General features: G+C 39.1%; 1 protein-coding gene and 1 long non-coding RNA gene across 7 annotated transcripts; both read left to right on the forward strand.

Annotated features, from left to right (window-relative positions):
• The first annotated feature begins 918 nt into the window (after positions 1-918).
• LOC134739154 (uncharacterized) lies at positions 919-6784 on the forward strand. The gene is made up of 2 exons (XR_010125676.1): positions 919-1027; positions 5201-6784. It is a non-coding gene; the product is annotated as an uncharacterized LOC134739154 (long non-coding RNA).
• Positions 6785-30291: 23507 nt separating this feature from the next.
• On the forward strand, positions 30292-63518 carry CD200 (CD200 molecule). 6 transcript variants are annotated; one of them, XM_054481563.2, is made up of 6 exons: positions 30292-33268; positions 41478-41559; positions 45466-45792; positions 48062-48334; positions 50227-50334; positions 62247-63518. In XM_054481563.2, exons 2-6 carry the CDS (start codon positions 41487-41489, stop codon positions 62252-62254), a joined length of 789 nt encoding a protein of 262 aa, XP_054337538.1. In that variant the 5' UTR covers positions 30292-33268; positions 41478-41486; the 3' UTR covers positions 62255-63518. The 6 variants fall into 6 exon arrangements, with proteins under 6 accessions (XP_054337538.1, XP_054337537.1, XP_054337535.1 ...); XM_054481562.2 differs by lacking the exon at positions 30292-33268 and adding an exon at positions 33684-33792; XM_054481567.1 differs by lacking the exon at positions 30292-33268 and adding an exon at positions 36513-36588.
• Positions 63519-136743: the final 73225 nt, after the last annotated feature.

A 136743-nucleotide genomic window follows, 5' to 3' on the forward strand; every position in this document is an offset into this window, starting at 1 on the left:
GGTGCATTACTAACAGTAATATATTCATTCTTTCAGTCCAGTGATGGTTCATATCATTCACATTTGCATACTCTGGAATAAAACAGAAAGAAATGTGTTATATTCAAAATATTCGGAAAAGCAAGCAAACGGTCAAGGAAACTGCTGGTTATTCTGAAATAACCTTGTGTTGAGGTGAGAAATTAAAGAAAAATAAAATTAAAAAGAGAAAAAAGTTTTCCTGTTTTAGGCTAACTTGTCCAAGAGGCAGCAACAGGCACAGCCCAGACCCAGGAAAAGTCTTGATAATATTATCTAATGTGCTCTGAAGACTCTCCTAGCACTCCCTGAACACAGGGAGAAGAAAAACAAATTTTCCTTTGTTTTTTGGAATGAGTTTATAGATTCTTGTTGTCTGTAACTAGTGACTTTAAGTATTCTGTTTTATCTAAGAAGTACAAATAAGGTCATGAGAAGCCTGAGTAGGCCTGAACTACAGCTGCCTGGGCCCCGTAGTGAAGGTTATAGGATAAGCCCGTGCACAGGCAAACCTAGATAACGAACATCTGGGTTGCTTGGCAACGGTCATATGCAATCCTGTCTTTGTCCTGCCTCTGGATCCCTCCTTTTATACCACTGTAAGCTTGCTTCAAGCTAGCCCACCCCGTTTTGTGAAGTGTGTGTGAAAGTCAGGTGCTCTCTTTGTTCCGGGCCCAATCTTTTGGACATGAGTCAGCTGGGCCTGAGTGCACTCAATAAAGATTCTCCTGTTTCAACCCAAGATCTCTCTCGTCCTCCTGAATCCCGCAGCATTTCTGGTGAGTCAGCCAGGAGGCCGTGGAGAGGACAGGTTGGCTGTCTTCTTTGCCTGTAGGTGGTCTGGGGCCCCAGCAGTGGGAGACCTGTAACTTCAGGCACCACTGGAAGAACTTAAGTCCAGAGAAGGAAGCGGCTCTTCCACTCCCCAGAGCCCCTCCCTGGACAGTGCTTCAGAACCTGGAGGGTTGCAGGACAATCTCGAGAGCAGCGCGCAGACATCTGAACCGTGGTAAGGTTTTGGGGCCCAAGGCAGGGAAGCCCGTCCCCTAAGGACGAAGGGGAGCTTGATCACTTCCCAGGGAATGACCACTAATCCAACCCAGAGCGGCTAGGGGCGGCAGGAGAGGTTTGCCCATTTGGATGAACCTCTTGTCCCCACTAACAAAGTGAAAGTGGTTCACTGGATCTGGAGACAGGAACTGGAAAAGGGGAGGAAATGGGCCAATAGAACGGCAAGTGAAGCAAGGGAGAGCTTGCTGGCAGGGTGGCAAGAGTGGCTTGCCACCCCAACTGGGAGTGTGTGGGTGCATATGAACCCACCTGGGACACGAGAGGGACTTGTTTCATCTGATGAGGAGTCCTGGAGCAGGGAGGTTTGTGAAAGCGTGTGAAAGAGACGGTTCCGGGAGAAACCAATGTGTGGAGTGAGATGCAGGGGGCTGCAGGTCTCAGTAGAGGCTGTATGCTCCGAGCAACCTATAGGACCAACTGGGTCCGATCAGCCTAAAATGAAAGGAAGAGGGAGTGTGCTGAGCCCTGAAGGGAGAAACGGAAGAGTGAATGTGATGCATTGTTACGGGGAGGAAATGGGAGGAAAATCCTCTTAACCCACCCTCTTGGAATGCATGCTAAAGAACTTTAAAAAAGGCTTTGCAGGAGATTAAGGAGTCAAGTTAACCCCTCAGATGCTGAAAACTCTCTGTGAATTAGAATAGCCCTCTTTTAGTGTGGCTGCCTGGCCGAAGGCACTATAGAAAAAGAAATTGGCCATGTGTTTTAAGGCGGTGACTAGGGTCGGAGGACAGCCAGGACATTCAGACAAAGACTTTATATTTACTTATGGCTAAATAGATGCAGCCCTGCCTAGCAGTTTATTCCAGAATGCTCGCAGCTCACGCCAAGAGAAATCAGCTGCGCTGGCAGCTACAGAGTTAAAAGGAAAGTCACAGGGGCTTGTAGCACAGCCGAGCCAAAAGTGAAGGTAAAAATCAGCTGCACTGGCAGCTATGGAGACAAAAGAAAAGTCTCAGGAAAGGCAAAAAAATTGGTTTTGCAAGAATAACGGGACAATCTACCCCGCCTTTACCAAGCCTAACTGCCCCTAAGAAGTTAAGTTCAAACGGATGCGTGCTCCCAGTCTCACCCGAGAAGGAGAAATCAGAGCTCCAGCAAGTTAAAGTGAAAGGTTTGAAAAGTCAGGCAGGCTGTCTCAGGTCTGTCCATGCCCAAGTTATGCTTATACCTCTTAAGAGGACAAGTAGACCCCCACTAGGACCCAGATAATGCAGTCCAGCTTCAGTGCCTGCAAAGATGCCGAGAAGCACTTCTGCAAAGGCTAAAAGATGGTAGAAGAAAAAGGCAATCAATATAGAAAAAATCTCAGAGGTGCTCCAGGGTACGGATAAGAGCACCAGCCAGTTTTATAAAAGACTTTGTGACGCATTTTGGTTGTACACTCCATTTAACCCCGAGGCTGCTGAAAATCAGCGCATGGTGAATATGGCGTTTGTAAGGCAAACCCAAGGAGATATAAGGCGAAAATCGCAGAAGTTAGAAGCTCCGCAGGCGTGAATGCCACTCAGCTTATTAAAGTGGCTACCAAGGTGTACATTAACCGAGATCAGGAGGCAAAAAAGGAGGCTGATCATTAAGAAAGGCTAATTTGCAAGCAGCAGCCCTTACGGGAAGAGAAGCTGACTTTGCAAGGAGGCTTGGACGCGGGCATGAACGCAGTCGTGGAAGAGGCTATTCTGGACAAGAATTTGAAGGCCTGCCGAGGCTAAAGAGAGATTAATGTGCACAGTGCAAAAGGAAAGGACACTGAAAAGATGAATGTCAAAAGAATAAGGAAAATGGTCAGGGCCATGGTATAAGAAAATCACCAGCCAAGGGCTACTGCACCCAGAAGGAGTCCAAGGCCTCCTGCACCTGCTGTAAAAGACAGGATATAAAGCGTCAGGAAAAAAGGCTCAAATTTGCTCTAAAAGTGACCAGTATTTAAGCTTTTATGTAAGCCAAGAGGAAAGATGGCTTAGTAGTGAACAGAAGCTGGCTGTTTGTGCACTTCCTACTCCAACCACCAGGCGTCAGATAAAAAAGTTCCTAAGGGCAGCAAGGTTCTGCCGCATTTAGATCTCAAATTTCTTGCTCATGGCTAAGCCATTATACGAAGCCACAAAGGGGGCGAATGAAGGAGCCCCTGCTCTGGAAGGCCAACCAGGAAAAGGCTTTTAAGGAAATCAAAAAAAGCCTTGACTCAGGCCCCAGCTTTAGGACTACCAGATCTAACTAACTAAGCTTTTCTTCTTGTATGCCCACAAGTGAAAGGGACGCCATAAAGGTTCTAACTCAAGCCATAAGGTCATGGCATCACCCGGTGACATACTTATCCAGCAATTAGATTCTGTGGCACTTTGATGACCTCTTTATTTTAAAGCACTAGCTGCCACTGCCTTACTGGCGCAGGAAGCTAGTAAACTGACTTTAGAGACTGTGAATACCCTAAATCCAGCTACCTTGCTCCTTCCTCATCAAGTCAGTGCCAGGAGACCCCCCTCATTGCTGTATGTAGATGAAGTATTCTCAAGCCAGAGAGATTTGACAGATCAGCCCCTCAGGGACCCGGACATTGAATATTTTACTAATGGAAGCAGTTTCATACTAAAGGGAGTCTGCCAAGCTAGATATGCAGTGGTAACTTTGAACTCAGTAGTAGAGGTGCAGTCTTTGCCTACAGGAACTTCTGCTTAGAAAGCAAAGCTAATAGCTCTGACAAGAGCTCTCTGGCTAGCAAAAGACCAGAAGGCAAATATTTACACAGATTCCAAATATGCTTCTGCCACTTTGCATGTTCATGAGGCTATTTACATAGAAAAAAGAAGAATTTTAACTGCTGGAAGTAAAGAAATAAAGCAGAAGGAAGAAATTCTACAGCTCTTAAATGCTGTATAGGCCCCCAAAAAGGTAGCAGTAATGCACTGCAAAGGGCACCAAAAAGCAAGAACACTGAAGGCTAAAGAAAACAGAAAGGCAGACAAAGAGGCAAAGCAAGCTGCAGTGATAACTCCACCTTGTAAAGAAGAAGCCTTAGCTATGCCTCTCCTCCTGGAGATTCCCTTCCTAGAGATCCTAAGCTACACTCCAAATGAAAGGGCTTGGTTTGCCCAGGAAAATAGAAACTACATTGAAGGAGAATGGTAAAAAATCTCCAATGTGAGGCTAGCCATACCCGAAATGGTGGCCCCCAGATTTGTAAAACAGTTCCACCAGGGAACTCACATGGAAAAAAAAAAAAAAAAAAACCAGCACTAAAGACATTATTAGGGCATCATTTTCTATGTGCCATGGCTCATTGCTATTACTCAAGCCATTTATAAACAAACAGTGTTTAACTTGTGTTCAGAACAATCCACGACAAGGGCCTACTCAGCCACTGGGAGTTCAGGAAACAGGAGCCATACCCTGTGAAAAACTGCTTATGGACTTCACTGAATTGCCCTGAGAGGGGGGCTGTCAATACATGTTGATGTTCATTTGCACCTTTTCAGGATAGGTCAAGGCCTTCCCCAGCCAGACAGAGAAGGCACTAGAGGTGACCAACATGTTGTTAAGAAACATTATTCCCAGATTTGGACTGCCTCTAACTCTAGAATCAGACAATGGACCAACATTTGTGGCTGAAATAGTTCAGAACTTAACTCGATTATTAAAAATAAAGTGGAAATTATATACAGCCTACAGGCTGCAGAGCTCAGGTAAAGTGGAGTGCATGAACCAGACACTCAAACAGCTGCTGAAGAAATTTTGCCAAGAAACTCATCTAAGGTAAGATCAGGTCTTGCCCATGGTCCTCCTCCGAGTCAGGTGCACCCCCACCAAACAAACTAGGTATTCACCCTATGAGATTTTGTTCAGCCAGCCACCCCCCATCATAAGTCAGATTAAAAGTGATTTCTGTAAACTAGGAAAACTAACTTTAAAAAGGCAAATGCAGTCTTTAGGTACGGCCATGCAAAAAGTACATGGCTAGGTATAGAAAAAATGCCTGTAAGTCTGACAGACCCCCAATACACCCTTTCAAACCTAGGAACTTTAGAAGTTAAAAAATAAAATCCAACCACTCTAGGACTCATATAGGGTAGGCCCCATTCTATAATCTTGTCTACTCCTACTTATGTTAAAGTTTCAGGAATCATGCCTTGGATTCACCACAGTCGGCTAAAACCAGCGGCCCAGGATCAGTGGATCAGTCAATAAGACCCAGACTATCCAACCCCGCTGATCCTGCGACAAGACCATGTAACCAGTAGAAATAACAGCAGCCCTGCTGTGGCCACTCTGGAGGCTGGCCAGTCTGTGCACAGCAGAAGCTTGAGAAAAACTGTAAGCCCTGCTCTAGTCACACAACCGGAAACTGACTCGTCTAGGCATGGCCGAAGCTTAAGGGGTCATCATCAAATGAGTAGATGTGAATACAAATTTTATGTTTAATTACTATCTTAGTATTACTAGTTATTTTATTACTATGCTATCATTATTGCCAATCTGTCTGTCCAAGGGAGAACTCTTTCTGTCCATGTTTAGTATCAGAATGTTACTTTTTGCCTTGGCTTTATTTGCACCTAAGTCTATACAAAAAGAAAAGCACATAGATAGTTGCCATCAGTGCATGCACACTACATAAATAAGAAACACAGTAGTTAAGACTTTATTGTACCATACATACTATGAATACACAGAAACCCCTCTGGAGACTTGTATGTATAACCAAACAACCTACTCAGTCTGTGACCCAAGGAATAGCCAGTCTTATGTATGCTGGAACCCTAAGCTTTTATCTAGGACCTGGTTTAAGATTTGTACCGGGTCAAGGAAAGGAAGTCTCTTAAACCAGACCAAAGTCTCTCTCCCACGAAGGAGACAGATCTTTATATTTTAGTGTTTGCTGGATAACATCCATAGGCTCACTCTTTCCCGTAATCCACAGTTCCATGGAGTACTATAGTATCTGTTTGCACAGTTGGCTAAAAACATAGCTAGACAAACTGTCACTCAGCTAATGGCTTTGTGTAAATATCAACCTTTGCTCAAAGAAGAAAACTTGTCTCTTCATGCAAAATTAAGTAATATTGAGGCCTTCTAGTAAACTCTTTTATAAAAGGCCTCAAAGGGGGGAATTAAGCTGGAAATTTAAAAAAAAATAACAAAATTAAAAGAAAGAGAAATAAGTTTTCCTGTTTTAGGCTAACTTGTCCCAGACGCAGCAACAGGCACAGCCCAGACCTAGGAAAAGTCTTGATAATATTATCTAATGTGCTCTGGAGACTCTTCCAGCACTCCCTCAACACAGGGAGAAGAAAAACAAATTTTCCTTTGTTTTATTGAATAAGTATATAGATTCTTGTTCTCTTAACTAGTGACTTCAAGTATTCTGTTTTATTTAAGAAGTACAACAAAGGTCATGAAAAACCTGAGTAGGCCTGAACTACAGGTGCCTGGGCACCACAGTGAAGGTTATAGGATAAGCCCGTGCACAGGCAAACCTAGGTAACAAACATCTGGGTTGCTTGGCAACGGTCATATGCAATCCTGTCCTTGTCCTGCCTCTGGATCCCTGCTTTCATGCCACTGTAAGCTTGCTTCAAGCTAGCCCACCCCGTTTTGTGAAGTGTGTATAAAGTCAGGTGCTGTCTTTGTTCCGGGCCCAGTCTTTTGAACGTGAGTCAGCTGGGCCTGAGTGTACTCAATAAAGATTCTCTTGTTTCAACCCCAGGTCTCTCTTGTCCTCCTGAATCCTGCAACAGTGTTAGCTTCATAAGTATTTATTTTACAAAATAGTAAGCTAACGTTTGAACACAATTTCCAAGATAAAGCACATTTCCTCATAAATAATGTAGTCTTTTTCTCAAGCATCTCAAAGTATAAAAAATAATTTAAGTTTGAACAGATCTCTTGGAATGTGTTTAACCTTGTATTACGACAGACTTAAGATTTGCAGGGTTTCATAAGGGCCAGATTTTATTTGAATTACTCAGAAGAGAAAGAAAATGTCTTCTGAAAGAGGTGAACTCAATCATTACGAATAGAAAAATATCCACCGTATTTATCCCTTATAGAAACAGAGAAGGATAACGTTTCCCTCCTTCAAATTATATATGTTATATAATATATATATAATTTAATATAATAGATTAAGTATATATTTATATATAATTACGATAATATACAATATATAATATTATTATATATTATATATATTTCAAACTTCATTGTTTGTGGTCAAATAATAAAATCTGGAAGCCAGCATGAAACCCTATAATTCACACGTTAAAATCTTGAAACTATGACCAAAATATGAAACTCCTAGAGCTATCAGAAAGAGACAAGACGAAAAGTTTTATTGTGTGTGTATAAACTAAAAGTGATCATCTCAAAAATCTTTCAAAATTATAATTATTACCTTCCAGTATAAAAACTAGTTGTAAATTTTAAAAAATCTATACACAAATTACTGATTTGCTCAGACCAACAAAAAGTCAGCAGTAACCAGAACCCAGAGGAGCTGATACTCACAGTTCTTACATGTATGACTCTTCAGAAATCATCTATAAAGTACTTTATTTTACAACCTGCTTCTCCTGTAAAACAAACGTCCATTTAATTATATAAAAGTTGTATACAGTGTTAAAACCAGAGCTGTATGTAAAATACTGCATCACAATATTTCTAAATAGTCAGTCTTGTTCCATTGATTCATCTGTGACTTCAGTGGCTTTGCCATAATTTTCCATGGATGGTTCTGAGAGAATCTATAAATCATTTCTAGATTACTTATAATACCTAATACAATGTAAATGCTATGTAATGTTGTGATACTGTATTGTTAGGGAATAATGACAAGAAAAAAAAGCCTGTGCCTGTTCAGTACAGACACAACTAACCATTTTGTTCCCAATTTTTTTTTATCTATTGCTAGTTGAATCCAGAGATGTAGAACTCATGGATATAGAGGGCTGACTGCATGTAGTGAATGTCTTGTAGACAGCATATAGATTTTTTTGAAAAAATGTAGTCTGGGCCGGGTGTGGTGGCTCACACCTATAATCCTGGCACTTTGGGAAGCCAAGGCGGGCAGATCACTTGAGGTCAGGAGTTCGAGACCAGCCTGGCCAACATGGTGAAACCCCGTCTCTACTAAAAATACAAAAATTAGCCAGGTGTGGTGGCATGTGCCTGTACTCCCAGCTACTCAAGAGGCTATGGCAGGAGAATCGCTTGAACCCAGGAGTCGGAGGCTGCAGTGAGCCGAGATTGCGCCACTGCACTCTAGCCTGGGCAACAGAGCGAGACTCTGTCTTAAAAAAAAAAACAAAGAAAAGAAAAAATGTAGTCTGGCAATTACTTTTAATTGGCATATTTAGACCATTCATTAGAAGGAGATCATTGATATAGTTGGATTAGTATCTGCTATGTTTATAACTGTTTTGCTATTTACCCTTGCAATTTGCTTCTTTTTCATACTTTCCCTAGCTTCTCTAGTTTTAATTAAGTATTTTATATGTTTCAATTTTCTCTCCTCTCTTAGCATACCCATTAGACTTCTTTTTAAAAACATTTTAGTGGCTTTCCTAGAGCTTGTAAGGTGCATTTACAACTAATTGTAATCTACTTTAAAATAACACTATACAATTTCATGAGCATTGTGGGTACTCTATAACAGAGTATTCCCAGTTTCTCCCTCCTATCTTTTATAATATTTTTGCCACTTATTTTACTTCTCCATGTGCTATAATTACACAGTGCTTTGTCACTGTTATTGCTTTGAACAATTAGATCAAGTATATAAAAAATGAAATATCTTGTTTTACCTTTATTTATTCTTTTCTGATGCTTTTACTTTTTTATGTAGATTCAAGTTTTCTATCTATATTATTTTTGCTCTATCAAAACAGCTTCTTTTATACACACACACACACACACACATTTTGGCATAGCAAATCTGTAGATCTGCTGGCAATGAATTATTTGACTTTGTCTGAGAAAGTCTTTATCTTTCACTTTTAAATGAGAATTTTAGGTTGGTGGATTTTTTTTTCTTTAAACACTTTAAATATTTCCTCCACTCTCCCCATGCTTGAATTGGTTTGATGAGAAATTCATTGTAACTCTAATTCTTTTTTCCTCTATAGATAAGATTTATTTCCTGTCTCTTATTTCAAGATTTTCTCTGTCTGTTTTTCTGAAGTTTGAACATAATATAGATTTTTTTTTGGTATTTATTCTGCTTGATGTTATCTCAGATTTCAGAGTCTGTGATTTCATGTTTGCCATTAATTTTGGAAAGTTCTCAGCCATTATTCAAGTATTTCTTCTCCTTAATTCTCTCTCCTCCTTCTGGTATTCCAATTGTGCATAAAAATTATTTGAAAATAATTTTCTCAGCATTTTTGGATATTTTATTTTTCCCCCTTTATATTTTACTTAGGGAAATTTCTATTGAAATATCTAGAAGATATCTAGAAATATCTAGAAGCCGCTAATTCTTCCCTTGGCCATGTGCAATTTATTGATGAGCCCATCAAAGACTTTCTTCAATTTGTTACTCTGTTGTGATTATCATTATTACTATCTCTTGCATTTTCTTTTTATTGCTTCTTAAAGTTTCCATCTCTCTGCTTATATTATCCTTGCCCATTGTCTATTTTTTCCACCCAAGTCCTTAATATATGAATCATAGTTATTTTAAATTTCCTACTGGATAATTCTAAAGTTTGTGTTTTATCTGAATATAGTTTAATGTTTGCTTTGTCTCTTTAGACTGCCTTTGTTCTTGTCTTTTTTTTTTTTTTTTTTTTTTTTTTGAGATGGAGTCTCACTCTGTTGCCCAGGCTGGAGTGCAATGGCACAATCTCGGCTCTCTGCAACCTCTGCCTCCCGGGTTCAAGTAATTCTCCTGCCGCAGCCTCCTGAGTAGCTGGGATTACAGGTGTGCACCACCACACCTGGCTAATTTTTTTGTATTTTTAGTAGAGATGGAGTTTCACCACGTTGGACAGACTGGTCCTGAACTCCTGACCTCGTGATCTGCCTGCCTCGGCCTCTCAAAGTGCTAGGATTACAGGTGTGAACCACTGCTCCTGAACCGTTCTTGTCTTTTAACATGCCTTGCAATTTTTTGTCAAAGGCCAGACATGATACATGAGGTAATAGAAACTGAGGTAAATAGGCTTTTAGTGTGGGTTTTAAGCAAATGTGGCTAAAAGTTGGGTAGCATTATTGTTTACTATAGCAGCAGGTGTCAAGGGCTTCACATATCTATAGTTTCCTTGTTTTTTTCTTCCCCATTTTCTTTGAATATCCCTAAGAACTGCTTATTAATTAGAATCTGAGACTTGCAACTATTTCAGCTATAATCCAATGCTATTATACTAAAGCCCTGTTGATGGTGGTAAGGAATTGTGGAGGGAAAGCATTCTAAAATCTTATGATTAATTCTCACTCTTTTAGTGGGCCTGTGTACCTTGGCTATAGGCTATTGAGGTGGGAAATTAAGGAAAAATAAAATTAAAAAGAAAGAGAAAAAGTTTTCCTGTATTAGGCTGATTTGTCCCAGAGGCAGCAACAGGCACAGCCCAGACCCAGGAAGAGTCTTGATAATATTATCTAATGTGCTCTGGAGACTCTCCCAGCACTCCCTCAACATAAGGAGAAGAAAAACAAATTTTCCTTTGTTTTATGGAATTAGTTCACAGATTCCTGTTCTCTGTAGCTAGTGACTTCAAGTACTCTGTTTTATCTAAGCAGTGGAGTGAAGGTCATGAGCCTCTGAGCAGACCTGAGTTACAGTCACCTGGGCGCCATAGTGAAAGTTATAGGATACACCTGTGCCTAGGCAAACCCAGATAACAGACATCTGGGTTGCATAGCAATGGTTATGTGTAATCCTGAGTTATGAACCTGTTACAATTTGATTAACCATCTTTGTCCTGCCTCTGTATCCCTGCTTTCATGCCACTGTAAGCTTACTTCAAGCTAGCCCACCTTCTTTTGTGAAGTGTGTATAAAAGTCAAGTGCTGTCCTCGTTCTGGGCCCAGTCTTTTGGACATTGAGTCAGCTAGGCCTGAGTGCACTCAATAAAAGATTCTCCTGTTTCAACCCTAGGTCTCTCTCTCATCCTCCTGAATCCCACAACACTTATGACCTTCATACATTTTCTTACTTATTTTTCTCTCGCTTACCACTTTAGATGAGACAGGAAAGCAAGAGGTGACTGGAGTTAGGTCATTTTCCTTCCATCTACATAAGATAAGGTTCTGGTTATATATATCTTTTTTTTTCTTTTTTTCCTAGAAAGTAGTTTTTTTTTTTTTTAATGAAAAATGCACTGGGCTTATTTAAAAATGGTTACATTTCCTCTTCTGTTTTTAAACATATGAAGTGATTTTTCTTGGCTCTTCACTATGAAAAGCTGATAAGGTTCCTGGAGGTAAAACCTATGGAATTGTGGGGTCTCCCTAAGACTGCAGCTCTGAAGAGTTTATCACTCTCAAGCTGATTCACACGAAGCCTCTGACAGTCCATCAAAATTATCATTGATACGTCCCTACCATTTTGTAACACCAGTGACTTTCCTTCCAAGTAAGCTGATCTCAGTGACTTTCTATTCATGTCTCTGCTGATTTCAGGGTTGTAGTTTTCCCTGTGCCTTTAATTCTCTGAAGAGTCTAATAAAGACCATTGATTCTCAGTTTGTTCAGCTTTTTTCTTGTGTTAGGATGAGATGATGAATTCCAAGCTCTTTATACGTTAAAACTGAAACTGGACATCTTATTTATTTTGGAATATTGACCTTGAATCCAGGGTCTTGCTGAATTGACTTATTAATTATAATAATTTCTCTGTAAATGTTTCTAATTCTTTAAGTACAAAAGCATGTCACCTGGAAATAAAGACTGATTTAATGCATTCCCATCTTTATTCATTTTATTTCTTTCTCATGGCTTATTGTCCAAGCTAGGATCTCCAGTCAACCGTTGGAGAGAAGGACTGAGAGTGGTGGGAATTTTTGTCTTGTTACTGAGCTCAAAGGAAAAGCATTAACAGTTTCACCATTAAGTGTAATGTTAGCTGAAGGTTCGTTGTAGTTATCTTTCATTATATAAAGGAAATTCTCTTATATTCCTAGCTAGCTATTATTTGTTCATAAATAGGTATAGAAACATATCAAATGCTTTTTTCTGAATCTATTAATCACATTATTTTTCTCACTTTTTCTGTTAATATGGCTGTATTGGTCCCTTCTCACACTGCTATAAAGAAATACCAGAGCCTAGGTAATTTATAAAGGAGAGAGGTTTAATTGACTCACAGTTCCACATGGCTAGGGAGGCTTCAGGAAACTTACCATCATGGTGAGAGGCGAAAGGAAAGGAGGACCTTCTTCAGATGGTGGCAGGAGAGAGAAGTGAGTGAGCAAGAGAGAAGCTATCAAACACTTATACAACCATCAGATCTTGTGAGAACTCGCTCACTATCATGAGAACAGCATGGGAGGAACTGCCCCAATGATCCAATCACTTCCCACCAGTTCTCTCCCTCAAGACCTGGAGATTACAATTCAAGATGAGATTTGGGTGGGGACAAAAAGCCTAACCATGTCAATGGTGATTTAAATTGATTGATTTATGAATATTAAATCATCCTTGCATTACTGGAGAGAAGGAAACCTTAGTGATAATTACTGTGCATCCTTTTATAATGTATTGGTTAATTTGATTATCCAATATTTATTTTAGGGTCAAAGCCAGGAAAGATACTGGTCTGTAATTCTTTTTTCTTGAAATATTTTTATTAATCTTTATCATTGAGCAGAGAGAGTTGAAGATGCTACATTGCTCGTTTTGAAGATGGATATTATTCTGAGCTCCAAGTTCGCCCTTTGATATATGCTTTGTGATAAACAATGGAATTTCTCCCTCTCCCTCTCCCTCTCCCTCTCCCTCTCCCTCTCCCTCTCCCTCTCCCTCTCCCTCTCCCTCTCCCTGTCCCTCTCCCTCCCCTTTCTTCGGTCTCCCTCTCCTTCTTTTTTCGGTCTCCCGCTGTTATCGAAGCTGGACTGTACTGCCATGATCTCGGCTTGCTGCAACCTCCCTGCCTCGGGCTCCTGTGACTCCCCTGCCTCGGCCTGCCGAGTGCCTGGGATTGCAGGCACGCGCCGCCACGCCTGAATGGTTTTTGTATTTTTGGTGGAGACGGGGTTTCACCGTGTTGACCGGGCTGGTCTCCAGCTCCTGGCCTCGAGTGATCTGCCTGCCTCGGCCTCCCGAGGTGCTGGGATTGCAGACGGAGTCTCGCTAACTCAATGCTCAATGGTGCTCAGGCTGGAGTGCAGTGGTGTGATCTCGGCTCGCTGCAACCTCCACCTACCAGCCTCCTGCCTTGGCCTCTTAAAGTGCTAAGATTACAGCCTCTGCCCCGCCGCCACCCCGTCTAGGAAGTGAGGAGCATCTCTGCCTGGCCGCCCATCGTCTGGGATGTGAGGAGCCCCTCTGCCCGGCCGCCCTATCTGGGAAGTGAGGAGTGCCTCTGCCCGGCCGCCCATCGTCTGGGATGTGAGGAGCGCCTCTGCCCGGCTGCCACCCCGTCTGGGAGGAAGTGAGGAGCGCCTCTGCCCAGCTGCCCCGTCTGGGAGATAAGGAGCACCTCTGCCCCGCCGCCCCGTCTGGGAGGTGAGGAGCGCCTCTGCCTGGCCGCCACCCCGTCTGGGAGGAAGTGAGGAGCGCCTCTGCCCGGTTGCCCCATCTGGGAAGTGAGGAGCGCCTCTGCCCAGCCGCCCCTTCTGGGAGGTGAGGAGCGCCTCTGCCCAGCCGCCCCGTCTGGGAGGTGAGGAGTGCCTCTGCCCGGCCGCCCCGTCTGGGAGGTGAGGAGCGCCTCTGCCTGGCCGCCACCCCGTCTGGGAGGAAGTGGGGAGCACCTCTGCCCATCTGCCCCATCTGGGAAGTGAGGAGTGCCTCTACCCGGCTGCCACCCCCTATGGGAAGTGAGGAGCGCCTCTGCCCGGCCGCCCACTCTGGGAAGTGAGGAGCGCCTCTGCCTGGCCGCCCACTCTGGGAGGTGAGGAGCGCCTCTGCCTGGCCACTCCATCTGGGAAGGGAGGAGCGCCTCTGCCCGGCCACCCCGTCTGGGAGGTGAGGAGCGCCTCTGCCCGGCCGCCACCCCGTCTGGGAGGAAGTGAGGAGCACCTCTGCCCGGCCACCCCGTCTGGGAAGTGAGGAGCGCCTCTGCCCGGCCGCCACCCCGTCTGGGAGGAAGTGAGGAGCGCCTCTGCCCGGCTGCCACCCCGTATGGGAAGTGAGGAGCGCCTCTGCCCAGCCGCCCCGTCTGGGAGGTGAGGAGTGCCTCTGCCTGGCCACCCCGTCTGGGAAGTGAGGAGCGCCTCTGCCCGGCCACCCCGTCTGGGAAGTGAGGAGCGCCTCTGCCTGGCCGCCACCCCGTCTGGGAGGAAGTGAGGAGCGCCTCTGCCCGGCCGCCACCCCGTATGGGAAGTGAGGAGCGCCTCTGCCCGGCCGCCCCGTCTGGGAGGTGAGGAGTGCCTCTGCCTGGCTGCCACCCCGTCTGGGAGGAAGTGAGGAGCACCTATGCCCGGCTGCCCCGTCTGGGAGATGAGGAGCACCTCTGCCCCGGCCGCCCCGTCTGGGAGGTGAGGAGTGCCTCTGCCTGGCCGCCACCCCGTCTGGGAGGAAGTGAGGAGCGCCTCTGCCCGGCTGCCCCATCTGGGAAGTGAGGAGCGCCTCTGCCCGGCCGCCACCCCATATGGGAAGTGAGGAGCGCCTCTGCCTGACCACTCCGTCTGGGAGGTGAGGAGCGCCTCTGCCCGGCCGTCACCCCGTCTGGGAGGAAGTGAGGAGCACCTCTGCCCGGCTGCCCCGTCTGGGAGATGAGGAGCACCTCTGCCCGGCCGTCCCGTCTGGGAGATGAGGAGCACCTCTGCCCGGCCGCCCCGTCTGGGAGGTGAGGAGCGCCTCTGCCTGGCCGCCACCCCGTCTGGGAGGAAATGAGGAGCGCCTCTGCCCGGCTGCCCCATCTGGGAAGTGAGGAGCGCCTCTGCCCGGCCGCCACCCCATATGGGAAGTGAGGAGCGCCTCTGCCTGGCCACTCCGTCTGGGAGGTGAGGAGTGCCTCTGTCCGGCTGTCACCCCGTCTGGGAGGAAGTGAGGAGCACCTCTGCCCGGCTGCCCCGTCTGGGAGATGAGGAGCACCTCTGCCCGGCAGCCCCGTCTGGGAGGTGAGGAGCGCCTCTGCCCGGCCGCCCCGTCTGGGAGGTGAGGAGCACCTCTGCCCGGCCGCCCCGTCTGGGATGTGAGGAGGACCTCTGCCCGACCGCCCCGTCTGGGATGTGAGGAGCGCCTCTGCTCGGCCGCCCCGTCTGGGAGGTGAGGAGCGTCTCTGCCCAGCCGCCCTGTCTGGGAGGTGAGGAGCGCCTCTGCCCGGCTGCCCTGTCTGGGAGGTGTACCCAACAGCTCTGAAGAGACAGCGACCATCGGGAGCGGGCCATGAGGACGATGGCGGTTTTGTTGAAAGGAAGGGGGGGGAAGTGTGGGGAAAGGAAGGAGAGATCAGATTGTTGCTGTGTCTGTGTAGAAAGGGGTGGGCATAGGAGACTCCATTTTGTTCTGACTAGGAGAAATTCTTCTGCCTTGGGATGCTGTTGATCTATGGCCTTTCCCCCAGCCCCATGCTCTCTGAAACATATGCTGTGTCAACTCAGAGTTAAATGGATTAAGGGCGGTGCAAGATGTGCTTTGTTAAACAGATGCTTAAAGGCAGCATGCTCTTTAAGAGTCATCACCACTCCCTAATCTCAAGTACCCAGGGGCACAAACACTGCAGAAGGCCGCAGGGTCCTCTGCCTAGGAAAACCAGAGACCTTTGTTCATGTGTTTATCTCCTGACCTTCTCTCCACTATTATCCTATGACCCTCCCATATCCCCCTCTCCGAGAGACACCCAAGAATCATCAATAAATACTTCATAAATTAAAAAAAAAAACAAAAACAAAAAACAAAACAAAACAAAAAAAAAATCTTTATTATTAAGCTTATACTGTGTAAGTAAAAAAAGTAATTAAGGCAGATCTTGATTGATTTTGAGATTTATTTTGCCACGGTTGAGGACGTGCCCAGGAAAAACAAACACAAGTCACAGGAGGATCTGTGCCCTCTGCTTTTTTTCAGAGAGGATTTTGGGAATGTCAATGTTTAAAGAGGAAGGAGGAAGCAGAAGGGGAAGAAAAAAACAGGAAGGAGGGTAGTAATTAGCACTCAGTGAGTCTATGTTTTACAGGTGAAGAGGAGGGAGTGGGACAAAGTCAATTATGCATTCATTTCATGCTCAGTAAATCTATATTCTACATAACATAAGCATGTGAAATTGCAGTAATCTATTTGGGAAAAAAAAGGAAGGTAGTCTCTTGTATCACTTAGTTCCCAAACTTAACTTTCCCTTTGGCATAGTGAGTTCAGGATCCTGAGATTTTATTTTCTTCCACATTTTCCCCAGTTCTTCAAAATCTTTTGGAGAAAGCATTGTAGAAGAATATTAGTCTGGTTATGGGTTCGTTGTGATCCCTTGTTGCTAGATAGTTTATTCCTACGAGGTTAGGTTCCACATTACTAGGAAGGCTCATTTCTAGGAGGTTGTCAAGTCTTGTGTCCCAAGGAGTGAAAAAGGGGAAGGAAGAAAGAATGAAAGGGAAAAAAGAGAAAAAGGGGGCTACAAAGACCAGATTACAGCAACAAAGGGAAAGCAATCTTGGAAAACAGATTCAGGCTATATTAGAAGAAGTCTGTACATCAGTAGTCAGGCATGAAATTGCTGTTATTTCTTCCAAAGTTCAAGTTGTCTAGCTTCAGTTTGCAGGGTTTTAAGAAAAGCATGGTTTTAATTTCTAGTGATTCCAAGTTAGAAAAATGGGAGAAAAATAAATTTAAAACATTAGTTTGGAGACTTGTAGTCGGGATAGAATTCAAGATCTAGTCCAGATAAATTATAGGTAAATAATAAAAACTGAAAAACAATAGACGAGGCTGGAATCTAATAACAGATGTACTATAGTTTCTTTTGAAATGTAATTTTTTATATTTTCCTATTTTTAACCAAGACAAATCATAGTAAAAACAATTTATTTGCAAAATAAGTTGTAATATAATAAGACTGTTATTATAGTGGTTGTATGGCCTGATTATTTGCATAAAGTACAGCAAGAATAATTATTGGTTGATAGGCTCATTTTGAATTGGCTTTACTGGAGCTTTCTTATAAAGAATGACAGATTTTACTTTTAAGAGGCCTCTAGAGCCTAGAAGAGGATTTATCTGTGCCTGCATATACCTCCATGAATTGGGTGAATTCTATTCTTCTCAAAGTCCCAAAATAACTTGAGGTTCCTGGGCCTGTCAGAACGTGACATTCTTTTCTTACCACAAGTCAAGAGATGTAAAAAAAATTGCATAGACAAGGTATGAGACTAGTCCTTTCAGGGTCTTTTATCACCTTATAAAGTCAATTTTAATCCCTCAAAGCCATCTGTTTATATCTGAAAATATGCCAATTCAGTCAAAGCTTTGCAAACATAACCAATGTCTCCAATTGTGTCCTGTTAAAAAAGAAAACATATTTTTATTGAAATTATGCAAATAACTATATTGCCATAAATTAAGAATACTCTCAAACGGTTTCCATATTTTGGAGAAATCAGGTAGAGTGAAAGAAATATGATTCAAATTTTGATCACAAGAGTATAATTTACTCAGTTGTTAAAAAGCTATAAATAGCTCAGCTACTCAGGAGGCTGAAGCAGAAGAATTGCTTGAACCTGGGAGGTGGAGGTTGCGGTGAGCTGAGATCACACCATTGCACTCTAGCCTGGGCAACAAGAGCAAAACTCCATCTCAAAAAAATAAAAAATAAAATAAAATAAAAGCTATAAATAGCTCAAAATAAAAAGATCTTGATTCTGACCAAAAAAACCCAGAATCTCCAATGTGTCAAACACAAAGAGTCATAAAAATCATTTTAGTCCCCTGTTCATTCAGTCCAATGCAATTACTCATTCTGTTTGATACTGGGGTTAGTAATCTTCCTGAACACATTAGTTCTTCAATGAGAGTCCTGAAATTATTTTTTCTCTAGTTTCATGTCACAATCAGAAGGATTATCAGAAACCTGCAGTTAAGAGCTTGTCAGAGTTCTTCCTGTGAACTCCTTAAAGAAGGAAGTTTTGGGCTATTGCTGGTTATAAACCACTTTTTGAGAGGAATCAAAGTAAAACATTAATTGTCTGTGGATGACAAAAGCCCAAACAGCCATGGTCAAAGATACAAATGACAAGAAAATTTGGTTATTTCCGTAACATGCAACAATTTAACGTAATAACCATATGTATTGTAGATAACATATACAAAGACATATTAGAATTCTAGAAACCTCATATAATTTTGAAATATGTATTACTAACACATTTATATAAATAGGACTCAAATAAAGTTAAGCACCATTTCATATTTGATAATGCTTCCTGTATGATTTTAACATACTGAATTAACTGAATATGTCTCTTTTGGACTTCAGAGGACCTAGCACCAAAAAAAGTTAATGAGATTAAAAAAACTGAGTTTGGGACTTGAAATTTTGATTTTGAAAAATTTTTCGCATATTAAAGGTTTAAAACACTTGATATCACAAAATAGTATCCCAGTTAATCCCAAATAACTCGTTAACTTAGATAAAATGAGAATTTAAAGATTTTGAAAAGCACAAAAACCTTTACTCTTTGATAGAGACTCAGTTTCCCAAACAAGACAGCATGAGCTCAATTGAATCTGTCTCTCCTCTTTCTTCTCTCTCTCTCTCTCTTTTTGCAGTTTACTCAAAAGGTAAAAAAAAAAACTTTTACTGTCTCTTAATATTAAATGAAAATCTTGTTCAAAGGAGAAAGCCATATTTTACCTTTGCAAAGTGTAAATATTATTATTGCAAAAGATAATTTTAAATAAAATCTTATAAACAAATCCATCCAAACTTACCTCATAAGGTAATATTTTTATAAGCCTTTTATAATTCTTTTGTATTTTCTTTTTTCCAACTTCTTTATCCATTGTTTCATCCATTTTCTTTTTGAGACTGAGTCTCGCTCTTTCGCTCAGGCCGGAGTGCAGTGGTGTGATCTCTGCTCACTGCAAGCTCCGCCTCCTGGTTCACGCCATTCTCCTGCCTCAGCCTCCCGAGTAGCTGGGACTACAGGCGCCCGCCACTGCACCTGGCTAATTTTTTGTATTTTTAGTAGAGACGGGGTTTCACTGTGTTAGCCAGGATGGTCTCGATCTCCTGACCTTGTGAATCCGCCTGCCTGGGCCTCCCAAAGTGCTGGGATTATAGGCGTGAGCCACTGTGCCAGGCCTTATCTATTATTTTTAAACACTCCATTTAATATAGTTTTTACAAACCTCTAAAATAGACAAAATTACTTTTTTCTTTTTTAAAAAACTACATTTCCATGTCTTTTTATAACCCTTTTAATAAAAACACATTCTCTTTTTCTTATATACTTTGTGTATAGAATTGTTTCTCTTATATCTAATAGTTTTAATTACAGCTATTAATTACAATGTTAACTCTTAGTAACACTTATTTTTATTTTTAATGAAAAACCTAGTAAGTAACCAATTTTAGTTATGTACTAGATGCAGAGTCCAAGACAATGAACAATGTCTGAGGCTGGGCCTTGAAATGGCCCTACAGGCTCAAATCTAAAGACACGTTTATAGGCAAGTTAAGCAAGTATCAAAAGCATTAGACAAGCAAAGTTTTATATCTAGCAGAGACAGTATCTGACCTTCCTTATTCAGACCAAATGTCTAAATTAAATTTTGACGACACCTGTTTTATTATACCAATAATTTAAAAACTATCTTTATTTACTAAAGATTATTAAAGTCACACAAACTAAAAGGCATATGAGTTAAAGTTTTTATTTTCCTGATAAAATATTTGATTTAAGCACTTACTTTCTCTAAGCCAGTTATAGAACTCTTTTATCTATTTTGGTAGTGAAACATCATGTACATATAGCATAAATACACAGACATACAGATACATAGATTTTAAAAAGTTGACTGAGTCACATAGCCAGCTGTGAAAGAAAAATAAAAATAAAAATTGCTGGTATGTGTTTTTCCCCCCTTTGAAGAGTTTTACAAGATTGATAATTTTTCTCCCTTCAAGTATTTGGAAGTATTCACCAGTGAAGATACAAGAGCCTTGGTATTTCATCTGGATGCTTTTTAATAATGGATTCAATATCATCAATAGATATCTCACTTCTCTGTTTTTTTTATTTTTTCTTCTGTCTATTTTGATAAGTTACATTTTTATGCCAATTTTCAAAGTTATTTTCATGTAATTGGTAAAAATATTGTTTTTCTTAATGTCTGTAGGATTTGTGGTAGGGTGTCCCTATTTATCACAATATTGGTAAATTGTATTTTTCTTTCTTTTTTCTTTTGGTTAACCTCACCTGGGGTGTATAAATTTTACCAGTAAATACCCACTCGAATGTTGTTATTTTATCTTTTATTTTATTGAGTTTTGCTCTTGTCTTTTTTATGTTCTTTCTTCTATTTTCTGTAGTTTTGATTTCCTGCTGATTTACTAGTATCTTGACATGGAAGCTCTGATCATCAATTTTCTGCCTTTTTCTTCTAATGTGTGGATCTAAGGCAACACATTTTCCTTTGTTCACTTCTTCAGCTATATATCGCAAGTTTTGATATGTCATATCTTCATTGTAATTCTGTTCAAAATATTTTCTAATTGGTTTATCACTCTTTTTAAAGCATGAATCTCTAGAGCTTTCAATTGTGAGACTAATGCATATTTGTCTCCTTAGCCGTAACAGACTACGAGAATTTTTTCTGAGCTGTTGAGAGATTGAAATTAGCTCTATGGTTTTTTTTCTCTGTATGAAATCAGAATTCAGTAAATGTTTTGAGGGGGAAGGTGACTCTATGTGTGAGTTTCTTCAAGTCTTCAGTTTTGTTACTCTAGCCCAAGAAATCACCAAATGCTCTTTTGATTTCTTTGTTGCTCAGCAGCAGAGTTCTACTTAAGGTCAAAGCTGGATTCTTACATATATCAACAAGTATCTTCAGAAAAAAGGTGTTGGCAGCTTTTCACTGCACGAATTCAACACTATTTTTTAGAGCTTTTAATCTCTAGTGCTCCTTCCTAGAGATTTTTATCTTCTAAGAACCTTAGGTCTGGAAGAGGTCCACTCTGACTTCCTGAGGTTTAGATTTACCTTTTAACTTCCCACCATGTGCAGATTTGCAGTTCAGCAAAATGTTAAGGGAGAAATTGGCATGTGTCTGAAGCTCTACAAAGTCTTCCATTTGTCACTCCACTCACTCTAGGGCTGCAAAATTCCAGAAAACTCCAAAGGTTTACCTGTTTCCCGATTCTCAACTTCCAACCCACAGAGTACTGACAAAAATAACCCCAGGTTGTTGCCGCTGACTCTCAGCTCACCTCTGTAAGACTCCCTCCTCTCTGTATTTTACTCCCTCTAATTCTTCTTGGCTGTTCAGTTGCCCAATGCCTTTAAGTAAATTCTTGTGTAATTAATTCAGTTTATACAGTTATTCTCAATAGAAACGTTAACCTCCTGCAAACTACTCCATCTTATCTAGAAATGAAAGCTTTGAAAATATAATTCTAATTTTTGTTTAATTATTTTTGCATATTTTGAGACCTCAAAAACACACACATGCAGGCATACACATACATATATACATGTCACTTAATAGATTTTCCAAAGCCCTTCTTTCCTATCGCAGGAAAATTAAAAATTTCACTTTAACTTCCTATTAGAGAATAACCTAATCAGATGCCCTTTTCTGCTACCATGTGGTGTCAGGGAAAATTATTGGTAATTTTTTCGCAACCAACAAAGAAATTGTGGCCTTCTGCCAATCTTAACACACTGTAGCAGAGGACTGAGGAAATCAATACTTTTGAAGATCTCAGGAGAATTATTTGCTCTTATCATTAAATTATTGTGCCCACAATCACCACACCCTTAGTTTAGATCAGTTAGTAGCATTCTTACCATGAGTGAAATTCATGAAGGACTTTCACACTGGAGAGTTGAGAAATGAGAGAAAAAGAAAAAGAGCCAGGAAGGAAAGAAAGGAGAAGGATGAGGACTCTAAGAGACTAGGGGCTTCCCAGTCTTCAAATTAACACAAAGTTACAGGAATAATTATAGTGTCATAGTGTCTCCTCATTATGTTGCCATACATTTAAAGTGTTGGGAGTTTATATAAGGTTGAATCAAAGTTACGACATCAACTAGAGGGCCTGTCAGTGGGTACAGGAAATGGTACTGTGAAGTTTTGTAAAATGTAGGGAGAAATATCTGAGAGGGATATGTTTCCTATACTTTGGCTCCATATAAAAATTTGGGGAAGACCAGTCTTAGGGATCATATAAATCTAGCATGATATAGTTTTTGTTTCTCCCTTTTTTTTTTTTTTTTGCCTCAGCTGTATCTGAATTAAGAACTGAACTCTAGCTGAATCTGGACTTTGAAGATTTTCTTAGCCTTAATTATTCAGCTATAAGAAAACCTACTCCTCAACTATCTGTTTTCCCCTCACAAGTATTAATTAACTCACCACAGGAATATCTTGCTCAGAATCCAAGTGGCACAATAACTGTCACTGAAATATGCACCATCTCTATGGAGACTGTGAGGTCCCTGGTACTCCAACGCCTGATTGTGTACATGAATCATCCACTAATGAATAATGAGAAGATTGTTCCTCTTTTAGTAATACAAGAATGTAAGTAGAAGTGATACATCAATAACAAAAAATATTTATTTTTCTTCAAAATCCATTACCAGAAGTGTTTGTATAAGTTACATATTTTTTAAAATGTAAATCAACGTATTATATATGCATGGTTAAATGAATCAAATAATGAAGACATCTCTACCCTACTCCTGCTTCCTGAGGCAACTGTTCTTATCTGGCAACTGTTAAATTGATCTATGGTCTCCACTGGATTTTTGCCACAATTACTGAAGATTGAGCTCTTTTTACACCTCCCTCAACTTTTTCTCCACCCTTTTCCTCCCAATGTAGTTTTTTTTTTTCCTGCTTACCTCTACAACTTTCAACAGCCTTGCCAAACCTGTTTTTTGTTTGTTTGTTTCATCCACCATACAATTTAGGGAGAAGAAAAGCAAAAGGTTAGGTAGACAGCTAAGGCTAGTCCTTCGAGAAGCAGCTGAAAAATCACAGCCACAGGCACAAGTAGAGCAGCCTGGGGAAAACTCAGGCTGCAGCTGCACAGGTAAGGAGGCAAGGTCCAACATGGAAGCCTTTTGTTCTTTTTGTGATTGGTGGAATCTCAGGAAAAAGTTACCTCCCTTTTTCAGACATGTACACGGTGGGCTCCATGGGTGTTTTCATAGGGAGGGGAGGGGGACTTACCTAAAACAAATCCACAGTTATACAAACAAGAGAAGCTGTGCTTTGTGCTTACCTAGAGACATATCTGTAGATGCATAGATAAGGGAAGTTACACAGACGGCTGTACTGATAAGAGAATTTGCTCAAGCAGCTACAGAGACAAGAGGAATTTCTTATAAAAGCTTCTGAATTCAACTGTAAAACAGGAGCTCACTGGGGCTCCCCTCTCTGCTGCAGAGATCTTTCTTCTTTCACTTATTAAATTTTTGCTTCAACCTCACCCTTTGTGTATCCATGCTCCTTAATTCTCTTGGTTGCAAGACAACAAGCTTGGATAACACCTCAAACAACAAGACCATTGACCATTGACCCAGTTTCAGAATGTCTCTCTTAGTTGCCCATTCCTCTTTGCTCTCCTTCCTTCCAAGCTCTGTCACCTGTATTTATCTTCTGTTTTGTAACAATAACTTAATTATAACAATAATTAAACAGGGTATAATTTCCTCACAGGATATTTCTAACAGTAGAAGCCAATAAGCAGTATTTAAATAATTGTTTTTATATTATAGCAAATAATCTTTTAAAATTAAAGTATTTATTCTCCATATAGTCACTGTAAATACTGATATTTTGGGGTTTTAATCTACCACATTACTATTCATTTTCTATTATGTCTTACCTGTTTAATGTTCTTTTCTCTCTTTCCTTGATTTTGAGTTATTTTTAAAAATTTTACTTCCCCATTTTTTAATTTATTAACTAATTTTTAAATAAGATTTCTTTACTCTTCCTTTAGTGGTTGACTTGGGCATTATGAGATATATGCTTGTTAAAATTATTTATTTATTTTAATTAACAAATATAATTGTACCTTTTTATGGGGTATACACAGTGAAGTTTTTTGATACATAAAAGGTATAGCGATCTGATCAGGATAATTAGCATATCCATCCTCCCAAACATTTATCATTTCTTTGTGATGGAAATATTCAATATCCCCTCTTTTAGCTATTTGAAACTATGTAATATATTGATGTTAAACATAGTCATCCTACAGTGCTATAGAACACTAGAACTTATTCCTCCTACCTAGCTAAAATGTCATAACCTTTAAGGAATCTCTCTCTATTCTCCCTTCCTACTCTCCCTTCCTACAACCCTTCCTGTCCTCTAGTATCCTCCTTTCTTTACTTCTGTGAGATAAACTTTCTAAGCTTTTGCATATGAGTGAGAACATGTGGTGTTTAACTTTCTGTTCCTGGCTATTTCCCTTAACATAATGTTCTCTAGGCTCATCCATGTTGCCATAAATGACAGGATTCATTCTTTATTATGTCTGGATAGTATTTCCATTGTGCATATATACCACATTTTCTTTATTCATTCATCTGTTGTTGGACACTGTGGTTGATTCCTTATCTTGGCTATTGTAAATAGTGCTGCAATTAATATGAAAGTCACCAGCAACAGTGGCTCATACCTGTAATCCTGGCACTTTGGGAGGCTGAAGTGGGCTGATCGCTTGAGACCAGGAGTTCAAGACCAGCCTGGGCAAGAGAGCAAGACCCTGCCTCAATAACAAATTAAAAAGTTAGCCAGACATGGTGGTGAGCGCCTACAGTCCCAGATACTCAGGAAGCTGAGGTGGGAGGATTGTTTGAGCCTGGGAGGTTGAGGCTGCAGTCAGCCATGATCATGCCACTGCACTCCAGCCTGGACAACAAAGCGAGACCCTATCTCAAAACAAAACAAAACAAAACAGCCAAATTGAGAGTGCAGAAGATATCCCTTCAATATACAGATTTCCTTTCCTTTGGATAAATATGAGCATAAATCACAATGATCCATTGACAAGACAAACAACCTTCACCATTCTCTAGGGTTAAAGAATAATGCATTCTCCCCTTCCTACTTCAACAGAAGATCTAAGACAAGCTTTGGAGCAAATACTCTTAATTCCTGTATCCTGTAGCCTAGAGTTTTGGTGACTATCTGGTCATGAACTATACAACTTGAATATATTAATGAATTACTGGGAGCCACAAAGAAGGTATCCCAAATATCTGTACGAAAAAAAAGTTTTTCTGGCTTGTCAGAGAGCTTTAAATCAATAGTAGTCTCATCTCTGCTCTTTCTACGTACCATATACTTTCAATTTGAGCCTTATAGTCCAAGACATTTTAGGTTCTATACCATGATCTTCTGCATTTTCAAATTAATGGGCTACATTTCAGGCTTCAGTAAGTTAAGGAAAACATGTACCTGTTCCACTGAAATGTTTTCTCTTTTGTCATGGCTGTATCCTTTTTAAAACAAATTCTTACAAATTTTGTAAGACAAAATGAGTTACACAGTATCCTACTCCTCTCCCTTTTCCTAATTACTCTGGTGATTTCCTCTGAAAAATGTAGGCATGATGAGTCTAGGATCTTTGTGTCTGTCCCACTTTAGATGCCAAGCTTCATAAACAAAGCTCAGTATAAACAAATTTCAGTATTAACTATGGACTAACAGACTGATGAATGTCAGTATATCACTTGGGCAAATCAAACAAGATTTATTTATCTGCAGGACATGTAAGGAAGTTCACAATCAGAATAAACAGGAAAATGATCAGAAATACTTTTTTTTTTTTTTTTTTGAGATGGAGTTTTGCTCTTGTTGCCCAGGCTGGAGTACAGTGGGGCAATCTCGGCTCAATGCAACCTCTGCCTCCCAGGTTCAAGTGATTCTCCTGCCTCAGCCTCCCAAGTAGCTGGGATTACAGGTGCGTGCCACCACACTCGGCTAATTTTTTGTATTTTTAGTAGAGACAGATTTTCACCATGTTGGCCAGGCTGGTCTTGAACTCCTGACCTCAGGTGATCCACTCGCCTAGGCCTTCCCCAGCTCATGAGATTGGAATATGCCAGTTGAATAGCCTGTGTATCTTCCATCAATCTACTAGCTAGATATCAGTTAATTTTACTTCTTATTGAAATACAAACGTCAGTAAAGAAGTTATCAACTAAGAAAATGATTCCTCCTTGCTTAGTTTTGTAACAAATATTAGCAATATAAATCCCTAATTCTGTTGAAATTCTCATATAAGACTTTCTTTCTATGCATTGTTGTTGTTGACTTTAAGGATGTGTTCATATTTTACTGCCAAACTCTACACATTCATCCCCCTCCACCTATTTAGAATGACTATGTAGTATCTTCTTGAGAAAGACTATTGGTAAAATCTAGAAACTGAGACAAAATGATGTCTGAGCAGTCAAAAATAAATGGCACACCGGATCACATGCACTCTCTAAATAACATTTCAGAGAAGAACTACTAAAAAAGATTTCTCTTTTCCTTCAATGGTAATGAAAATTCAAAGCAACAAATTTAAAAAGAGTGAGAGGGTACTGTAAGCAGGAAAATTACAGCAGCCTGGCAATTAGGAAGAGGACAGAGAAAAAGGCCTACTGTGAGAAGAACTAAATATGCAAAATGCAAAATATTTCATGTTAATGTTAGCAAAAACTTAAGGGCCAACATAAAGTGTATATGTTCATTTTCATATCATATCTAAGAAGAATCATTGACAATTATAGTGATGGCTTTTTGTTAATTTTAAATTGCAATAAAAAATGTACATTTTATTCAGAGGGCTACACGAAGACATGTCAGTAACACAATTTAGTTACACTTTGGTCAAAGTAGCTATTTTTTAAAGTGTTGATGAGTGAAAAATTGTTTTTCTTGAGTGTAGGCACTCGAGTGAAAATTAAACTTGTTTCTCACTTTTTCCACTTAATCATGGTATATCTTTGAGTGATTTTCTTAACATCACTGAGACTGCGTTTTCTCATCTGTACCTAATAACTGCACTTACCCAGATAATGTGAATAAATGGTCCCTATAAAATACTTATCGCATTACTTAGTATATTCATCTTTAATATTTATTATTATTATTATACATTTATTTTCTGAGGTTATTCCAGACTCTGGAAATTCCATTTTAGTAACATAGTCAGCAAGTGACTACATTATATTTTATTATTAAGCTTATTTATAAATATATATAATTATAAATTTATATATAATTCTTAATAAAATTATTTATTAATTTATTATTTATTACATTATATTTTGCTTAACCATTTTTCTGTGATAAATATTTAGGTGATTACCTATTTTTTCTTATTCTTGAGAATGTTAAGATTATATTAGATGTTGTATATCTTTGAAGAACATGTAGGAGTTTGAATATTTGTTAGTTTTTTTAATAAAGTAAAATATGGCAAATCTCATATAGTATTAATTTTAATGTCAAAGAGGCAATGGCAACTCAAAAGAGCATTACAGATTAAAGGTATCAAGAGGGCAATACAGTGTATAGAAAAGAAGTATAGTCACAAAGAACGTTTCTGATTTGTGTTTTTCAGGTTAATCTAGTTCTTCTATTTGTCTACCTATAGGTGCACTCATAACATTTTAATTTATTTCATGTGTTGTCATTGTTATCCTCTGTATTACTCTGAGAAAGAAGATGTTACCTGTTTGTGAAAAAGAGGGTGAGTGAAACAGGGCTACTTTCAATCATTAAAAAAAGAAATTCCAAGGGCTCTGGCAAAATCCGTCATGAAAAGAGTTGTTATGAAAAAACTCTTCCACATGCTTGGTAATTCCCGCAGTGAAGGGTATATTTCTGTTAAAGTGATAGTTTACTCTGGAATATTACAAAGGTAGGCTGTTAGTTATCATTAATACTTATGGTAAATTGAGTTTAAGAGTCTTTATTGAGGACAGATTTTTGCACGAGAGAATATGGACCACAGACAACTGGTGGGAGGAAGCTCATTGAGAGGTAAAAAAAGGTAGAGACTGGAAGGAGATTTTTCAAAGAGACTATTGCAGTAGTCAAGATGAGAGTTGATGGTGGCCTGGACTAGAGTAGCAGCAAAGGGGACTGAGGGATTAAGGACAAGTTTAGGATGGCAAGATTTGCTGAAGGAACAGCTGTGGTAAAAGAGCAAAATATAAGAATTGTCCTGATGATTGTTTGCTTTTTGGTGTTAGATGAAGAAAACTTTTACAAATATGGGAAAGATTAGAGGAAGAACAAACTTTGGAAAGAGAATCCAGAGTTCAATTTTGAACATGTTAATTTTGAAACGCCTATTCTACATACAAAGGAATAGGTTAATTATCTCTATATATGAATCTGAAATATATGGAACATACAAGGACCAGTGGTGTAAATTTTAGAGTATAATGAATAGACTCTCCAAGGGGACAAATCATAGGTTATGACTCTCACTATTATAGAGTGGAAATAATATGCAAGTTCTGTAATTGGAGTATTTTTATGCCCAACTAAGCATTTGAAAATATACTTTGGTCAATCTCAAGAGAATTTGAATCTGAATCTCCCAATTTTTTACTCATAGCATACTCTTACAATGTACTGCCATGAGGGAGAGTGTTTGGGCTGTATTCCTCTTATGGATACATTAATGTCGCTATATCTCTAGGTCACAGAATATGTGTGAACCAATACTTCATTTGAGACAGCCTCACATGGAGAATGTAATGAGCCATTCTCTTCTCACATACAGGTAAATTGGAAGGTTTGTGAATTTGTTACTGTTATTTTGTACACTTCAAATTTAAGATTTCACCTTTCAAATTAAATCACGCATTTGGTAGCAGCAATTATTTTAGGAATAAATGAAAACAATGATTTGGTTAAATATATAATCAAATTTCATGAATTACTGGTTTCCAATGAGGTTATATTAATATTAATGTCTTTGAATATTTCTATTCATTCCCTGACTCAGATCCCTTCCCATCATCACCAATTGAATGACTGCTTTGATTTGCATTTTTTCAGATTATTAATAAGTATGAGCATGTATTCATATATTTGTTAGCCATTCAAGTTTCCCCTTCTGTAAAGTTCTTGTCTACATCTTCAAGTAATGTCTGGTTGGCTGTTTATATGTGCAAATTTTTTTTTTTTTTTTTTTGAGACGGAGTCTTGCTCTGTCACCCAGAGCTGGAGTGCAATGGTGCAATCTCAGCTCACTGCAACCTCCGCTTCTGGGGCTCAAGTGATTCTCCTGCCTCAGCCTCCCAGGTAGCTGGGATTACAGGTGCCCACCACCACGCCCAGCTAATTTTTTGTATTTTCTTTTTTTTGAGACGGAGTTTTACTCTTGTTGCCCAGGCTGGAGTGCAATGGTGTGATCTCGGCTCACAGCAACCTCTGCCTCCTGGGTTCAAGTGATTCTCCTGCCTCAGCCTCCCAAGTCACTAGGATTACAGGCATCCGCCACCACGCCCAGCTAATTTTTCTTATTTTTTAGTAGAGAAGAGTTTTCGTCATGTTTTGAGGCTAGTCTTGAACTCCTGACCTCAGGTGATCCACCTGCCTCGGCCTCCCAAAGTGCTGGGATTACAGGCGTAAGCCACAGTGCCCCTTTTTGTATTTTTAGTAGAGACAGGGTTTCACCATGTTGGCTAAGCTGGTTTCGAACTCCTGACCTCAAATGATCCTCCTGCCTCGGCCTCCCAAAGTGCTGGAATTACAGGGGTGAGCCACCGCACCCGGCCAGAAATTTTTTATATCTTAGATCCTTTACATACTAGATATTGATTACTTCTCCCTGTTTGGCATCACTGTGTTACATTTTTCAGTTATACCATTAGGGGAACAGAAGTATTTAATGGAAAACCAAAAGTCCACTTTTTATCCATAAAAAGTGGGTGGATTTAACAATGTTAAGTCAAACTATAAGTTGTTAATAAGTTTGAGTTTGGGGCATTGATGTCTTTATAGTGGAATTTCCTTCAGCCATAAATATATTATCCATTTCTAAATGTCTTTTAGGAAGGTTTTACAATTTTCTCAATGTAGGTGTAATTTTTGCTAGGTTAATTCTTTGGTACTTTTAATTTATTCACTATAATTAATGATATATAAAAAAATTTCTAGCCGGTTATTATTAGTGGTTTAGGAACATTTTTGGATTTTTTAAGTTAACCAATATTTGGAAACTGTGCTAAACTCTGTATTTAAGTTTTTCTGTTGATTTTGATTGTTTTTCATGAAGTTGATTCTCTCTCTTACAACTAATGACAGTTTTGCTTCTTTCTTTCCAATCGACACCTCTTTTTATATTTGATATCTGCAATAACAGTTATCTTTTTCTTGTTTCTGATTTAAAAGACCATGTCTAAAATTTCCTTACAGTTAAATATGACATTTGCTGCAGTTTGATCACTAAGCATAAGGTTAGGAAATATTTTCTTATTCCTATCTCCTTTGTTTTTATGATAAATATGTTGTTGAACTTAAGAAATAATTTATTGGTACTTGTTGAGATAATCATGAATTTTTCATAGCAATTTACTAATATGATAAATTACATTGACAGTTTTCTAATGTTAAGCCATTTTGGAAATTGTTCTGCTTTATATTTATAAGTAAAATAGGACTATAATTTTATTTTCTTGGATTATCCTTTCCTGGCTTTAAAATTAAAATAACACTAGCCTCAAAGAAAGATCTTAGTAATTTTATAATTCTCCCTTTTGAACATGAATAAGATAGATCTATTCCTCAACAATCCTCTAGGTCTGTTATTTATTTATTTATTTTGCAAAGCAAGTCTTTGATTTTGATTTACTTGCTTACTAAGTTATTGGCCTATTTAATTTTTAAATTTTTATGGCCAATTTGCCACTTTCAGAAATGTATTCATTTTGTGTAAGTTTTCATATGACTGTTCACAATATTGTTTTGTTATTTTTGCTATTTGTTGCATCAGTATTAGTTCTCCCTTTTCATTCTATATTGTTACTCTGTATTACAGAAATAATTTTCTGAGTATTACATGCCACCAGTTTGATCAATTAATCTCTAAAAAAAATTATATTTATTCTATTTGTGTTCGTTTTTATTGATTTCTGCCTTTAGTTTTATTATATTTTTCCTTCTCATTTTGTTGAGTTCCTTGTTTGCTTCTTTTGCTCAATATTGACATCTGATATAGTTAAGGTGATATATTAATTCTGAATGCTCCTTTAAATCTGTCCAATAATTTTAAATGTCATTTTTTCCTTTTTCCCGCAGACCTTTTTTTAAAAAAATTATGTAAGCAAATTTCTCCTTTTTCAAAGGGTTTTTAATACAATGTTTATGCTTCATTATGGCTTGGAGTTTTTCCCCTTTTGTTCACTCTTCTGTGTCCCAAGTCTCTTTTAACCTAAAAATGTTGTTTTTAAGCTACTTTTTTTTTGTTTTGAAATAGGGTTTCACTGCATCACCCAGGCTAGAGTGCAGTGTCTCCATCATGGCTCACTTCAGCCTCAGCCTCCTGAGCTTAAGCAATCCTCCCATCTCAGCCTCCTGATTAGCTGGGACTACAGGCATGTGCCACCATGTTCAGGTAATTTATTTTTATTTTTTGGTGGAGATAGGGGTCTCACTATGTTGCCCAGTATGATCTTGAACTCCTGGCCTCAATCATTATGAAATTGGTTGCTTAACTGTATAATTTGAATCTGGATTTAAAAATAATAAATGTAAAATTTTGTTTTTAAAAAATTAGAAAATAAGATTATGAGAGGTGAGGAGAATTATGCTAAGGTATACATGTTGGGAAATTTAAGAAATTGACTTAAAAAAATAAATATATGTATTGTCCTTAGTAAGTTAGGAGAAAACAGCAGAATAATAAAATATAGCTCTTAATGTAGCAAGATAATATTTAGCCTAATGAAAGATAAGACAGAAGAAAATATACTAAAATGAAATATAAAAAAATTAAAAGTCCTATTATATCAGTAATTACAACATACAAATAGGTTAAGGCTGAGTGCAGTGGCTCACAACTGTAATCCCAGTAGTTTGGGAGGCCAAGGTGGGAGATTTTTTTTTCCAAGTGTGCAGTTAATATTCCTCTAATAGGGGAAGGTTAAAAATAAAGTGATAGGAAAATATATGGGAAAAATAAATGTAATAGAATGATGTACATATGCTTATGAAAAGACATGTATAGGAATGTTTATAGCACCACTATGAAAAATGCTTCCAATTTGAAAAACAAAGAAATGTTAATTAATAGAAGAATAGATAAATAAATTGTAATATACAGTATTTATAGAATAGGATACTATACATCAGTGAGAATGAAAAGCCACACTACAGGCAATAACATGAATGGATTTTTAAAATCTACTGTTGAGTAAAAAACCCAGAAACAAGTGAAGACATATGCTACGATGCCATTCATATAAAATTAAAAATCAGGTGAGCCTAGTCTATAGTGTTAGAAGTAGGAGAATAGGGGCCGGGCGCGGTGGCTCACGCCTGTAATCCCACCACTTTGGGAGGCTGAGACGGGCAGATTATGAAGTCAGGAGATCGAGACCATCCTGGCTAACACGGTGAAACCCCGTCTCTACTAAAAATACAAAAAAATTAGCCGGGCGTGGTGGCGGGCGCCTGTAGTCCCAGCTACTTGGAAGGCTGAGGCAGGAGAATGGCGTGAACCCGGGAGGCGGAGCTTGTAGTGAGCCGAGATCGCGCCACTGCAGTCCAGCCTGGGAGACAGCGAGACTCCGTCTCAAGAAGAAGAAGGAGAAGAAGGAGAAGGAGAAGGGAAAAAAGAATCCTCATCATTAATGCAAGTGGAGGGAAACTCTTCACCAAAGAATTGATCACATCACGAAAGGTGAAATCATTACGGAATTGATTGCTTAAATATATAATTTGAATCTGGATTTAAAAATAATAAATGTAAGTTTTTTCTTAAAAAAAAAAAAAAGTCCATTGGTTAAATTCAGCTTGAATCCTTTGCTACCACATCAAGAGCTAACAGTTCAACAACTGATCTCCACAACCTCCCACCTCATTTCCTTTCTCAGTCCAGGTAGCAGGAAAATGGAAAAAAAAATGATTTTTTTTTTCCAAACACTTTCTCAGTTTCCCCAGTGGTCACCTCTGAAAAGGGAAAAATGTCTGAAAATAGGCAAAGCTGAGTATAAACATCATTTAATTCCCCCTACACAGACAGCCTCCGCTCCTGTGAGGGCGTGGGGAAAAGGGAGTGGAAGAAGGGGGCTAGGGAGGAGGAAGAGGCGGGAGGTGCGGCGGGGGCACAGGTGACGCTCCTCCCGCCTCCCTAGCAGAGCTCCAGGCGCACATCCGCAGTCAGCCACCTCGCGCGCGCCTCCAGGAGCGAGGATGGAGAGGCTGGTGAGCTGGGCCGGGGCTTGGGAAGGAGGGCGCAGGGCGGGCGATGTCGAGCCGGTGGCCCTGGGGCGGGCGACGAGTGGAAGGCGCGGAGCTTCGGCTCTCGCCACAATCTGGTCCCGGGACTAGATCAGTGGTGTTGATGGCAGCGCTCTTCTCTAAGCGCTTTACCTTGCTGAGAAGCGGATTTTGCCTTCCAAAGGGTGGTTTACAGGCAGCTTCTGGCGTCCAGATTCTCCATTCCAATTGCCTGAAAAAAAGATGCACCAGGCCGGGGCTCCGGGGGCGCTTGATCCGCGCTGGCGAAGCTGGCGCATCCTCCGGGCAGGCTCGGCTCGGCTCACTGGCTCCAGCTCCCAAAGCTGGGGAGGCACAGCCTATTTTAAACTGCCCCCAAAAGGGAAGGAGAAATGCTGTATTGGTTCCATGTTGGCACCAAAAGCTGCGGCGGAGATACAGATTTCCAGGCTCGCTCCCTCCGGGAGAGCTCCTGCGTCTCCTCTTTGTTATGCAGCCCCTTTCTTCCTCCTAGCCCTTGCCTGGGGGAAGCCATGAAGGATCAGTTAAAGCTGAAGCTACACTTGAGAGAGCTGAAATGCTCTGTGATTATAATGCTTTGAAGGGTTAACCCCGGGTGTCTAGAGAAACAGACATTTTGTTTACTCGGAAGCAGCTTACAAGACAAAAAACGGAGAAGGTTTTCATATACCCCATTGGTATATGAAATCCAAATACAATGGTATTGGTATAAAAATCCAAATACAATGAATGCCTCAAGATAATTTTTTCATGTATGGTTTGTTGGCAAGACCACATAACCAATGATTTCACTGTCTTTCTTAACAAAGGAGAATGGTGGTCTGTGAGCTACGGTCTACTGCAAGCTAGACGCTGTTAATCTTCTTTATAACTATCCTTCTAAAAATGAATTATTACCTCGTTTTACACATAAACAGGCGGAAAGGCTGATATTTCCAAGTCCTTGTGACTATATGTGGGGTAATGTGGATTTGGACATAGAAACTTGCTGAGGAAGAGGCATGAATAGGGGCAATATTGCTACCAGGTGGGCAGCTGTCCGGTAAGACCCAGGTTTTTGTGAACCCTGGACTGCATGGCAAGGATTGTGAGTGGGCTTCTTTGTTTTCAGGACTGTAGTTCCCCCTATATGATTTGATCGATTAATTTTTTTAGCTACCTAACACGTATTGGCGTTTACTATAACCTAGGCTCTATGCTAAGTGCTTTAATTGCCTAATTCTCATAATAACTATGTGAGAGAACAGCAACATTTATTTAGTGCTTATTTGTACTGGCAATATTCTAGGAGCTTTATATACTACTTCATTTACTCTTTTTAACCATTAGATTGGTACTATTACTTTTCCGGAGTCTCAGAGAGGTAAAATGATTTCTTTTGCTCACAAATCTAGTATTTGTTTTAGCCCCGGTCACCTCCCTGTAAATATATAAATACTGTTGTTTTCAGATTGGTCGTATTTTCAGTTATTCTGCACGGACTCGAGGAAAAAAAAAACTGTAAAATAAAAATATGTATCTATTTAAGAGTAAGGCTTTCCTTCTGATTTCCTTTGCCTCAATCACTGTGTTTTGTTTCTTAACATTGCTGGCTCCCAGTCCACAATATATGGTTTGGTATGTATCTGCTTTCTCTCTTGTCCTAAAACACAGATTTTCTCTATGAGAGCTTGTCCATTCTGCATTCTTCATCATGGCTTCTGGTAGAGCCTGGATTTCCACGTCAGAGAGAAGCCTAATGGTTTAAAAAATATCACATAGAATTGGAATGCCAGTATCTGTCTCCACAATTGCCTTAGCTGAAAATAAAACAAAATGTGTTGGGTGGGCACTGGCAATGGAGCCTGAGGAAACATTTGGCCTGATTTTTTCTGACTTTCCTAGATAATTAGATAGGATGGAACAGTCTCAGTAATACTAAGAAAATTATCGAGTTATATTTCTTTTCACTTCAAAACCAATGCCTTTGTGAGTGTAATACCCAGCAGTGGATGGGCAGGGTGAGCAGATCTTTGTAGGCTGTGAGTATGTATTCAGGCAGCTGAACCATCTTGGATTTCTCAAAGAGCAGTGAGTATGTTATTAGTCTTAGACCTATGAAGACAGGAAGAGAAGTCACAAAGAAGGGATATCATGCTTATGGTATGCTTGGGTATCGAATAATAAAATATATCTGCAAAGCATAATTTGTCCTAATGGCACCTTCAGATGATATAACCTTGAATTCTCTGTAGCCTTAGAGATGTAAGGAAAAAGCAACTTACATCACAAAGATCAGTATTACTGTGTACTATGATGCCACTGCATGGGGTCTAGGATGAGAGTCTAAGTGATTGGTTCTCTCTAGCTGAAGACAAGAAGACACTCAGGTATGTGGCAGCACTTCGGATAGGCCACGGGGAGGTGAGACATCATTCCTTCCAGGACATCTATCCTGAAAGATCCATCAGGAACACTGTGATGGAGATAGTGATGGAGACTCCCTGTCTCTGGCAGTTAGAGTGAGTGCTGAAGAAGAGCCCTTTTCCAGCAGGCCAGTCTCTAACATGATGCTGGGTCTTCACCCAGACCATGACAGCTCTGGTGCTGAACACACACAACCACCTCCAGGGTACAAGTTGGCCCCAAGAGAGCTGAGACAATATTGGCTCCAATTTTTATCATCTCATTGATCTCAAACCACAGACTCTGACCAGTACCATTGGGGGCCCTCTCCTTACAGCTATACTCCTAGGAAAGACCACCATCAATGATTACCAGGTAATTTTCTACCTCTACCTATGAAGGGACTTGGTTAGTAACTTCTCTTGCTAGAGGAAAAATGAAGCTTATTATATAAGATTCATGTTTGTGAAACACCTGTTATTTGGAATTGGTTTGGTACTTCCTCTTGAAATTTCCCTCATTAAGTTTAGGTCATGGCTGTTTCATAAGGAAAGAAAAGGGCATGTATTGACCAGAATTAAAATTAACAAATCCATTGAGTAGGAGGATATTAGAATTGAGTGGCTCCGATTGGACAGGAAAAGGAAGAGAAATCCTTGTGGCAGGTAAAGGAGGAGAGATTTAGATCCTTGAGAACTCCGTTCCCCCACTCGCTGCTCCTAAGCCCACAGGAAGAAGGCTATCACAAGACAATAAAAATCCCAGAGAAATTGAAAGGCAAACAGAAAGACCCAGCTTGGAGTGATAAGGAAAATGAATTCCAGCAGGGAAGTCATTGTATCTAAAAGGAATTGCAAAAACAGGGCTTAGTTAAGGCAAACACTGAGAATGAGGGGATGGGATTCCCACAGGTAGAATACCACCCTTTAGCAATGATCCTGACCCTAAAGCAAGGTCATTTAAGTGATTATCGTCCCATATTCTAGAAATAAGCTTCAAATTATAGTAGCAACAGATGGGGCTAAACAGGAGCCGATAAGAACATATAACTTCATAAAGGGATGCCTGTGATGGGTTTATTAAGGAAAAAGTGGTCAGGACATCCCGCTAAAGCAACAGGATTCAGTGGATATTGAGGTTCTTGGGGGGCAATGAGACAGGCATAAAGAGACCACTACTTTATGGAAGACTATAATCATACTGCTAAATACCATAAGAGAATAGACAGAGCCAAGTAAGAGACTGTTTCTAATGAAACAAGCAGCCAATGTCCCAACCTCAGGAATTTAACTCAGTCTGAGAAAGAAGAGTAGTTTCAAAACTGTCAAGTCTGCTTTAGTGCTATATTTTTTTTCACTGACAAGAGAGAATGAAAGACTGATAGCTGGGGGAGTGGCGGGGAGTGAGGGGTGTTGACAGGTATTAAGCATGCTGAAAACAGTGTCTCAGGGTGTGGGGTGTATGGTGGGTATATTTGGGAAGTAGTCATCTTCTGTCAAACTGGAAAGCAGATGGGTGTGTTCAGACAAGATCTGGAAGCTGTGGCATGGCAGACAAAGGGAGATAGGACCCCTTTGGCACTGGAGGAAGAGGCTTGAATCTTCTTGGAGCACTAAAAGTTCCAAAAGACCTAAGCAGAAAATGCTTCCAAAGAGGAGGATCTGTATAGCAAGATGACTGTAATCAGGCTCATAAAAGTAAGACCTTACATAAATACAAGTGAGGGGGAAGACATTTCATGTAGGAGGAATGGCTCAAGCAAAAATACCAAGGCGGGAAATTGCGTGGTGCATTTAGAAGTAGAAAAGGCTAGCTGGCAGGGAGGGGATACATAGGAAAGCAATGGAAATGAATTTGCAAGAATGAAAACAGGCTAAGAACTTTGAACAATTTTCTCTAGATAGTTAGGGGCTATAGAAGGGGATGGCATCTTGTGCAAAGAGGAATTTAAGGAAAATTAATCTGTTAATAGTGTGTAAATACATAAGCTGGATAGTAAACTTAACTAAGTTAGGGACTATATCTGCCTTATGCACCATTGTCTCCAAAGTACCTACCATAGTGCCTGGCATGAAGTCAGACTCAATAGAGATGATTAATAATCGAATAAATGAAAGAAGTATAGTTGTCCCTTGGGATCCATGAGGGCTTTGTTCCAAGACCCTCACAGATACCAGTTGGTGGATGGTGCAAGTCCCTCATATGAAATGCTGTAATATTTGCATATAACCTATGCATATCCTCCCATATATATAAACTCATCTCTTGATTATTTATAATTCCTAATACAATATAAATTCTATATAAATAGTTCTTATGCTGTATTATTTAGGCAATAATGACAAAAATCTGTGTTTGTTCAGTGCAGATGCTTTTTTAAAAAATATATTTTCCATCTGTGGTTACCTGAATCCACGGATACAGAACCCACAGATACAGTGGGCCAACTATATTGGCAAAAGTTCAGTTCAATAGAAGACAAGACTACTGCACAAAACACTTAGCGTTATGAGCTGAGACTAGGGTAGTAAAGAACAGACACTTCACGTGGGTACCAAGGAACAGACACTTCACATGCGAGAATCTAATGTGTAAAGTGACTAATTCCATATCTAGGTAGGGGAAAAATGATTCATCCTGGATGACTTGAGTGCCTGGGAGATAAAAGTACAAAAAAGTAGCTGTTTTGTGTCAAATGACGATTAATTTGATGTTATTCATAAATTTAATTATTCATCATTGGTTCATTTTTTTTTTTATTCAACTGACAGCATCTTAGGCGGAAGGAAAGATAAAAGAACTAATGTAGGAAATAGCTTGGTAATTTCAAGTCATTGAAAGAATGGTGAAGTGGAGCTTGGTGTTCAAAGTGGAAAGAACAGTGACATGAGATTGGATAGCATGTTTGTAGGTGCTGAGCTGCAGGTAGTGACAGATGGGGTCATGCTTTATTACTAGCAGAGCTTCTAGACAATGACTCAATGGCCTTCAGAGATTCCTTGGCTCTGTGGAAACCGGTTTAAATGCTTTTTAAAAACAGCTTCAAAATTGAATTTAACATATTGTTGCAGGGCAATGAATCAGGGACTGCTATGTGAATAGCAGTTTGGTAATTCCTCACAACAATGATTTGGTCATAGGCAATAACAATGTACTTTTGTGACGATGTGTCAAAATTTTTAAACCAACAAAACTTTATACATAGGAGAGGCAAGATAGTGTGGTAATTATGGTTATGAGCTCTGAAACCAGACTGCCTGGGCTTAAATCCCTTCTCTGTCACTTCACAGCTGTGTGACCTTGGGCAAGTTACTTAACTTCTCTGTGCCTCATATTCTTTATTTTGAAAATGATGATTAATAATAGTGCTTCCTATATAGATTTATATGAAATATTGGATGAAGTGCTTTATCTCAAGTGCTAAGAACAGTGCCTAGTACATAATAAATGTTCAATAAATGTTAGTATTAGTGGTTTAGTAACCTTATGCAAAATATAAGTTGGAGTATTATTTTAATGTATCATCTGGTGTGATTTTTTATTCCAGTACTTTATTTTTGTCCTCTGGTCTTTCAAATCAGACAATTAAGCTTCCATTGCCTTAGAGAAGGAATACTAAGCAGAAAATAAATTTTAGTTTCAAAAGCCAAAATTTTGCAATACCAAGAGCCTTGGCATTCCAGTTTCAAATGACTAAATGCTAGAAGACCAAGGATATAATGTTCATGCTAGAAACGGTTGATTGGATGAATGCAGAGTGGTGGAGGAACCAGCTTTTCTGGCTCAGGGAGATAAATATTTTGCAGGCTGGGAGAGCAAAATGGGGCTGATTGATGTATATGCTCAGATACCATTTTGCATCCCCAAAATAAGGCCCTGTGCCCAGGCCCCAGACATGGGAAGTTCAGGAGAGTAGAAAATAGAACCTGCAAGTAGTTGTCGAGATCCAAGAAAAAAATAATACCTGTGTCTCACAGTCCCCTAAAGGGACTGTAGGAAGCACCATGCTTGTCCATCATGGCAAGTGAACAGTAAAACAGGGATGGATTGATACACAGGAATTTAGGCAGAAAGGCTTGTAGAATTTCCTTTCATCCAGCACAAGGGGAACCCAGGGACAGCCTGGAAGAACATGAGCAAGGACCAGTTCATCTTGTGAGCTATAATTGCACAAACTAATGACAGTGATGACTTGAGGGGAACACAGCCATTTTAGCAAATGCTAGCATTATAGATGGTTGTAATCAATGATTAGCAGTCCTGTCTTACAGCTGGGTATTTTGTGAACCCCCAGGAATGCAGAGGCAATGCTAGAGATTGGGACAATTATGGGGTATTGTGGTGGCGAGAGACTGAATTGACAGAGATTATGCAACATTGATTGGAAGTAAATTATTATCTCCAGTTGGAATAGTAACATGAAATAAAAATAAAGTTCAGTTAAAAACAGATAAAAGTTACATTTTTTACTCATCTCTATTATGAAAAATAGAAATATAGAAAAAATAAAGGAAAAAGTTACGTTTCTTGCCTTTGCCCCTTAGTATGAACATACTTACAGACCAAATGAATGGATCCATGGCACTATTGCAGAGAAAAGTTCAACTGCCTCTATCCTGACTTATCATTTTATAGAAGGATGATGCCCAGAATAACATTATCTTAAATACTCCCAAGATTTAGAAGAAGGCCAAGGATTTCTGCCCAGACACATGAAAATAAGGCAGTGAAGGAAAAAATTAAAGCCAGTACTGCTTTTTAAAACATGCAGTTTATATATAAGACTTGCAGAATTAAAATCAACCTCAACAAAATTCAAGGCACTCAAATAATGTTCTTGAAAAGTGGTTACCCTCTGAGTTACATTTTTAACATTAACAGATGTGGATTTTTTGGGAAGTGGATGCTGTCTAACATTTGTATTCTCAGCATTTCCTGTATTTATTTAAGCCAGTTTGTTTTCCCCAGTGATCCTATGTCTTTGAGACCTCGCTCTTGACAATGGTGGCTTTAGGAGCAAGGCCCCAAATTGCCAGGGATTGCTATTGTGTTGAAGCCACGCTGCTGCTTTTCCCTCCTCATATCCTGAGCATGCTTTGTTATTTCTTCCATTTATAACCTCTAGTTCTGCTCCCACAAAACCAAAATTCTCTGGGGAGTAAAAACTTAGCTACAACATTCCCTGAAATAGCTATTAGATTGAAGCTTCCTTGGATTTGTCCAAATCCAAACCCCCATTTCTGTACTTTGCTTTCTGTCTTCAGGTGATCAGGATGCCCTTCTGTCATCTGTCTACCTACAGCCTGGTTTGGGTCATGGCAGCAGTGGTGCTGTGCACAGCACAAGGTAAAGAAACTCAATTCCCTTGCTTGGAGCCCAGCAAACACAATTTCTGGGGTGAAGATATTTAGCCAGTGTTGTTTGTGCTGTGCTGGTTCCATTTGTCTGCATGAATTATTTAAGCATGTAATCTGCCTGGAGTAGTGGAAGTGGTTCTTTTCCGCTTTCGACATTTTTGTTTTTGATGTAGAAGCACACTTTGATATTTAGAAGCTGTTTCCATAATAAATGAACCAGACTTATGAAAAAATCCTCTATTTTAAAATGTCATTTTTCACTTACTGAATTGAATTACAAATAGTGATTTCCTCTGTTTTTAAAGATATGGGAATGCTTGAATTCAATCTTTTTGGAAAGTAATCTGGCAGTAAGCCTTAAAATTGGGTGTGTTACCTTTTTACAGAAAAATGTAGAAAACAATGAAATGTGGAAGTTATATAGGCTCATATTATCTATTGTATAACAAATTTGGTTGTGCCATCTACTTATCTACCGAAGTTCCTAGCTCTTCCTCCTCAGTTCCTTGGGAGGCCACACTCACTTTACCACTGGCCTTTTCATCACTTGCAGTGTGATGTTGCTCAGCATCAGCCTCCACAGATGTGGGTGATGCTGGTGAAGATCAGATGGGCTTCATGCCCATCTCCAACTCTGGTCCACAACATTCATCACAGGACTTATCAACTGACCAGAGGAATCTAAGTAAGATTCCATAGAGGTAGCAAAGAATTGTAAATTTCTCCTAAACGATTTCTTCCATAGTCAAAAAGAAAAACAAAAAACTCATCTAAAAGTTGAACTCTAGTTTTGAGTCCCCTTTCACTCTGCCTTCTAAAAGCAGTAATTTCTTCAAATCTCTGGTCTGCAAAATCTCAACAAACTTTCAAGAAGTCTCAATCCTAGCAACAGATAGTTTCCCAGAACTTTTAACATCTTCCAGGAGTACACGTCATTTAGTTTTGAATCATGCAATACTCAGGGGTTCCAGCCTGTATTTGTTATACCCATCTTTCATTCCCTGATATTGTGGGGGAGTTGCTTGTTTGCTCAGCCTTCTTTTTTTTTCTACTTATACTTGGCAACATTTTATCCAGATTATCAGTCTTTAAAAACAAGTCTGGATGCTTGTGATCAAGTTTACATTTTGTGTAACATTTTATTAGTGTCTTTATCTTTATTAATTCACTGCGATATTTGAAAGGGAGGGTAGGAAGTTTGGAAGTAAGTGTATTCATTTTTAAATATCTCTTCTTTTCTATTAAATGTTGCTAGAATTAGATGTTTCTCTGAGAACTGTCTTTCTCTCTCTCTTCTTTCTTTCTCTTTCTTTCTTTCTCTCTCTCTCTCTCTGTTTCTTTCTTTCTTTCTTTCTTTCTTTCTTCTTTCTTTCCTTTCTCTTTCTACAAAATTTCACTCTGTCACCCCGGCTGGAGTGCAGTGGCACAGTCTCAGCTTACTGCAACCTCTGCCTCTCGGGTTCAAGCAATTCTCCTGCCTCAGCCTCCTGAATAGCTGGGATTACAGGTGCCCGCCACCACGTCTGGCTAATTTTTGTATTTTTAGTAGAAACAGGGTTTCACTTTGTTGGCCAGGTTGGTCTCAAACTCCTGACCTCAAGTGATCCGCTCGCCTCGGCCTCCCAAAGTGCTGGGATTACAGGCATGAGCCACTGCACCAGGCATGTCTTACCCATTTCTATAGATTTTTAACATATTATGTTCTTATTGTCATTCAGTTATAGTAATTTATGATTTTTTCTATGCTTTCCGGTGTACCTAAGACTTAAAAGAAGTATGTAAATTTCTAATTTTATTGTATTATGAACAGTGTTCAAGACCATACATAGGGTAGCAACTTTTTTGTAGCCTATTTTGAGTTCAATTTGGAGGAATGTTTTGTGTGTGTTTTGAAAAGATTATACATCCTTTCTTTGAGTAAAGTGTGTGTGTGTGTGTGTGTGTCTTATGATATCTTTATTCGTTTAGTATGAGTTATTGGGTTTGTAAAGTTTATTATTTCTCTTTCATTGTATTGACTTTCTCAAAAGTTTGGCTATTTGTTATTATTTTGAGATTTTCCATCAAATAATCTATCATAGTATTAGTTGCTAATATTGGAGAAGAGAAGAAATTTATATTTATACACAGAGAGAGAGAGAGATCTACATACATATAAAGTATATAGTGTATATAATATAAACATATAAAACATTGATAATATTAAATACCTAAAGTACATATATAAATATATATTGTTTTTCAAATTTTCTTTTCTTTGTGACATGGACTTACCTTGTCACCCAGGCTGGAGTACAGTGGTGCGATCATTGCTCACTGCATCCTTGAACTTCTGGCCTTAAGCAATCTTCCTGTGCTATGCTCCTGAGTAGCTAGGATTACAAGTACATGATGCTACGGCTGGCTAATTTTTACATTTCTTGTAGAGATAAGGGTCTCATCTCTTGCCCACGCTGACCTTGAACTCCTGGCCTTAAGTGAGTCTTCTACTTTGACTTCCCAAAGCACTGGGATTACAGGCATCAGCCACTGTACCTGGCAGTTTTTCAAATTTCCTATATAACTTTTTTCCTTTAACAATTGTTTAAATATATTAAATTGAAGGTTCTCAGTATGATTGTGAATTTAACTTTTTTCTTTGTAATTCTATTTTGCTTTCTATATTTTGGAGTTACGTTATTAGGTGCATAAAAGTTTATGATTACTATAATAGATCTGATTTTAAATTGTTCCTTTTATCATTTTGAAGAATACTTTTTTCCCTTGTTACAGTGGTTTTGTCTTCCATTCTTTTTTTCCTCTCCTTTTAGAAGTCTTACTGAACTGATTTTGGAACATTTAAGTCTACTTATTGAATTTTTCCTTAATCCCTTCCATATCATTATCTCTTTGTGCTACATTCTAGAATAATTTCACGGCCTGTTCTTACTTTTTACTAATTTACTCTTCAGTAGCATCCATTTTGCTAAGTCAGCCAATCTGTTGCAATTTTATATTTCTTATTTTCTATATCTCTAATTTCTACTATTCATAATGCTTTTATTATGCTTTTATTACACTTATATCATCACATGTATTCATGTCAAAGTATTTATTGTCTTACGATATCTTTATTCATTTTGTATGAGTTATTGGGTTTGTAAAGTTTATTATTTCTCTTTCATTGTATTGGCTTTCTCAAAAGTTTGGCTATTTGTTTTTATGTTGAGATTTTCCATCAAATAATGTATGATAGTAGGAGTTGCTAATATTGAGGAAGGGAAGAAATTACCACCATAGCATTTAGTGAAAGTGGAGGGTGTGTAAATTATTATTTGTGTGCCAAAGCTTCAAGATCTTCCAGAACATTGTCCCATAAATCTCTTTACCTATGTTCCTATACACACTCTTGCTTCCTGGAGGCAGACACCTCTGTTCCACCTGCTTCCTTTGTAGATTGTGTATGTTTGTGTGTTTATGTGGAATGCATAGGGCTGCTCCATCTTCTTTACTTGAAGTGGTCACTCTGCCTGTTATCCTTTGGCCTTTTCCTGCTCTTTGCTTCTACTTCTCCAAGCATGGACAAGATTGGTGAAGCTGCTATCCTACCTGGCAGCTTACATCTTCAATCTCATTTTACCTACTTCACAGCTTACACAGATCATTCACAATTTCTTGTAACTGAGAGTTGCTTTCTTGTTTTTCTACTCTGCTACTATTCTTTAAAGATTGAACAAACATATTTGAACCTATATATTTCTCTGGCATCATGTAGGAATGTAAATAAATGTTTTCTTCTTTGCATTTTCTCTATCTTTCCTATATTTGACATTGAATATACATTTTATTTATAATCAGGAAAAAGTGTATGTGTGTTACAATCTTTAAATATAAATGTTCTTTTATGATTCCATAGTGCAAGTGGTGACCCAGGATGAAAGAGAGCAGCTGTACACACCTGCTTCCTTAAAATGCTCTCTGCAAAATGCACAGGAAGCCCTCATTGTAACATGGCAGAAAAAGAAAGCTGTAAGCCCAGAAAACATGGTCACCTTCAGCGAGAACCATGGGGTGGTGATCCAGCCTGCCTATAAAGACAAGATAAACATTACCCAGCTGGGACTCCAAAACTCAACCATCACCTTCTGGAATATCACCCTGGAGGATGAAGGGTGTTACATGTGTCTCTTCAATACCTTTGGTTTTGGGAAGATCTCAGGAACAGCCTGCCTCACCGTCTATGGTGAGAGTCTCTGAGAATCATTGTCTGTGTCTGGAAATACTATTTGCAAGAATGTTTGGAACATAGCTGTAGTGCCCAGTTTTTCAGGATTTTAACCACAGAAAGGGTCATGAGAAGATAGCCTTTCATGTCTACTATAGCTGTGTTTATGATTATTTGGAGAGTTCATGGGGCTACACTGAATTCTTTGGCTGGAGCTATCTTTTCTCTGAGGGATCCTGCTGTCAACAGGAGAAATTTGAGGACAATGGTGAGGGCAAGAAGTTCTCCATAAGCAGTGATATGATTCAGACCTGGCTTTGCCACTAGCAATCATGTGACCCTAGAAGGGTCCTATCCACTCTCCACTGGAGTTTCATTGTCTGGACAATAAGTGTGAAATAGATCATTTCTAGGGTCACTTACAACTTTGACTTTTTGGATCTAAGGACAGAGCCAGATTGGACTAGCCTTGAGCCAGTTATGATTGTCCTTCTCATTTTGCTTGGGGAGATAGCTCTTTCAGGATTGATAAGGGCACATAGAGCAGAGCCCTTTCATACCTGAAATGATGCCAACTAAAGATATAACTGGGCAAGAGCATCTTTTAAAATCCAAGAGGCTTAGTTTGATGAGATTCTTCTTAACTGACACACAGCTGAGATGAAAGATTAGGAAGTGGGAATAAGAGATTATTTTGGAGCATGGCACACATGGCAGTAGTTTTAGGGAGTAGAGGACAAACTTATGGTTATTAGGAATATTAAGGTGAGAGTTTAATCATGCCAATAATATTGCCCACAGGGAAGAAAAGGCTTAGTAGAAGAGAATGCAAGGGAGATAGGACAATGCCAAAAGAAATTTCTTTTACTTATTTTGCCTATAATGGGTCCTCTCTGTAGAATCTCATGTCGTTTCTTTCTTGATTTCCACTTCTTTCATTCTCTCTTTTTCTGTTTCTCCTACCTGTCTCCTTCCTTCCTTTCCTCTCTCTGCCTTCCTTTCTTCTTTCCTTCCTATCTAATTTTTCTTCTTTTTTTCTTATGTCATATTTTTCTCATTTCTGTTCCTTTTTATTCTCTTCCTCTTTTCCTCTCATCTTTCTTTCTGTTAGTCTCCTTCCTTCACCCATAGACTTTTGTATTTTTTTTTTCCTGAAAAGCAGATGTCTCTGAGCTTTAAAGCTAGTAATTCTGTTCTCTTCCACACTGACCTTTTCCAGCCACACCTTATAACTTTCATGTAAGCCATTCTTTGATACATCATAGGACCTCAACACTCAGTCTGGCCCATCAACCATATTCATATTTTTTCACTTTTATTTCCCTTCTTCCAGTGCTCACAGACATTAGTAATCTTAGCCAGAGCCACAGTTCCATAGCCCTACTTCCCCAACCCAGTGTCTTCTACCTGCCTCTTGAACCTATAAGCACAGCCCAGGCTTTCAGTTAGCACTGCCATTTAATTATCTTGTGGGCTCCAAAGCCAACCACAGAAAGACAAGTTTACATTTGCTTAGAAAAGAAAAATTCTATATTCCAACAAAAATGAACTCACTAGTCAGGGGATTATCAAAAGGGTAGAGGCTACAGCTGACCTGGAAACAATTTTCTCACGAACTAGTTATTTTTTCTTAACTTAGGTGATTTCCAGTGCTCTTCCAACAGTCATTTCTTAATTTTTATGGTTATTAGCTATGAATTCCAAATTTGCATTTTGTGTAGCTCTTCCAAAAAGGGATTTTCCAGCTCTCCTCCATGTGTCTAATTCACTGGTCCAGCTCCAAGAAGAAAATGGCTATCTCTAAGCAGTAGCCTTTCTATGGGCTCTCTGTTCCAAAACTGCCCTAGTGCCTCTGATAGGTACAGGACACATGTATGGCAGTGCTGGTTGGTGGTTATTGTCAAGCCATTTAAGAGGAATACCCAGAAGAAGGCAGAGATGCTGCATTGCCCCTGGAAGAGAACAGAATAATTAGGACTGTTTGGGAGAGAAAAGTATCATCTGACTTCTCAATACTCTATGTCCATCTGACAAATTCTGCTACAGACAAATTACAGAAAGGGTCTTTCTCATCACAGGTTTGTACTAGGACAGTCTCCATCCTGCAGATCAGAAAATTAGACACAAGAGGAACTGGAAAGTGCCCAGTTTGGGTAGGATATGCCACGCTATCCTTCTAGCCTCCATTATCTTTCTATAAGCATATTTCCTTCATCTCTCTGAGGAGACTGCAGTACTCAGACCAGGTGCTTAACTGATAACAGATCATATTTATTTTTTGTCCCAGTACAGCCCATAGTATCCCTTCATTACAAATTCTCTGAAGACCACCTAAATATCACTTGCTCTGCCACTGCCCGCCCAGCCCCCATGGTCTTCTGGAAGGTCCCTCGGTCAGGGATTGAAAATAGTACAGTGACTCTGTCTCACCCAAATGGGACCACGTCTGTTACCAGCATCCTCCATATCAAAGACCCTAAGAATCAGGTGGGGAAGGAGGTGATCTGCCAGGTGCTGCACCTGGGGACTGTGACCGACTTTAAGCAAACCGTCAACAAAGGTAAGAGAAAGTGAGCAAGGTGGCTGTGGCTGTGTCTGTGTGCATGCACCTGGAAAGCAGTGAGTGTCTTGCAGAGGTTTTCAGCCTCTTAGCGTCATCTATTTGGAGAAAGAATGGGGCAAATAAGGAAAAAACAAAACAAAATTGAAGAAACAAATAAAGCAAGTTTTACTTTCATAAATGTAGTTCATTGCCCACACACCAAATGCTGTTCCTGAGATCCATTCATTTATTTATTTCTTCCACTCTATTAACATGTAATTAGGTCTGTTCTGGGCCAGATTTTGGGTTGAACACGGAAAGTGCAGCAATGAGCAAGACTCAGTCCCTAAGCTTCTGGTCTACTAGGGAATAGAGATAAATGAATGGGCAATTGTAAAACTGTGCATTGTATTCTTCAGTGAGAAAGCTATGATGCACCATGGGAGGATTGGAGGTTGGGAAAGAGGGGCTCAATCTGGGGGAGATTTGCAAGATTTCCCGGAAGAAGTGACATCTGCAATGAAATCACTGTATAATCTAGACTGTGAGAAAGGGACCTATCTGAAGTGCTTTCATCACCCATTTTAAAGCAAACTGCCTCCTATCCAAGTCCCTTTTTGCTTTCTTGTGTTTTTGTCTAAACTACTGTCTCTGGGCCTCATAGATACAAGAGGTAAGAATGACAGAGGAGAGAATAAAGGGAGCAGAGATTATAAAGACAAGAAGTTTTAGCAATAATAGCCACGTCTTTTCTCTGTGTAGTTTTGAAGCACTGACTCCTGATGAAGCAGTCAGTAATAAGCCTCCTAAAAAGTATTACTCCTCTTTTTTGGAGAAATTATGAGCAATAAACTGGAAAAGCTTTCTACACCCACCTCTTTACTGCAGTGGCCTTTGGAGTCCCTGAAAACCCAGACTAATCAGAAATTGGATATTTAGGCAAATTTGGTCAAAAAGACTTGCAGTGTTGGATTTGGATATTTGTGAAGAGATCTTCAGATTCAGCCATGGCAAAGGGTATATTTCCCGGAAAAACAAGAACCTAAAAGAGAATGTCTTTTTTTTTTTTTTTTCAAGAATGCCAGATTTGACGTATATCACTTACACTGTTTATATACCACTTGTATAATGTTTGTTTATTCTGTGAACATTTACCAAAAGTCTTCCATGCTCAAAGCATTATGTCAAGCATTGGAACTATAGAAATCAAACAAATCCCTGTCTGAGATCTGAGGTGTTCAGTTAAATAATGATGTGACGAATCCCATTATGGAGGTATGGAGAAGATGCTAGAGACTCCCAAATCAAGGAGTTCCTCATTTGCCTTTGCATTGCAACATGACACTGAGAAACTGATATTTAGGCTGAGTTGCATTAAAGACATAGATAAGGAGAAATTTAATAAAAACTTTGGGATGAGTTATCTCTGGGGGTTGAAATCATGAGATTCATGTTTCTTTCTTTGTACTTCTCTGCATTTTCCACAATTTCCTCAATAAACATATATTCTTTTAATAGACAGTATGGCAAAGAATATGTGCTTTAGAGGCAAACAGACTTTCAACCGAGCCTTGGCTATCCCATTTGTTATTCTGATTTTGATCTCAGTTAAATTCTCAAAGCCTCAGTTTTCTTTAAATCTGTTAGAAAATAATAACTCTTGGGGTGTTTTGAGGATTAAATGAGATAAGTTTAAAGCTCTGATTACATAGTAGCCAGATAAAACATGTTAGCTATTACTAATATCTAAATATTATTAAAATAATATGAAGTCATACGTATAAACTTACATATGTATGTATTTAAGGATAATTTTAACTAAAAGCTCAACTCTATTGCTTTATCACTTTTTGCCTCAACAATTTCCTCTTGTGACGTCATTTTCCTTTTTCTTTCTTCAATATCTATAGGCTATTGGTTTTCAGTTCCACTATTGTTAAGCATTGTTTCCCTGGTAATTCTTCTCGTCCTAATCTCAATCTTACTGTACTGGAAACGTCACCGGAATCAGGACCGAGGTGAGTTGTCACAGGGAGTTCAAAAAATGACATAAATTAAAGTTGATTTTTAATGACAATTTGTGAGTCATTTGAAGACATAAATAAGGGAATGGCAACAATGTGTTTTGTTTGTTGTTTCCAAAATACAGAAATGTTGATGCTGTTTTAAAATGCGTTGGGGCATTTTCTTGCAATTGGACATTAAATTGGACATTTCTGCTTTTTGTTTGCTAAGATGACTTAAAAGCTAATGAAATCAAACAATGGTGATAGAACCAAAGAAAGAAGTCTGGCACCCACACAAGGTCCTTTCCACTCATTAATGAGAACGACAATCTCTTCTCTTTTTATAGCACTTCACAGGCCATCTGCCCATTTAAGAGACTGCAATTGTCCAATTATGATCACTCATTAAGTAGCACTTTCTGTGTTATACTCCCACGATGCCTCAAACACTATTAGCATCATGCAAGTGATCCATACTTACAGTAACTGTGTCATGTCGTTCTGCCCTTCTAGACTGTAAATTTCTCTTTATCTTTCACAACTCTCACAGCATCTTATATATACCAGGGACTGAATAAATGTTAAGTTACTGAATGAACTGATTGAGGACAGAGAGAATTTTTAAGGTGATTTTTTTTCAATTCCCTTTCTCCTGTTGTAAATTGAGTACCTCATAAATGCCAGTCTAAGATATTGTGAGAAATTATAAAACAAGAGACACTATAAAGCAAGAGCAGTGAGCTAGATAGAGAGGAAGAATGAAATGTCTTTGGTTTCTGTAGACAGTGCATAATTTATTGAAGCGAATACAAAGCTGCACTTTATTTTTTGTGTAATGGAAATTTGCTAGGGTGAAGGGGTAGTGTGGGAGTTTCCTCCATTTCAGATGACCGAAGGATAGGGGTCAGGAAAGAAAAAAAGTTGGCTTTGATTGCTATTTTAGACTTTGATTAAAAATCTCACTCATTTTTCCTTTCATTTTATGTTTTATAAAAATGTTTCCTTTTCGTTTTATGTTTATATTTTTATGTTTTTGTTCATGTTTCAAGTTTTTGACCACTTTATTTTGCATAATCTTCCAGATTAATTCTTCTGAATTTATAAAACACACAAAAGGCCTTCAGTGTCAGTGGCCCTTTTGCAAAAGTAGGTAAAGGTATTTGTTCTGTCCAGGAGAGAAGATCACAAATCAGTTAATCTTACTGCACATAATTATAAGCCCGTGGAACTCATAAGTGCTCCACAGAATAAAATCAAAGACAGAAGTCTGTTTGATTCTACTTTATCCAGACATTTTTATTTTCCAATTAGGAAACTGAAGCCCAGAGAGGAAAGCTGACTTCCTTCCGTAAGTTCATACAGCTTCTTAAGAGCAGGCTAGGACTAAACCCCGGTGCCCTGACCTCTGCCAAATGTTCTTCCTGTCATTACTGATGCCCCAATGTCTTGACTTGAAAGGAGCTATTGTTATCAGTTGCATTCACTTAATCTGTGCTTACTGTCAATGCCCTTTTCTTTTGGAAAGTGCAAGCAGACAAGTATAAAGTATTTAAATTCATTTTTAAAAGTCCCTCTTGGGCAAAAGTTTTATAATGCAATCTACTCAAGCCTGAGGTAAATTCTACTGGAAAGAGACACGCAAAATAATTACCCTTGTTCATTAAGCAAGTCTTGGATTTTCTGGGAAATATAGTCATTCAATGCCAATATCCGATTCTTGAAGCAAAAATAATCAGCTTATTTCTCTGCCCAAGTTTTTCCTCACTTATGAAATAAATACCTGAACCTATGTTGACTCCTGTACGTATCAGGATTGCCATTTACTGATGATGTCTTCATGACATATGGCCAATTGAATTAATTCCTCTGAATGTTCAGTGGCATATTTTCAATGACTGGATTTTTGACTCATTTCTTTTCCATTTGTGTTGCTTATAAAAGATACCTGAGGCTGGGTAATTCATAAAGAAAAGAGGTTTATTTGGCTTCTGAAGGCTATACAAGCACAGTGCCAACATCTGCTTCTGGTGAGGGCCTCAAGCTACCTCCACTAATAGCAGAAGGAAAAGGGGAGCCAGTGTGTGCAGAGATCAGAAGGCGAGACAAGAAAATTAAAGAGGTTGCTGCCAGGCTGTTTTACCAGCTCTCATGGGAACTAACAGAGAGAGAACTCACTCACACCAAGGGCATTAATCAATTCCCAAGAGATCTTCCCCGCTTAAACACCTCCCATTAAGCCCTACCTCTAACATCGGGGATCAGATTTCAACATAAGGTTTGCAGGATCAAGTATCCAAACTATAACAACTGATTTAGAAATTTTAACAGCCAGATAATTTGGCTTCATATACTTACAGCTAGTAAAACCAAGAGTCAATTATGCTGAAGCGTAAATGCTCAGGGCTAAGCAAATACTGGTTCATTTAGACCAAACTTCAGGTTATACAAAAAGTTGGGACAAAGAAAAGAGAAAGGAAAGAAAATCATAGAAGATAGTGACACTTTTTATTTCTGCAATTAACAAATTCTGGTTGATATTTTGTGAGGAAGGGGAATAGTCCTACACAATTGCCCTCCAGTTGTTTTCATCCTTACTTTTCTTTTCTTTCTCTTTTCCTTTCCATCATCTGAAAACATAAAATTTCCGAATGGGCAGGAAAACACGATTGGTCCAAAATAATACAAAGGTTTTGAACTTGGTGACCTCAAAAATGGTGATGTGAACAGAAACACTAAAGTGAAGAGGTGGAACTGAGAGAGAGAGAGAGAGAGAGAGTGTTTAAAGTTTGTAGAAAAGCAAAGGAGACAGACCAATTAGTTTTTGAATTTATTGAGTGTGAGCAGACAAAGAATTATCTTCATGTAGCTGTCCAGTAGCCAATAATAAAAATCTGGTAAGTAAGGTAAGTCTGTTAAGTAAGGTCAATTCTGTGTTGGGTAAATGACCAAAACAGAAGTTTATTTTAGGTCATAATCACTACTCATTGCTCACAAATGCCTAAGCAAACTTATAGGTGCTGGTGTTATTTTTACGTAGAAGTTAGACTACCATTACTTTTCTTGTGATCCTGTATAATGCCAGAGAGCATGACGTTGGTTTTTTCCAACTGTGAAGTAGCACAGGCCATTTTTCTTCCCAGGAGAAAAATTCTCCTGGGAAGAATTATCACAGTTACTTCCCAGGGGACTACCATAGTAAGACTAATAAGATTTCAAAGAACATTCTTTTCTCTTTCATGAATCCAGTACTTTAAAACAGTAAGTGAGAAAGAATTAAAATTTCCTAGGGAAATTTTCCACCATCTCAAAATACTTCTTTCTATTAAAACCCAGTGATTTCATAAAGTTGTGCCTTTCACGTATATGACAATGTAGTTAAATTTGGAGTTGAGAATAATCTTTTATTTCTCATTAGTCAACTCACCAACAATTACCTGCTTCTCAGAAACAATAAAAGAAACTTCACTTTGGGGCAGATCATCATAGACAATCACCTAATTTTTAGGCAGCTTTATTTTGTTTGGTTTGGTTTGGTTTGCTTTGGTTTGGTTGAGTCAAGGTTGCTTTGGAGAACAATAGAAAATTTAGACACTCATGTAAAATTTGTATGCCAAACTTCACTTTTTTTTCAAGTACTAGCTAATCTGTGTAGAAGTATGTTTTTCATCTACATGAGCTGTATATTTATCTTGATTTCCTTCTCTTCACAATAACCTAACCTATGAATGGGTTCCTGGCAATGTATAATAACAATGGCAAAGTTAATAAAACGTCATTTCCTGGATAACTGCATGTGACTTTCTCCTATTTTAAGCTTAATACTTAATACTTAATACAAACAACAAAGGTGTTCAATAAACAATTTGTGATGATATAATTGGTCATTAGTTGAAAGGGGAAAACAAAAAATATCTGTTCACCCCTCCTGAAATAACAACCTTTGCTTTGCTCAGAAAGTACTTTTGCTTCCTGTACAAAGGCTGTGTGAATGGGTAGCCCTCTGTCCAGGCTGTATGAATAAGAACCTTTGCTTTGCTCAAAAAGTACTTACGCTTCCCTGACAGAGGCTGGATGAATGGCACTACCCAACCCCACCCCAGTATCCTTATAGTTCCAGGAGGAAGAAATGTGATGCTTTACATGAGAAAAGTGATAAAGAATCTTCATTGAACTGCTTAGATTAGTATTGCTGGGAGAAAACTTGAATTCCAAGGCTATTTTTCTGCAAAAATTTTACAAATTTTGTATGATTTACCTATCATGCCAAGATGACATATATAATCTTATCACAAAACCCTTAGCAAACAGATTCTTAATGCCTGGACATTCTTGCCCGGAGCTGTTCTTTGCTGTTCTCTCTAACATCCAAACCCACATGGGCATAGATGACCCAAATTTTAAGTTTCAGTCTGTATGTGGGGAACATCTCTAGGACTCAAGACATCTCAGTCTCCTGCCCAATAATTCAATGAGTGTTCAGTCCTCAAATGGCATACTCATTCCCTTGGCTTTTTGGCCATGGGGCTGTTTAAGGAGATTAGCTGTCAGTACCTGTTAGACTAATTAATGAAAAACAAAAAGGATGAGAAAATCTTCCAGCTGAAAAATCCTCTAACATCTCTGCTCCTTTTGCATTTTAGCTTGCATATATCCTTTACCTAGTGTCTATTACCAGTTTGTTTTGTTTGGAACCGTTGTGCATTTCAGTAGTATAGTCACACCCATATAATAAGCTTGCCTCTAAACAGATCCAAGACTCTAGCCTCTACTAACAAAAGAAACCACTGTATGCTACTTAAACTGGAAAAGATTGGGCCACTTAATGAAAGTACTCAACATGGCTTACAGAAGGGGAAACATCATAAATGCTGTATTAATTTTCTATTGCTTCTTTACCAAATTATCACACACTTAGCGGCTTAAAACAACACACATGTATTATACTACAGTTCTAGAGATCAGAAGTCCAACATGGGTCTCATTGGGCTTAAAACAAGGTGTTTGCAGGGAGACATTTCTTTCCGGAGGCTCTAGGGGAGAATCCTTTTTTTCCCTCTCTCTCTTTTCCTGCTTTTAGAGACTGCCCACATTCCTTGCCTTGCATCTTCAAAGCCAACAATGTCCAGTTGAGTCTTTTTCACATTGAATCACTCCTTTATAAGGAGTTTGTCTCCTTTTGCCTTTATAAGGATCCTTGTGATTACAATGAGCCCAACTGCATAATCCATCTCAGGGTCCTTAATTTAATCACATCAGCAAAATTCCTTTTGCCATGTAAAGTAACATATTCACAGATTCCTGGAATTAGAATATGGATGTCTTTGAGGTGCCATTATTATGCCTACCACAAATGCTAAGAGGGTGTGGGAGTGAGTTACTTAGAGGGACAGCTGTTTACTGACCTCCCAGTGGAAGAATTCTCTGTCTGTAATTCCATAGCCTTTGCTCTGTTCCTGGCAACTCTCTATCAGAGAACTTCAAAACCTGGTCAGAACCTCTGACCAGGCAAGGCTTTATTTTCCAAGTTTATATTTTGTCTCTCAAATCTGTAATGCAAAAGCATCACTTCTGCTTTCCCTTGTTTTCTATCACTAACTGTATGTAATATTACAAAATCTATCACTAACTGTAATATTAAAAAAACTTTTTTTCTTAGAATCTCAGTTCTTGCATATTTCCTGCTTCTCCCTATTTCCACCTTTTCACAGAGGAAGCAATTCTGACTTCCTTTCTCTTAGTCATAAGCATCCCGTAAACACAAGTTCACAGGGAACTGTGAAAGTTCAAAGTGGGAAAATTATATTTATCACTATGTGTGGTGATAGTAGGCCTAACCAAATTGGTCTTTCCCCATTTATCATAACTTATTAAGCTGGGAATTTCTCAGTCCCTAATACTTGCAGAGTCATGTTATGAGGTCATTATAGATTTTACGAGCCTCAATGCTTTTCATATCATTTTCAGAATTCTTCAAAATTACCATTTATAGGCCCCAATTGATTTCAGCAGCCCATATGCAGTAGAGCAGTTCTTCCACTAACAATTTTTTTAAAGACAGCTAAAAATATATATTTGATGAAGTATATTAAGTAGAAAAAAATGTTAGAAATATCAGGAAAAAAATTAAGAAATGAAAGTATGTTCAGTACAATTTAATTTGAATAATTTTAATCTCTAAAAATAACCATATTGTAAAAAAATACAATTTCTTCTAGTAAATAAAGAACAAATGAAATTTTGTACTACAAACATGCAATACATGTTTTGCAAAAATCACAACTTCAATGTTAAGTTCCGCATTTCATAAGGCACAATTATGGAAATTTATGAATGAGAGGCTATCAAAAGAGAGCCTCTTGCCCTTCTCAGTATTCAAACTAGATAGAATTTCATGATGACTGACCAATGCTACTAGTTCTGAGTCTCTGTGGACACTAGTTTATAAATTCTCTAACCTTCTCCCATTTTTACACAATAAAGAGAAATGCTAGCCTTGTATTTTGAAAGTCCTTTAAACAGTTCACATTAAATACCTTTGGGATTGTGTACACAATTGTCTTTTAATCTTTTTAAAAACTATTACTTATTATGAATTTTTGTTTTTATTTTTTAATTGAAAACAGAAATTGTATGTATTTATGGTGTACAACATGATATTTGTATATATGTATACATTGTGGAATGGCTAAATCAAGCTACTTAACACGTGCATTGTCTCACATACTTATTTTTTTGTGGTATGAACACATAAAATCTACTCTGTCAGTAATATTCAAGAATACAATACGTTGTTATTAACCGTAGTCACCATGTTGTACAATAGATCTCTTGAAGTTATTACTCCTTATCTAACTGAAATTCTTTTCATCTTAACCAAGGCTGCGTGAAATAATTGAGAAACTGAATGCGATATTTATTTCTACAATATTTCTCCTTCAAGAGTTTAAAGTTTTCAACTGTTAATTTTGGCAAGGATGATTGCAAATGACATATAAAATTGGTTGTTTTCTAGTCAGTCATTTTTATTTGCAACAATGAACAATTACTTAGTGATTTTGATCAAATCCTGTCCTTTACAAATTAGCTGAGTACCTTTGGACAAGCCATTTAACTTCCCTGTGCCTCCTTTTCCTCATTGAGTAAGATGGGGATAATAATTATAACTGTATCTCATAAGAATGTTGTGAAGATTTAAACGGGAATACATACAAGTGCTTAGAAAAGTGCCTAATGGCCGGGCGCGGTGGCTCACGCCTGTAACCCCAGCACTTTGGGAGGCCAAGGCGGGTGGATCACGAGGTGAGGAGATCGAGACCATCCTGGTTAACAGGGTGAAACCCAGTCTCTACTAAAAATACAAAAAATTAGCCGGGAGTGGTGGTGGGCGCCTGAGTCCCAGCTACTGGGGAGGCTAAGGCAGGAGAATGACGTGAACCCGAGAAGCGGAGCTTGCAGTGAGCAGAGATCGTGCCACTGCACTCCAGCCTGGGCGACAGAGCGAGACTCTGTCTCAAAAAAAAAGAAAGAAAAGTGCCTAAAACGAATGATACGCTAGAACACTGGCCTGGGAGGAGAGAGCTGGAGTGCTTATTTGTAGCTGTCGCCAACTTCTGTGAAGTAAAAGTTCCCACCATAGCAAATTTCAAGCTACTAACAATTTAACCATCAGCCTGAGCCAATAAAGCTCTAGCACACCAATGCGGCAGACTAAGTTTGTAACAAATGTTCATTTCTGTAATTACTAAATCTAAGGTCCTTTTTCGTTTTATCGATGTATATTTTCATGAATTGTACAAATGTTCAAGGAGGGACGAGTCTAGAGAGGTAAATGGAGGGACAAACTTAGGAACTGTAGCAGTTAGGAAAGCTTTGAGGAAGATTTCAGGTTATCTGAATCTGTTTGGACACATGGGCATGAGTATTTGGAAGGGAGAAGAACTCATACAGTAAGTCTTAACGTCATCAATAGGTTCTTGGAAACTGCAAGTTTAAGCAAAATGGCACGTAACAAAACCAATTTTACCACAGGCTAAATGATAGAAACAAGACTTAAGTTCCTATGGCATATTTCTGGCCACAAAAACATCACCAAACTTTTAATAAAGACCAAAACATTTCTAATATTAAACATTGAAATAAATGTGAGCTATGCATACATTTAAGAGTAACAAAAACAAGTGAGATAATTATTCACTCAGTGATTTCAGCTCAAGGGCATGGGTGACCAGAGCCTATCCTGGCAGCTCAGGATGCAAGGCAGACACTGACACCAGACAGGACGTCATCCCATAGCAGGGGGCATTCACACATGCGCGCACACACACACACACACACACACACACACAGTTACTCAGACTGGGACCATTTGGACATGCCAATTTACATAACATGCAGTACATGTTTGGGACGTGGGGGGGGAACCGGAGTATCCAGAGAAAACCCATGCAGACTTGGGGAGAATGTGCTAACTCCACACAGTGGTCCTTGATGGGATTCTATTGTTTTTCTCATCAGCATTATAACAAGATGTTGTGGAATGAAAGGATGTTGTTGGAGGACCTGCTATATAAGTCATTTCAGTAGCGGTCTTGGGAGAAATTTGTGGGGACCCACTGGGGAGAGAGAATCAGAAAATGTGCGTTCTAAAAACATGCACGTACTGAAATGAGCTTGTGATGCCTAGATGAACTTGTGATGCCGAAAACTGATTTCCTGCTAGTGCAATTGTATCTCTTTTTGAAGAAGAAAAACTGTTTTGCTTAGACATTTTTTTTGTAGGAGTGTGGGAAGAAAAATTACTCACTGAAGCTAGTGCAAGTCAAGGGTAGAGGAAGGGCAGTTCCTGTAAGGATGTGTATAAATGGATTTCCAGGAAACTAAACTGCCACATGTCAAGAAGAGCGGCTACCTGAAGGTGCTTGTAGATCCAAAGCTGCCCTAGGTTCCCCATCAGCACTGACGCATGAGTTTTGCATCAAGTTTCTCCTATCCTTACCACAACTTGGCTGTTCTATCTTCTCTGCACTAAACAATTTCTTCACTCTCTATTCCATATGTTTTAAACTTATCTTATTATTTTTGTTCCCTCATACATTGCTTCATAGATTACCCAATCCAAAAAGAAAGAAAAGAGAGAAAGAAAGAAAAGTGAGAGAGAGGAAAGAAAGAAAGAGAGAGAGAGAGAAACAGAGAAAGAAAATGGAAATATATTCCTTAACCACACAAAACGACAAAGAATCACATTCTCTACAAGTGTCCTGTGTATTTGCAAATTAGCCAGTACTTCAGGTAGTCCTTAGGTATTCTAGAGCTTAGAAGAATCCTAAAAGGTTTTGCTCTGGCAAGGGCTGTGAGTAAAGCATGGCCTTTGAGGCGACGGAGGGAGAAAGATATATAGAAACTTTATTTTAGAGAAAGGAAAAACTTCTTCAGACCAGATGCAGAATCAAGTAATCAACCATTCAAAGTCAGGCTGAATTTAAGAGCTTTTTTTTAAAAAAACAGACAAACAACAACAACAACAAAAATGTATACTAGTGATCTTTAAAGGAAACCATGCTATCATTTAGATTATTATTCTGGATTCCAGTCAGTAGTTAGGTCATATAAGAATTATAAATTCTGTTATTGGTAATTGATAGTTCAAAATGCACAGTCTTACCACTCAGGGAAAACGCACTTAGATTTCACAAGATAAAACTTTATACGTGGGAATGAAAGGAGGGCATGGAGGGTGTTCTTAAATATTTAAATGGATGTTCATGAGACAAAAGGACTAGACCTAGAAGTTATTACATTTAATTCTCACAGCAATTGATAAGGAAAGTATCACCATCTGATAGGTGATAAAACCAAATTCACAGAAGTTCAATTCATTCATTCATTTTATAAGTATTTATTTTATAAGTATTTATTAATAATTTTTAATATGCTTGGCATTGTAATTAGCACTGGTAATATGCTTGGCATTGTAATATGTAACATGTAATAAGTTACATTGTAATATATAATATTACATTGTAATATGTAACATGTAATATGCTTGGCATTGTAATTAGCACTGGTTATTATACTATATTGAACTATATTATACTATAATGAACAAAACACAACCTTGCCATTTTAATGGAGATGACAGGTTAGAGGGACAGGCAGAGAAATGACAAGTGAATCAACAAATAAGGATACTATTAAAACACGAGATTTTAGCACAAGGAAATAATATAGAATAATATAAAATATAGCATGCAATGAAAGAGGATAACTTGAAAAGGGTACCAGTTACTTGGAATTTGTTACGGAAGACTTCACTGAGGTGGTGACTTTTAATCAGAGACCTGCTAGGAGAGAATAATAAGCCAGCCATGGAGGAGACAAGGGAAGAGTGGCTTTTAGCAAATTAATTGCAAATGTGAAACCTCTAAGGCAGAAAAATCATTAATATTTTACAGGGCGCGGTGGCACACGTCTGTAATCCCAGCACTTTGGGAGGCTGAGGTGGGCAGATCACCTGAGGTCAGGAGTTCGGACCAGCTTGGCCAGCATAGTGAAACCCCATCTCTACTGAAAATATGAAAATTAGCCGGGCACAGTGGCATGTGCCTGTACTCCCAGCTACTCAGGAGGCTGAGGCAGGAGAATCACTTGAACCCAGGAGGTGGAGGTTACAGTGAGCAGAGACTGCGCCACTGCACTCTAGCTTGGTTGACACAGTGAGACTTCATCTCAAAAAAAATATATATATACATATATATGTGTATATGTTTTAGAGCAGTGTTACTCCAAATGTGGTCTGAGGATGGTTGCCCATCCAAGAAGTGTTCTTTACTAGTCTGAAGCAAAATAAGTATATAATTGAGAAAAAATGCTTACACTCTATGATAAGAATTTGACAGTAATTTATATCTGTTAAATCTGATAATTTTAAAATGAATTATGTTATTTTATGTCATTTTTCTAGTAATTCGTTTTTACTATTGAAATTGAAAATTATTGTTGGGAGAAGATGGTCTTTCCATGGTCCATTGATATCTGATGTTAGAAATATTGGGCAGGATCTAAAATGTGCAGAACTTTGCAGGTTCTGGTAAACAATTATCTAAGATTACACAGAGAGTGAGAGGTGGTGCCAAGATAAAATTCCAAGTCTTTTACTTCATCATCTATGTGCCTTGAGAGGTTTCCAGGCTCCCAGTATGTGCCAGAAAGCCACTGGCCCTTGGAAAGACCTCTACTTCGTGACCATTTCTACATGACATCCAGTGAGTTATTACCCATCAGAAACAAAGCTTATAAATAGAATACATTTTGATCATTTGGAATTTTTGAACATGTTCCTTTACTTGTAGTCTTAGGTGATTTGCTAAACCATTATTTCCTAGGATTACGTATGCCCTTTTATTTTTGTTTTAGTTTTGTTTTTTTTGTTGTTGTTGTTTTTTAGAGATAGTGTCTTGCTATATTGCCTTGGGCTGGAGTGCAGTGGTGAGATCATAGCTCACTGCAGCCCCAATCTCCTGGGCTCAAGTTATCCTCATGCCTCAGCCTCCTGAGTAGCTGGGACTACAGGTGCGTGCCACCAAGTCCAGCTATTTTTTTTAATTTTCATTTTTTGTAGAGACGAGGTCTTAACTATGTTGCCCAGACTGGTCTTGAACTCTTGGGCTCAAATGATCCTCCCGCCTCTGTCTGCCAAAACACTGGGCTTACAGCCATGAGACACCACATCCAGCCTACTTTTGTTCTTGTGAAGAGACATAGTCCCCTCACATCATACTGGGTCAGAAATGTCTACTTCCTTGCCAATGAATATACACTAGAATAATTCTGTGTTTCTTAATCTCTCTATTATTTATCTTCTTAAAATCTATTATGATAGAATTTACAAGTGTCCAAAGTTAATACTTTGTTTTTCTTTTATCCAGAGCCCTAAATGAGTCACACAGCACCCTGAAAGTGATTCCCTGGTCTACTTGAATTTGACACAAGAGAAAAGCAGGAGGAAAAGGGGCCATTCCATTCTCCAAAGGACCTGAAAGAGCAAAAGGGTGGGAGCGAAAGCCTTAAGGATCCCACGATTTTTTACTGCCATCTGAGCTATTCAGTGTTTGAATCCCAAGAGGAAGTCATTTTACCTCTCAGGTCTGTTGTAGGACTTGATTTTGTAAAGCAATGCCATGTTATGTGGTTGAAAGGGCACTGGACTTAGTATCAGGAGCACTGAGCTCACAGACTGACTTGGGCTCCTACTGGTGGGGACCTCTGTTAGTCACTTTACCTCATCCAAAGTATAAAGGAATTGGACCAAATAATTTACCACATAGCTCTAAAACTTAATTTAAAGTGTAATTCCAGAAAAAAAAAAGGGAATAAGCAAAGGGGGAAGAATTGAAAGAGAGAGAGAAGAAAGAATACAGAGAGCTTACCTTTTGCCTTTCTGTTGATGTTACATCTCTTCTTCCCGTGTTCTTAGGTCTATGAGTCTGTTTCCCCATCATTTGGTATCTAGTCCAGTTCCTGCTTACTGCTTTGCTAATAGCTGGCCTTGCTAGAATCCTTGGTTTCACTGCTGTTCTTCATGTGCTTCTATGAGATTTACTCCAACAAAAATAGGACTGAATTTATTGTGAAGTAACATTGGCAATCTTAACTTATTCATTTAACTTATTTATTTTTATAGCTAGATAAATATTGTTAGTCTTAGACAATAGCTCACATTTTTTGAGAAGCATGCTTTCCCTGTCCATTTGTCTTATAACATGACCCAGCCCTATTTTACATCATTCTAAATTCAGCCTCATATAATGAAAATACATTATGAAAACAGATGTTTAGGAGATTTCCTGTATAGCAGTCAGCCAATTCATATGCTTTGTCTCTGCTGGCTTCTTTTTCCATGCATTAACTTTTCACAATAGCAGAGGAGGCAAATATGAGCATACAATCCCTTTGTTCTAAAGATATTGTTCCAGCTATGGAATGATGTTGAATCTTTAATAACCATAATCAGTTGCTTTTTCAGTATCTTCTGCTTTGTCTGTGTCTATCCAGTGGCCTAGGAATTAAAGTGTAAGTTGTTTTCGCTGTTAAATTGGATATTTATATATATATAGCAAGATTTTCATGTGTTATTTAATTCTGTATTGTTTCTTATATTTGTAGTAAAATATTGAACAATTAAAAGTGTTGACTCCAAATATTTGGCTTATGATATTCTCTTGGGAAATGTGGAAATGAATGATAATCCTTGTCTTTTCCCATCACATGTAAAACCCTCCCCTCCTCTCTATCTTTCCCCTCCTAAAAGATGAGCTGGGCCGGGCGCGGTGGCTCACGCATGTAATCCCATCACTTTGGGAGGCCGAGGCGGGCGGATCTCGAGGTCAGGAGATCGAGACCATCCTGGCTAACACGGTGAAACCCCGTCTCTACTAAAAATACAAAAAATTAGCCGGGCGCCTATAGTCCCAGCTACTCAGGAGGCTGAGGCAGGAGAATGGCGTGAACCCGGGAGGCAGAGCTTGCAGTGAGCTGAGATAGGGCCACTGCACTCCAGCCTGGGCGACAGAGCGAGACTCCGTCTCAAAAAAAAAAAAAAAAAAAAAAGATGAGCTAGTGTTTCTGACTAATCACAAAAACACAAATCAGATGTCTGGCCGGTGTCAGCTCCTTTGAGTTGGTGCCTATGTCCTTTTGACATGACCCTGTTCAGTTCTGCAGCACTTCCTTATATGTGTTCTTTTGATTTTGCTTTTAGATACCAACCTTTGCAGACTGTTTAGCTCACATAGTTTTGAATTTAGTGAGAATCATCCCCTTGTATTTTTCTGTATTTCTAGTATCTCTGCTAAATTGGTACTAGATCAGGCAGGATGACTTAATGCAACAGTTCTCAAACATTTTGATCTTAGGACCCCTTTATGCATTTAAAAACATCATTGAGGATCCCAAAGAGCTTTTTCTGTAATGTGAATTATATCTGTTGATATTTATCATATTTGAAATTAAAACTGATAAAATTTAAATACAAAAATATATAACCATATATCCTATTGGCTATCAGAGTGATGCCAACATCATACATCATATAGCTTCTAGAAGACTTCAGAGCACATTTATTAGAGAATGAGAGTGAAAAAGTCAAATAATTTATTGGTGTTATCATGACAATAATTTTTTGATTATGTGGACGCCCTGAGATGGTCTTAGGGAAAATGCTAAAGACTACTGTTTTAAAGTATTGGCAAAGAAGAAAACTACCTTATGGGAAGATTTCATGAGTCTTTCTCAAAGGAACTCTTTGCTAAACATCTATCTTCATGGTACCTAAGCCTTTCACCTTTTAACTAGGACTTTAGGCCATTGCATTACTGGGAGCTCCTCCTCAAAATGCAGAGAAAGCTCAAAGACTAATTTTTATCTATTGTTAATTATTCAATTTAAATTGGCTTATTAAATGGCTTTTCAGTTACTTTTCAGGATGTTGAGATACTTGGACTTAGGATAGGTATGTTTGATGGGGAAGACTTGGGAGGTTATAGAGAAATAAAGAGGAGAAGGAAAGGGTAATTGAGAGCATGCCTCTCTGCTGAGAAGGTGGCTCCATGTGGAACACCACAGCCTTGCTTTCTCCTCTATGTCTCCTGCCCTCTCACCCTGGGAGGCTGCTCACCAGCCCTTCCATACTTATCCTAAACTTTCAACTATGGGTGCTTTTTTGTATTTGTGAATTAGAAAGAGGTAGCTTGGGCTTTGCATATTTAAGCAGATTGGGAAAGTTGTAAACTTTTGAGTCCCTTAGAATAACTCTGTCATGTGTTTCTCTTCTTAGTAAAAATTTAGAAAAATTCCAGAGTAGTGCAAACCTGCTTAGAGAGAGGAGAAAACAGAAGAAGCCTGTTGTGTTTAACTGAAACTGAAACTGCAAATGAAGGGTTTTTTTTGTCATTTTGTTTTCTTTTTGGTTTGTATTCCTCAATCCGTGACTTGATAACGATTCATAAATCTAGGTTCAAAGAGAACAAAATCCATATTACTACTAGGAATCATAAGGCTTTGATTAAAATAATTTTTTTGAACTTTCTTCTATGGCTATTCTGAGCTTAGAAAGAGTATTTTATTTAATTTTTGTTGTAGAGACAGGGTCTCACTGTGTCACCCAGGCTGGAGTGCAGTGGTGCCATCATAGCTCACTGCAGCCTTGAAATCCTGGGTTCAAGCGATCCTCCTGCCTCATACTGAGTAGCTAGGACTACAGGCACGCATCACCATGCCTAGCTAACTTTTTATTTTTTGTTGAGATAAGGTCTCACTATGATGCCCAGGCTGGTCTCAAACTCCTGGCTTCAAGAAATCCTCCTGTCTGGGATTAAAGGGGTGAGTGACTTTGCTCGGCCTTTGCCTTTTAAAATAAAGTTTCTTAAATTATTTCTTCACAGCAGTGATATTTTTATTTTTTGTTTGTTCTCAAAATATTCCAGATTTGATTTCATCCTCCCCTCCACAGTTGCTCAGGCTAATAATTCACTTGCACAAAGTCACATAGAGCAGTGACTCAATCCATGCAAGCCAACATTTACACAGGCGTCATAATCATTTGTCTTGTGAGGTCCTGAAGGTAATTAACCCCATTTTTGTAGGTGTGAAAAATCATACTTTTCAGTGACTTCATACTTTTCAGTGACTTTCATACTTTTCAGCGACTTTCTTCCAGTAGCATTGTAAATGTGTTTTCGGCCAAAATTCCAACTCAGAAATCCCGGCTTCCCGTCTAGTGAACTCTCTTTTCTGCCCACCCTGCAGTGATTTATCTCAATCTTACTTGCCAGCATATCCTGTTTGTTCTGTACTTATATTCAGAATCCAGCTCCTACCTCCAGTCTTACACCTGACCCAAACCATTATTATTTTTTTCCTAGATCATTGTTATTCCTTTCTAATTAATCTTCACGCTTCTGCGTTCTTTCTCTTTCAGTCTATTGGAAACATAACTGTTCTAAAATATGTCAAGTCAAATCACATAATTCTCCTGCCTAAAATTTCCAAGTGCTTCCCGTCTCACCTAGAATACAAGCCAAAGTCTTTACGTGGGCTATAAGGCTCTAGATAATGGGGCTCGCTGATACTCTCTGAAGTCACTTTCTGCCACTCTCTCTCCTCATCACTAATCTCCCGGCTATTTCACCAACATTTCAGACATGTTTCCGTCTCAGAGCCTTGACATTTCCTCTTCTCTCTGCCTGGAATGTTCTTCCTGCAGGTACCCGCATGGCTCATATGACTTTTCCCCTGAAAAATACTCCATAGATACCCTAAAGTTACTTTAATACTTTTAACTGGACTCATATTAGTCTAGATAGTGGGACACTTATCTCAGAAATTTGAAACTCAAAAAGAGAGAGAGTTGTGTGTTTCTAGGGGTAGCTTTTATGTTCCCGTGCAGTTAGAGAGGCACTGAAGCCCAGCCGCTCAGGTGAAGCATTTCAGTTACCACGATTCTGGATCTGGTTGTGTTTAGCTCAGTAACTTGTATACATGTTAGTTTATTTTCTAATAAATCAGAGACAATATTGCAAATGCAGTCAGCCCTCCCTATCTGTGGGTTCTACATCTATGGAGTCAACCAATCACAGATAAAAAATATCTGAAAAAAAAAAACAATACAAGAATAAAAATAATACAAATTTAAAAACAATACAGTATAACAACTATTTGTATAATATTTACATTGTAATAGGTTTATAAGTAATCTAGAGATGATTTAAAGTATGTGGGAAAATGTGCATTGGTGATATGAATATACTATGCTTTTTTATATTAGGAACTTGAGCATCTGCAGATTTAGGTATCCATGGAGGTCCTGGAACCAATCTCCTGAGGAAACCGCTCAGCTGAGAAAACCATTTTCTAAGTTTATATATCTATATTCAGGACCTGAGAGCTTACCAAAACTTTCCTGAATCGCTTTACCTTATGTGAGGTTCAATGTTCCCGTCACTGGTGTTTGATGTCCCTCCAACTACTTTGGCAGTGAGAAGGTACTCATCCTGTTTGAGAGATAATATGCACAGTTTTGACATTACACTTTATTCTGGAGAATCCCTTTTCCATTGCATAGCTTTCCCTTGGCTAGAGTTGTTTTGTTTTCAACAGCATGTTTTTTAGCTTTGGATCTTGAAGAGAGAGAGCAGGAGAGCCAATAAACAAGTCTGGGGAGGGGAATGTTTCCAGATACGTCAGGTTAAAAATAACAAACCAAAACCCATGAATCACTCATTACAAAGACAGATTTGAATGAATTTCCATTCACTCTCATGAAGTTTCAAAAGCTAAATATATTGGAGAGAACATTTCAACAGTGGTGAAAAGATGAAAAGAAAGAAAACAAGTAACTTTATATAATTGGATCACAATTTTTGTTTCATTTATTTAACCAAGAGATGGAATAAAGGTGCTGATATTATTAGGTGAAGGTTGTGATAATTTTATACCGAATAAATATATAATTTTCTTATCATACACTTTATGTTTTAATGAGTAGTTTTCATTAGAAAGTGACACTGCATTTCTCATCATTAGATTATGTGTTTCTGCCAGTAGCATTTATGCTGATCAGAACAACAGCATGTGTCTCACAATAGATAGCATTTATCAAGCACCATTTTAGGCATCTCACTGTACTGGGTCCTGAGAGGTATTTGCAGAGGAAGACACTACTAAAAATCCTGGTTCTGAAGAAATTAAATATTTAATAAAGGACAAAATAAATCTACCTGCATGTGTTATTTAGAAATGACTTGTGGAAATTCATGAAGTACTATCATGAATAGAAAATGAAATTCAGAAATACGTTATTTGTTGTTTTCTTCTTTCTCTTCCTTCCTTTCTTTCTTTTTTTCTTTTTCTTCCTTCCTTCCTTCCTTCCTTCCTTTCTTTCTTTCTTTCTTTCCTTCTTTCTTTCTTTCCTTTCTTTCTTTCTTTCTTTCCTTTCTTTCTTTCTTTCTTCTTTCTTTCCCTTTTTTACAGAGCCTCACTCTTGTTGTCCAGGCTGCAGTGCAGTGGCGCGATCTCAGCCCACTGAAACCTCTGTCTCCCAGGTTCAAGTGATTCTCCTGCCTCAGCCTTCCGAGTAGTTGGGATTACAGGTGTGTGCCACCACACCCGGCTAATTTTTCTATTTTTAGTAGAGACAGGGTTTTGCCATGTCGGCCAGGCTGGTCTTGAACTCCTGACCTCAGGTGATCTGCCTGCCTCGGCCTCCCAAAGTGCTGGGATTACAGGTGTGAGCCACTGTGCCCAGCCAGAAATATGTTTATTATAATTCAATTTATACTTTGATTCTACATAATTACAGATGTAATGCTATGATGTTTTGGGTATGGATGATAGGGAATAAAATTGGCATACATCGATCGTTGTTGAAATTGATGCCTTTATATTCTCCTCTTTATTTTGGGGTATGTTTGAAAATCTTATAATCCAAAGTTTAAAAAATACTCATATCTTACTTTGCTAAGCAAGAACACTAGTATCTCCTCTCTTTTCACAATATATTCAACTCTGCCACATTTTCATCTGGTTTCCAAATAAAATTTTTTCTCAACAACCTTGAATTCCATTACTATAGACTTCTATCAATGAAAATAGAATTCCAAACACTCTGCACTCAATCATTCATCAAAGCATGGGTGTTAAAATGAGTATACAACCATTCTCTTGAGAAATATCATAGTAGGAAAGAGCTGACAGGAAATCCAGGTACTGATGCAGTTTGGGTAAGCAAACAGAATATAGTTTTGGATTTAGAAAAAAATAAGTGTGGCCAGGATACATAGCACAGAGGTTTCCAATAGTTTCTCTTACCAATTGGTGTGACTCTCTTGACCACCAATGATTTATCAGAGGATACACTATTGCAGACAATCAAGTTGAAATGATACTCTCTTTACGCCTCTGGCAGCATCACTTCTTCATCTATGACCAGACTATTCCTGCTCGTGGCTTGAACTGGATGCAGGTGGGAGGTCACCCATCTGCGCAGGTGCCTCATAATTTCTGGAGTTATGCTACATACCACATAATTGCAAAACTTTTAACACATATTTTATTTATTATCCTTAGAAACTCCAAGCCATTATAGCCAGCTCCTAACACATTTTCAAATTCAGGACTGTTAAATCAGACATAGTAGTCATGCCTTTACACTCACTCCTGGCCTCATTTGACAGTGATCCTAAGGGACAATTGACTGAAAACACAAAATCCATTTAATTAGCATTTATTGTTGAACCACATGATCTTAGCCCATTACAAAATTGCTTATACTCCTTGCATTTCTGGAACAATGCTACAAGAAGCATTTTCAGGCATTGTCAATGTGTTTGCTGAAAAATGATTCTGAAGTTAAACTACATTATACTTCTTAGCGTTCCAAGTGAAAACCAATATTAGAAAAACTATTTTCCTGAAGCAATTGGCACACTCTCTCCTTTAAAAAAATTTTCTTTAAGTTCCGGGGTACATGTGCAGCATGTGCAGGTTTGTTACATAGGTAAACATGTCCTACTGGGGTTTGCCGCACCTATCAACCTATCCCCTAGGTATGAAGCCCAGCATGCATTAGCTGTTTTTCCTAATGCTCTCTCCCCTCCACCCAACCCTCCCCTGACAGGCCCCAGTGTGTGTTGTTCCCCTCCCTGTGTCTCCTTTTTTGTTCTAACTATACACAATCATGTGTTGCGTAATGATGATTCTGTCAATGACAGACTGCATATTCAACTATGGTCCCATAAGATTACATAATGGAGCTGAAAAAATCCTCTCACCTAGTGATGTCATAGCCATCATAAGGTTGTAGTGCAATGCATTACTCACAACATTTGTGGTGATATTAGTGTATACAAACCTATTGTGCTGCCACTTACATGAAAGTATAATACATACAATTATGTATAGCACATAATACTTGATAATGATAATAAATGATTATGTTACAAGTTTATGAACTTACTATAGTATACTTTTTATTGTTTTAAGTGTACTCATTCTACTTTTAAATATATAGTTAATTGTAAAACAACCTCAGGAAGGTCCTTCAGGAAGTATTCCAGGAGAAAGCATTATTATCATAGGAGATGACAATTCTTTGGATGTTATTGCCTCTGAAGATCTTTCAGTGGGATGAGATGTGGAGGTGGAAGAGAGTGATATTGATGATCCTGACCTTGTGTAGGTCTAGGCTAATATGTATGTCTGTGTCTTCATTTTTAATAAAAAAAAATTGAAAGAGTAAAAAAAATTTAAAATACAAAGTGTTCATACAATAAGAATATGAAGACAATATTTTAGTATAGCTGTATAATGTGCTTGTGTTTTAAGATAAGTGTTGCTACAAGAGTCAAAAAGTTAAATTAAAAAGTTTATAAAGTAAAAAAGTTATAGTAAGTTAAGGTTAATTTATCATTGAAGAAAAATTATTTTTATAAATATAGTGTATCCTATATGTACAGTATTTTTTAGTCTACAGAAGTCTACAGTAATATCCTAGGCCTTCCTGTTCACTCACCACTCACTCACAGACAGCCAGAGCAACTTCTAGTCCTGCAAGCTCCATTCATGGTAAGTGCCCTATACAGATGTACCATTTCTAAATCTTTTCTATCATATTCTTATTGTACATTTTCTATGTTTAGATATGTTTAGATGCACAAATACTTACCATGATGTTACCATTGCCTCCAGGATTCAGAACAATAATATGTTGCAAAGGGTTGTAGCCTAGAAGCAATAGGCTATACTAGGTAGCCTGGGTGTGTAGTAGGCTATAGTATTTGGTTTGTGTAAGTATACTCTATGATGTTTGCCCAATGACAAAATCACCTAACAACACATTTCTCAGAGCACATCTCCAATATTAAGTAATGTGTGACTATAAATGACTAATTTTCCTTCTTGCCTTGATGGTCAAGAAGCCAAGGTCCGATTAAGATGCTTCTTGCTGATTATTAAAAATAATACATGCTCATTATAAAAAATTGTTAACTACAGAAGAATAAAAATAAAGGAAGTAGAGACATAAAAAATATTAGTCCATTACACCACCATCCAGAAAAGCCACTATTAATTTGTTTTAAGAGCCAAATATGGTACTCAATCAATAGAATTGTATTTACCATTGTGGTTGGTACATGATTGCTCAACTTTTCTTGGTTCCAATATTCCCAGGTTACTACTTTTTAAGTATATTTTGAAACTGCTTCAAGTTACTTTGGTGAAAATAAGGGGCAATCAAAATTAATCCTTAAATAAACAAATATAGTGGAAAATATGAGGCAAGCATTTCCAAGTCTGGGTTTCCTGACATAATATCTACCCAACTATGTGATTATGAGGATTCATCAGATGAGTCCCTCGTTACACATAGAAAACTGTAAAGTGCTATAAAATAATAATAATTAAAACAGCTAACATTATTGATCACTTTACTATTTCACCAGACGCAGTGTTTATTGCTGTTCATACTGTGTCAATTAATATCCACAACATCTCTATAAAAAGGTACCCTTATTTCATTTACAAAGAAACAGCAATAACAAACCCTAGATGCTCGGGAAGGCTAAGTAATTTCTTCAGTTATAAAGCTAGATATTACTAGATGAAAAGAATTTTGATGTGTTAGAAATTTTTGAAGTGATTTTAATTAAAACCTCTTTGAGAATGTCTCCAGGAAGTAACACCTAAAGTCCAGCCTTTAGTCATTAAACAGTCCACTTCACTAGTTTGTAAGGTAATGAAAGAGTAGATTGAGGTCCTGTTTGGGGTTAGTAGTATAGCTATGTAGAAATATCATTCCTCTATTAGAAGAAACAAATAAAAGTGAGAAGGACACCTAACTGACATATTCAAAAGTTTGATGGAGAGCAATGAAGCACAGAGAATAAATGAAGAATCCACTTCAGAGAACTGAAGAAGGAGGGAATGGAGTGAAAAGAGAACTGCTTCTATCCTGAGCTAGACTAGGAGGTAAGAACTACTGGCTTAATCACGTGGTTGAGCATTCATTCCAACTAATATTTATTGAGCATCAATTATGAGAAAGGTATTCTGCTTGGCTCTATTGACATAAAATAAATAAAACAAGATGCTTTCTCTAGAGATGGTGTGGGAAGTCGTCATATAAACTGTGACAATGCTGGACTACAGGATGACAAATATTCCAGGCAGACAGATCAGCATATGCAGAGGCAGGAGGTGTGGAACACCAAGTGAGGCTAAGGAAGGGAAGCATTAGGCTAGAGGTTAGGGTGGGCAGTGGAGAAAGGAACATGCAATGAACTGGAAACATAGGCTGGGTTCACACCACAGAAGGCTGTTCCAATATAGGAAGTGTGCCTTTGCATTTTGACCCTGACACTAAAAGGATGTGCAATCTAATGTTAGATGAATTCAATTGAATTGGTGAATATTTCCCTCAGTCAGATATCTGACTCCGTAGACTCAGGGTTATTCTAAAGACAGAAATTTGATATATTTCATTCTGGTCAATGGCAGGCTATATCAAAGGAATAAACAAGGAAATTTCTTGGTTTTGCCATTGTTTCATAGCACAAAGGGGACAGAGGAATTGGGTGATATATTCAGTTTCTGTAATTTTTGTTATATTTTATTTTTTGTTATATATTTATTTATTTTTATTTTATTATATTTTATACTCAGGTACATATGCATGTTTGATACACGGATATATTATGTACTATTGGGGATTGGACTTCTAGTGTACCCATTATCCAAATAGTGGATTTCCTGTTATTTTTTTCCACATTGAATTGTATACGGGCCCCCATCAGATAATAGTAAAATCATTGAGCTAAGAGTCCCCAGAACTATCATGTCTGACCCCTATATTTTACAGATGAAGAAATACATTTTACTCAAGATTACACACACAGATAATGATGCAATTTTGGTTTTGGCTGAAAGGTCTTCATGGGTGGTTTCATTCAGAGGCGTCAGGAAAGGAAGCAAAAATTCTGAAAGAGTGTGAGATGGAATATTGAGTTTCATTGCTTCATAAATCAGTCAGATTGTTGTGTTCCTTATTCAGCTGCTCATGGTAATTCCCACTGAGGCAGTTGAAATAGTTGAGAGACAGGTGACTATGCAACAGGACTACATACACTGAAAGAATGGTCAGTTGCCCATACAACTTAACTTAATCCTCAGGACCAGTATCTTCAGGCCTTTCTCAAGCCTAGGTTTATATATACTAATTCTGTTTGACGATATACTGTCGTTGGGAATGCCCGACTTTATGGCTGGGTGGATCAATTACACAATTCATGATTATGGGCAAAAAGTAACTTGGCATCCCAATGATCAAGGACTTCCAGGGCTCAATTGCAAGCCAAAAGCTGTTTCTCAAAAGGAAATAGTTTCATTTTTCTGAAAATGTGCATGGCTTCACTCCAAAACCAAGCTTTGAATTGTAATTTTTTTTTTTTTTTTTTTACGGAGTCTTTCTCTGTTTCCCAGGTTGGAGTGCAGTGGCACAATCTCGGCTCACCGCGACCTCCACCTCCTGGGTTCAAGCAATTCTCCTGCCTCAGCCTCCCAAGTAACTGGGATTACGGGTGCCCACCAACACACCTAGGTAATTTTTTTGTATTTTTAGTAGAGACAGGGTTTCACCATGTTGGCCAGGCTGGTCTCAAACTCCTGACCCCAGGTGATCCACCCACCTCGGCCTCCCAAAGTGCTGGGATTACAGGCGTGAGCCACCACACCAGCCAAATTGTAATTCTTCTGTTGAGACTTGCCACAGGCTCCTTGTAGCATCCTATTTGACAGTTTGAGCACAATCACATCTACCCATGCACCCTCTTTCATGGGATCCATAGACCGTCTCCCTGTCTCTGCCCTTTTCCTTCTCTCTCCCCACACGTGTGCTGATTCACTTTACCCAAAAGCTTGAGATTTTAGCCTTTTGTAAAATAAGAATAAGTTACTATTCTTTTTCCCTTGCCACATCCTTTTCCTGAGGCAGTGAGCAAAAAGACCCCACCTGTTATAATGCACGAAAGGGAAATGGTAATGCATAGGAAGGAAAAGTAGACACTAACATTGTAATATTATTTTGGCACATGCCTGGAACATTGTAGAGCCTCAGTAACATCAGCCATTTTTTCCTTAATATGAACAAGAGGAAATCTAACAGCTTCTTCAACCATTGAAAAGGCAGTTCTATGAAAGAGAAAATAGATGTGTTCATTGGAGGTGGTAGTGGGTTGAATTGTGTCCCCACAAATATAGGTCTACATCCTAATCCCCAGAACCTATGAATATGATATTATTTCATAAGTGAGTCTGTGCAGATATAATTTAAGAGTCTAGACATGAGATCATTCTGGATTATCTGGGCAAGCCCTAAATCCACTGAAAAGTGTCCTTATATGAGACACACAGAGGACAGGAGAAGGCAATGTGACCACAGAAGCAAAAATTAGAGTGATGTGGCCACAAGCTGAGGAACATCTGGAGCCACCAAAAGCTGGAGGAGATAAGAACAGACTGCCCCTAGAACCTTTGGATGGAATGTAGTCTTGCCAACACCTTGCTTTTAGAACTGTGAGAGAATAAATTTCTATCATTTTCAGCCACCATATTTGTGGTCATTTGTTATGGCAGCCATAGGAAACTAACACAAAGATCCAGAGGGCAGGACTAGAACCAAAACAGAAAAAGTGAAGGATAAACTTTCTTATTATTGAATCTGCTCAAGAGTGTGAGAGACTGTGTTATGAAATAGCTGGCTTCAGTAATTGGAGTTGGGGTTCAGTGGTTCAATGGTCAAAAGGGAGAGAGGCTGGTGATAGGGTGAGATCTTATCTCTTTAAAAAAAAGAGAGGAAGAGAGTTTATTGGGTGGAACTGGAAATTTTTATAAACTCATGCTCTTATTTATTCAGATTTACATATTCCCGACCATAGTTTTTTGGAAGCACATCTCAGGAATTCCCAGATTTTACTCACGCTGTTGCCATAACCTACGGTGGGGTTAAGAATAATACAATTGGTCCAAACAGGAAGATTAGTTTCCAGGGAAGGAATAAGTCACTGTTGATTATGCCTGGAAAATAGGCTGGAATCATCAGGCAGAGCTTCGCATCTGTGCAGCTATCTCCCTGCAGCTGATTTATCTAATGCTTTCTATGATTGCAAACGAACAGACCTTCCAATGGACAAATAAAGAAGCTGCATTATTTATATTAATATAACCTCTTTCTATGAACCTCTAGCCTGCCTAGGACATAAAATCACATAGTTTCAAATGACATTAAAGTCAGCTAAACAATTTTTCTTGCCATTAAGAGAGTAGAGAATTAATACTTTGAATCCAGTTAGGTTACCTTGTTAGATGACTGTTTGGAATCCACAGGTAGGAGTTCTTAACCTGGGCTCAGGGGCATGTAAGGGGACAACTCCACAGTCCTCTTGAAATTCTAAGCAATTTTGTTGCTTTCTGGAAGGACCCTAGTGACCTCCATATTCCTAAGTTTAATGACCTTTTTTTTTTTTTACCTCTTCTGTGCATGTCTCACATTAGACTCTTTCCTGAAATTCATTGTCATCTGTAATATGATGTGCTCTTGATTTTCCCCTCATCTTTCCAGCCCGTCCTCCTGTACTTAATTTTTAAATTTTGCAATTCTTGAAAACTTGGATAGAGGCTCTCTTGTTTCCTAATAGTGTACTCTTTCCCTGTGTGATCTCATCCATGCCATGTCTTCAGTTATGATCTATACACTCGCAAGTCCAAAATTACTACTTCTAACTCCTTGGAGCTCAGATATTTGTATCCAACTGCCTACAAAACATCTCCACTTGCTGACTTACAGGCAACTCAAACTGAACAGGTCCAAAGCTGAACTCCTGGTCTTTCCCAGTCCCATAACTGGTCCTCCTCCAGTTTTCTCTATTATAGTGAAACAGGAGAGTTCCCTGATCCCCCTCGAAGGACATGTGATGGGTGTGGCTCGCCTGTTCAGTCACCAGCACTCCTCAAACCCCTTATGGGAGGGGGAGCACACAGACAGGCAGGTGAAGGAGCCTAAGTGGAGTGTGTTACAGTGTGCCCTTTTAGCCTTGCCATCCACGAATGGCTTGGGTGTTAACCAGCTCAATGGACCCTCTGCCTTTCTGCAAGGGCAGAGGGGCAGTTCAACAGCTTTCTGTATCCTGAGCTCTTGCCCAGCATCTTGGAAAACTCAGGTCACACACGGGCTTGAAGGATGAATGAGGGGTTTTATTGAGTGGTAGAGGTGGCTCTCAGTGGGATGGATGGGGAACCAGAAGCAGGGAATGGAGTGGGAAGAAGATCTTCCCTGGATTTCGGCCATCTCGTGGCTGAACTCTTCTCTGACCACCCCAGCTGGAAACCTCTCGGTGTTCAGACATTCCTCTTCTTTTCTCTTTCTCTATTACACCATTTTGCAATCCGTCTGCTTGTCTCCTCAGCTTCTCATCTGCTCATCTGCTTCTGGAGCCTGGGGTTTATATGAATACAGGATAGAGGGCATGGTGAGCCAAAAGGCAACTTCTTCACATGAAAACAGAAATGCCTGTCCCCATTTAGGGCCACAGGACTTCAGGCTTGAGATAGGTGCCTTTGCCAGGGAACCACCCTCTTCTAGCCAGTGTTTCCCTGTTTCCTGTCTGTATAAACAGGGGATGGTGTCATCATCCATTTGGGCACAGGGTTTGCTAGAGGGACAGGACTAATAGGATAGATGTATATATGAAGGGGAGTTTATTAACAAGTATTGACTCATGCGATCACAAGTTGAAGTCCCACAATAGGCTGTCTGCAAGCTGAGGAGTAGGGAAGTCAGTCCAAGTTCGAAAACCTCAAAAGTAGGGAAGCTGACAGTGCAGACTTCAGTCTGTGGCCAAAGGCCCAAGAGCCCCTGACAAACCACCAGTGTAAGTCTCAGAGTCCAAAAGCTTTAGAACTTGGTGTCCGACGTTCAAGGGCAGGAAGCATCCAGCACGGGAGAAAGATAAAGACCGGAAGACTCAGCAAGTCAGCTCCTCCCACTTTCTGCCTGCTTTATTCTAGTCTTTCTGGCAGCTGTTACATTGCGCCCACTCAGATTGAGGGTGGTCTTCCTCTCTCAGCCCACTGATTCAAATTTTAATCTCCTTTGGCAGCACCCTCACAAACACATCCAGGAACAGTACTTTGCACTTTTCAATCCAATCAAGTTGACACTCAATATTAACCATCATGCACACAAGGCAGAAATCTGGCAGGAATGCATAATACTTCTCCATTTGTTTCCATTTGATGAAGCAGGACTTTGATCAAAGCCTTATTACTGTAACATCCTAAATATAAATTATACATCTCTGCATCTCTACTGCTACTGCCTTTATTCTAGACATTATCACCGCTTGTCTGAAATATTGCCAATCCATTCTTTACAACACACCCAAGTAATCTTTCTAAATTCTGATAATGATGTTACATAACTCTGATTCATATTCTCCAATGGCTTCCACTGTTCTTAAGATAGCCAAGATCTGTAACAGGGTCAACAATCTGGCCTCTAGCCACTTTGTCAGCTTCATTTGATACTACTTCCTCTGACTCTGTGCAATTCACCCATGATGACAGTGTCAGTTATCTAATGCCATGACTGTGTTGTAAACCACCACCAAATCTCTGGGGCATATCACCACCATGTATCACTCATGTATCTAGGATTCTATTGGGGATTTGGGGATGAGAGGTCGGTCACAGAAAGCAAATTATCTCTACTTCACGTTTCTGCCCTCCTCCTGCTTTTTGAGCAACTTTGCAGAACTATGTTGACATCAATTTCTTTTGGAATTGTCAACACAAAAAAGATGTTACAGAATCAAATTTTAGAAAATAACTGCAAAATAAAACAGAAATTTTTTAAGGAGAGAGGAAGGAGATGATGCATTTGCTGTCTCTTTATGAGCCAGATACTGTGCTATGAACTCAACTTATATGGCTTTATCTTTGCAATGAATCTACAATACTGTATCACTATTCACATTTTACAGGGGAGGAAACTAAAGGTCAGTAGGATTAAATAAATGCAGTTCTCAAACTTCACAGTTTTACTTTGATATAACCCACATTTTCAGTTTTCCTTTACTTGTTCTTTGTTATGCTTTTCAATCTCATGTTGAAATTTGATCCCTAATGTTGGAGGTGGGGCCGAGTGGGAGGTGTTTCTGTCATGGGGGCAGATCCCACGTGAATAGATTAATGCCCTCCCTTGGGGGTGAGTGAATTCTCACTATATTAGTTTCTGAGAGAGCTAGTTGTTAAAATGAGCCTGGAATCTCCCCCCTTCTCTTGCCTTCTCTGTCGCTATGTGATCTCTGCACACATCATCACCCCTTCACCTTCTGTCATGAGCGGAGGCAGCCTAAGGCCCTCACCAGACGTGGATGCCCAAACATGAACTTTCCAGCAATCAGAATTGTGAGCCAAATAAACCTTTTTTCCTTCATAAATTACCCAACTTCAGGCATTCCTTTATAGCAACACGAAATGAACTAAGATATTCTTTACTATATTTTAAAACGTGATAGTAAAATTAGACATGATTAAGAGACCACAGTCTTAGCAGGATATTCCAAGAATGGACACCTTTGCTTGAACTCCACTGAGGCCCAAGGCCACTCTACTGGAACATATGCATTTACTTCTTTTCTTTGTCTCTATGGCACACTTTTCTTTTCTACCTTCTCTTCTCCTTTTCTCTCTTTTTTTAATGTCCAGACTCCAATTTCTATCACAGGTCTCCCAGACATTGCTGAGGAGGCTATAGTCCATTACGTACCTATCTTCTAAACTGTCAGAAATGCTGAGAATTCTCTACTGGGCTTAATGAAAGAAAAACAGCACAGGTTTCTAAGTCTGAGGAATGCAAGATAGAATCTCAACTCTGCCAATTTTTTTGTTTGTTTTTTTTGAGATGGAGTTTCACTCTTGTTGCCCAGGCTGGAGTGTGATGGTGCAATCTCCACTCACTGCAACCTCCTCCTCCTGGGTTCAAGTGATTCTCCTGTCTCAGCCTCCTGAGTAGCTGGGATTATAGGTGCCTGCCACCACACCAGGCTAATTTTTGTATTTTTAGTAGAGACAGAGTTTCACCATGTTGGCCAGGCTGGTCTTGAACTCCTGACCTCAGGTGATCCACCCGCCTCAGCTCAGCCTCCCAAAGTGCTGGGATTACAGGCGTGAGCCGCCGCACCCAACAACTTTGCCAATTATTAATATTGTAACTTTGAAAACATTTTCTAACTTTCTTCAGAATTGAATTTCTTATTTGAGGAGAAAAAAAAATAAGATGCAATATCTTCTTGCTTGAGCCTACTAGCCTTCAAATTAGCTGCAATTAAATTGAGAGCGAGGCGTAGAGGTGGGGAAGCAAAAAAGTAAGGCAGGCTTGAAAACTATACGTAAGAAGTATATCTAAGAATATTGTGTATGTCCTGGAAACAGAACTCACTGGGAGGAAAATAGTATAGAAGACTTGTCAGTTTCTGAGGAAACTGGATTGCAAAAGAAACCGCAGGCATGACTAAAAATGCTTGACTGTTTAAGACACTGAAACAACAGCTAGGCCACCTCTTGAACAAGCAGCTGGTGAACGCACTCTGTAATGCCCATTTCTGTTCCCGATCTTGTGCTTGGCATAGGCCCTAAATATATGTCTATTCCCTCCCATATTGTATTCCCACCCTTAAGGACAATTCTATTTTCTGCTTCTAAAGATTAGGTCCCTAGGTCTAGGAATAAATTGCCACTACCCATGCTTTGGGCCTTTCACTCTGGCAGGGGCTGCAAGAATCTGGCAGCTAGCAGAGCCCAACGGTGTTTGGAGAAAGAAATCCCTTAATCACCACGGTATAACTAGTGAGGTTACTTCTCTTCCATGAAGACATTCTGCCTCTCCTCTCTGATTGACTCATCTATTCTCCTAGTAATGCTAGTCCAGCGTGGAAATGATAGCATTTACTTACACATTATTTACACCATATACTCCTTTTTTAGTCTTTTGAACACTCATTGTGCCACCAGGAAAACTCTTCAGATCTTTGATCACAACTAAAAGTTAGAGTATATGGTCTGACTATGACTTATGGGGACTGTAGGTGGAATGTTTTTAAAGGGTGTGTCAGCATAGACAGGTAGCACGTCTGTCCACAGCATGCTTTTTTGGTCCTCTGTGAATTATTTTTTTTTTTTTTAGATGGAATCTGTCTCTGTTTCCCAGGCTGGAGTGCAGTGGCGCTATCTTGGCTCACTGCAATCTCCGCCTCCTGGGTTCACGCCATTCTGCCTCAGCCTCCCCAGTAGCTGGGACTACAGGCGCCTGCCACCAGGCCTAGCTAATTTTTTCTATTTTTAGTAGAGATGGGGTTTCACCCTGTTAGCCAGGATGGTCTCGATCTCCTGACCTCGTGATCCATCCACCTCAGCTTTCCAAAGTGCTGGGATTACAGGCGTGAGCCACCATATCCGGTTGGTTCTCTGTGAATTTTTGACAAGGTTTGCTTGGTGCCTCGGTTCTGATGGAAAGTACACATTTCTGCTGGCATGTCAGAGTCCGGCGTAGACTGGTACACAGTGGCACTAACATTTTGCTGCCTCCAACCCCTCCACATCCCAGGGCATTGAGGTATATGTCTCCTTTAAGGAGTGGAGAGCAAATGGAAAAGGTAGGGAGGGGAAAAAAGCGTGTAGGAAGTGAAAAGAAGAGAGAAAGAAGGTCTATAGTTCCCTTCTTGTGAGTCTCCACTGGGCACACACCTGCTTCTTCATGGTGAAAGCCTGCTAATGTGCTCCATGATGCTTTCCTTTTTCTCATCCCTTCACCCAACCTACTTTCCCATTACAGCTTTTCCTCTATAATCCACCAAACAGTAGCTAGGTCAGGTTCAAAGGAAGATAAGAAGCCTGGAGACGTACGACTGTGATCTATGTTACTGACATAACAGTACTGTAGTTCCCAAATGAACAAAAGAAAAAGAAAACTAATTTATTACCGTCCCAGAGTAGTAGCCAGGACTGACCGTTGCTAAAATATCTCCCTTTCTCCAACTCTGCAAAGGAATTGAATGCACAATAAAAGGAGAGCACCTCTCCCAGAGTCCTCTTACTTGCTCCTTCCCTTCAGTGTTTCTTTGCATCTTTACCTGAGGGCTTCGCAGACTTTATCCTTTTCATCCTGAAAGCATTGTTTCTTTCTAGGATGCTAAGAGTTATTTTCCTGGTAACCTAGCCCATAAGAGAGACTTAAAAAGCACTAATTCCATTTACTCCAATTAAAATAATCAAATACACCATTCACACTAAGGTATTACAACTATTTCCAATCAAGAAATTTTCATTTTAAATATAGAATTCTAGAAAAGCCTTAATTAACAGAGCAGAAATAAAAAATTGGTCATGAATGACCTCCTCCACTAGCAAATGTGTTTTGTTTGGCCTACCAAGTGTTTTAACAAAATAGAGAAGTTTTTTAAAAACCTTTTCTACAGAAGTATGAATTCCCTGGCTTGCTTTTTAAAAACCTCAGCCTGTGTTCGGTGATATGGTTTGATTCCATTTTCTCAGGACAAATTCAAGCCTGCTGCAGAAATTTGCATAAGTAACAAGGAGCTGAATGTCAATCCCCAAGAGGATGGGCAAAATGACTCCAGGACATGTCAGAGGTCTTCACGGCAGCCCCTCCCATCACAGGCCTAGAGGCCTAGGAGAAAATGGTTTCTTAGGCCAGACCCAGTGTCCCCATGCTGTGTGCAGCCTAGGGACTTGGTGCTCTGCATCCCAGCTGCTCCAGCTGTGGCTGAAAGGGGCCAACATAGAACTCGGGCTGTGGCTTCAGAGGGTGCAAGCCCCAAGACTTGGCAGCTTCCATGTGGTATTGAGCCTATAAGTGCACAGAAGTCAAGAATTGAGGTTTGAGAACCTCCGCCCAGGCAGAAGTTTGCTGCAGGGGCAGGGCACTCATGGAGAACCTCTGCTAGGGCAGTGCAGAAGGGAAATGTGGAGTCAGAGCCCCACACAGAGTCCCTACTGGGCCACCACCTAGTGGAGTTGTGAGAAGACAGCCATTGTCCTTCAGACTCCAGAATGATAGATCCATCAACAGCTTGCACCGTTTGCCTAGAAAAGCCACAGACACACAATGCCAGCCTGTGAAAACAGCTGGGAGGGAGGGTGTACCCTGCAAAGCCACAGGGGTGGAGCTGCCCAAGATCATGGGAACCCACCTTTTGCATCAGCGTGACCTTGATGTGAGACCTGGAATCAAAGGAGATCATTTTAGAGATTTAAAATCTGACTGCCCCAGTGAATTTTGGACTTGCATGGGCCCTGTAACCCCTTTATTTTGTACAATTTATCTCATTTGGAACAGCTGTATTTACCCAATACCTTCCATTGTATCTAGGAAGTAACTAGCTTGCTTTTGATTTTGCAGGCTCACAGATGGAAGGAGCTTGCCTTGTCTCAGATGAGACTTTGGACTGTGGACTTTCGGGTTAATGTTGAAATGAGTTAAGACTTTGGGGAACTGTTGGAAGGCATGATTTGTTTTGAAATGTGAGGGCATAAGATTTGGAGGGGCCAAGGGCAGAATGATATGGTTTGGCTCTGCGTCCCGACCCAAATTTCATCTTGAATTGTACTCCCATAATTCCCATGTGTTGTGGGAGGGACCCAGTGAGAGATAATTTGAATCATGGGGGTGGTTTTCCCCATACTGTTCTCATGATAGTGAATAAGTCTCACGAGATCTGATGGTTTTATCGGGGGTTTCTGCTTTTGCATCTTCCTCATTTTCTCTTGCCACTGCCATATAAGAAGTACCTTTAGCCTCTGCCATGATTCTGAGGCCTCCCCAGCAATGTGAAACTGTTAAGTCCAATTAGACCTCTTTTTATTCCCAGTCTCAGGTATGTCTTTATCAGCAGCGTGAAAACAGACTCATACACTCGGCCAGAGGACTGCCCGCTGCTTCCCGTAGACTGGCTATGATGCTTGGTTTGCCAAGACCCCACCACATCTTATCTTGTCCACAGGGTGTTACACTCATTTCGGTTACCTCCCTGACCCCTCATAGAGCTTGAATCTGCAACTGCTGAACTAAGTAAATTAACGCATATCTAGATTTCAGGTGCCCCTTCTTCCTCTCCAGAGTGCTTTCTCTGAGACCAACTCTACCATTTCCCAGAGTCAGAAGATCCCTCTCGTGGCTCTACACGCTACTTACTGCCTTTCTTCTTCTTTAATTTGTCTGTTCCCCTTCCCAGCACATGCACGCATCTTGAGTGTGGAAACAGTTTTGGTGTTCTTTGTAACCACAGCCCAATCCACATGATGAATATTCCTGGCGGGCAGATTAAATCTTACCCAGATTAGTATGTGCTTTACTTGGTATTTTCTGTGAAATTACTTCCAGAAAGTTCTTTAGTTTGTCACTTCTTTGGCTATAGTTAGGCAGCCAATGGCAGGACAATTCTACAGAAATGAAATATTTTTTCTAAAATCCAAGAAAGATGATAAATGAGATTGATTAAATTTCAGAAGAAAAGTGGTAAAGCACTATTTGTGTAAACCAAATTCTGTACGTGTCTTAGCCTAAGAAATAACTACCTGGAACACAATTTATATCTTCATAGCACATTTTCTCTGTATACACAAGTCCTACTCCCTCTTGAAGCAAGGCTTAATTGTCCTCTACTTTTGAAGGATGTTCTCGGATTTTCTAGGCTAAGATCCAACAGCACTTTGACAAATTTCTATTGTAATGCTTTATTTGGTAAGTATTTATGTATTTGTTTTCCCCAGTGGCCTGTGGTACAGAATCTACGTTATTCTTTAAGTTTGAAATAACCATCAGAACTAGGCTGAGAGAAGGTGCTCAATATATGTTTGTAGAATAAAGTTGCTTCAAAATTGGTATCATGAGATGAACTTAATTGTTTCTATTTGAAACAATATAAAAAACAGAAATTATCTGGCAGTGTTACCAGCAGAAGGTATCCAGGTTCTTGGCATCTAGAACAAAGAATTGGACAAAACACACAAACAAAACGAGGAAAGCAAGGGCAGGGATTTATTGAGAATGAAAGTATACTCCACAGTGTGGGAGCGGGCCGAGCATAAGGGCTCAAGAGCCCCACTTACAGAATATTCTGGGGTTTCAATACTCTAGAGGTTTCCCATTGGTTACTTGGCATATATTCTATGTAAATGAAGAGAATGAAGCGAAGTCACAGAGTCATTTACTCAGTATGTGCCATATTGTAAATAGAGAGGATGTTACCTGGTGTGTGTGATCTAGGTAAATGGAGAGGATGAATGTGAAGTTATAAAGTGTAAATCATGTGAATGGAGAGGATGAAGTGACTACATGTCTGCAGTCTGAACTACCTGGGAGACTGAAGTGAAAGGATCTCTTGAGCCCAGGAGGTCCAGGATGCAGTGAGCCGTGATTGCGCCAATGCATTTCAGCCTGGGTGACAGAGCAAGACCCTGTCTCATACAAAATAATAATATGATATATAAATTACCAGTGTGCATAACATGCAATAAGGGCAAGTATTCATTAATAAAATGCTCACAAATATGTACTTTGGATTATGCCATAAAAGGTATTTCTTCCCATGAGTTATGTGAAAGTGCGAAAAACATTGATTTAAAATGTGACTGAGTTATTAATATCTGTACAACTCAGCAGACAGTTCAGTATATATTTCAGTAATTTTTTTGTTAAAAAAAAGTTCGAGACCAGTCTTGCCAAATGACAAAACCCCGTCTCTACTAAAAAATACAAAAATTAGCCGGGCTTGGTGATGCACGCCTGTAATCCCAGCTACTCCAGCTACACCGGTGGCTGAGGCACGAGAATCGCTTGAACCCAGGAGGCGGAGGTTGCAGTGAGCTGAGATGGAGCCACTGCATGGCAGCCTGGGTAGCAAAGCGAGAATCCATCTCAGAAAAAAAAAAAAAAAAAGACAAGACATCTCCTTTCTTCTTTGTAGCAGAGCTGAGAGCTGGCATACAAACTCTGAGGGTTCAGGTTCCAACACTCAAGCTTTTTTTCTTTCTTTTTTAAATATCTTGCTGGCAGAAAACTGCTTTCCTCTAAGCTGCCATTCAGGGCCCAGTGAAAAATGACCCTGAAAAATCCACCATCAAAGATCAAGAGAGAGCCCTCAAACTTTGAATGCTCCTGGCAAGATCCCTCCTCCCTCATCTCTCAAAAACACCAGCTTTGTCACCATTATCTAATATGTCTTTATCTCTATTTATGTCGGTCATTGCAAGAAACCAGGGACTGATTCTTAGGAAATTGCTCATTCCTTCTTATACTCATTTTGTTAAGGCTCTGTTAATTCCTGTTTTTGATCCTGCCTCTCACCAATCCTCAACCACTGAACTCCTTCAACTCTGTTCCCTGGAACTCCAATAATCAGCAAACTTGTCTGTGGCCTCAAGTTTTTTCCTAAAGGTTCCCTTCCACCTCTTCTTGCACTAACTGAACTTGGTGCCCCCTGGAGGACAGTGTCCCCTGCAGCCCCCTGCAGTGGTTTTGCCTTTCTTGTATCACTGGATGCAGACATATGCATGGGGGGAAGGGATGTCCTTTTTGTCCCCCATTGCCACTTCTAAGCTGCTGTCTTTTCTGACTCCATAAAAGGACTTGCTTGAATCTCAAATAATCAGATATTTTACCTTCTCCTTCCCTTTGTTATAGTCATTCATTTTCCCCAGACCACCCCTGCCTCCCACATTTCTTGAAGATTTTAGTTCCTGGTTAACAGTCAGCCTCCAAAACTACTTCTGTGATAAAATTATTGGCTATATCAATGTGTACACACATGATCCTTTTAATTCCCAGGCTTTTTCCCCTCTACCAACCCAGTCCTCACCTTACATCAGGCACTTGCCTCACTCCTATAATCATATCCTAATCTTTTTCTTATAGAAACTAATACCCTTTTGTTACCTCATTTACACACTTCCCATTGCCATAAGAAAATTTCCCATTTTTCCTGTTCACTTCCTCAAATATTCCAACTCTGGCTTTCCTTTATGTGTGCCTTTCTTTATTCTTTTTCTTTCATCTGTGGTTTTCAACTAAGGGCGATTTTGATGCCCACCTCCTCCAGGAGGTATTTAGAGATGTCTGAAGACATTTTTGGTTGTCACACCAAGAGGGTGTTACTGGCATCTAACAGGTAAAGGCCAAAGATGCTGGTGACATCTCCCAATATATAGGACAGACCTCCTGAATTTTCCAGTACAAAACATAATTCAGTGCAAAGAATTATTCAGTGCAATAGGTCAATAATGCCAAGGTTGATAAACTGCTTAACATTACCAGGATCTACAGTCTATTGATTTTATCATGGTGTTAGAGATCAAACTGCTTCCTCCAAAAAACATATGTTGAAGTCCAAACCCTGGTTCCTCAGAATGTGACCTGATTTGGACATAGGTCATCGCAGATGTAATTAAGTTAAGATGGTATTATGCTGGGGTAGGGTGCCATCCAATATGACTGACATCCTTATAAAAAGAATGCCACGTGAAGACACAGAGACACAAGAAGAACTTCGTGTGAAGATGGAGGACTAGAGCGATGCATATACAAACCAAGGAACACCAAAGATTGCCTGCGGACCACCAGAAGCTAGGAAGAGGCAAGGAAGGATCCTCTTCTAAAGATTTCAAGAAAGCATGGTGCTGCTGACACCTTGATTTCAGACTTCTATATTACAGACCTACAAGACAATAAACAACCTTGTTCATGGTACTTTGTTACAGCAGCCATAGGAAGCTCATACAACTGATTTCTCTGAACTTTGCTTGAATTTATGTTCTCACTTCCAGCCTTGCCCAGCTTAAATAATAAGACCAGAATACTAGCTATTAATAATGGAATCATGTTTGCTAAGCCATAGAATATAAAATCTTACACTACTGTGTTTATTCTAATTAGGAAGCAAAGAGATTCAAATCTGGTTGTGCGTATTCATCTATCCAATCAAGTGATAAAATATTATAGGCAATTATGACAGAATTTGTGTCAGGGTAAATTTGAAAGATGGCAAAAATTTATGTGATACAGTAAATTGATAATATCAATGAGTTCTCCATTAACAGCAGAACTCTTGAAAGGGGATTTTCCTTATAAACCTGAGCTGAATTTTCTTGGAAGGTGCTCTGCATTAGTCCACATGTTCCAGATTTTAATTCCTTGTCCAGTGACCAGTGACCCCAAATCCATACCGTTGTTATCAAATATCTGACCAACAACTCTCAGTGAATAATCTCAGCTTTAGTGGTGGGCCTGAAATAATTCTGTTCTACTTAATTAAATGACTTTGCAAACTTGAGGCTATATCAAAAAAAGAGAAATATTTAGATGATTTTTAAAAATGAATATGATATTGTCATTTTTGCATAATTTGTATGCAAATATAACAAGTTTAAAAAATCATGATACTGCTTTGTATTAAAAATATTTGAGAAACTAACATAATAGACAGATGGTTTTAACTAAAACACTTGAAGATTTTACCCATGTATAGGCCAGGCGTGGTGGCTTATGCCTATAATCCCAGCACTTTGGGAGGCTGAGGCGGGTGGATTGTCTGAAGTCAGGAGTTAGAGACCAGCTTGGCCAACATAGTGATACCCCATCTCTACTAAAAATAAAAAAATTAGCTGGGCGTGGTAGTGGGCGCCTGTAATCCCAGCTACTCTGCAGGCTGAGGCAGGAGAATCACTTGAACCCGGGAGGCGGAGGTTGCAGTGAGCCAAGATTGTGCCATTGCACTGCAGCCTGACTAACAAGAGCAAGACTCCACCTAAAAAAAAAAAAAAAAAAAAAAGTTTGCAATTAATTTTAAATAGTTAAGATAATCTGATTTACTAAATATATGAGGGCAAGTTTTATGATGTTTAAATGCTTAAGAGAATCATATGGAAATGTGTAATTTTATTATTTGATTTACTTATGTGTATAGAAAGGATTTTTTTAATGGGATTTGTAATCTGCTCTTTTAGGTACTTAAAGTTCTTGAGAAAATCCATTATATGAAATTGTGACCATAGCTGGAAACATTTATAGGAATATAATTAACCAAGTACATAAAATATGTTTAAATATTTGGAAACAATCATATTATTGGACTTAGACTTCCATTTCTTGAATTATATACCATTGACCTTTGAACAACATGGATTTCAATTGCAAGGGTTCTCCTATACATGGATTTTTTTTTTCAATAAGTGTATTAGAAAAATTTTTGGAGATGTCTGACAATGTTTAAATATTCACAGATAAATCTTGCCTAGAAATAACAAAAAGATTAAGAAAAAGGTATGCCATGAATGCATAAAACATATTGATGCTAGTCTATTTTCTTATTTACTATATAAGATATACAAAAATCTATTATAAAAAGTTAGTTTGTCTACACTTAGACATACAAACACTTAAAGACTACACGGCACCATTCTCAGTTGAGAAAAATGTAAACAAATTGAGATGTACTATCAAAATATAACTGCATAAAATTAACTATAGTACATGTTGTACTTCTGTAATACTTTTGTAGCCACCTTTCATTGCTATTGCAGTGAGCTCAAGCATTGTGTCTGCTTGAAATGTCATGTGATGCTAATTACCTCCAAGTGAGCAGTTTGTCTCATCCATAAATTGTGTATCCCAGTAAAAAGTGACCTTTTGAAGTTCTCACTCATTTTTCAGTGCAATACCATAAACCTTCAATAACACCATGGGACCCATACAAAGAGTCAGTAGTGCTGCTGGAAGTGCTCCCAAGAAACAGAGAAGAGTCATGACATTACCAAAAAAAGTTGAATTGTTTGATATGTCCCATAGATTGGGGTCTGCAGCTGAAGTTTCCTGTCACTTCAAGATAAATGAATCTAGTATAAGGCTCATTGGAAAAGAAAAGAAAAAAAAGAGAAGAAAAGAGAAGATATGAAGCCATCATTACAGCTAGGCCAGGAAGTACCAAAACCTTGCACTTTTTGCAAAATACCTTTTTATGTCATATTGAAAATGCACCTTTTACGTGGGTGCAGGATTGCTATAAGAAAGGCACACCTATAGACTCTAACATGATTCAAGAAAAAGCAAAGTCACTGTATGATAACTCAAAGCAAAAGGAAGGTGAAAGATCTAAATCTGGAGAACTTAATGCCAGCAAGGATAGTTTGATAATTTTAGAAAGAAGTGTGGCTTAAAAAATGACGAGATAACAAGAGAAGCAGCTTTTGCTAACCAAGAGGCAGCAAATTTCCACACACCATCAAGAAACCCATTGAGGACAAAGGACATTTTCCTGAAGAGATTTTTATTGCAGATGAAAGTGCCCCATTTTGGGGGCTGGGGGAGAAATGCCACAAAAGATATTTACTAGTAAGGAAGAAAAGCAAGCACCAGGATTTAAGGCAGGAAGGGATAGGCTAATGCTATTGTTTTGTGCAAAAGCAGTTGGGTTTATGATCAGGGCTGTCTGTATCTATAAAGCTACTAACAACTCAACACTTGAAGGAAAATAAAACTCCAGCTGTCAGTCTTTTGGCTGTATTACAACAAGAAGGCCCAGAAAATGAGAACTCTTTTTCTGATTGGTTCGATCAACGCTTTGTTCCTGAAATTGGGAAGTACTTTGCCAGTAAGGGGCTTTTTTATAAAGTTATTTTGATATTGGACAATGTCCCTGGCCACCTAGAACTCTATGAGTTCTACACCAAAGGCATCAAAGTGGTCTATTTGGCCACAAACTCAGCATCTGTAATTCAGCTTTTAGATCAGGGGATCATAAGGACCTTTAAGGCTCATTATTCATGGTAGTCTATGGAATGATTGTCAGCACTGTGGAGGAGAATCCCAATAGAGAGCACATCATGAAAGTTTGGAAGATTACCCCATTGAAGATGCCATCGTTGTTATAGAAAATGCTGTGAAAGCAATCAGCCCCAAACAAATTTTGCTGGAGAAAACTGTGTCCAGGTGTTGTGCACGATTTCACAGGATTTGTGGCAGGACCAGTCAAAGGAATCTTGAAAGAGATTGTGGATATGGCAAAAATGGTGCAGGGATGAGAGGTTTCAAGATATGAATCATGAAGAAGTTCAAGAACGCATAGGTACCACATCAGAAGAATTAACAGAAGACAACTTGATGGAGATGAGGACTTCCAAACCAGTGTGAGACGGTGAGGAAGAGGACATAGGAGAAGTAGTGTCAGAAAACAAATTGACATTAGACAATCTGGCAAAAGGGTTACAATTATTTAAGACTGCTTCTGACTTTTTGTACGACATGGATCCTTCTGTGATACAAGCACTGAAATTAAAGCAAATGGTGGAAGGATTGGTACTGTATGGTAATATCTTTGGAGAAATGAAAAAGCAAAAAAGGCAGACAGAAATCATGTATTTCTGTCAAGCTACACCACTGTGCCTGCCACTCCTCCTTCCACCTCTTCCACCTCTTTCAGCTCTGCCACACCTGAGACAGCAAGACCAACCCTTCCTCTTTCCTCTTTCTCAACCTACTCAATGTGAAGATGACAAGGATGAAGACCTTTATGATGATCCACTTAATGAATAGTAAATATATTTTCTCTTAGGAATAGCTTAATAACATTTCTTTTCTCTATCTTACTTTATTGTAAGAATACATTATATAATACACATAATATATAAAATATGTGTTGAGTGTTTATATTATCAGTAATTCTTCCAGTCAGCAGTAGTCTATAAGTAGTTAAGTTTTTGGAGAGTCAAGTTATATGTGGATTTTTTACCGTGAAGGGAGACAATGTCCTTAACATCTGCCTTTTTCAAGAGTCAACTGTATATTTAAAATATGAAAGAATTTAAGCTTATATGTAGTACCTAAAGGTTTATATACATTTAGTTTGTGAAATACATATATATATAAGCCAACCAAACAATAACCAAGGACAAACCATGCTTAATTTAACCGAAAAATTATTTAAATTTATAGATTAATACCAAATGTTTTTCAATTATGTTTAAAAGCTTAAGAAAAGCAAAGTTTTCCATTTATAATTGTAGTTGAATGAGTGTCAGTGACAACACAAGAGTACTGTAAGTATTGTTTTCTGCACACAAAAGCCTCTATGAATCTTTTCCAAAAAAGCCCAATTGATGTCACCCTGGGACAGAGCCAAAAAGTCTTTCTGATGAAAGTAATGCTGAGATCAAAAATAAAGAATCTGAAAACGTGAGCCAAAACAGATTGAGACTGAGTAGAAGAGAGGGATAACATTGTTCAGGGAACTGCAAGAGCTTTAGTCTTGAAGCATGAAGCATAAAGTAGGAATTCCTAAGGAGGTAGATGCCAAAACTCCTTAGCTGGGAAGCTATGTAAGAGGCAGCTAAAAAGTAACTCCCCCAGATGCCTCTCACTTTCAACACACATACTCGGTATGGTAAAAATAAATCTCATTGGCTTCTTCTTCAGATCTCTTTTCTGTGGAGAGGCCTTAGTGGGCAGGGCTGCTGGGAAACAAATAAAGCTTTTGTTTGTGCTTTCTTCAGCAGAGTCTGGTGCTAGCTCTGTCGCTCAGGAAACAGAACTCAATTGTTTCTCTCTCCTCATCCCTGTCTTGTTAACCAAATATGCTCATTTCCTGACAGTCAGTGGTACCATGTAAGGCCTCCTCCCCTCTTCTGCCTTCAGCTGCAAGGCTTCCATCTGAGTTGAGGTCAACACATAAGCAGGAATGAAAAGAAATGATAAGGAGGAAATGTTTCAACGGAATAAAATGTAAACTATGTACACCTCTGCCCTGCCACTGGTGGTTCCTGGGGGCTCCTCCTCCTGCCTGGCTACAAGTATCTGCTTGTTCCCAACTCAAGGCTTTCACATTTGCTGTTTTCTCTGCTTCAAATGTGAGCCTTCCCTGTCTTGTTTACTCCTGTACCTCCTGTGCCCAAAACAGTATTTTCACATAATAGCCACGTGAGAACACCTGTGGATGCAAGAATGAAAAGCAGGAAGTTTGAGAACATTATTTCAGTGGCTTCTTCAGCATTCTTCATTTTAGTCCACCCATGGGGCAGAGAGGACCTTCCTGGACAGAGCCAGACTTGTGTTAGCCTCCCACTTAGGAGAGGCCTGGCTGGTGCCCTTCAGAACCCAAGGCAGAGGAACTGGCAGCCTCTGGAAAGCTCACAGTGCAGTCATCCAAAGGCACAGATGCACTGAGTGTACTTAGTTCTTTTTCCTCGTGCAGGGTGTCATAGGTCTTGCCCAAAGAAAGAGATCAGGGTAAGGGAGTTCCAGGGTGTCACGCAAGAGCCTTGGATTGACGCTGTCTCTCCTCTTACTAGCTCTGTGACCTCGAGCAACCCACTGATCTTCTTTGTACATCTGTTTCCTTATATGTAAATGAGTTTAAAAGCCTTCTTGTATATAAAGTAAGTTAACTTAAAAATAATAGTTGGGGGGGGGGAGGGATAACATTGGGAAATATACCTAATGCTAGATGACGAGTTGGTGGGAGCAGTGCACCAGCATGGCACATGTATACATATGTAACTTACCTGCACATTGGGCACATGTACCATAAAACCTAAAGTATAATAATAATAATAATAATAATAATTACAATAAAAGAAAAAAAAAAAAAAAATAATAGTTGGCCGATAAGGTTACATTTAGGAATGGAAAGAATACGTTTGCGAAGATTTAGTGAAGTTTCTCAAGAGGTGTGTCTTCAATTTATTTTGATTGTATTGTGGTTTTCAATGATATTATTAGTTATGAAATGAACGACAGTTTCACTTGGTGGGTACCAAACTGTTTCAGATGATTCTAAGATTTCTTAGAGGCACTTCAGGTTATGCAAATGTCTAATCCTATTTTTTAATAGATTTTGTTTTTTAGGTTTTAAAATAGATTTTATTTTTTAGTTTTAGGTTTATAGCAAAGCTGAGCAGAAGGTACACTGATTTTCCGCACACTCCCTGCCCCCACATACACATAGCTTCCCCCACTAGAAATATCCCACATAAGAGCACTATATTTGTTATAATGAAACTCCATATGACATTGACATATCATTGTCACCCAAAGTTCAGACTATACATTAGGGTTCACTCTTAGTGTTGCACGTTCTATAGGTTTTGCAAATGTATCATAACATGTACCATCATTACAGTATTATGCAGAATAGTATTACTGCCCTAAAAATTCTCCGTGCTCTGCTGATTCATTCCCTCTTCTTCCCTAACCCCAGACAACCACTGATCTTTTTACTGTCTTCATAGTTTTGCCTGTTGCAGAATGTTATGTAGTTGGAACCATACAGTTTGTAGCTTTTTTAGATTGGCTTGCTTCACATGGTAATTTTCACTGTGTGACAGTGCATTTCTTTTTAACGGTGAATAATATTCCATTGAGTGGATATACCACAGTTTACTTATTCATTCACCTATTGAAGGGCATCTTGGTTTTGTCCATGTTTTGGTAATTATTAATTAAGCTGCTATAAATATCTGCATGCAGATTTTTGTATGGACATGTTTTTAACTAATATGAGAAAATTCCAAGGAGTATGATTTTTGAATTATATGTTCAGAAGAAACTACCAAACTGTCTTCCAAAGTGGCTACACAATTTTTCATTGCCATCTGCAATAAAGGAGAGTCCCTGTTGCTCCACATTCTCACCAGCATTTGGTGTTCTCAGTGTTTTGAATTTTTGCCATTCAAATAGGTGTATAGAGGTATCTCATCATTTTGAGTCACATTTCCCTGAAACCATACGATGGTGAACATCATTTTATGTGCTTATTAGTCATCTGTATCTTTTTTGGTGAGATGTCTGTTCAGATCTTTTGCCCATTTGTTGTAGGCAACCAATCTGGTTGTTCACTTTCTTACTGTTGAGTTTTAAGAGGGTTTTTTCAGAGGGTGGGTATATTTTGGATAACAGTCTTTTTTTTATCAGATATGTGTTTTGCAAATATTTTCTCCCAGTCTATGGGGTCATCTTCTTATTCTTTATAAGTGGCCTTGACAGAGCAGAAACTTTTAATTCTAGTGAAGTCTAGCTTATGAATTTGTTTTAATGAATCATGGTTTCGGTGTTGTATCTATAATGTCATCACCACACTCAAGGTCACCTAGATAGGAGATGGCAAGGTGGAGGGACTTCCTTTCTCCATATTTTTTTAGACAAGATGAACATATATTATATCCTAAATATATCAACCAAATTGGTTAAATAAGCATGCCAAGTGTTATACAATAGATTTTCATGCCCCTAAAACCAAGTGTTACATAATAAACGTTCAAGGCCCAAACAATGTAATTTTAGATTTACCAAAGTTATGAAAAGAAAAGAAAAAAGCTCTGTTTTTCCTTTTTAAAAAATCAATCATTTCTAACTCAGTCACCTAACTTGAAATTTTCGACATACATTTGGAAATTAATTGTGTGCTGCCTCATGAGATGCAGTTCAACGTTTAGAAACATGGTAATGGTTCTAAGAGCCAAATAGGGTCCTCAGGAATCTGGGAAGAAGGGGAGGAATTACTTTAGGATTAACGTAAGTTTTATAACACTGAAATTGAGATTCCTAAGTGAAAAGGAAAGGAATGAAAACAAAACTTGTTTATGTCTCTAAAGTGGGAGTTGCAATTTCACATACCCGCAGAAGTCAGGAGAGGTTAATGAAAAAATAGTTTAACAAGATGCTTGTTAAAATATGTTAATAAATAGTTTTCTCTCCTGACTCACTCCCTGACCTTTGAAGGGATTCTTTATTTGGACACCTTGACTTTCAACTCCGCTTTCCCCCAAGATTATGCCTTCAGTTTCCCCTTTGCCCTGCAGCCTATTCTTTTGTGAAACTCCATGTAACTATCAGACATAGCACCCTAGCCAAGAGCAAAGGTCTCCATTTGCTAATAAGGAAAGGAATTTAGAATGCATAATGTTGCAAGAAAACTAAGAAAATAGAAGAGGTAAGCCAAGTAGAGCAAGAGCTCCAATATGCATGTGTGAGTAGACAGAGAGCCTTCCCCACTTTGACAATGATGGCAGCCAGCAGAATTTGTTTTTGCAACAGTTAGGCTCAGCAATTCACCAAGCAGCAGCAATGTTCCTGCACTCACACTGCACGTGGTTTTGTTACAGGAAAGAAGTCCCAATCCAGACTCCAAGAGAGGGTTCTTGGATCTCATGCCAGAAAGAATTCAGGGCAAATTCACGGTGCAAAGCAAAAAGAAGTTTATTAAGAAAGTAAAGTGGTGAAAAAACATCCTACTCCGTAGATAGAGTAGGATGTTCCTGAAAGTAAGAAGAGAATGCATCCACCCTAGATACAATACTTGCTTATATATAGGATAAAAACAGATGATGAGGAGACATGCTCTGTTGCAAGGGTTTGTGATACAGGATTTTTTAATTACTATATTTTGCAAGAATCAATATTATCTTTAAAGCAAAATTAAGAATGCTTGTGTTCTGAAGATATCGGGATATTGACTGGGCGTGGTGGCTCACACCTGTAATCCCAGCACTTTGGGAGGTCAAGGTGGGAAGATCACCTGTGATCAGGAGTTCAAGACCAGCCTGGTCAACATGGTGAAACCCCGTCTCTACTAAAAATACAATAATTAGCCAGGCGTGGTGGTGCACACCTATAGTCCCAGCTACTCTGGAGGCTGAGGCAGGAGAATTGCTTGAACCAGGGAGGCAGAGGTTGCAGTGAGCAGAGATCCCACCACTGCACTACAACCTGGACGACAGAACGAGACTCCATCTCAAAAAAAAAAAAAAAAAAAAAAGATATCGGGATATCAGGATACTCCCAAGTCTGGGCCTGATTAGTAAACATTATAAATCTGTTCCCTTAACTGTAAACATCTAGAGGCTAGGAATACCTAACTTTCTGGGAATGCAGCCCAGCAAGCTCCAGCTTCATTTTTCCTAGCCCTAACTCAAGATGGAATTGCTCTGGTTTGAATGCCTTTGACAGTTTGACTGTGTTTGAATTTCTCATTGAATGAGTCCATAAGAAAGTAAAGAGAGAGCAGCAAAATATACCTAAGAAAATTAAGCTCAAACACTTGACATAGTGAATATAAATGACTTCTAGACTCTCACTGGAGAAAAGGAAGGAAATTAAGAAGACAGAACTCTGTAAGTCGTTAGTGGAAGGAAATCACTGTTGAACATCACTGAAAATGCATGTATACTCTTTGTTGTCCTTCCCCTGATGCTGTACCCCAGGAAAGCAAGGCTACAGATGTTTCCTCAACAAAACACTGAGTGTAGTAGAGCAATGCAGCTATTCTGGACTTGGAGCCAGAAAACCCAAGTTCACATTCTGGCTCCACCGTCATCATGCTATTTCTCACAAATTATCTCCCTAGACACTGGCCTCCTAATTTTTAAAAAAGAGATGACATAAAAATATTCATCTTATACTGCTATTAAAGAAAAGACAAGAGGTAATATATGTACAAGAATTTTCAACTAAAGTGCCTTATTAATTTGAGGTTGTTTAATGACTTTTTAATGCTTTAGCACTTATGGTGTTCATACTAAGTATTTGTGATTTAAATGATACAGATCAGAAAGATAATTCAGAGTTTTAATCCAAACAAGAGTCTGGATATTAACAGAGACATTTGGCAGGATAGAAATGAGTAGTGTAAATAATATGAAGGGTTTCTAAGTCACGTAAAACATCAGTTAAAATCCAAGATCTGCAATGTACTACGTGATCACAGAGTTACCACTTTTCATATCCCAATGTCCTCATCTGTGAATTATTCTTTGCATTGTTTTCAGTATTAAGTAAGAAAGCACAGCAGACCATAACATGACTTTTCTTTCCTCCCTTCTACTTCTTGAAATGCATTCTCAGTGTCCCAAGCTCATTAAAATCCAATAAAATAAATGTACCTCAATAGGTCCAAACAAAAGTAGTGGCATGGCATAAGGTGGAGAATAAATGTTTCTTTCATGGTAGACAATGTTGGAGTCTATTCAGCTTGTGATTCTATAACTATGTATCATTTATGTTCTCATAAACCCATAGCACCTAGGGTAAAGAAGTTTCAGGTGATGCAAGACTACCATTAGAGTGTGCAGTGGTCATTATAAAGTGGGATGCAGAGCACCGTGGAAAAGTTGTTTGTGACTGTCGCTGTGACTTTATGGATTTGGGGCTTTTTTTTTTCCTGACTAGGCACTGTACCTAGGAGTGTGAAAAGAAAATAAATCTTGGGGCCCCCAAATCACTAAGCTAAAGGGAAAAGTCAAGTGGGAACTGCTTAGGGCAAACCTGCCTCCCGTTCTATTCAAAGTCACCCCTCTGCTTACTGAGATAATCGAATGCCTCCTTTGGAGAGGCTAATCAGAAACTCAGAATAATGCAATCATTTTTCTCTTAACTGCCTATGACCTGGAAGGCCCCTCCTGACTTCAAGTCTTCCTGCCTTTGCTTAAAGTTGTCCCACCTCTCCAGACTGAACCAGCGTTCATCTTACATATGTTGATTGACATCTCATGTCTCCCTAAAATGTATAAAACCAAACTCTGCTCTGACCACCTTGGACACATGTTGTCAGAACCTCCTGAGGCTGTGTCACAGGCGCGCATCCTCAACCTTGGCAAAATAAACTTTCTAAATTAAATGAGGCCTGTCTCACATTGTTTAAACAGAACAACTTAAGCAATGACACATTTCTCCAATAAATGAAAATGTGTATTAAAATATTTTAAGGCCAGGCGCTGTGGCTCACGCCTGTAATCCCAGCACTTTGGGAGGCCGAGGTGGGCGGATCACGAGGTCAGGAGATTGAGATCATCCTGGCTAACATGGTGAAACCCCATCTCTACTAAAAATACAAAAAATTAGCCAGGCGTGGTGGCGGGCGCCTGTAGTCCCAGCTACTCGGGAGGCTGAGGCAGGAGAATGGCGTGAACCTGGGAGGCGGAGGTTGCAGTGAGCCGAGATAGCGCCACTGCACTCCAGCCTGGGTAACAGAGCGAGACTCCGTCTCAAAAAAATAAATAAGTAAAATAATAATAGAGAAAAAAAAAACATTTTAAACACGATGTAGTGGGAGTATGCCCGAGAAGGCGAAACTTAGACTGGTTTTAACATGGGTGTGTTAAAGGAGACAATTGCTTCAGAGTCCAGGCCTGTTTGGTGATGGAAGTGTCATCACAGTCTGTCACTTTCCTAGGGCAAGGTGAGGTTTTTGTTTTTCTTTCTTCCTGGATATCTTGAGAAACTACAATAAGACAAACAAGTTGCAGCAAACAATGAAAACATCTGCCTTTCTGGCAGCAGTAGCTGAGACTCCCCACTTCTCCTTCAAGAAAGTCTTGGCGTTAGGTCTGACCTTGGAAATGAATGGGGACAAAGTGCTTGAAGCCAGCAATGGTAGCAACAGCTCAGTGCTCTTTACAGAGCAAAGGTTTCCCAGGAGCAAGCCAAAGTATGTCTTGTACATAGCCAGGGTCATTGCATTGCAGCAGGAGCAGCATCAGCAAGGAGAAAATTTCTTTGGAAATGTCCTTCGCTTTAGGCTGTAAGTCTTGGTCCAGAATAATGAGTTTCTGGAGGCAGTTTCAGCATATTCCAGCCTCAAAGTGAGGTGTGTGGTGTCTCAGTTCCCTGAATATGATGAGTATGTGTAAGACCTTGGAACATTTGAGGTTACCCTGAAGAAGATGACTAAAAGGGAGGAGAGAAGCCTAGTATAATGAAGGGTAATTCAATATGAAGGCTTAACTTGCTTTTGATTTGAATAATAAAATAATGAAACATTATTTGTCTCCTTATTTTAAATGGGTTCAACTGGTTGCCTTAGTAGTCATGGTTAAGAATGCACTGAGGTGAATCTCATACCATAAACTAAGAAATGGAAAAAAAATCAAATTTCTCATATTAAAAAATTTACCCAACTTTTTCTCCTGCTTCCGAATTAAAAATTATTTATCTCACATAGAAAGAATCCCTGCTTTGGGGAGGAGGCTGAAGTTGAATCTCCTTCAACTTTAAAAAAAATGTATATGATTATAATTCTAGAAAATAATAGAAATACCATACATATGATAAGTCATAATTATTCTCATCATTCTATGTATTAGCCTTAATGAAAATATTGAGGGTCACTTACAAGATAGGCACCTAACTTTTTAAAGTTAGAATCATACTGATTAATGCTATTATTTTAGCCATCAGAAATTTAGTTTGATTTTATTAATAGTATGACTTGGTAGAAAAATGGTTAAAAAAATAAGGAAAAATAAATACTGTGAAAGGTACAACAGCAAATATATGAGAGAAACCAAAATACGAAATTAAATGTTTTCAATTCAGCAGTTAGGATAGTTTTAAGTATGGTTTGGTATCTCTTAGAAACCTGAGGCCTGCCACATTTTGGCAAAGGTATAGAACATACATTCATGAAGAGACTTTATTCCTAACAGTTTAGTAGTAATGTTCTTGACTGAGGTCCTTGATATAGAAATGCGATTGTGACATATTCACTTAAGTGAATAACAAGCAGATATAATGAGTCAAAATGAATATTTTTGCAAGTTAAATCGAGTGTCTGTATTGAGAAAGGAGAGGAAAGGTTACATTACTGGGGGGGAGTTTTCAATGATACAAAAACAGATACTTTAGAAAGCAAGTTTTAAAATTAATCTAGAGAGCTACTTCTAAATCACTGTTTTGAGAGAAGCAACAAGGACAAATTTCTTGGGAAAATATTCGTATTGCTGTAATGTTCTTTATAACATAGAAACCATAAGCAATTTAGCACATTATAGAGGCTCACCACTTCTCTCTGGGCTTTCTCTCCATTTTCAACTACTGGAACCCGGTAACTTACACAGTGGTTTTCAGTAAATATTTATTAGTTGGACAAATGAATGACAGAAAAATTTAGAACTTTCCATTTTGACTGCATTTATTATTCTTAAACTTTGACTAACTCATTTATTTTCTTCCTGGCTGGTACTAAACCAGAAATAGTTCTAATTTTTCAAGTTCCTCCACTAATCTACAAGGCTCAAATTCCTTTAAAGAAATTGTAGCTTAAAAGTAGATAAATTATAAGTTATTATAAATAAGTTCTGATTCATGTTCTGAGCAAGTTATTCTCTATTTGATTAAATTAGCTAGTCCCTATTAACTCAAAATAAACTTCTTAACTCTGAAATTAACAATACATATACCGCATACATACAAACTACATATATAGTGGTGAGCCTCTATAATGTGTCAAAATGCTTATGGTTTCTATGATAAAGAACATAACAATTTTTGCAACATGATTTCTTTCCCAAGAAATTTGTCCTTGTTGCTTCTCTAAAAATAGAGGTATATTTTCATATTTTCCTTTATCCTTACTGAAAGCTTTATCATTTCAATATTATTGACTTAATGTCAAATATAAGGCCAGGCGTGGTGGCTCACGCCTGTAATCCCAGCACTTTGGGAGGCCGAGGCAGTCGGATCACGAGGTCAGGAGATGGAGACCATCCTGGCTAACAAGGTAAAACTCCGTCTCTACTAAAAATACGAAAAAAAATTAGCCGGGTGTGGTGGCGGGCGCCTGTAGTCCCAGCTACTCGGGAAGCTGAGGCAGGAGAATGGCGTGAACCCGGGAGGCGGAGCTTGCAGTGAGCCGAGACTGTGCCACTGCATTCCAGCCTGGGCGACAGAGCGAGACTCCGTCTCAAAAAAAAAAAAAAAAAAAAAAGTCAAATGTAGAAGTCTGCAATATCCCCCAGGTGGGTCCTTGGATTGATCTTACAGGAAAAGTATATACACAAGTTATCATATCAGGCTGTTGATGTGACATATTCTGATTAGTCAGTCTTATTATTATGACATGTTGAATAATTGGGAAATCCAAATTAATCACCTCAGGAAATTACAGACATATGAATTCTCACCTGACTGTGACCCATCATCCTGTAATAGGCATGGCTTCCCTAACAGGTTGTCAGGCTATCAGAAAAATTCCCTGTCTTTCCCCAGGTTTCAGTTTATTGCTACTACCTGAGACTATGAGATGGGCCACTCCTCACTGAACACTAAAGCTAACCAACTAACTATTCCCAATCGTGATCCATTTAAGGTTGTGAACTGTGAACCCCAACAATCTGAGACAGGTCTCAGTTAATTTAGAAAGTTTATTTTGCCAAGGTTGAGGACACATGCCCATGACACAGCCTCAGGGGGTCCTGACAACATGTGCCCACGGTGGTCAGAGCACAGCTCGGTTTTATACATTTTAGGGAGACATGAGACATCAATCAACCTACATAAAATGAACATTGGTTCAGTCCAGAAAGGTGGGACAACTCAAAGCAAAAGTGGTACAACTCCAGGCAAGGAAGGGGATTCCGGGTCACAGGTAGGTGAGAGAAAAACGATTGTAGTCTTTTGAGTTTCTGATTAGCCTTTCCAAATGAGGCAATCAGTGTCAGGCCTCTGAGCCTAAGCCAAGCCATCATATCCTTTGTGACTTGCACGTATACGCCTAGATGGCCTGAAGTAACTGAAGAATCACAAAAGAAGTGAAAATGCCCTGCCCCGCCTTAACTGATGACATTCCACCACAAAAGAAGTGTAAATGGCCGGTCCTTGCCTTAATTGATGATACTCCACCACAAAAGAACTGAAAATGCCTGGTCCTTGCCTTAAGTGATGACATTACCTGGGGAAAGTCCTTTTCCTGGCTCATCCTGGCTCAAAAAACTCCTCCACTGAGCACCTTGCGACCCCCACTCCTGCCTGCCAGAGAACAAACCCCCTTTGATTGTAATTTTCCTTTACCTACCCAAATCTTATAAAAAGGCCCCACCCCTATCTCCCTTCGCTGACTCTCTTTTCGGACTCAGCCCGCCTGCACCCAAGTGATTAAAACCTTTATTGCTCACACAAAGCCTGTTTGGTGGTCTCTTCATACGGACACGCATGAAAATCAGGTATGCATTTATCTCAGTGAACAGAGGGATGACTTTGAATAGAATAGGAGGCAGGTTTGCCCTAAGCAGTACGCAGCTTGACTTTTCCCTTTAGCCTAATGATTTTGGGGGCCCAAGATATTTCCCTTTCACATTTCTTCCCTTTTCTTTCTAAGAAATATTTTGAAGAAAACATTTTAGAAGAAAATGAGTCTTTGGTTCCAGCTCTCATCTGATCACTCTTGGCTAGGATGGTTTATTCCTAGACAGGTAGGTCCCGAGTTACTAGGAAAGCTCATTTGTGGAAAGTTGTGAAGTCTCATGTTTTATGAAGAGAAAATAGGGGGAGGAAGGGAGAAAAACAACAACAAACAAAAAAACAATCCTGGTAAGTTGACATAGGTCACATGACTCTGAAGTTCATATATCAGTAGGCAGGTATGAAAGTGGCTTATCTATGTAAATAGGTTGTTGTTATTTACTTCTGAAGTTTAAGTTGTCTAGTTTCAGTTCACAGGGCTTTATGAGAGCAGAGCTTAGTTTTCAATGATTCCAAATTAGGGGAAAAAAGAAGGAAAAAATTTAAAACTTTATTTCGATGCGTGGTAGCCACGAAAAATTAGAATTCGGTTCAAACTGTGGAAAATAGTAAAAATTTAAAAACATTAGGCCAGACTAGAATCTAACAACAGGTGTACTATAGTTTTTGAAACTATAGAGTTTTCTCTCTCTAGTTTCCCATTTTTACTAAAGACAAATCTTGGTAGGACTGATTTGCTTTATTGTACTTGGCCTGATTATTTGTATACAGTGCAGCAAGAATAATTATTTTTATATAGGCTTTTAAATTGGCTTTGATGCAACTTTGTTCCATAGAAGGAATCTCAGATAAGACTTTTTAAAAGCTGAGCCCAGCCATGGATTTGTGCCACTTTCATGCGTGTCCATGTGAAGAGACCACCAAACAGGCTTTGTGTGAGCAATAAAGTTTTTTAATCACCTGGGTGCAGGCGGCTGAGTCCGAAAAGAGAGTCAATGAAGGGAGATACGGGTGGGGCCGTTTTATATGATTTGGGTAGGTTAAGTGGAAAATTACAGTCAAAGGGGGATGTTCTCTGGCTGGCAGGGGTGGGGGTCACAAGGTCCTCAGTGGGGGAGCTTGAGAGCCAGGATGAGCCAGGAGAAAGAATTTCACAAGGTACTGTCATCAGTTAAGGCAGGAACCAGCCATTTTCACTTCTTTTGTGATTCTTCACTTGCTTCAGGCCATCTGGATGAATATGTGCAGGCTTGGGTTCGGAGGCCTGACACATCAAATACCTGAGTTGGGTGATCCTCTCCTCTTGAGGTTCCAAGACAAACCTGGGGCTCCTGAGCCTGTCAGAAAGTGACATTCTTCACTTACTACAAGTTAGGAACCCTGTACAGGGGCTCTATAGGCAAAGGTATGAGGCCAGTTTTCTAAGGGGCTTTTATTGCTCTATAAGTCAAGTTTGATTCCTTAAAGGAAATCATACCATTCCAGTCAAAGCCTTGGTAAAATAATCAGTTTTTCCAATTGTGTCCTTTTACAAATGAAAACAGATTATTATTGCACTTAAGCAAATAACTGTATTGTCATAAGTTAAGAATATGCACAAATACTTTCCAAATTCTTTAGAAATCAGGTAGAGAGAAGCAAATATGCTCCAAATTTTGTTCATAGGAGTAGACTTTACCCAATTGTTAAAAGCTGTAAATAGCATAAAGAAAAGTCTTCTTGATCCGAAAAACAAAACAAAGGATCAGTAACATGTTAAGTAAAAAGCTAAAAACATTACTTTAGTCTTCTATTAGTTCAGTTTGCACAGTTCACTCCTATTCTGCTTGATATTCATGAATATTTTAGCTTTCCATGAGAGTCCTGAAAGTTGTTCCTCTATTCTAACGTCATAGTCTCCAAAGTTATCAGAAACCTTCATTTAAGAACACCTGTTAGAGTTCTATGGCTGATTATAAAACCACCTTCTAAAGAGGACCAAAACAAGACAACAATTGTCCATGGATGACAAAATGTTTTAGGGCAGCCATAATCAAAGACACAGTTGACAAGGAAATTTGTTACCTCTGAGGCACACAATAATTTAACAATTAAAATTATTACTGATAATATACACTAAGTAATATCAGAATTATAGGAGGTTCTCATGATTTTGAAACACATACCAATAACATATTTATACAAATACAGCCCAAAGAAAACCAAACACCATTTCATATTTGACAATGTTTCCTATACAATTTTTATACCAAATATGCCAAATTATGTCATTTTTGGACTTTAGGGAACCCAATACCTTAAAGGACCAATTAGGTCGGAAAAAAGACATAATTTATCATTTGGTTTTGGAAAGTTTGTCAAATATCAAATGTTTAAAATACTTGATATCATAGGTCATTGTAAAATAAGTCATTCATTTGATCAAAGTGATAACTCAAGAATTTCAAAAAAAGGCAAGGATCTTCATTCTCTGGGAGAGGAGACTTAATTTTCAAAACAATAAGCCCTAATAAAACAGTAGGAAGCCAACTAAATTTTTTTTCAAAATTTTATAAACAGTCTATAAAAGTTTAATCTTGATCATAAGATATAACTTCCATAAGCCTTTTATAAACTTTATAACCTTTACTAAGGAGTCAGTTAACACTTCAAGAAAACCTTGTTAATCACACACAGGTATCAGTATGCCTTTGACATTAATGATTAACTTATAGAGAAACTGAACTATTTTGTCTCTCAAAATGGGCCCTTACAATCTCACAGGCCCACCTCTTCCATGATAGTCCTGGGGCCTTGTGGAATTGAATAGCTTTCATTTCCAGCTCTGTGTTTCAGGAATGCAGTTTATTTTGATGGCATCTTCTACAGGGCCTGAAGATGGGGCTTTAATTACTGTCAGTGTTTAAAATTTAGTGGATTTGGTGTCCTTTTTAGAGCCAGGAGTCAGAGCCCTATAACTCAATGTCACAAGTAGTTTGAGACCAGACTAGCCAATATAGTGAAACCCTGTCTCTACTAAAAATACAAAAATAATCCAGATGTGATGGCACACGCCTGTAGTCCCAGCTACCTGGGAGGCTGAGGCAGGAGAATGGCTTGAACCCAGGAGGCAGAGGTTGCAGTGAGCTGAGATCGCACCACTGTACTCCAGCCTGGGCAACAGAGCGAGACTCCGTATCAAAACAACAACAAAAAATCACACACACATATAGAGAGATACACAGATGTAATAACCTTAATTTTTTAAAGGTTTTTCAACTCAGTTTTTTTCCTAACAAATCAAAACTTAATAATAATATGACAAGTTGATCATATAAAAGATTTTGGGGCTTTGGGGGTATTTTAATCCTCTCATTGTGACTTACATAGACCATGCTTTGACTTTCTGGTTTGTCCTGAACATCCTTCTTTCTTAAACAACCAGTCATTTTACTCTGGGACTAAATTTACCATACAAGATTCTTCTCATATAAAATTATTTCTCTTTAAGCTTTCTTACAAAAAAAAAAAAACCTACCTCTTTATTTTTATAACTTTCTTTACATCTCCTTTATTTCCTGGTTCCTTTTACCTTGTTTTATACAAGACCTCTAAATAAGCTTTGAATTAGACAAAAATTGTTCACCTTTTTAAAGGGCACACTTTTTTCTTAGAAAGAATGTTTTTATACAAATACTGTTTTTTTGGAAAATACTTAATGAAATATCTGTTATTTAATTTAATATAACTTTCTAAATTAAATCTTTAAATTATAAAGATTTGACCTACCTGACTCTATCTTGCTTTTAACCTCCAAGCTGTCCTTGCTCATTCCTGGGCATAAGCCGAAATAACTTTAGGAAGAACTTGGTTTATAGTTGAGCTTTGAAACAAAGACAATAATAAACTTTATTGCCTGTGAACTAGACTGCCTAAAACCACAAGATTAGAAGTTATAGTAATCTTACTAAATTTAAGATGTAACTATTTTGATTAAATCAATACTCACGTCTTATTTATTAAAGACTACAAAAGTGAAGATCATTCTGTTTTGGGCTGGGTTAATAGTTTTGTAACCCCTATGCCAAGTTTTGACACCTTATAGTATTTAGGTGGAATAAGTATGAAAATGCTTGATTAATAAATGCTAAAAAAAAGTATGCTGGCAAATTGTTAAGACATTTCCAATATTATTTTACCAATAATTTTAAAGCCAACTTATTTATTAAAGATTTTACTTAACTCACATGAACTTGAAAAAGCATTTAACTAGTCTTTTTTCTCTAGTATCTGATTTAAGCACTTTTATTTTTTAATCCAATTAATCAGAGCTCGTTTATATTTTTTAATAGTGAAATATTGTGTATACAACACATAAATATATAGATGTATTAGGCATGCTGATAGAAGTACATCTTACAGATTCATAAAGACCTCCTTTTTTTCCTTTTTTTTTTTTTAAGCTCACCCTGGGCAGTTGTCAGCTAAATTAGCCTTAAATTTGCATATTAGAGGAAACAACTCAGGTGAAAATCAGATAACAAAATTTACATCATAAGATATGAAGAGGGTCCGGTGGGGCAGCAAACTCCTATAATCCCAGCACTGTGGGAGGCCGAGGCAGTTGGTTCACTTGAGGTCAGGAGTTCGAGACCAGCCTGGTCAACATGGTGAAACCCTGTCTCCACTAAAAGTACAAAAATTAGCCAGGTGTGCTGGTGCACCTGTAATCCCAGCTACTCGAGAGGCTGAGGCAAGAGAATCGCTTGAACCCTGGAGGCAGAGGTTTCAGTGAGCTGAGATGGCACCACTGCACTCCAGCCTAGGCAACAGAGTGAGACTCTGACTCAAAAAAAAAAGTGTAAGAAGAGAAAGCCTGGTGAGCTGGAGGGAAATTAAAATGGATTTAATTGCCAATTGAACATAACATTATAGAAGTCTATTATAGAAGTCTATTATAAAGGCCTTCAAATATATACAAACACACATATGCAGACACACACACACACACACACACACATACACACACAGCTTCTACAGCTTTTACTTCAGTACTTTAGCCGTGAGATAAATACAAATTTGCCAGCTTGCAAAAAACAAACAAACAAAACCTGTCAGATCGCAACAGTGGTTTTTATCTCAGCAAAAAAGAAAATACAGAAAAAGGGGACCTGGGAGCTCTGTAGTTTACAGGTCCACCTTAGGGCTCTTTTTCCTTAATCTAAATGTGCACAAAGACTGTGTTACTTCTATTTCACTCTGGCAAGTAAAGATGCCGTAAAACCTATGAAGTGCGCAAAAGTGGGTCATTCTCCTTGTTTTCTCCTCATTCTTAGATTGTTTCCTGGTTTTATTTGTGTATTTATTTATTAATTTATTTTCTTAAAAGGAGGAACTGAGCTGTGGCCTCGGGTTTTTGTGTGGTGGATCAGTGTGTGCTGCTTGTGGGCAGGACTCCTAAGTGTGTCACCGCTGAGTCGTTTCCACCCTCTTACATGTCTCAGTTTCTCTCTCCAGAGGTCTATGACCTCTGAAAGAGCTCAAAATGCCAGGTGATCAACTCTACAAGAGACTCTCTTCACCTTTAAGGACAGCAATTCTTTTTGTTTTTTTTTTTTTCTGAGATGGAGTCTTACTCTGTTGCTCAGGCTGGAGTGCAGGGGCATGATCTCAGCTCACTGCAACCTCTGTCTCCCAGGTTCAAGCGATTGTCCTGCCTCAGTCTCCTGAGTAGTTAGGATTACAAGCATGTGCCACCACACCTGGCTAATTTTTTGTATTTTTAGTAGAGATGGGTTTCATGTTGCCCAGGCTGGTCTTGAGCTCCTGACCTCAGGTGATCCACCCACCTTGGCCCCACAAAGTGCTGAGATTACAGGTGTGAACCACTGCACCTGGCCAAGGACAGCAATTCTTTTAGCCTCAAGGCATCTTCTGAGCTTTGTCTTTGATGGAGCCAGTCTCTTTGGGCACTAATATCATTATCCTATGTTTGGCTCCTAGGGTTATCCTTTAAAAAAATATGTCTTTTCCTAGCATCTAACAGGGTGCTGAGTACAACATAGAAGGCTTTCAGGCTTTCATATTACTGTTTAACTAATACTTTTTCCAGCTTTACTGAGGTATAGTAGACAAATAAAATTGTACATATTTAAGTCGTATAGTATGATGCTTTGATGTACATATGCATTGTGAAATTATTGCCAAAATTAAGTTAGTTAACACATCCGTCACCTCACATAGTTACCTTTTGTGTGTGTGGTAAAAACAAAGGTCTACTCTCTTATTAAATTTCAAATTTACAATACAGTATTATTAACTTCATTAACAATTATCAAATTAAATAAATAAGTCCTGTTGCTGTCACCCAGGAGATGGCACTCTTAAGAGACAGCTCAGTGATGGATCAATGGCTGATAGTAGAGGCATCTGCTTTTATTATTATTGTTTTTGGTTCATATGGGAAGCCAATGTTTTCTTTATCTGTTAATGCCCTTTTAATATGAATGGTCTTTCCTAATCAGCAGTCTATGTGTAGCAGGACGAGCCACAGACAAAACCTCTCAGACACCGAATTGTAGAAGGAAGGGCTTTATTCAGCTGGGAGCATTGGTAAGCTACTGCCTTAAAATCCGAGGTCCCCGAATGCACAATTTCTGTCCCTTTTAAGGGCTCACAACACTAAAGATTTTACATGAAAGGGTAGTGATTGATTTGAGCAAGCAGGCAGTATGTGACAGGGCCTGTATGCACCGGTGGTCAGAGAGAAACAGAACAGGGCAGGGAGTTTCACAGTGTTCTTCTACACAATGTCTGGAGTCTATGAATGACATCGGTTTCTAAGTTATGAGTTGATTTTTAACTACTGGGTTTAGGCCAGGCAGGCCCAGGCCTGGTTTCGGGCCTGACGCTGGGCTGCCTGTCTTTGGTTTTACTTCCTTGTTGTTTTTTCTTAAAACAGGTACTGAATATAAAACAATATAAAATAATACGAGAGGTCTCTCTCTTCCATACAATATATCAGGACATGTATAATGAACATTTGTTGGGTTTGCCACCTGTAATCAAGATCTCATCTTGTGGTTACGGAACTCTGATTTTGTTTTGGGGGATTCCCTTCTCCTACCTTTCTATATGTATAAAGTTGATTTCATACCTGGCACTGGGAGTGCACTTTTGGCCAAATCCTCATTCTAACAATACATTTTATTAATCGCCATTTGTTCTGGCCAAAATTTTTCTCCAAAATGGACACAGGGTCCAAGTCTCTGAAGTCAAGATCTGTGAGATTCTATTCTAAGACTTTCTTAGAACTTTCTGAGACAAGGACTTTCCCTTTTCTCCTGGGTGTGGAGTTTTAAAGATAAGTGTTCTAGAGCTGCTGCAGTCATCTTGCAACTACAAGGACAGAGCATAACTAAGAATGGATCCTAATTAGAGGTGAACAAAAGTAGAAGATAAAGAAAAATCGTCTAGGTCCTGATAACAGATACATATAAGCTTCTCATCCAGCTGCTCCAAAAGCTAAATATTCAGATTTTTTAGTTATGTAGGCTCATACATTTACTTATTGCATGATCAGTTCACCATCTTAAACATAACTTCCAACCTGGTTAATATTTGTCCAGCTATTACCAAATGTAAACAAGCATGAACTAATGAGAAACAGAAAATTAATGTTGGTGATATAGATTATAAGTAATGAGGAGTGTTCAGATATCTAGATAAAACATGCTTGTATCAGTCATTTGTTTAGTACTTAAGATAGGTTTTACAACATTTGAGATATGGCAGATATCTCAAAATATGAGGTGTCCATAAAGTGTGCAAACAGATACATATAACAAACTGTTGATATTACATTACAGTTGAGTAAAATAACGTTGTTTCACATTATATAGACACCACTATCAGACTTATATCCCTCTAAAAATCTAGGTGGGAATTCTAAGACTAATTACTATGCAACAATATTGAAAAATACTTGGGTATGTACTAGGCAGGAAAATATCTACGGCATACAAAGTATTGTTTTCGTGATTTAAAAGATAGACAAAAGAAATAAAGAGAAAGAGAGAGGGAGAGAATGAGAGAGAGAAGGAGGGAAGGAAGAAAGGAAGAAGAAATATTTTGTATTTACTCTGTGCCAGAGTTCTGAGAACATGGAGTCAAAAACACAAAAAAACAAACAAAAAAAAAAACAACTCACTGTTCCTACTCTCAAGGAACTCAGTGAGGTATAAAAGATGAACATATAAACAACAAAATTATATATAATATAGTAGGTTATGTTAGTGAAATGCAGGTATATGAGCCAGATATTATAAGAACAGAGAAGCACATCAAATCGGTTTTTGAGGGAGAAAGCTTACCAGCACAGACTGACAGATGCACAGCTGCACAGACACCAGACAGGGGAGATAGTTTCCAAACAAGTGGAAAATAGAGCAGACATCTCTTGAGGGAGGAAGACAACAAGAGACTTCAGAAGGGGTAGATCCAACAAAATCCAGTTTCCTCTCAAACTTACTTACCATGTCAGACATTCCTCCTTTGGAGAGACTACTTGAGGAGTGACACAGGCCATAAAATGTTGGGCACAGGTAATGTTTTTTGTTCTCTTTACGGTTCCGGCTTAATGATTAAGCCTAAGGGCAACCAGAGGTGCGGAATCTCTCTTGGGAAGGATCGGATAATAAATTTATATATTTTATATATAATATATAAATATTTATTTTATGAGGACATAATATATTTTATGACGGCAATCTTATTTCTACCTTCATGAAATTGCTTCCTCCAAATTCTAACCACACTTCAAAGTGAGGGAAAATAAATAGGTAGATAAGTTAAATATTAGTGATGTCTTTACAACCATACTCAATACAAGGCAACATCTGCCAATCCAAGCATTTATCAATACAAAACGAATATTTTATCTCATTTGCCCAAATCTGTCTGCCTCTCAATTGAATCCAGACTTGAGAGCTGAGAAAATGAGAAGTTATTTAATATTGTCTTAAAATCCCAATAGGAACATTTCAAATGGGGAGTGACATACGGTAGGTTACATTTTTCAAAGATTGTTCTGGCTAGTGAAGAATGTATATTAAGTGGTCAAAAGGGCAGTAAGGAGGGTTGGAAAACTGCTTCCACAGCAGGATGAAAGTATAGTGGCTTGGACAAGGGGGATAGTAAAGGAGATGGTGAGGAGTGGGTAAAAAGGATACATTCTTGAAGACAGTACTAGCTGATGCATTTGAAGTGCAGAAAGAGAGACAAGTCATGGATAATTCCTAGGTTTTTGACATAACTAAATGGATGAGTGTCATTTACTTAAACAGAAAACACAGCAGAAGTGGGCTTGAAAAAGGAAGGAAATTAAGAACTTTGTGTTAAATATGACAAGTTTGAGATTTACGTCAGACATCTTGGTGAAGATAATCGGGTACAAAGCTGGTTCTGTTCATCTAAACACAGATTTAGATGCGCACTAGAGATATATGGGGTTTGGTAACAGGTTTCAGGCATCCACAAGGAGTCTTTGAACGCATCCCTCACCAATAAGGCATAACTGCAGTATAAGCTGGGGAGTCACTGGCATGTGAAGAGTATACCTTTAGAAGGACAACTCATAAGCTATAAATCTAAGTCTCAGAATGTAGGAATAATGTGCACATTCAACACAAAGTCATTTCACGTGGAACAACACAAATGAAAAGATTTTCAGAGATTGTTTCTTTAAGAGTAGTTAGAACTTTTATCTCTCTAGACCTGTGATTCACAGTATTTTATGACAATATAACGACACTTGGAGGAGTTTTTGAGCATTGCAATTGAGGATGAGATTAAAGGCAAGCATAGGTTGATATTTTAGACAGAAGGAAACACACACAGCTATATATGGTAAACAATTGGCACTGTCTTACACATTCAATCATATTCACTTCTGCCTAGTCCAGACAGTACAAATGTCCTCAACCCCCTACCTGAGATAGCTTAGCTTCACAGAGAACAAACACCACTAAACCTACATGTGGTTGTCACATGAATTGTGCTATTGTATTCTTGTTTCTTTTTTTTTTTTTTGATGGATTCTCGCTCTGTTACCCAGGCTGGAGTGCAGTGGCATGATCTCAGCTCACTGCAAGCTCGGCCTCCCAGGTCCACGCCATTCTCCTGCCTCAGCCTCCCAAGTAGCTGGGACTACAGGCGCCCGCCACCACGCCCAGCTAATTTTTCGTATTTTTTAGTAGTGACAGGGTTTCACCATGTTAGCCAGGATGGTCTCGATCTCCTGACCTCGTGATCCACCCGCCTCGGCTTCCCAAAGTGCTGGGATTACAGGGGTGAGCCACCGCGCCCGGCCAATTGTATTCTTGTTTCTAATTTAGGATTTAAGTGTCTGTAACAAATGCTGAAGGGTGATTTTGATTTTAGGAAGGAACAGCTAAAAATAACTAGCTGAAATTCACGTTGTCTAAAGGGCCTCTAATCTCATGAACCTGTGGGTAAAAACATGGTAACATTAACCTTGATAATCTAAATTTTGCCAATTGTTCATCTCCCCATGCCTGACTTGGAACTTGGTCAGACCCTGCCTCCCTGACCCCTAGTCAAAATTTCTTCTAATTTCTTGAAGCGTATCTAGAAGGTTTCCCAGGTATTCTTTGAGGTTGATATATCTCATGCCTGAGATCCACTTGTAATAGATACCTCCACATGACCATGTTTGCCAATACTGACTGAGAAGAGCACCTTCCTATCTAAAGTGCTGCTGTGTCCTGCTGCTCCCAAAGCTGCAAAATTTTGGGGTATTAAACTAATCCTCACATGCTTTGGTCTCTTTGCAGTGCCTAAGCCAGGCAGCAGTGCCCACAGAATCAGTGATGTATTTCAAATACTTCAACTCACTGGAACTTCCAAGCATATGATGACCTCATGCCTCGGGATCTAATTCTAGAGCCTTCTGAAGCTATTCCTGGGGCACAGTGACATTTCCTCTGTTACTGCCATTCTCACAAAGGAATGCAGAGCAAGATGTTTATGTCCCCAACACAGGAGGATACACCACAGTAGACACATTCAAGTATAGGCACAATCACATTTTTCTCTTCTTCCTCTCCTATCCTCTCTTCTTTCCCTCGATTCTGAGGATGGCCCTTCTCCTTTAGACAGCTCACTCCTAGTCCCCATGTGTCTCTGTTCCCCAGGATTCCATACCACCCCTTATTCCTTCTCCTGGGTTTTACAGCAGTCTCTCTACTGGCTTCTTTTCCTCAGGCTCCAGACATGTCTAAGTCGCCTTATAAAACAATTACAGTTTAACAATTATAGTTAAGCATATTTAATTTTATATAAAATAATATCAGATAAAATTTAATAGAGCAGTTATTTAAAAAACCAAACACTACATAAAATAAATTTAATTATAAAAACATAATATTGAAATATTATTTGATCATCAAAAAAGGATTGGTCCCATGTCAATGGATCACATGTCAATGATCAATTTTAAAATGGTCAGTTTTAAAAATTTTGCAGAATTACTTATTTTTAAAATAGACTTCGTCTTTTAGAACAATTTTAGATTTACAGATAAATTGAGAAGACTGTATAGTGTTCCTATATATCCTGTACCCAGTTTCCCCTTTTATTTACATATTATTATGGTACATAATATATGGGTGTTATGAACATTTTAACAATATTAATTCCTCCATCCAAGTATGTCTTTTCTAGAGAAATGTTTCTCTATTCAAGTCCTTTGCCCATTTTTTTAAACAGATTATTTGGTTTGTGCTATTGAGTTTTAGCAACTGTTTATATATTTTTTTAAAGTAGCCCCATATCACATACCTAACTTGCAAATATTTTCTCTCATTCTATAGGTTACTTTTCACTCTGTTGATTGTTTCATTTGTCATGCAGAAGCTTTTTCATTTTATATAGTTCTGTTTGTCTATTTCTGCTGTGTTGCCTGTGCTTTTGATGTCATATCTAAGAAACGATTGCTGAGGTCAATATCAAGAAGATTTCGCTCTCTGTTTTCTTCTAGAAGTTTTGTGGTTTCAGATCTCATAGTCAGATCTTTGATTCATTTTGAGTTGATTTTTGTGTATGATGAAAGATAAGGGTCCAGCTTCATTTTTTTCAGATGTGGATGTAGTTTTACCAACACCATTTATTGAAGAAACGAGCCTTTCCCAATTTTGTGTTCTTGGCACTCATATTGAAAAATGCCCTTGGAATTTTGATAGAGATGGCATTGACTCCGTAGATAACTTTGGGTGTTATGAACACTTTAACAATAGTAATTCTTCCATACCATGAACACAGATGTCTTTCTATTTATATGTTTCCTCTTTCATTTCCTTCATCAACGTATTATAATTTTCAGTGGACGCGTCTTTCACCATTTTGGTTAAGTTTATTCCTATGTATTTTATTTTTTCTGTTGCTAATTATAAATGAGATTGTGTTCTTTCCTTTTTTCATAGTTTGTTGTTTGTAAATAGAAATGCTGCTAATTTTTGTATGTTGATTTTGTATCCTGCGACTGTACTGTACACTTGAGGAAGTGGTTACTTCTTCAGACTTTGTAGATTGGTTTTGTCAGGGTCAGACCTTTTCCACATAGTTCAGCATGGAGTTTTGGCTAAGCCAGCTGGTAGCATATAGGATCAGGCATGTTGTGCCACCAGGGTCCCTGGTCAAGCAGGACCCACTGCCAGTGCTCTGTGGCTGAGTAGTGCCCAATGGTTGTGCTCTGCTATCTGGCAGGATCAGCTGGCTGGGCACCATGGTCAGTTGGGGCTAGTTGGGGGAATGTCCGAAGTTGAGTATGGCTGTCTAGGGGGATTTCTACAGTCAGACAAGGTCAGTGGCTGGGCTCCAAAGTCAGGCAGGACCAGTTGGAAGAGCCCTGTAGTTAGACAGGGACACTGGTGGAACTCCACAGTAAGATGGGACATCTGGCTGGGCTCTGTGGTCCGACAGGGCTGCTCTCTGGGCTCTGCATTCAGGTGAGCAGGGCTTCTAGCTAGGCTCTGCATTCAGGTGGAGCTGCTGGTCATGCTCCCTGATTGAGCAGGGTGCTGGAAGTGCTCCCTGATCTGGCAGGGCTGCTGACTGGGCTCCCTGGCATGACAGGGCTACTGTCTGGACTCTCTGGTCAGGTAGAGCCACTGAGTGTGCTCCATCATTGGGTAGGGCCAGTTGGAGGACCTTCACACTTAGGCAGGGCTGGATGAGTGGACTCTGGTTGGGCGAGGCTGCCAGTGGGGCCCTGTTTGGGTAAGGCCACTGGTGGAAATATGGAGACTCCACAAAGATCTGCATGCTGCTGCTGAAATTCCCACAACTCTTTTTCTTTGTTCATAACTCCCTCCTGTCAGTCTAGCCAGGCCAATCTCCCGAGTATTCCATGTGAAGTGAAACCGATTTGGGGCTCTTCTGTGTGTCTCTGATATGCTGGGGAAATTGAACAGCCACCTCAGTCTCTTTCCCACTGGAGAAGTTATAGACCAAGGGGATCTTTCTTGGCATGGCTCTGTGCTGGCTTGCTGGAGGGGCAACACGGGCCAAAGTGAAATCATTCCTCTTACCTCTTTTAATATAGCTTTTCTGTTTCTATGCTCTACTGGGTGCTGCAATTTTATCCCAATGATCTAGACTTCTTACAAAGGCATTCTTGTCTGTGAATAGTTACTAACTCTGTAAGAAGACTAGAGAATTTCTGCGAAGGGTCTTGGGCTGGGGCCCTCTCACTCTGCCATTTCGCTGAAACCCATGTATGTAGTGATTTTTTGTTAAAAAAAAAAAAAAAGCAACTATCAAAAACTCTTTTTGAGGGAAATAAGACATTTATAAGCTATTTCAATATTTTCCTCTGGTTAATTCACCTTCTTGCTAGAGAAGTTTGAGAAGATCTTTTTGAAAGGTTTTATTTTTTTCAGTAATTACATTGAGAGCAAGCCATAGTGTGTGTGTGTTTTTCAAAGAAAATGTTTTTAGTTCTTTTTTTTATTTTCTAGAAACTGATTAACATCTGAATTAATTTCAACTTTTTCATGTTCATATTTCACTTGTTTAGAAAGTTTTTAAACCAGAGTAAGAATTTTTATGTTTGTGATACCATTTGTATGGTCAATTGACTTTTGTAGTGCTTGTTTAGAGGAATTTTGGAAGCACAGAAGAATGTTTTATAATAAATCAAATGTCTGATTAAACATTTTAGTGTAGTATATTAAGACATCTAAAGATGTTAATGGTTCTTTTTTTTAATCATAATGTTATTATATCAAAAGAATATCAATGTCTTGTTGGTACCTAAAAACACCATGGTCTACCAGAATATTGAAAAATAGTATCGTGATCTGTTTCTTATCCAGAATTCTTCAATTAGATAAGTCATACAGAATCTGGAATTGTTACTCTAACTCTCTTCTCTTTGAGAAAACAAAATAGAAATTTTCTTCCTTCTATGGAAAAATGAAGAAGGTAAAGTAGTATTCCTCTCTAACACCTTTTCATCTCTTTAAATAAAACACAGGCTGGTCACGGTGGCTCACACCTGTAATCCCAGCACTTTGGGAGGCCGAGGCAGGTGGATCACGAGATCAAGAGATCAAGATCATCATGGCCAACATGGTGAAACCTCGTCTCTACTAAAAATACAAAAATTGGCTGGGCATGGTGGCACACTCCTGTAGTTCCAGCTACTCAGGAGGCCAAGGCAGGGGAATCGCTTTGAAGCCAGGAGGCGGAGGTTGCAGTGAGTCGAGATTGCGCCACTGCACTCCAGCCTGGCAACAGACCAAGAATCCATCTCAAAAAACAAACAAACAAACAAACAAACCCACAAACTTTTCACTCTCTCATCAGCAGCCCCCTAGTTACCTCTTCAACAACATTGAACATCATTCATCTCCTTGTCATGACATTTCGGCCACACTGGTTTTCTTTTTGGTTCCTGAATTGCTATGCTCTTTTCTACCTGTGGACCTTTGCATAGAATGATATCATTGCAAGAAATGTTTTTTCTCTAGAGCTGTGTCAGCTGGTTTTTTTTTTTTTTTAACTTTTAATTTTCGTGGGTATATAGTAAGTGTATATACTTATGGGGTACATGAAATATTTTGATAGAGGCATGCAATGCATAATAATTACATGGGAAAATGGGGTATCCATCACCTCCAGCATTTATCCTTTGTGTTACAACCTATTATACTCTTTTCATTATTTTAAAATGTACAATTAAGCTATTATTGACTATAGTCACCCTGTTGTGTTATCAAATATTAGGTCTTATTCATTCTTTCTAATTATTATTTTGTATGTATTAACTATCCTCACTTCCCTCCCACAATCCCCCCTCATTCTTCCCAGCCTCTGGTAACTATCCTTCTACCCTCTCTATCTCTATGAGTTCAGTTGTTTTCATTTTTAGCTCCCACAAATAAGTGAGAACATGCAAAATTTGTCTTTTTGTGTCTGGCTTATTTCAGTTCACATGATGACCTCCAATTTCATCCATGTGGTTACAAATGACACGACCTCGTCTTTTTAATGGCTGAGTAGTGCCCCCTGTGTATATATACATTTTCTTTATCCATTCATCTGTTGGTGGACACTTAGGATGCTTCCAAGTCTTGGCTATTATGAATACTGCTGCAAAAAACAGTGGAGTGTAGATATCTCTCTGATATACTGATTTCCTATCTTTTGGGCTGTGTAGAGAAAACTCTTTAATCATATTTTTCCTCTACTCTCACACCACAATAGTCATCAACACAGAAGACTTCTGTGACCATTTGTGTGAGATTCTTTTCCCCACACACCAAGCAGCAGACATCAGCTGTTAATTCAGTTCAACACTACCCAGAGATAGTGTCATATCCCCCAAGTTGAGGGCTCAGTCCCCAAGCCCTTCCCCCACCACACCAGTCTGGGCCTCTGTAACTTCTGACCAACCAGCTTCAAGTTGGGGTTCCCATGACCCTCTCTTTGAGTTCAATTAATTTGCTGAAGTGGCTCCGAAAATTCAAGGAAACACTTACTTACATTTACTGGTTTACTATAAAGGATATTGCAAAGAATACAAATAAAGAGACATGTGGGACGAGGTGTAGGGGAAGGGGCGTGGAGCTTCCATGCCCTCTCTCGGCACACCACCCTGCAGGTACCTCCATGTGTTCAGGTATCCAAGAACTCTCTGAACCCTGTGCCCTCAGATTTTCATGATGTCAGCATTCCTTCCCCCAGGGTAGAGGGTGGGACTCCCTTCATGGGAAGGCCGTAAGACCCACAATCAGAAAGGCAAGCTAAGATTAGAGTCTTGCTTTGGGTCAAGAGAAAGGAGGGCAGAAGAAGGTTAGAGGCCCACGCCTGAGGCCTAACATACCCAACATTGTAACAAAAGATTGTAACAAGGGCTTTGGGAGTTCTGAGCCAGAATCCATCCATGAAAACCAATACACTTCATAACACCATGTGGGTACATACCGAGCAGCAGGATTCTTGCCATTCAGGTGACAGGTGACTTCCTATGTTCCCACAGAGGCCTTCCCTGACGACTCCACCTGTAGGAACTACTGGTCACTCTCTGTTTCATCATTGAATGTATTGATTCATTGTCTCAATTTCACTACTGAATTTTATTTCTTCATCATTTATTTATTTATCTATTTATTCCTTTCTGTTGCCTCCATGTCTGCCTCATAAATGAGCCAAGAAAGGAGAAACTAACTGCCTTGTTCATTACTATATCCTCAGCACCTAGAACAATGCTTGGGACATAGTTGTCACTCAGGTAGTATTTGTTATATGAGTGAATGAATGAAAGAATGAATTAATTCTCTTTCATATTAATTGTAGTAGGAAGAAATTGTCAGAGTAGGCATATAGCTAGACATAAGCAGCAAGAGGAGGGGAGCCACTGAGGAAAAGGGAAGTCTGGGAAATCTCACACCCCAGGACCACCCGAAACATGTAGGCTGGATATAAGCAAAGAGATGGGGAAATACTTATGTGGGAAGAATCGCCCCCTTAAGACACCCAGTAATCACCCACTCTCCAATTAACCTGTCGGAATGTAGCTAGCTACATGCTAATAAAGAGGGAAAGAGGGTGAAGGAGAAATTCCTAAGAGATATGCAGGCATAAAAAGTACAGATTTAACCGCTATACAGCCTTCCTGGGGTGATGGATGGTAATGAGCAATGTAGCCATTAGGTAGAATTTGTGTCCAACACCAGGTCCACACATGCATGCCAACTAATAGTAAGACAGAATCCCACAAATCTGAGGCAGGAACTAGGCAGGGAAAAGGCAAGGACTTAAGGCAGCAGCAGGAAAAACTAGATGAAGGAAAAAGGTGGAGACTTAAGACAGAGACGAGAACTTCAAGAAATAATCCATCATAAAAACCCAATGCAGAACTCTTGGGGCTACTGCTGGCTCTTTCTCTGTTAGTAGCCCACTTTGCCTCATCTTTTAGAGTGTACTATCTCTCTAAATAAACTGTTTGCTCTAATTTTGCTTCAATAAATTCTCTTTTTGGGCTAAGTGGTCTCTTGGTCGGATTTTTTTCTTGCAAGTAAGCCTAAGAACGGAGGACTCTGCTCTTCCCAGTAACAAAATCACATTAATTATTTCCATGAACTTGTCATCCAGGAGTATCTGGCTTCCCATCCCTGACACCTTTTAATCTCTCAAAAAACATTTGTCTGGGGTTATTCTACTCTTTACCTATTAAACTCTACTATTAAAAAAACCAAACTTATTCACACATATAGCATTGATGATTCTAAAAGCCTTATTCGTTTATCTCTCACATTGATATGTAATTGTTCTGAAATTTATTTTTGTGAGGAAGAAGTTGATATATGCTTTTTCCATGTGAATATCCAATGGTCCCATCCATTTCTCGCTGCACTGCAATATCACATTTTTCATAAATCAGGTGAATCTGTTTCTGAACTCTCTATTCTGTGCCATTGGTAATTTTAATCTATATTTGAGCCACACTGTCTTAACTACTAAATATAATGTATTATATAAGAATATAATTAACTATGGTTTTTAACGGATCTTTATGTTTAGTACAAGTCCTCTAGTTTTTTTTCTTCTTCTTCCTCAGGCTTGCCTTGCCCATTTCTAAACTTTTGCATTTTCATATAAATTTTAGATTAATGTTATCCATTTCTGAAAAACAAAAACAGACAAAAACTCCTGCCACTATCTGTTTGAGATTGACTTAGTAGTTTAAATTAAAACTGTATGACAAAATATTTTGTAACCATTAAAATTATACATACAATGAATTTAGGAAAACTCAAGAAAAACATTTTAAGTAATATTAATAATAGCAACTAATATTATCCTAAGCATCATATATGAATAATTTTATTGAATTGTCATGATAATTATATCAGAAATGTATTACCCTTACCATTTCATAGTTGAAAAAATGAGAGCTCAGATATATGATTTAGATTATGCAGTGTCACACAGTGAGTGACAGAGCTAAAAAACAAATCCTAGTCTGTACTCATGAAAAAGTCAAAATTTTAGTCACCTAGATTTTTAAAAAGCCTATTGAATGGACTTCTTCCTAAAACAAATTATAGACCTGTTTTGCCTTTTGCAAACCTAAAGAATACAATCATATATTTTCATTTCCATTTCTGGTCATTATTATGAATATTAGTGATTTGCTTAAACCATAATACAGTGTTATCCTAGGGCTCTATTATCATACCTAGGATTATTTTCTGTTGCACTAAATTGTCTGAAAATAATGCAATCTTTCTTTTTTTAGCTTCTCTTTTGGACTTTTCTAACTTAAGTATGTTAACTTACCTTAACTCTTTCTACTTGTTTCTTGCTGTGTGTTTTTAAGTTGATTTAATAAACCATGTAATTCAAGCATTTTAATCTGGTCCATGAGGCTTTCTGGTATTTCTGGTCTGGAATAGCTTTCTTGAAACTGTACTTGAAGGCAGTCATCACATGAAGGTAATTTCCTGCAGAACAGCTAAGTATAGCAAAGAAAATAAATAGAAAGAGTGGAGTCTCGATGCAGTTTGACAGGTGAACCAAACAATCTACTTGCCAAACAGGATAGAAAAATCTTTCTCTGAACTGGCATATTACATATTTAATGAAATATTTGTATCTGATGACAGATGAATAAATTTTAAAATATATTTTATGTTAACCAGGTGCCTCAAAACATAACACTTTGCCCAACTTTTGAAATAACTGATAGATTTACCTTGTATTCATGAACTGTTTTACTAATATTTTCCAAATATTCTGGCTTTAGAAAAATTTAATAATAGGCTTCTATTTCAAGATGAAAGACTTGCCATACATGCTTATCTTTCATAATCCCTGAATTTCCACTGAAATAATAAAATAGCTTAAAGTACTATAAATATGCAACCAAATAAGGAGAAAAGACGAGCATGTTAAAAATAAATGAAGGTTTTTAAAAAGTTATGACAGATAAAAAATAAATAAAGGAGTAAATGATGTAACAGGATGAAGAAAAGGTGGCCTAGAAGAGAGATGGCTCTAGAAGAGAGGAATGCAATGAATTTTGAGGCAGAACTCTGGAGAGGCCCAGAATTCAAACTCTGAAGTTGTCTAAATGAAACTCTGAATCCAGGACAATTGAGCTTATACTACATTCCCCAACTTTTCCAACCACATGTAGAAACATGGACAGTCAGATAACTGTATCCTATGTAAAAACATAAAAATAAAATAAAAATTAAAAAAAATCAAAGTGTTCTTTTACAAAGAAATTGAATGAGTTATCTGAGAGTACCTAAGGCAGAGCAATCGGACATCAAATTTTCCAGAGCAAAGGCCTCTACATGTGGTCACTGGGGGTCTTGAAACATACTTGGCCTGCTCCCTTTTGTTTCTGTAATGTGAAGACTATCAGTTAATAAGCCCACCTACCTTTCCAGAGCAGCCAAGTGTCATGCATTACTACCAACTATTTGAGGAAATATGGTAACATGAAAGAAAGATAAAGCTAAAAACAAAAAGAAGAAAAACCTCTAATCACTTAACTTAGGAGAAAGAAGAAAAAAAGAAGAAAGAAAACTTAAGAACAGACAAAATTCTAGTTAGTTTCTGTAGACAAACTTGAAGAGTTTTCATTTACATAAAATAAACAGTGGAGGCCATGAAGAAAGACAAAAAACTGTTGGAAATTAAAAGTATGATAGAAACAAAATGAAATAAAAGTAAAAGAAGAATCAATCAAAAGAAAGATAAAACCTAAGAAATATCTGGAAAGAAGAAAGAAGAGATTAAAACTCAGCAAAACATGAAAGAAAAAGAAAATTAATTTAGAAGACCCAGTGAGATACGAAGAAATTTCAAAAAAAAAATTGACAGAAAGAACTTATCAAAGAAAAAAATCATCAAAAAAATTGAGATACTAATTTTGCAGAAGTGAAACACTGAATGCTACCACCGAATGCCAAAAACAATAAATGAATGAAAGCCCATGCAATACCCTCATGGATGTTAGAATACCAGAGAAATGGGGAGAAAATAAAATAAAATGAGATTACCTAGTAATAAGAATAAGAGGGTGTCTTAGTTCATTTGTGTTGCTATAAAGAAATACCTGAGGCTGGGCAATTAATAAAGAAAAGAAGTTTACTTGGCTCACAGTTCTGCAGGTTGTACAAGAAGCATGGTATCAGTATCAAGCATGGTATCAGTATCAAGCATGGTATCAGCATCTGCGCCTGGTGAGGGCCTCTGAAAGCTTCTCTTTGGGGGAGAAGGTGAAGCAGAGAAGGCATCACATGAGAGAGAGGAAGCAAGAAAGAGGAGGAGGTGCCAGGCTCCTTTCTACAGCCAGTTTTTCCAGAAACTAAGAATAAGAACTCACTCAGGTTCACAAGAATGGCACTAAACCATTCACAAGGGATCCACCTCCGTGATCCAAACACCTTCCACCAGGCCCCACCTCCAATGTTGGGGATCAAATTTCAACATGAGACTTGAAGGGGACAAACAAACTATATCCAAATCTTAGCAGAGGGCATCAAATTTCTTAAAGATCCCCAGGATTTGTAAAGCACTCCAAAGTCAGGGTAAGAATGGAGTTAGGAAATAATGCAATTATAGGTGAGGGAAACAAAAATAATAATTAAGTAATCAAATTCAGAAATAAATCATAGAAAATTTCCATGGAGTCAATAACAGCAATTCCTAAATTTCTTTACATTAAGTCAAAATATAGATAATCCATTAATTTTAATTTTTTTTTTTTTTTTTGAGACAGAGTCTCGCTCTGTTGCCTAGGCTGGAGTGCAGCTCCACCTCCTGCGTTCAAGCCATTCTCCTGCCTCAGCCTCCCGAGTAGCTGGGACTACAGGCGCCCGGCTAACTTTTTGTATTTTGTTTAGTACAGATGGGGTTTCACAGTGTTGGCCAGGATGGTCTCTATCTCCTGACCTCATGATCCACCCACCTCGGCCTCCCAAAGTGCTGGGATTACAGGCATGAGCCACCGCACCCGGCCAAATTTTTTTTAAATATATTTTCAATTCTGCTAACTTGGTACCCTATGTCCCCTGACAGATCTTCTAGTTTAGAACAGTTCAGGTTACTACTTTGGTTTAAATGTGAGCCCCAAAATCGAAGTGTTGGAAAGTTAATTCCTAATGCAACACTGGAGAGATGGGTCCTTTAAAAAGTGATTAGGTCATGAGGGCTTTGCCCTCAGCAGTGGATTAATATTGCTGAGTGAGCTAGTTATCATGGGAGTGGGCTTTTGATAAAAGGATCAGTTTTGCCCTCTTCCCACTCTGTCATGTATGCTCTCTTGCCTTTCTACCTTCCACCATGTGATAATGCAGTAAGAAAGCTGTCACAAGATTTTAGCCCCTCGGTCTTAGACTTGTCAGCCTCAGAACTATGAGAAATACATTTTTATTCATTGTAAATTGCCTAGCCCTTGGTATTCTGCTAGAACAGCATGAAACAGACTCAGTAATTGGTACTGAAAAGTGGGGCTGTTGTTACAAAAAAATGTCCGAAAATGTGGAAGTGGCTTTGGAACTGGGTAATGGGCAGAGGCTGAAATAATTTGGAGAAGCAGGCTAGAGAAAGCCTAGATTGCTGCGAGTGGAGTGTTAAGGGCAACTCTGATGAGGGCTCAGAAGATGAGCACTATAGGGAGAGCCTAAATCTTCTTAGGAATTACATAATTGGACATGATCAGAATGTTGGTAGAACTATATGTAGCAAAGCCACTCCAATTAGATCTCAGATGGAAATAAGGAACAAGGTATTGGAAAATGGAGCAAAGACCATCCTTGTTATACAGTTGCAAAGAAATTGGTGGAATTTATGTCCGTGTTTTAGGACTTTGTGGAAGACAGAACTTAAGAATAATGAACTACATGACCTCGTGGCCCAGTGGTAGCACGTCTGACTCCCAGAACAATGAACTACGGTACGTGACAGAAGAAATATCTAAGCATCGAAGCATTCAAAGTGCTACATGACTTCTTTTGCTGCTTACAGTAAAATGAATAAAAAAGAAAAATAGTTTAAAGAAGGAATTTATAATTAAAAGGGAAGCAGAAAGGAAAGACTTGGAAAATTCTCAGCACGGCCATGTACAGAATAAAAAGGTGTGCTCAGGAAAGAATATTAAGGGTTTGGCCAGTCGGCCATTTGCTAAAGAGATTAATATTGATAGAAGGAATTCAGGTTCTATTTACCAAGACAATGTGAGAGTGACCCCAAAGGCATTTCAGAGATCTTCTAAGCAAGCTAGAATCTTGAAGAAAAGAGAGGCACCAGTAAGACCTTAGCATCTGCTTCCCAGAACCACTTTAGGACTTTGCTCTCCCATTCCCCAGTGCAGTCTCCTCGGCTGCCCCAGTCATGGCTCAAGCTGGCCCAGGTGGAGCTCAACCTGCCACCCTGGAGGATGCAATATGTGGGTCTTGGCAGCATTCATGTAGTGCTAATTCTGCAGGCTTGCAGAGTACATGAGTTGTGGGGCCCTGGCTGCCCCCATCTAGATTTCAAAGAATGTTGTGGCTGCCTGTAAACCCAGGAAAAACTTACCAGAGGGGCAAAGCTACTGCAGAGTCCCCACCAGGGTAATGTCTAGTGGATTCATGGGAGTGTGACCACCTCTAAGTCTATAGTTCTGTAGACCTAGCAGTATGCAATGTTAGTCTGGGAAAGCTGCAGGCACGAGAGGAGCTGCATGGTCTAAGCCCAGCAAACCCATAGGATCAGGCTGTATGTGGCTCTGGAATTCAATCCCCACCCCAGTGTGTCCTGGAATCTTAAAATTTAATGTCTACTTTTGGAGTCTGGGGCTTGTTTGGGGTCTGTTACTCATTTCTTCTTGGCTATTTCTCCCTTTTGGAATAGAATTGTCTATCTTATGCCTGTTCCACCATTGTACTTTGAAAGCATGTAACTTGTTTTGATTTTACAGGCTCATAGCTGGAGGAAAATTTGCGTGAGGTTTTATTGTGCTTTGAGTCTTAAGCATATGTCACTTGGTGAGACTCTGGACTTTGGACATTTGTATTGGTGCTGGAGCTAGTTAAGACTTTGGGGCTGTTGGGATGGAATTAATGTATTTTGCATGTGAAAAGGACATAAATTTGGGGGAATGGAGACAGAATGCTATGGTTTGAATGTGTCTCCTGGCATTCACATGTTAGAAACTTAATCCCCAATGCAACAGTGTTGAGAAGTGGGATGTTTAAGAGGTGACTAGGTCATAAGGGCTCTGACGTCATGAGTGGATTAATGCCATTATCTTGAGAGTGAATTAGTTCTTGTGGGAGTGGATTCCAATAAAAGGATGGGTTCAGCACCCTTGCTGTTCTTTCTTGCATGCTCTCTTGCCCTTCTGTCATGTTATAATGCAGCAAGAAGTCCTTCAGAAGACGCTGGCCCCTCAATCTTGGACTTCACAGTCTTCAGAACTCAGGAAATAAATTGCTGTTCATTATAAATTACACAGTCCAGGGGCCAGGAGCAGGAGCTGTAATCCCAGAACTTTGGGAGTCCAAGGCAGGAGAATCACTTGAGTCCAGGAGTTTGAGACCACCCTGGGCAAAATAGCAAGACCACCCCCATCTCTACAATTAATCAATCAATAGCCCACCCTTGGGTATTCAGTTATAGCAGCAAAAAATAGACAAAGACTTTTACCTTTTCAATAAATTATGATAATTATAAGTGTCTCAAAACAGAGACAAGAGATACGAGTAGGGGAAAACGACGACACAATTTTTCTCTTTTAAGTTTAATTAATCTGAAAACAGAATGGATTTACTTTCCTAGTATCACTTCCTTATTGTTTCCCTCTTCTATATGTTCTTTTTCCACTCCTTCCTCAACTTTACAAAAGTTTTTCAGAGTCTTTTTATGATTCTCATCCACATTAATTAACTGCCTGCTGGGGAAAAAAGGTAGCATAATATATGATATAGAATAATTTGTTTCTGCAGCAGGCATGATCTCCTAAGCCTAGCTAGCCTTGGCTCTCTTGTCTGTTGCATGAGAAGCATGAACCAGATGAGCCCAGTTGATCTTCTAGCTTTAATGTTCCTTCTCTGGACATTATTCCTAAAAGTTTCAAGGCCCAGAACTTCAGAGGGTGCTATTTGCACTCTCTGAAAGATATTTATCTTCTATTGTATTCTCAGAACAGTAAAGCATGTTTGTTTTCTATGATTGCCATGTAGAAACACATTAAAGGAACATTTTTAATAGGCTTCATCCTGAAAAATCATCTCATATGGCTATAAACTGGATTCAGTGTTCTTGCAATGCTCAATTTCAGTATGGTTGAAGAATTTCTACACATATTTATATGTGCATCATTTTTATCTAAGAAGATGCTCTCCTCCCAGGACATTTTGCAGATCACTAACCTTGTCAAATTGCAGAAAAGAATCACATTCTCTTCTAGCATATATGAAAATCTAAAAAGAAAAAGAAAACCCTTAATCATCAAGGAGCTATATATTTCTACCATTCTCTGGACTTAGCCATGTTATATCACTTATTAAAAGAGTTGTATAACAATCTTTTTCCTTGACTCTCTTCTGGGGTTCCCAGATAAAATACAAACTTCTGAGTTAAATTCAAATTTCAGAATAAGAACAGAAAAGTTTATAGTATATTCCAAATTCTACACAGACATACTGATATGGTTTGGTTGTGTCTCCATCCAAATCTCATCTTGAATTTCCACATGTCATAGGAGGGACCCAATGGGAGGTAATTGAATCATGAGGGCAAGTCTTTCCCATACTGTTCTCATGGTAGTGAATAAGTCTCATGAGATTTGATGATTTTATAAAGAGGAGTTCTCCTGTATAAACTCTCTCTTTGCCTGCTGCCATGCATGTAAGACGTGACTTGCTCCTCCTTGCCATGATTGTTAGCCTCCCTAGCCACATAGAACTGGCTACTGAACATATTTTATCCCCAGCCTTGGGTATGTCTTTATCAGCAGTGTGAAAACAGACTAATACAGTAAATTGCTACCAGTAGAGTGGGGTGATGCTGAAAAGATACCCAAAAATGTGGAAGCAACTTTGGAACTGGATAACAGGCAGGGGTTGGCTCAGAAGAAGACAGGAAAATGTGAGAAAGTTTGGAGATCCCTAGAAACTTGTTGAATGGCTTTCACCAAAATGCTGATAATGATATGGACAATGAAATCCAGGCTGAAGTGGTCTCAGATGGAGATGAGGAACTTGTAGGGAACTGGAGCAAAGGTGACTCTTGTTATGTTTTAGCAAATAGACTGGTGCCATTTTGCCCCTGCCCTATAGATTTGTGGAATTTCCAACTTGAAAGAGATATTTTAGGGCATCTGGCAGAAAAAAATTCTAATCAGCAAAGCATTATAGAGGTGACTTAGGTGCTGTTACAGGCATTCAGTTTTGTAGGAGAAGCAGATCATAAAAGTTCAGAAAATTTGCAGCCTGACAATGCAATAGGAAGTAAAATCCCATTTTCTGATGAGAAATTTAAGCCTGCTGCAGAAATGTGCATAAGTAACAAAGAGTCAAACGTTAATCCCCAAGACAATGGGGAAAATGTCTCCAGGGCATGTCAGAGGTCTTCATGGCAATTTGTCCCATCACAGGCCTGGAGGCCTAGGAGGAAAAAGTGGTTTCGTGGGCCGAGTCCCAGGGTCCCTGTGCTGTGGAAAGTCTGGGGTCTTTGTGCCCTGTGTCCCAGCTGCTCTATCCATGGCTGAAAGGGGAAAACATAGAGCTTGGACCATGGCTTCAGAGGATACAAGCCCCAAGCCTTGGCGGCTTCCATGTAGTGTTGAGCCTGTGAGTGAACAGAAGTCAAGAATTGAGGTTTGGGAACCTCCACTTAGATTTCAGGAGATGTATGGAAGCGCCTGGATACCCAGGCAGAAGTTTGCTACAGGGGTGGGGCCCTCATGGAGAACCTCTACTAGGGCAGTGCAGAAGGGAAATGTGGGATCAGAACCCCCACACAGAGTCCCTACTGGGGCACCACCTATCGGAGCTGTGAGAAGATGACCACTCTCTTCCAGACCCCAGAATGGTAGACCCACCAACAGGTTGCACCGTGCACCTGGAAAAGTGGCAGACACTCAACCCAAGTCTGTGAAGGCAGCCAGAGGAAGGTTGTACCTTGCAAAAAGCTGTACCATAGGGACAGAGCTGCCCAAGACCATGGGAACCCACTTCTTGCATCAGTGTGACCTGGATGTGAGACATGGAGTCAAAGGAGACCATTTTGGAGCTTTAAGATTTGACTACCCTGCTGGATTTTGAACTTGCATGGGGCCTGTAGCCTCTTTGTTTTGCCCAATTTCTCCCATTTGAAATGGCTGTATTTACACAATGTCTGTATCCACTTTGTATCTAAGAAGTAACTAACTTGCTTTTGATTTTACAGGCTTATGGGTGGAAGGGACTTGTCTTGGTTGAGACTTTGGACTGTGGACTTTTGAGTTAATGCTGAAATGAGTTTAAGACTTTGGGGATCTCTACTAAAAATATAAAAAATTAGCCGGGCGTGGTGGCAGGTGCCTGTAATCCCAGCTACTCGGAGAGGCTGAGGCAGGAGAATGGCGTGAACCCGGGAGGCAGAGCTTGCAGTGAGCCGAGATCGCGCCACTGCACTCCAGCACTCCAGCCTGGGTGACAGAGCAAGACTCCGTCTCAAAAAAAAAAAAAAAAAAAAAAAAAAGACTTTGGGGGACTGTTGGGAAAGCATAACTGGTTTTGAAAGGTGAGGACATGAGATTTGGGAGGGGCCAGGGGTGGAATTATATGGTTTGGCTGTGTCCCTACCCACATCTCATCTTGAATTCCCACATGTCATGAGAGGGACCCGGTGGGAGGTAACTGAATCATGGAGGAAGACTTTCCATGCTGTTCTCGCAATAGTGAATAAGTCTCATAAGATCTGATGATTTTATAAAGAGGAATTCCCCTGCACAAACTCCCTCTTTGCCTGCTGCCATCCATGTAAGATGTGATTTACTCCTCCTTGCCTTCTGCCATGATTGTGAAGCCTCTCCAGCCAAGTGGAACTGTAAGTCCATTAAACCTATTTTTCTTCCCAGTTACGGGTATGTCTTTATCAGCAGCATGAGACAGACTAATACGCATACTAAACATTTATTTATTTAACTTTAAGTTTTTTTTTTATTTTTTATTTTTTGAGACAGAGTCTCACTTTGTTGCTCAGGCTGGAGCTAGTGGTGTGATCTTAGTTCACTGCAACCTTTGCCTCCCAGGTTCAAGCAATTATCCTGCCTCAGCCTCCCTGAGTAGCTAGGAACTACGGACACACACCACCACACTCAGCTAATTTTTGTATTTGTAGTAGAGATGGGGTTTCACCATGTTAGTCAGGCTAGTCTCAAACTCCTGACCTCAAGTGATTCACCCAACTTGGCCTCCCAAAGTGCTGGGATTACAGGCATGAGCCACTGTGCCTGGCCTTAATCTTAAGTTTAAATTTAACTGGGCATCCTGCATTTTTATTTGTTAAATCTGGCAGCCCTACTTTCTTCCCAACAAAATTCTTAAAGAAGAGCTACTATCTTGTTCACTTCTGTGTCCCCACTGTAAGCACAGTATCTTTACAGGCTATTCAATTTTTGCTGAACTAATTAATAAAAATATGGACTAAACAAATATAATATGTGTAGTGTTTGCAAATATTATTTATAATTTAGTAGTTGATAACATGAAAGTTAATTATTCAGCTGAGCTTAGTTTATGATTAGAACTAAGATTCACTCTAAGTTTATGACTAGAGTGGACTTGGTTATAAGATGATCATAAACCATAAGATGATCACACACTAATTTTGAGTTTTTAATCATATGTGAGACAAATTACTCTGATGTCTAGTTCAAATACTTTATGAGGCCTTTAATCTCTAGTAAACGGTTAAAATTAGGAATGGCTCCAATATACTAACTATACCACTTCTAAAAGAGGGAAAATACATGACTAACATAAGTAGGAGGGTTATGGAAACTCAACTGAACTGAGAATTTTTACTTTCTTTTGTAATATTTTCCCTTTACATTACGTACCAGTAGTCAAGGATATAATTTGGTTAATACACTGATAAAATGAAACCATTTTCCATGGCAAATTTTAAATTAAAAACATTTCCATTCAGTAACAAAAAAACATCTTGTAGAGATTTGACCATGAACTTCGCATAAGCGAATACTACGTTAAAATCAACAACAAAAAATCTAAAATTGCCTCTATGTATTATATTTTATTTTGTCCATTCACTGATTTCTTTCTCTTTTCCCTCTTTTTTTGAAATTGATAAAATTTTGTTTTTAATCTTTTATTAAACTTTTGCTACCTGCAATAGACCAGTGTTTTAAGGACTAGAAAAGCACATATCCATCTTTTTATGGGAGATGGTACACTTAATTTGCTCCCAAAGATCTGTGTCCATCAGCTGCTTTCCAAAACATGTTCTTGTACCAGCCCCCTCTGAGCCTCAGTTTACTCAACTGAAAGATGGAGATCAGGACTTTTGTCTCAGATGGTGGTTGTAAGGACCAAATAAGAACATGTGTATCAAAATACAACTTTTGAGCATTACAGTAAATTTGTTTCCATTTATTATCAATATGGATGTTGTGTTGGGAAGACAAAACATAGGTAGATAGGAAAGTTAAATCACTGGAATTCAAATTGGAAGCCTCCCTTAAAGCACTTATCTTGTAAATGGCCTGATTTCCCATGACAGAGAATGACTGGCCCACTCAATTACATTTATTTCCAAATCTACAACCACCTTTTGAGGAGCTGCTGTGGAAGAAACTAGAAATACTGAGATAAAAGAGTTATAGTTCTTGGCCAGATGTGGTGGCTCATGCCTGTAATCCCAGCACTTTGAGAGGCTGAGGCAGGCGGATCACAAGGTCAGGAGATCAAGACCATCCTGGCCAATATGGTGAAACCCCGTCTCTACTAAAAATACAAAAATTAGCCAGGCATGGTAGCATGCACCTGTAGTCCCAGCTACTCAGAAGGCTGAGACAGGAGAATCACTTGAACCCAGGAGGCAGAGTTTGCAGTGAGCCAAGATCACACCACTGCACTCCAGCCTGGGCAACAGAGTGAGATTCCATCTCAAAAAAAAAAAAAAAAGAGTTAGAGTTCTTGCCAGAAGAAGTGGTAAGATAGATAGATAGATAGATAGATAGGCAGATAGAAAGATAGATAGATGTGTTTGTATAAGGGTGTGAGTAAGCCATAGCTACACTTGAAAATAAGAATGCACCTTCTCTCTCTCTGTGTCTGTCTTTCTTTCTCTCTCTCTCAGAGGATCAGAACTGGGAAAAATCCTTAAAGGACAAAAGTCATAGGAGTCAAATTGATTTTTTAAAAAGCCACAATCCAAAATCTGTATATGGTTAAACTGTTAAAAATGTGAGATCTTATACGAAGAAACTTTATGCCTGGAGATTGATGAGTAGAAGAGGCAATAAACATGGTGATTAGTAGGAACAGCCAAGCTGACCAACCCCTACCCTATTGACTAGTCATGCAATGGGAGTGATTGCTTACAATATGAGGAAGAGTAGATTAGAGAGAATGGAGAATGGACAATGTGCATGTGACTGTGATTTGTAAAAGAAATGAGGAGCAGCCATGCTCAGAAAAATACACACCAAGGTGCTATCCTGTCAGCGTGCTGTACTTCACACACACTTTCAATAAAATAATGCCCTAGTGGGCTGCACAAACACTTATAACACACAACCAAAGATAAAGTCTTCACTACAGGAATAATGAGATGTTTGAAGGAAGCCAACACATAGAGAAAGAGTAAAGTCAATTAACCCGAGAACCTAGAGAGGGAAAAATAGAATTAATAGAGCAACTTAAACAGAGCTTTTTTTTGCAGGGGGGTGGGGCTGGGGAGGAAGCATAATTAGCATTCTCAGAATAAGTAAAAAAAATACAAATTATTGATTGTGAAAATTAAAAATGTGGTTGTTGAAATGACAATCTTAAGAGACAGTCTAAAAAGTAGAGCTGACCCAACTGAAGGTTGATGTAGTAAGCTAGCAGAGTGAGACAAAGAATTGCCCTAGAATGCATACAAAGAGACAAAGAGAGGGAACATATGAAATAAAACTTAAAAGACTTTGCAGACTAGACCAAGAATTTCGACAGCCATTTCATGGGAGTTCCCAAGAGTAAGAATAGACCAAATGAGGAGGAGATGATATTTAAAGAAATAATGGAAGAGAATTACCCCAAGCAGAGAAAGACATGCGTCCTGAAACTTAAAAGTTCTACTAAAAGCTAAACAAGAAAAAATGTAAACACACTACCTATAGTGTTATTTCAGAACCCACAAAATTATGGGGAGAAATTCTAAGAGCTTTCATATAACAACAATAAAAATTACCTACAAATGAATAAGAATGAATTGACATTAATCTCAGAAACTCTGAAGGCAATAGATAATGAAAAAATATCTTCAAATTTTCAAGAAAGCTACACTAGAATTTAACATTAGAATTCCAATCAAAGTCAAATTAGGAAGAGAAAATAAAAATATCTTATACATGTAAAAATTTAGAATATTTATCACCAAAACTCTTTCTGTACGAATTTTCTGAAGATTTATACCAGAAAAAAAAATTCCTGAGGTGGTTCAAGACGGCTGACTAGCAGCAGCTAGTGTGTGCCACTCTAACAGAGAGGAAACAAAGTGGCAAGTAAATACTGACTGTTTAAGTGGATCATCCAAGAATCCATGTTAGGATCCATCAAGGGAGAGAGAGGACACAAAGAGAACAGAAAATAGTGAAGTTGGGCATCTGCCCACCCAGGACTAGCAGGGAGCCAAGAGAAGCTTCCTAACACAGGGACAGGGTGAGGGAGTAAGAGCTCCCAGGGAATCCACACTTATCACAGGAACCTGTGCAATTCAGGAAAAGGGAGAACCCCCTTGACCCCCACCCTACCCTGGGCCTCTCGACTGATACAGAAAGTTGCCAGAGTTTTTGCAGAGGTACCACTCAAAACCATGGGGAACCCCTTAGGCCTTAGACACCTGAACAACCTAGCACCAACAGCCGTAACACCAATAGAGGCCACAGTTGTGGTGCTGGGGAGCAGTCAGATTGCTTCACTCCTACCTGCCAGACAAGGCTTGACTCCTCCTTCCACTACAGCAGACACAGCCCTGCCTGAACTCTGCCAGTGGGCGCAGAGCTGTGTCCCCACAGGAAACACTCAGGTGATGAACTGGGAGATTCCTCTGACCCACACTGCTGCTAGCCAGATGGGACTCACCAGCTTGGGCTTCCAGCACAGCAGCCCCTCTCTTGCCTGAACTCTGCAGGTGGGCACAGCCCTGTGTTCCCCCAGAAAGCATGCAGATGGTGGTCCATGCCACTCCACCAACCCCCACTGCCTCTAGCCAGACAAGGCTCACTGGCTTTGGCAGTGCCCAAGCAGGAGAGGTGCCCCACTCCCAGAACACTTTGAGGGATGAGACACTGAGGTTCGTGGGCTGACAGGGGAGTGAGTTGTGCCTCCTTCTACAGGGCCGATCCAGGAAGGGTGTGACCTGAATGCCAGCCACAGCCAGTACCTGAGGGATCCCTGCTGCCCAGAGTGCCTAACAAAGGAAATATGAATGCGGTGCCAGTAATCAAAGGGGCTTCTCCAAGGCCCTGGAGCAGACCTTGTTGGGGGGTCACCTATCTTTCTCACTGCCATCACGGAGTACTACTGTGAATGTGCTGAAATACACGGAGAGCTGTATGGCTAAGAGCCTATCTGCGGGCCAACACTCTTAAGCTCCATCTACTGGTTCACACTCCAAATTACAACACCAAAAATATTTTGCCAGTATACAAAGCCTGTCAGACCCTAGGCAAAAATCCAGCCACAGTTAAAGATCCTACACAGAGCCTTGACCCTCTGAAAGCACCCAGAAACAAAGATAGATGATGATGCTCATTTGGCGCCACAATTGAAGGAAGACCAGGCTTCTCAATGAGAAAAAATAGGCAAAGAATTCTGGTAATTTAAAAAACAGAGTGTCCCCTGACCTCCAAATGAACAGACTATACCCCCAGCCAGCTAACAACCACATAACAACATGATGACAGGGTCAAAATGTTACATACCAATTCTAACCCTGAATCTAAATGGTCTAAATGCCCCACTTAAAAGGCATAGAGTGGGCCAGGCGCGGTGGCTCAAGCCTGTAATCCCAGCACTTTGGAGGCTGAGGCGGGCAGATCACGAGGTCAGGAGATCGAGATCATCCTGGCTAACATGGTGAAACCCCATCTCTACTAAAAATACAAAAAAAATTAGCCAGGCGTGGTGGCGGGCACCTGTAGTCCCAGCTACTCGGGAGGCTGAGGCAGGAGAATGGCGTGAACCCAGGAGGCGGAGCTTGCAGTGAGGCGAGATCCCGCCACTGGACTCCAGCCTGGGTGACAGCGTGAGACTCCGTCTCAAAAAAAAAAAAAAAAAAGGCATAGAGTGACAAGCTGGATAAAAAGACAAGATCTAATTCTCTGCTGTCTTTAAGAGGCTCATCTCACATGTAATAACTGACACAGCCTCAAAGTAAAGGGATGGAGAAAGACCTACCATACAAATTAAAAACAAGGAACGGCAGGAGTCACTATTCCTATACTAGATAAATAGATTTTAAGTTAACAACAATCAGAAAGGACAGAGAAGGATATTACGTAATGATAAAGGGATCAATTCAACAAGACCTAACCATCTTAATTATATATACACCCAACATTAAGGCACTCAGATTCATAAAACCAAGTTCTTCTTGACATACAAAAAGACTTAGACAGCCACAGAAAAATAGTGGGGACTTTAACACCCCACTGACAGCATTGGACAGATGATTGAGGCAGAAAACTAACAAAGAAATCCTGGACTTAAACTCAACACTTGACCAACTAGACCTATAGACAGCTACAGAATATTCCACCCAACAGCCACAGAATATACATTCTTCTCATTCACACACAAAACATATTCTGAGATCAAACACATGCTCAGTCATAAAGCAAGTCTCAATAAATTCAAAAACACGGAAATTATACCAAGCACATTCTCAGACTACAATGCAATAAAAATAGAAACCAATACCATGATCTCTCAAAACTACACAACAACATGTAAATTAAACAACTTGTTCCTGGCTGGGTGCAGTGGCTCACACCTGTAATCCCAGCGCTTTGCGAGGCCGAGGCAGTCAGATCACAAGGTTAGGAGATCGAGACCATCCTGGCTAACATGGTGAAACCTGTCTTTACTAAAAATACAAAAAATTAGCTAGGCATGGTGGCACGTGCCTGTAGTCTCAGCTAATTGGGAGGCCAAGGCAGGAGAATCGCTTGAACCTGGGAGGCAGAGGTTGCAGTGAGCTGAGATGGCTTCACTCTACTCCAGCCTGGGTGACAGAGCGAGACTCTGTCCCCCCAAAAAAGAAAAAAACAACTTGTTCCTAAATAACTCCTGGGTGAACAACAAAATTAGGGCAGAAATCAAAACAATTCTTTAGAATTAATGAAAACAGAGATACAACTTACTTAAATATTTGAGATACAGCTAAATGCAGTGTTAGGAGGAAAGTTTATACCACTGAATGCCTTCATCAAGAAGTTAGAAAGACCTCAAATTAAAGAACATCATACCTAGAGGAACTGGAAAAAAATAGAGCAAACCAACCCCAAAGCTATTAGAAGAAAATAA

This window comes from Pongo pygmaeus, chromosome 2 (genome assembly GCF_028885625.2).
Source record: "Pongo pygmaeus isolate AG05252 chromosome 2, NHGRI_mPonPyg2-v2.0_pri, whole genome shotgun sequence".
NCBI lineage: Eukaryota > Metazoa > Chordata > Mammalia > Primates > Hominidae > Pongo > Pongo pygmaeus.

Coding starts and splice junctions, on each gene's coding strand:
- CD200 (XM_054481560.2), top strand. Junction 45,793..48,061: donor AGCCTGCCTCACCGTCTATG/GTGAGAGTCTCT, acceptor TTTTTGTCCCAG/TACAGCCCATAGTATCCCTT. Junction 48,335..50,226: donor TAAGCAAACCGTCAACAAAG/GTAAGAGAAAGT, acceptor CAATATCTATAG/GCTATTGGTTTTCAGTTCCA.